Source organism: Micrasema longulum, unplaced genomic scaffold, assembly GCF_059751315.1.
Source record: "Micrasema longulum isolate JH-2025_06_02 unplaced genomic scaffold, ASM5975131v1 h1tg000638l, whole genome shotgun sequence".
In the NCBI taxonomy this organism is placed as follows: Eukaryota; Metazoa; Arthropoda; class Insecta; order Trichoptera; family Brachycentridae; genus Micrasema; species Micrasema longulum.
The window spans coordinates 121587-265765 of NW_028277834.1; the positions used below are offsets into that span (position 1 = coordinate 121587).

The 144179-nt window shown below is 32.4% G+C and overlaps 2 protein-coding genes across 8 annotated transcripts; one reads left to right on the top strand and one right to left on the bottom strand.

Moving 5' to 3' along the window:
• Positions 1 to 37225: 37225 nt before the first annotated feature.
• On the bottom strand, positions 37226 to 92661 carry LOC148279967 (protein tipD-like). Of its 3 annotated transcripts, none has more exons than XM_088229129.1 (9): positions 92457 to 92661; positions 91755 to 91935; positions 89752 to 89855; positions 86645 to 86791; positions 56674 to 56754; positions 53544 to 53699; positions 46478 to 46686; positions 43601 to 43690; positions 37226 to 37366 (listed from the first exon to the last, which is right to left on the bottom strand). In XM_088229129.1, the coding sequence occupies exons 1-8, from the start codon at positions 92532 to 92534 to the stop codon at positions 43633 to 43635; spliced, it is 1014 nt and encodes a 337-aa protein (XP_088085255.1). In that variant the 5' UTR covers positions 92535 to 92661; the 3' UTR covers positions 37226 to 37366; positions 43601 to 43632. The 3 variants fall into 3 exon arrangements, with proteins under 3 accessions (XP_088085255.1, XP_088085253.1, XP_088085254.1); XM_088229127.1 differs by having other exon boundaries at positions 92378 to 92661; XM_088229128.1 differs by lacking the exon at positions 86645 to 86791 and having other exon boundaries at positions 92378 to 92661.
• Positions 92662 to 93785: 1124 nt separating this feature from the next.
• Positions 93786 to 114264, top strand: arm (armadillo). 5 transcript variants are annotated; one of them, XM_088229130.1, is made up of 13 exons: positions 93786 to 93912; positions 94263 to 94325; positions 98362 to 98592; positions 99149 to 99359; positions 99607 to 100189; positions 100272 to 100418; positions 100505 to 100642; positions 100734 to 100889; positions 103775 to 103957; positions 104283 to 104492; positions 106933 to 107202; positions 109056 to 109122; positions 112613 to 114264. In XM_088229130.1, the coding sequence occupies exons 2-13, from the start codon at positions 94289 to 94291 to the stop codon at positions 112780 to 112782; spliced, it is 2403 nt and encodes an 800-aa protein (XP_088085256.1). In that variant the 5' UTR covers positions 93786 to 93912; positions 94263 to 94288; the 3' UTR covers positions 112783 to 114264. The 5 variants fall into 5 exon arrangements, with proteins under 5 accessions (XP_088085256.1, XP_088085258.1, XP_088085257.1 ...); XM_088229132.1 differs by lacking the exon at positions 109056 to 109122 and adding an exon at positions 110622 to 110655; XM_088229131.1 differs by having other exon boundaries at positions 103775 to 103945.
• The last annotated feature ends 29915 nt before the right edge of the window (positions 114265 to 144179 follow it).

Consider the following 144179-nt stretch of genomic DNA (forward strand, 5'->3'; position numbering starts at 1 on the left):
TACAGTGGTTTTTAAATTTTTTAATAGACTATCGAACTAAGCCACTTTTTAAAATATGTTTATGTAACATATTCTCACCGCCGCGATTTTTGAAAGTTTTGTAATTTTTTTTATAATTTTACCCGTGACGTCACTAGTTCTCATCGGTGAGTTGTCCTGACATTTTAAAATAGAATCCCGTAGCTGTCAAAATACACTAAACGTTGAAAAAAATGTCTTCCCGGAAACTAGAAATCTATCAGAACACAGGTTAAGGGAATCATTGATTGGTTGATTGACAAAAACTTGTGACCTCGTTCAAAGTAGTTCATTCATATCAAAACCATTTTTATTTGATTTTTATACGTTTTAGAGAAACTTCGCTGTACAATTTGATGCTCTTATTTTCACCGCATGTAAGCAAAAAAAATATATCCAATTTCCCGTAGCACTAAACTTTCTCATTATTATTGTTATGTCCAGTGTGAAAAAATATAAACTATTATATTTGTCAACTAATATATTTTAATGTAATGTTTTTTGTTCATAAAATGAATAATGGTTATACCTCAAAAGAGTTGACTCAAAAGGTTTTTTCTAATCAATGTGAACGTGTATATAAAACAAGAAATAAACATGAAGTAAGACTACCATTTCGTAGGAAAACAAGTACACAGAACTCATTGATGCACCGAGCTGTACAGTTATATTATAAGGAAATACCATTGGAAATAAGAGAGCAAAAAAATATTATTTAATTTAAATGTCAATTAAAAAAACATGTGTTCAGCAGAGAAGTTTTAAAAAGTAATCTTATTCGTGTTAGCTTTATAGAAGTTTTATTTTTAAGTGTACGTATATTGTTTAAAAATGTTAATATAATTAGTATATGTTTTACTAATAATAAGATATAAGTTAATATTAGGACATTCATTTATTATGTTTTTACTATTTAAAGACAAAATATAAAAAAATAAAAATAATAATTTTTTTTTTTAAAAAAGTCCTTAAATTTTTCTGATCAGAAAAAGTAAAAGCGTATTATTTATTGTTGGATTTATCGGGAAATAAGGTTCCACTAATGACAAGATCGTTGATGATAGCCATCTCTTTTAGCCTTCTACCATTGTCATTGACTTCGCAATGACTATGCCCTCCCATCACCAATGAGTCAAGTAACGGTTCTGTTCCGAATATTTACTAAGGTATCTAACATGGACGAGGAAGAATATCCAAAGTATCAATATTTCTCCCTTTAAGACATCATTTGATCAAGGTGCAAAGATTATTTATCTGCTAAAATGTCTTCCGTAAAGAATTGAGTTGACAGATAACAATAAAGCTTTCATAAAAGAAATCAAAATCATATGATAAGATAATAAATAGAAAAGAGATAGTTAGTATTGTCTATTATATGTAGAAAACTCTGAATTACTTGATAAGTTAGAACGATTGCAGAATATTTGTATTCGTTATATCTTTGATCTTCGCAAATTTGACCACATAACCGAGTATCGCACGCAACTACACTGGCTCAGTATCAGGCAAAGAAGAAACATTCACATTCTATCACTTCTTCACAATATTTTAAAAAATCCCACTTCGCCTGTTTATCTGAGAGAGCTCATCCAGCCTCTTTCACAACACGGACTATCTCTTCGTTTTTGTAACGAGAGAACCCTTTTAATACCCTGTCATAGCTTTAATTTTCTTGCCTCTTTTTTCACAGTATTAGCCGCTCGATTGTGGAATAATCTACCCACTAATGTTAGAGACGCCCCATCTTTACTTACATTTAAGTCAAGATTGAAATGTCACTATCTAAATATTTATATTGTTTCTATATCCTTCTTCTTTCCTTCCCATCCCCTCTCCTCTCTTCATAGTATAGTGTTTTTTTTTTTGATATATTTTTATTTTGTTAATCTTTGTTTTTATTTTTTGTATAAAATTGTAAGATTCAATATGTCCATGTATTTATAATTTTCTCAAACTGAACGGTTCGGGTAGGTAGAAAGAAATTGCCTCAAGGCAATATGCTCGCCCTTATATGTATATATATTGTATATGTATATAAGGTTTTAAATAAATAAATAAGCCGTATTCAGTACGGAATTTGCCCTCTAAATCGGTGAATTCTGACTAGCATTTGTACTGCTCAGAGTGCGTAAGATAGTGCGTAAGATCCCACTCCAGTATATTCATTTGGAATGTATTTACTGTTCTTTTTTAGTATATTATTTGTATTGAATATACTTTCAGAAATCAACTTATAAAAATTTTACAAAGAAAAATATGACGCCGAGATTAAAGGGTGTTGTAATCCAACAAGTTTGGGTAATGCTATATTCTTTATGTTATTAGTACCGCGAAAATTGCTTTTCAGCATTCTCTGTTTCCAAGGCGTGGTTCGACTTTGAAGGGTCTCAAATGATGAAAGAGTATTCTCGTCTACTGTCATACGAAGTGCGTATTGCAGTACAAAATTCAAGCAACTTACTAGATTTATTTATAACACTGGTAATGGGGGAAGATTAACTTCAATAATAATACAGAGATTTTTATTAAATCAATGTTGCATATTTTTTTTTCTATGCTTCATCATCATTCCCCGGTGCGGGCCCATTGATGCATAAGGCACTGCATTGGTAAACCAAATGCAGCTTATTTTAATCATTTTTTACATGAAAGTGAAAGGTGATCAGTCCTACACTTCAGGTACAAATAGAAAATTAAATATTCAGTTGAATCTAACTTTGAAATTAATGTTCACGTCCATCCTGCCATAAATCGAACTCAGGCTCTTAACAATAGAAGGCGAACGAGTCATCCACTACGCAACGTGGCGAACGTATCGTAAATTTTACCTGGAGTAGCCATTGTTTCGAAACTACTCGTCCAGGGTTCCGGTTATTTATTTTATTTTTTTATTTATTAGGGATATCAACAGTAATACATGTAAAAAAAAAAAAACAAATAAAATATACAGGGAATAAAACCAATAACAGATATCCACAGAAATACATTAAATACTTATACAATACATACATGTTAGAGTGTTTGTGTGAGTGTAAGTGTGTGAGAGGGTGGGTGAGTGGGTGTTATAATGGAATGAGCGTGGACATGTGTGTAAATATCATTGCACAAGTGTCAACAATATAAAAATATATAAAAAATGTTTATAATTACAGATAAAATAAGATTATATTATACAAACTAAGTATATTACCAAAAAGTGTGTTTTAAAACGCGCATTTTAAATGTTGATTTGGTACAAACAAAGGAATCAATAAGGGGAACGTTCAAATTATATTCACGAGCTAAACGTATAAGCGAAGAGTTCTGGGCATAGTTCGTACGAACTGCACATGAAATAGAGAGCTCGACGTGTGACGGGTGCGGTGGCCAAGGACATTTAATGATAACTCCGACATAAGAGCCGGACTATCAAGGTGTCCACTAAGTATGTCATGTAGGACTCCCATGTCTAATAGCAGACGGCGATCTTCTATACTAAGCAAGTGGTGTTTTTTGCAGGAAGACATATATTTGAGATCGGTATTACTGCATCTCAAGTTAAGATGTCTAAGAAATGTCCATTGAATTTTCTCGAACCTTTCTTTATGTGTGACATATTGTGGAGACCAAACAGAAGAGGCATACTTGAGCAAACTGCGAACAATTAGCAAAGTAGACCATTTCAATACACGCGATATCTTTAAATACCTGACATGTACGAAAAACAAAACCAAGATTTCTATGTGCACGGGTCAGTATGTCATCGAAGTGATTGACAAATGTAAGTTTGTTATCAAGAATAACACCCAGATCGCGTACGGTATCAACTTTCTAAACAGGTTGGTTTTTCTAATATATATTGATATGAGATGGGATATCGATATTTCACAAATATAACTGAGCACAAAGTAAAAAAAATATTAAAATGTTACCTTAATTTATTTAAAATAAACTACAATATTGAATATGGCACTTTGGGGATTAGAGCATCAGTTTGACTGTGGATTTACATTTGACTGCTATTTGTCCTACGACCTATACGAGTCTATTCTATTCCAAGTTACGATGAACGAGGAACGAGGAGCGTAAATAATTGCGCCATTACTGACACAAAAGAAAGGCTGAATAAATTGTATATAATCGCCGTAACAGGACCGGTACCAGCCATTTGGCAACGCAGCATTGATAAGGGGAAAACACGAAATACTAAAATTATAGCCATGGAAATCGTTGTTTCGGGGTCGGATATAGAAGGCTAGGCCTGATGATGCAAAAATTACGAGTTACCTATATAATAGAACTTAACAAACTCACTAAGGAACTTCACTGTAAAAAGTAAGCAATTTAATCAATATCTTCAGTTAAAATTAAATAAATCAGTTTCGAAAGATGTTGCATGTAATTAACGAGCACTTTCGGTGCTGCAGTACATCGTTTATTGACTTGCTATAATTTTAATTACGCACTAAAATCTAGAAATTTTTACTAAAAATGGTTTTACACACATACATATAAACATATACAATACATTAAACACTTTCTGGTGAATAATGGTTTTTGGGAGTTTATTAAACAAATCAATTTTATGTTCGTCCTCCCAAGTAATTTAATGGACGATCATTTATGCTAGATACTTGTTTTGTTCTAAGTTTTGCATTAGATGATTTTTTTAAATGCACAATAAAAAAGCAATTTCTAATTTGTCGATGGTTAAAACATATTTGCGTTCTTATAATCGACCAAATATTTCATTTTGAGGGCCATTTTCAACGAGTTAATAGTAAACAACTCACTTTTAGAAAATGGGAATCAAGTTGAGGTGGAGTAGGATTTGAATCATGGACCTTTGAGCCGTGAGTTCGAGACACTTGTTACGGGACCCTAATCCGATTTATTAATTGTTTGAAAACTTTTTAAAAGTGGCATTTATTTTCTAGAACCCATGTTAGGAACTTAATATTTAATTAAACACCTATTTGATTAAACGTTTTTTTTATTTACATTTATATATGGGTATGAAATTACCAATTGTTTATTTTTGCTTAGATATTAGTCATTTCACGTAAAAACTTACGAAACCTGTTGTTTTTTTGCTTAGATATTGGTCACTTCACCTCAAAACTTACAACAACTGTTGTTTTTTTGCTTAGATATTGGTAATTTTACCTCAAAACAAGCTTTAATAACGACGCTCTCATTATTTTTTAATATAAATATATCGGAAAAAACTCAAAGCAGCTGCAATTTGTTCTATTTTACACTGATGTTTTAAATGAATGACACCACGATTAAGACGCGTCGGCGGCATCCCGAGAGCAATCAAAGATGATGTATTGTATAAACAAAGAACAACTGTTTTTTTCCAGGTTTCGGATGCTCCATTTTTTAATATACGAAATGAAATACTTTTATTATATATTATAATAAAACATATTTATTTAAATATTTGCTTTTTGCATGAATTAAAAAATAATATTAAAATCCTGTTCTAAATTTGGCTCTGTAAGGTTAAGAGTAAGGATCAACAAGGAACCGGGGACACGCGTCTGTATTCAGAGGACCTTTAAGGATATCGTTAGGGCAAATTGCCGAGATGATACGATCTGAGATAAAGAAGCGAAGCTGTATAAGTGCTTCTAATATAATCTCGAGTACACACTGCTAAATAATCGTGTTGTAAAATGTAATGGCGGATATGGCTTCTTCCATTTCTTTACTGATTTTGTATGGGTACACGAAATTACAAAGCAAACTGACTGAAAAAATAAAGTTAAAGTACGGAACACAAATTTGTTCTCAGAAAGATATCTAAATCATTTTATTAAATAAACTTATCAAAGGTTTCTTGTTATTAAATTACAAAATTTATATATATATTAATATTCCAGCGAAGTAAGCCGCCATTTTATTATATTTATACCACATAAGACTTCCAAACGTAAATACGGAGTATTTGTTTTAGCAAATTAAACATACAGTCCACACTTTTACAATGTGCTGTAGGTATTTATTTATTTATTTGTTTATTTACATACATGAGTTTACTGTACATTATTTGAGACATAAGTCCCAGCTCCATGGGACTTAAAGTTCTGTGTTGAGATGGGACTAGCAATTAGTTGACACAGACACATGAGTATATAACCACAAATATAAAATCTAAAAAACATAAAAAATAAACAATGAAACAATGATAATTTAATACTCGTATTAAAAGTCTTCTTAAAAGTTAATCCATTGAATTGTAACAATATCGATATTTTCCTTAAAAACAAAATATTTCATAAAAGGAAGGATTTTTAAAATATTTTTTTTAAATGAAGAAATATTTGCGTTTTGATGATTTACCCAAATATTTCATTTTGAGTGCCATTTTCAACGAGTTGTAAATAACTCACTTTTCGAAAATAAGAATCAAGTTGGGGTAGAGTGGAATTCGAACCACGGACCTTTGATCCATGAGTTCGAGACACTAGCCACAGGACCACAACAAGACCAATGTCTGTATTTTGAAGAGTAATATAGACAATATGTATTGTTCGGTATTCCATCATTACTGGGACAAGTAATATTCAATATTCCGACTCGTAGGTTGAGAAACAATCAAGTACTGTTCATCGATCAGCATAGAACAAACTATGGCCTTCATTCTCCAATGACCCGTCTTGGTCGCAAGATCTGGACTTTTTTGGTTAAGTTTACAACGATTTAAACGAGCATTAAATAAATAGTCCAGATCTTGTCTTGATGGCTCTTATGTTTGTCAGTGCTTCTTTTCTTTTTTAAAAATGTTTTTAACTATTCTTTTAATTTTATATTTAAAACCTATAAATTAAAAACTTGGATACTGTAAGTTAATAAATAAATAAATAATAATCGCTTGGGAATTCCAAAATAAATAAATGTTTGAATTTGAATTTTAAAATACGGCCATGTATATAATGGCTTTTACCATACAACAAATACATAGAATGTAGAAATAAAGACTTAAAATAACAAGCAGTAAGTAATCGAAAAAAAAGTTTATATGTATATATAACACAGTGGTTTCATACAATGAACACGCTTACAACATATTGTACAAAAAAAAAACATTTTGGGCATATCAGATAATTGAAAAGTCAGGAAAATGTTTTAAGAAAGGACACATAAGTATTATCTTAATCATCGGTACATGGAATAAAAAAATGTAAAATTTAATTACAAGTATTAAATTTAAGAGATTTGGTTTTCATGTAAAAAAAAACATTCAACAATTATATCATATTATATAAAAACACGAAAACATACAATTAGTATTTGCGCATATTATATTGATTTAATTTTTAAACGGTGGCAAAACATGCAGTTTACTTGGATAATTGCCGTTAAAAAATATAAATAAAGCTAGCAGTGAAAATGTTAATGCATAATAAATGTATGAACCTAAATGTTTAAAATCGTATTATCACATTTACGATATGCAATAAAGATATTTGCTAAAATAAAAAAATATGTGAGAAGGGATTTAAGCCGCTATCCTAATATTTTGACTTTAACTTTTTTACCTGGTAATTCAGACCATAGGCCGTTTTCACACCTGCCACGCAAATCCATACTACCCGATATTTTACCGCGCTTATCCTGCAAACGCATACAAAATCTGTTACCTTTTCACACGCGTTGTAAAATGAATACGACCCGGTCTGTCAGACATAAATCTGTTGGGGTGTGCTTAATCGCAAACGATTATTATCAATATTAATAGTTCGAATAACCGAATTAGATTATTCCCGTAATCGACTTTTTATTTATGGATAATGCGTTGTTTTTTCAAAATACTTATGAAGTATGAAGAATGAAAGAAAAAATATTAATTAAAAATCTATAAAATAAATATGCCTACTCTTATAATGCTTTATTGTATACACTAACTAAAAAAATACATAAAAACTTATGTATTGTACTCGTAATATTATTATTATTGTAAAAAAATATTTTTCGGTCATTTCTGTTTAGAAAAAGGTGTTTTTTAATTAGGTATTTTTTCTATTTTTTGTTATTATTATTACCTTTTTTTTTAATAAAAGAAATATTCCTTCACACAGGTTTTATCAAGGGGACCATTGAGAAAGAGTGGTGTATTTCTATAAAATAATTTAATAAATATAATAATAATAACGCGTAAATCAGGGAATTTTCATGTACCTAAGTTTTGCTCAACGAAGTTCGGAAAAAGGTTTCTGGAAAGTATTGACCATTCCGAATTTTAAATAAATATTAAAACACGAAAAATCGAATAGCCAATTCAAAAGTGTCGTAATTAAAAAATATTACTTAAATCTTTTTGATAGTGATAGTTATTAATGTTATTTATATAGATGGTGTAAAGTACTATGCTTTATGTTTCTTTTTGTTTTCTTACAATTTCGGATGTATTTACTATGTATGATATTATGTATTGTCACAAAAATGTCTCATTTTTATTTACGGTCCCAAATGAGGTTTTTTTAAATTCCTGGGAGTATAATATCTTAGATATGTATTATATATTTCATAAATAAAATAAAAATAAATATAAATGTATATATATATTGAAATATTCGATAGTTTTGAGGCATTTTTTTTAAAACTGTAATTATTTCATATATGTAATTCTGTCTGTAGCTCTGATTTAATATAAAGAAATACATTATGCTACATTGCCTCTGTCACTTCAAAACTTTACATTTTTATATTCGTGCTTTTCTTGTCTGATAGAGTTATGGGTTTTAATATTTTTTTGTTTTTTTTTATTTTTGTTTTGTAATAGTACAAACACAATACATGAATGTGCTAATATATTAACCTATATACAATTATTAGTCGGCCTCGTGGTGTAATGATAAGCGCATTTGTCTCCCATGCAAGAGGTCTCGGGTTCGATTCCCGACATGGTTGATAAGAAATATTTATTTAAAAAGGTGTTTTCCCACCAGAATATTTCATAGTGCCTGGACTGGTACCTGAAGCGTAAGACTGATCATCTTACCTTCATGTAACAAAAAATGATCAAGATACGCTGCGATTTGTGTACCACTGCAGTAATCTAAGCACCATTAGGTACGGAAAGGGAATGACGACGACGAATTGTTATTAAAATATATAATAATTATTAACATTTCACTAATTAAAAAAATTCTTTAAGACCAACTCGAATGCAATCACTTTTTAAGAGCTAACTTATCTGCTACACACATGTTTTATCAACTAACATTCAAATGAAATGATTTTTTTTTGTTCTCTTATTTCTAATGGTCTTTCCTTAAACTCTTATTTCTGATGGTCCACCTCGGTGAACCAACGAGTTCTGTGTCTTTGTTTTCTTACTAAATGGCAGACTTACTTCATTTTTATTTCTAGTTTCATATCCGAGTTCACACTGATTAGAAAAAATCTTGTTCCCTATGTTCAAAAGATTTTTTGTTCATTTTGTTTATAAACACAATTGTTTTGTATTTTGCTTTCAATACACAGGAATTTGGTTCTATGGAGTTGAGATTTGGTCTCAAAAATTGATAAATTAATTTAACTAAACTAAAATTATTTTTCTGTGTTAAAAACCTAACATGTTTTTTAAAATTGAATTTCATATATTGAAATTGATCAGGCAGAAACCCAAAATTTAGGCAAAAGAGCAAAGATAGATATTTTTTATTTGGCTAGGTTGGCATTGATTTCTTTTACTATTTCGTTAGCTTAATAGAAAAAAAACTGTATTATTTTTAAGTATTCAATATATTGTTAGCTATAGAGTGATTTAGACAAGTAAAAAAATACCGAACGTATTAAATATTTTTGACGAATTTTCATAATGTTCCTTTTATTGTTAGAAACATGACTAAATAAGTATTTTTATACACAACGTATTATTATTTAAATTTTGTTGATATGTTTTAATTCGTATATATCTTAAATCTGCTAGTTTTTATTCACAAATGAAATGATAAATTAGGAACCGTTAAGTCAAACGCACAGAAATGTAAATAAACCACGCTGCTAATTAGCGTATTATTAAATAATAGCTGTCGTCTTCATAGAGATCCCATCCCGCCTGACATTAATGTATTTATTTGCTTTACAAACAATGAAAAATAATACACAGAAACATTAAAATAAAAAAATGCACTACTTATTTTTCATCAATTACGTGCAAACACTTTTAATAATATTTTACTTAAACTTAAAATACATATATAAACAAAATGAACAATATAACCCACTTATTTATAATATAAATTAGAAAGGGTATAAATAAATAATATGCACTTATTAGTGCAGTTTTTCGTTTTCATGTAAATTATTTATTATTCGGAAAATATTGCTCTTAAATAAATACCTTTTTTTTTTTAAACTGATATAAAATATTCGATTATAATAACAGGTTTAAAAATATTCATAAGAACATCGCAAAGAGTTTTTACGAATGTGTTAGTGAAAAAGTAATGTACCGCCATTATTCGTTTAAATAAGTTTCGATAATAATATCGATTTATCGTTTATAAAAACGAATATTTCTTTATATTAAAGTAAATTTATATATACATCGGTAAAATTTATATTGAAATACATTATCACCAAACCCTTATCAGAACCTAATGGTGCATAGGCCAGTGCATTGTTAATTTAAATGTATATATGATTTAAATCATTATATAGACATAATAAAGTAATAATTGCATACAATAAACATTAACGTATGCGAGTGTATAAGTCCTTGTTTACACCTTCAACTTTAGTAAGCAGAAAATTAACTATCAACAAAATTACTAAAACAATCAAATTATACAAAAAAAAAAAGAATTTTTTTTGGAACAATTTGACTGTCTAGTTTCGGCTACAAAATGTTTCCCTCTTTAGGGTTATTTAACAAGTAAACATACATAATACATATATTATATATTCGGTTGTGTAAGCAAATACAGTGGATTACAAAACAGTATTTTTTATTCTCAAATAAAAATTATATATTACGATGATCCACAATATTAGATTTACAAACATCTAAAATAATACAATGACATTATGTTCATCACCATCAAACTCTTATTCGCACCCAATGGTGCATAAGGTACTGGAGGTGCAAGTAATGATGTACCGCGGGAAAATTCCCGAAAGCGTAATTCCCCGGAGCAGGAGTACATTCCTCCACATACCCGAAACCGTTTTAAAGACTGTGGGTCTTCCTATCGGTTTTACTCATTCAAAAAAAACAATATTTTGGTCAATAAATGAGTAGATCTTTTGAAATTTCTAATTTCGTATATTATTTCAATTCAATTTAACTTTATTACGTTCACTGCCCCTTTCACTGTGAGTTTGAAAGATTATATGGAGGGTCTTAGTCGGATATTGTCATTCATCCTTATGAACATACATGTGTATATTGCAGCAAAAACGATATTTACTTGTATCGCAATAAATTCGAGATGCACGGCGGTAAAATCTCCGCGGTATTTTACGGTAATTTTCGGTAAGAAATGAATATGACGTACTAATTTTTATTTTTCGAAGATGCAACAAATACAAGTAGCTTTGTTTTAGGACACGTTACATGACAGTGAAAACCAGGTTTAGATCCATCGGGTGGTTTTCAAGATTTATTATAAGTATGGGACGTTCAAGGTCATTCGGCGTGTACTTTTTTAATTTTTTTGACAAAAAAAGTTATCATATTTTGAAACTTAACAGGATCGGTGGACATAATGCCCTTAGCCCTCCCGTGCCTAAGGGGGGTATCTGGGGTCCCCCGGGTAGCATATTTGACGAAAATCTATTCACAATATTAGACAGCATCAGTCGAAAGGTGGACTACACTTTTCCTAAATCCCAAATAAATTATATATCACGGGTACCGGTTCATAACTCTAAAGAGAAGTCAATAATAGTGAGTTTTATTAATCGATATCTAAAGGAAGATTTCACATCAGCCGCTCGCGCCATGAAAAACTTATCAGCTAACGATTTAGGCTTCCATTCGACCAATCGAATATATATAAACGACCATCTGACTCCGTTGACCAAGAAACTCCTTACGATGACCAAATCCAAGTTGAAGGATGAAAAGGGATATAAGTATATTTGGGTAAAATATGGCAAAATTCATGCAAGATTGAATGATACTTCGAGTGTCCACATTATAAACACTGAGGCCGATTTAAACAAGTTCGTTTAATATGTTTATTATTATTTATATCGCTCGCACTTTCCTTATGTATTTTTTATGTACTCGCATTACTGTCAATGATTGTTTTGAATGTGTTTGTAACCCCTGTTTTCGAAAGCAAACGCTCGCTTTATTATATTATTATATACTCATATGTTTACTTACAATTTAACTTTATTTATCTACAACGCAAGTATCTACATCTTTATGTCTCTTTTATTCGCACATTTATTGCAAATTATATCCGCTCGCCCGCTCTAACACATTACATTTACTTTTTTCTGCCTAAAAACTAAACTACGTACCGGTAATCTTCGGAATCAATACTCGCATGTTTCTATTTTATTTTGTTTCATAATTATGTTAATTAATATTTACGATCTTTCTTATGGCTAACACCAACTTAAATATACTGTACCAGAATGTAAGGGGATTACGTTCTAAGACTACTATATTCCAACGTAATTTAAGCATATCTAGTTACGATATTATAGCTCTATCCGAAACGTGGATAAACGACAACATTTCCGATAGTGAACTATTTGACAGCCGCTATATGGTTTGGCGTCGCGATCGGGATTACACGGCAACGGGACAGTCGCGGGGCGGCGGTGTTCTCCTAGCGGTACGTAAAGAAATATCAGCTATTGCCCAGCCGACATTCAACTCCAGCGCTGAAGATCTGTGGCTAACACTATCTCTTAATCTCGCAGGTACCCGTACGCGCACCAAACTACACTTATGTGTTCTATACCTATGTAAACAAAAATCAGGCAATTCCTTTTCCGACCAATTGATAAATTTTTTCTCTAAGTTAAATATGACAATTTCTAATAACCCGCTTGACAAATATTTGATAATAGGTGATTTCAACTTGAGCGGTATTAAGTGGCTTTCAACTGATAATGTTTCATACTTGCCTTCTAATGCTCAAAGTCACGATGAGTACCTACTTATCGATGAATTGAATACACATAACTTGTCGCAATTTAATGGAATTTTTAATAAACACGGACGGATCCTAGATTTGGTAATTTCTAATGACATTGTTAATGTTAGTGAATGTATGGACCCATTGGTACCTATTGACCCGCATCATAATGCTCTCTTCATTAATGCTCAATTTATTGAACTTACTTACCTGAAGCCTGCACCGCTAACTAAATATTTGTTTAATAAAGCAAACTTTGATTCAATAAATAGTACAATCTCTGACATCGACTGGCATACTGAATTCTCAATTAGATCATTTGACGAATCCGTAAACTTTTTTTACAATACTTTTACAAATCTGAGAGATAAATTTGTACCCGCTGTTAAGACTTTGAACAGTTCATATCCTATATGGTACTCCCCCGCGCTAGTAAAAGCAATTAAAGAAAAGGATAAATACTTAAGAAAATATAAGACTTACGGCAATCACTCCAATCTAATAACTTTTAAATTATTACGTGATAGAATCAAACATCTTGAAAAGGATTGTCACGATTCTTACATTGCATTCGTAGAAAAGTCCATCGAGGACTCACCTAAAAATTTCTGGTCGTATGTGAAGTCCAAATCCAAATCTAACTGTATTCCTAATAGTCTTGTATTAGGTAATATGCGAGTAAACACTGGTATTGAAATTTGCAACGCATTTTCTGAATATTTTCACTCCACTTTTCTAAATCCAGCTAGTATCCAATCGAGAAATTCCACTAATCCCTCATCTACCTCGTCTCATGTGTATACCTCAGATATTAATTCCATAGTGATTACCACAGACTATGTAAAAGATTGTTTGGCGATTGTCTATGACTAACAGTGGTGGCGGTCGTTTTTGTTTGTCTTAGATAATAATTATTGTGTTTTTTCCTTAAAAAGTCGAAATAATTCACTAATTGGGTTAAAAAAAGAGTGGTGTACATACAATTTTATCTATTATTAAGTGTTTTCAGTAGTTTGTGTTTGTTTTCGTTCTCTGTCCCGAAACCTAATAACCAGGTAACAATTATTTTTTCCATACACGTGTAGCCAAATTTTTTTTTGGTTTTTACAACTTGTTTTGTACTTTTATTTTTTTTTATTTTTTATAAATGAACGATAAAGAGAAACCTCCGGATCCACCGGATGGATCTCAATTAGATTCGTCGTGCGGTACAATGGACACTGTTCCAGATCCCGCCGAATTTGTTACAATAAGGCCTAAATCAAAAAAACTCAAACTTATAAATTCGGAGAGGAAATCGAGTTCTGAGTCAGACCGACCCCTCCCACACAAAACACCTAGCCCCCGACCCTCAGCTTCTACAAACCCAGGTACTCCAGAGGTCACAAACACTTTATCGCCTATTACCACACCTACCAAAGTCCAATCCCGCATGTACAATGGAATGGATCGTGCTCCATTTATCGTACATGTAACAAAAGTACAAGTAGACGGCGTCACCCAAACCAACTTGTACGATATTGACTTCGGTCGATTTCTTCATAGAAACAATATTCGGACTGCCTGGAACGGAATCAAGTCCGTCGGCCGTAACCGTATTTCTGTGGAGTTTAAGACGGCAAACGAAGCCAATACGTTTGTAAAATCAGAAATAGCTAAAAAAGATAATTATAACGTTTTCATTCCGACTTTCCTAGTAACTAAACAAGGTGTTACCAAAGGCATCCCTTCGCACTGGTCTGAACAGGACATTGTGGAGAATGCCGAGGTACCTCATGGATTCGGAAAAGTAATCAAGGCTCGACGACTGAATTACAGATCGAGTAATGGTGACGTAGTCGAATGGAAACCCTCCCGCACGGTGGTTTTGACCTTCGACTCAAAATCTCTACCTTCCCACATTTCCATCTTCAATGTGTCCCTCTCCGTAGAACTCTACGTATTTCCGACTATTCAGTGTTTTAAATGCTGTAAGTACGGACATACAAAGACTGTCTGTAGATCTCTTGTGCGCTGTTACAAGTGTGGCTCCTCACACAATGGGGAATCCTGCACGGTGGCGGCAGAAGATATAAAATGCCTCAATTGTTCTGGTAACCACTCTGCCACCAGCAAGCTGTGCCCTGAGCTTAAAAGGCAACAAAACATAAAACACACGATGGCTGACAGAAACATTTCATATATTGAAGCTTCTAAAATGTTCGGAAAAGCGACGATTTCCTATGCAGAAATCGTCTCTAAAACGACAAAACCGAATGTCAATGTTGTTATGCCCGCGCCCTCCGCGCCAATATCCTACAAAAAATCAGTAGAGAGGAAGTCGAGGTCAAAAAAACTACCTTCCAAACCTAATGTTCCTCATCATGACCCTTCACTTCTGTATTTCCCGAATGGACAACTTCCATCTGGTTCTAATGGGAATGCTTTTCCTAGCACAGTCCCAACATCGAACAATACAATTATATCTACCATATTGAGTATTCTAGTATCAATCCTTCAAAACAATCCACAAATACCGTCCAACGTCGCCCATCAACTTCTAAATATAACCTCCCTACTTAACCACCACCATGGCTCCTCAGATGAGGATTCTGCAGTGGAACAGCCATAGCATTTTAAATAAAAAAGAAGATCTCTTGCATACATTGCAAGAAGAATCTATTTCAATTGCGGCCATTTCGGAGACGTGGATGGTCCCGGGATCTACTATTAGATTCCGGGGATTCCACTGTCTGCGAGATGATCGTGAGGATGGGAAGGGTGGCTCTGCCCTCCTCATCAAAAACTCCCTTCCCTTTATCCCTATTAATGTCAAGACTGACGGCTGTCCTTTCCAAGTGACAGCTGCAAAGGTTAATGACTTGACCATCCTTTCCATGTATATCTCCCCAACCAACAAACCCTCAAAATCGATACTTTTATCTTTGTTCCAAAAATTGACCCCTCCGTTCCTTATCCTTGGTGACTTTAATGCTCACCATGCCCTGTGGGGTGCTCCGACATGCGACAGGTTGGGAAGAGATATTGTTGATCTCTTGGATGATCTGAATATGTGTGTCCTTAATGATGGCTCCGCGACGCGCCTTCAGCTTCCAAATCAGCGACCCAGTGCAGTGGATCTCACCATCTCCAGCGCTGCAATGGCACCATCTGTGCAATGGTCAATTAAGGATGACACTATTGGTAGTGATCATTACCCTATAGTAGTCAACCTCATATCCAGCCATAGATATTGCCAAAGTGGCCTATCCCCTGGGGGAAGACGAAGACCGAGATACATTACAGAAAGAGTTAAATGGAGATACTTCTCTGACGACATTGAACTTAAAGTGAACGAGCTGCCCACCCCGACGAAAGAGAATGTAGTGAAGTGCTATGAAGCATTGTCATCATGCATCGTCGAAGCAGCAGACAAACATGTCCCTGTAAAGGAGAAAGGCAATAGAAGTAAACCCCCCCCTGCCCCATGGTGGGATAGCGAATGTGCGGAGGCAGTTTTGAAAAGGAAAAAGCAAGCTAAAGTTTACTCCTTAAACATGAGCCTAGAAAACCTGTTGAGTTTTAAACAGGTTGAAGCTAAAACAAAACGCCTCTTAAGAGACAAGAAACGACAAGGATGGAAAAACTTCTGTTGCTCTTTATCACGAGACGTGCCTATATCAACTGTTTGGAGCATGATACGTCGATTTAGAGGTTCTTTCACTCCACCAGTGAGACGTCCTGAGACCCTAGGGTGGGTTGAGGAGTTCGCCAACAAATTAGCCCCGCAGACCGCAAATAACTGGAATGAGTCTCCCTATTGGTACCAGTTTACAAATAGAAGCTGGTTAGATCATAGCTTCAGTTTAGATGAACTGAAGACTATTCTGACCCGGCTCACAGACTCAGCTCCAGGGATTGACGGTATACTGTATAGTTTTATCCAACATAACAGTGATCCTACCCTCTCCTACATCCTATCATTGATCAACATGATCTTTGAATCAGGAAACATCCCCCCTTCATGGAAAACCCAATCCATTATCCCTATCCTTAAACCCAACAAAGACCCAAACTTTGGGTCTTCCTACCGCCCCATAGCCCTCTCCTCCACACTGTTGAAAGTGGCGGAACATATGGTGAGACAACGCTTGGACTGGTTTGTGGAGAGCTCGAAAACTCTCCCCGAGTCTCAATTTGGATTCAGGAAAAGAAAGAGCACTATTGAAAGCGTGTCGGTTCTGACATCTGATATCAGAGCCGCTCTTACTAAGAAAGAATTTCTTATAGGTGTCTGTCTGGACATAAGTGGTGCATATGACAATGTTATTATCCATATTCTAGAAGCTAAAATGCTACGAATTGGAATCCCGCGAAAACTCACTTCCTTTATAGCAAATTTGATTCTCTCCAGAAAGGTAGAAATCAGTGTTCGCGGTCATGCTGTGGTGGAGAGAGAGTTGAGCAAGGGACTACCTCAGGGTTCTGTCCTGAGCCCGATTCTCTTCAATATCTATACGCATGACATAAGCGGAATTGTTCCCTCAGAGACAAGTTTGCTTCAATACGCGGACGACTTCTTCATGTATACATATGGGAAGGACCCAAATAATCTAGAAAATACTCTAAATTTAGGTATGAGAAACATCAGGAATTGGTTAGTGGAACATGGCTTGGATCTATCGACTGGTAAAAGTAATGCCATAACCTTTTGTAGACAGCGAAAAATCCCAACCATAAAAATTCAACACGGAGATGAGATAGTACCTTTTACGTCACAGATTAAGTTCCTGGGAGTAATTCTGGACACTCATCTTACATGGAACTCATACATAAATCATATAGTAAACAAGTGTCAAGCCGGATTGAATACGTTAAGAGCAGTCTCGCGAGTATGGTGGGGGAGCCACCCTTTTATACAGAGACTTTTTTATACTGCGTATATCCGGAGCCATCTAGATTATGCCTCGTTCCTTTTAGAACCTTGTTCAAAAAAGAATCTCCAAAGACTTGACCGGATCCAATCCCAAAGTCTGAGACTAGTCGTCGGAGCCATGAAGTCATCTCCAATTAACGCTTTACAAGTAGAAGCTTGTGATCCCCCACTCGGTATGAGAAGACAATACTTGGCGGATAGATTTCTTCTAAAATGCTCTGTCCAAAAAAACAACCTGCTCCTCAAAAAGGTACAATTTCTCTCTGACTGCGTGACATTCTCATCTTTTTGGTTTCATAAACCACCCCCTTTACTAGTCAACAGTTTTCATTTTTACAAATCTTTCGAATCTAACATTTATCCTAAAGACCTTCTTCCCCTTTATCGTTTCCCATTTAAAACTTCTATTTATGCCCCAAGTATTGAACTCACATTCGGAGTCGAAAGCCACCTACAGCCCCGGTGTACATTCAACCGTATTCGGTCGTCAAGATGGATAGGTTGGAAAATTATCTACACTGATGGATCTCGGTCAGATTCGGCAACCCATACGGGTGCGGCTATATATTGTGAAGACAACAACTTTCAAAGATTGTACAAATTGCACAAGAATGCATCTGTATTTACCGCAGAATGTATCGCAATCCGAGAAGCTGTCAAATACGCCTTAAGCTCACAATATAGCAAGTTCCTAATCCTGTCGGATTCCTTGAGTGCCTTACAAAAAATCAAATCCCCTCCATCCTTTTATCCCGAGGATGAGCTCTGCGTGGAAACTCGATTTCTTCTTTCTATATCAGAGGCATCCAATAAGAGTATTGTTATGTCCTGGATCCCTAGCCATTGTGGTATTCCCGGTAACGAAAAAGTGGACGCGTTAGCAAAGGAGGCGGTCCACTCCGGGGATCCTGCCTATAGTAATTTACTACCACTAGGTGATCTCCTTGTTATGACGAAGGAGAAGCAACTTCGCACATGGCAAGAATATTGGGTAGCCTCTTCCCAAGCCAAGGGTAAACATCTTTTCCAACTGAAACCAAATGTTACAGAAAAGCCTTGGTTTTCCAAAGTGATTCTGAACAAGTTTGAGACATCCTCCATATGCAGAATGCGCATTGGGCACTGCTGCAATGGTTCTCACCTGTTCAGAATCCATGTCCGGGACTCTGCCATTTGCGAATGTCAGCTAGATGAGGAAGATTTAAACCATATTTTTTTTGGATGCCCCATAAATGATTGTTATCCTGATTTCCTATCCGACCTCTCTGATATTAATATCCCATTCCCTATTCATATTCTTACTCTCCTGTCCCCACCCAATAAACGTGTATTTAAAATCCTATGTAAATATCTAGTTGTAAATGGTGTAAAGCTGTAAATATGTTTTATTATTTTATGTATATATTATATTAAATACTAACATACTAACTTGTACATATTATATTACTAACACATGTGTATATATGTAAAAAAAAAAAAAACTACTCGACACTGGCCAGAACACCCAAGTTGAGATGTGAAAAGGCCATGAAAAAACGAAGAAGAAGAAGAAGACTATGTAAAAAATGTACTCTTAAAGCTAGATACATCAAAATCAGCTGGACCTGATCACCTTCCCGCATGTTTTCTCATAAATTCTGCTAGTACTATATGTGTACCAATCACTTTGCTATTCAAAAGATCTCTCAAAGAATGCACAATCCCACATATTTGGAAATCCGCTTTTATAACACCAGTCCACAAGAAAGGGCCTAAAACCGATATTGTCAATTATAGACCAATTTCTAAACTGTGTATAGTGTCTAAAGTATTTGAAAGAATAATCTATAACCAACTATATTCCGCCATTAAAAACTCACTGAGTCCATCTCAACATGGCTTTCTAAAAGGGAGATCTACTGTTTCAAATTTAATCTTACTTAATGATTACCTTACTGATTCAATGGACGGTGGTCATCAGGTAGACGTTATTTACACCGATTACAGTAAATGCTTCGACCGAATCGATCACAAATTACTATTAAAAAAATTAACTAAAATCGGTATTAGAGGTGACCTCTTCAGATGGTTTTCATCTTATATAGACAACAGGTCGCAAGCGGTAGTGGTTAATAATTTTATTTCTAGTTGGGTACGGGTCCCCAGCGGGGTGCCTCAAGGGTCTCTTCTGGGACCTTTGCTCTTCATAATTTTTGTTAACGATATTGATAAATGCTTTACCTCTTCGCGTTTGCTTTGTTTTGCTGACGACATGAAAATTTTTGCAACAATCAAGACCCCAGCTGACGTCTTTGATCTGCAGTCAGATCTCGACCGTCTAGAGGATTACTGCAACTCCAACTGCTTGGACCTTAATCCTTCTAAGTGTTCAGTTATTACATTTAGTCGCAAAGTAAATTTTTTACGTACTAACTATGTGCTTAAGGGTCAAAACCTCCAACGCTCATTATGTGTAAAGGATCTAGGTGTCTTCCATGATAGTAAATTACTTTTTGACGCCCATGTTGACAGCATCATAAAAAAGTCATCGCGTGCGCTTGGCTTTGTTATGCGTAGCTCTACGTCGTTCACTATGGCAAAGACACTTAAAATCCTTTACTGTACATAAGTGCGAAGCAACTTAGAATATGCATCACAAATATGGAATCCTATGTACAATGTGCAGATATCACGCATTGAAAATATTCAAAAAAAATTCGTAAAGTTCATGTGTTTCCGGTTGAAACTTGAGTTTAAATCTGACCAGTTTATTCATATATGTAAAAAACATCACCTCCTGCCTCCGCAAAAACGTCGTGAAATAGCGGATATAATTTATTTACTTAAAATTGCCTCTGGTTCAATTGACTGTCCTGAACTACTTTGCAAACTTTCTATCAATGTTCCTTCCAAAGTTTTAAGAAATAACCCTCTTCTTCACATATCTCTTGTTTCATCTAATTATAGGCAAAATTCATATTTATGGCGAACTTTTAATAATTTTAATGTACTAAATAAATCATTTAACATAGATTTATTTGAAAATAATCTTAATAACGTGCGGCGTTTGCTTTCAAAATAACTCGTAGTATTTTTTTCTTTTCTTTTAAATTTACATTTAATTACTATTCATTTTATGTTCGAGAATCTTTTTTAACTTACTGTGATGCTACTTGTGAAAACCTGTAATTCGCTTATTTGTTATTTGTTTTGTTATATAAATATGATATCATTATAGCTGTTGGTTATCCAAATAAATAAAAATAAAAAAAATTTAAAAAAAATTTGTTCAATACCTTTTTTGTTAATCATCATATTGATTTCATTTTATGCATAACTCTACTCCATTATGTTACAAATGTATCGAAGATATTAAAATATTTTTCCGCGGAACTCATTTAATAATAATTCACATTTGTCTTTGTTTCCCCACCGCGCAAACAGCATGCATCACAATTCATTTGCTATTTGCTCCACAGTTTAGTGATCTTTGATACTTCGGTCAATCCAGTTTACGCGAGTAAGGCCGTTTTCACACCTGCCACGCAAATCCATACTACCCGATATTTTACCGCGCTTATCCTGCAAACGCATACAAAATCTGTTACCTTTTCACACGCGTTGTAAAATGAATACGACCCGGTCTGTCAGACATAAATCTGTTGGGGTGTGCTTAATCGCAAACGATTATTATCAATATTAATAGTTCGAATAACCGAATTAGATTATTCCCGTAATCGACTTTTTATTTATGGATAATGCGTTGTTTTTTCAAAATACTTATGAAGTATATAGAATGAAAGAAAAAATATTAATTAAAAATATATAAAATAAATATGCCTACTCTTATAATGCTTTATTGTATACACTAACTAAAAAAATACATAAAAACTTATGTATTGTACTCGTAATATTATTATTATTGTAAAAAAATATTTTTCGGTCATTTCTGTTTAGAAAAAGGTGTTTTTTAATTAGGTATTTTTTCTATTTTTTGTTATTATTACCTTTTTTTTTAATAAAATAAATATTCCTTCACACAGGTTTTATCAAGGGGACCATTGAGAAAGAATGGTGTATTTCTATAAAATAATTTAATAAATATAATAATAATAACGCGTAAATCAGGGAATTTTCATGTACCTAAGTTTTGCTCAACGAAGTTCGGAAAAAGGTTTCTGGAAAGTATTGACCATTCCGAATTTTAAATAAATATTAAAACACGGAAAATCGAATAGCCAATTCAAAAGTGTCGTAATTAAAAAATATTACTTAAATCTTTTTGATAGTGATAGTTATTAATGTTATTTATATAGATGGTGTAAAGTACTATGCTTTATGTTTCTTTTTGTTTTCTTACAATTTCGGATGTATTTACTATGTATGATATTATGTATTGTCACAAAAATGTCTCATTTTTATTTACGGTCCCAAATGAGGTTTTTTTAAATTCCTGGGAGTATAATATCTTAGATATGTATTATATATTTCATAAATAAAATAAAAACAAATATAAATGTATATATATATTGAAATATTCGATACTTTTGAGGCATTTTTTTCAAAACTGTAATTATTTCATATATGTAATACTGTCTGTAGCTCTGATTTAATATAAAGAAATACATTATGCTACATTGCCTCTGTCACTTCAAAACTTTATATTTTTATATTCGTGCTTTTCTTGTCTGATAAAGTTATGGGTTTTAATATTTTTTTATTTTTGTTTTGTCCTTAAATAGTACAAACACAATACATGAATCTTAACAGTAGAATCACCATGTAAAGCGCCCTTGAGGTATTTTATTACGAAAATGGCGCTATATAAGTTATCCACAATAAATAAATAAATGAATGTGTTAATATATTAACCTATATATAATTATTAGTCGGCCTCGTGGTGTAATGATAAGCGCATTTGTCTCCCATGCAAGAGGTCTCGGGTTCGATTCCCGACATGGTTGATAAGAAATATTTATTTAAAAAGGTATTTTCCCACCAGAATATTTCATAGTGCCTGGACTGGTACCTGAAGCGTAAGACTGATCATCTTACCTTCATGTAACAAAAAATGATCAAGATACGCTGCGATTTGAGTACCACTGCAGTAATTTAAGCACCATTAGGTACGGAAAGGGAATGACGACGACGAATTGTTATTAAAATATATAATAATTATTAACATTTCACTAATTAAAAAAATTATTTAAGACCAACTCGAATGCAATCACTTTTTAAGAGCTAACTTATCTGCTACACACATGTTTTATCAACTAACATTCAAATGAAATGATTTTTTTTTGTTCTCTTATTTCTAATGGTCTTTCCTTAAACTCTTATTTCTGATGGTCCACCTCGGTGAACCAACGAGTTCTGTGTCTTTGTTTTCTTACTAAATGGCAGACTTACTTCATTTTTATTTCTAGTTTCATATCCGAGTTCACACTGATAAGAAAAAATCTTGTTCCCTATGTTCAAAAGATTTTTTGTTCATTTTGTTTATAAACACAATTGTTTTGTATTTTGCTTTCAATACACAGGAATTTGGTTCTATGGAGTTGAGATTTGGTCTCAAAAATTGATAAATTAATTTAACTAAACTAAAATTATTTTTCTGTGTTAAAAACCTAACATGTTTTTTAAAATTGAATTTCATATATTGAAATTGATCAGGCAGAAACCCAAAATTTAGGCAAAAGAGCAAAGATAGATATTTTTTATTTGGCTAGGTTGGCATTGATTTCTTTTACTATTTCGTTAGCTTAATAGAAAAAAAACTGTATTATTTTTAAGTATTCAATATATTGTTAGCTATAGAGTGATTTAGACAAGTAAAAAAATACCGAACGTATTAAATATTTTTGACGAATTTTCATAATGTTCCTTTTATTGTTAGAAACATGACTAAATAAGTATTTTTATACACAACGTATTATTATTTAAATTTTGTTGATATGTTTTAATTCGTATATATCTTAAATCTGCTAGTTTTTATTCACAAATGAAATGATAAATTAGGAACCGTTAAGTCAAACGCACAGAAATGTAAATAAACCACGCTGCTAATTAGCGTATTATTAAATAATATCTGTCGTCTTCATAGAGATCCCATCCCGCCTGACATTAATGTATTTATTTGCTTTACAAACAATGAAAAATAATATACAGAAACATTAAAATAAAAAAATGCACTACTTATTTTTCATCAATTACGTGCAAACACTTTTAATAATATTTTACTTAAACTTAAAATACATATATAAACAAAATGAACAATATAACCCACTTATTTATAATATAAATTAGAAAGGGTATAAATAAATAATATGCACTTATTAGTGCAGTTTTTAGTTTTCATGTAAATTATTTATTATTCGGAAAATATTGCTCTTAAATAAATACCTTTTTTTTTTAAACTGATATAAAATATTCGATTATAATAACAGGTTTAAAAATATTCATAAGAACATCGCAAAGAGTTTTTACGAATGTGTTAGTGAAAAAGTAATGTACCGCCATTATTCGTTTAAATAAGTTTCGATAATAATATCGATTTATCGTTTATAAAAACGAATATTTCTTTATATTAAAGTAAATGTATATATACATCGGTAGAATTTATATTGAAATACATTATCACTAAACCCCTATCAGAACCTAATGGTGCATAGGCCAGTGCATTGTTAATTTGAATGTATATATGATTTAAATCATTATATAGACATAATAAAGTAATAATTGCATACAATAAACATTAACGTATGCGAGTGTATAAGTCCTTGTTTACACCTTCAACTTTAGTAAGCAGAAAATTAACTATCAACAAAATTACCAAAACAATCAAATTATACAAAAAAAAAAAGATTTTTTTTTTGTACAATTTGACTGTCTAGTTTCGGCTACAAAATGTTTCCCTCTTTAGGGTTATTTAACAAGTAAACATACATAATACATATATTATATATTCGGTTGTGTAAGCAAATACAGTGGATTACAAAACAGTATTTTTTATTCTCAAATAAAAATTATATATTACGATGATCCACAATATTAGATTTACAAACATCTAAAATAATACAATGACATTATGTTCATCACCATCAAACTCTTATTCGCACCCAATGGTGCATAAGGTACTGGAGGTGCAAGTAATGATGTACCGCGGGAAAATTCCCGAAAGCGTAATTCCCCGGAGCAGGAGTACATTCCTCCACATACCCGAAACCGTTTTAAAGACTGTGGGTCTTCCTATCGGTTTTAATCATTCAAAAAAACAATATTTTGGTCAATAAATGAGTAGATCTTTTGAAATTTCTAATTTCGTATATTATTTCAATTCAATTTAACTTTATTACGTTCACTGCCCCTTTCACTGTGAGTTTGAAAGATTATATGGAGGGTCTTAGTCGGATATTGTCATTCATCCTTATGAACATACATGTGTATATTGCAAGCATAAATGGTAGCAAAAACGATATTTACTTGTATCGCAATAAATTCGAGATGCAAGGCGGTAAAATCTCCGCGGTATTTTACGGTAATTTTCGATAAGAAATGAATATGACGTACTAATTTTTATTTTTCGAAGATGCAACAAATACAAGTAGCTTTGTTTTAGGACACGTTACATGACAGTGAAAACCAGGTTTAGATCCATCGGGTGGTTTTCAAGATTTATTATAAGTATGGGACGTTCAAGGTCATTCGGTGTGTACTTTTTTAATTTTTTTGACAAAAAAAGTGATCATATTTTGAAACTTAACAGGATCGGTGGACATAATGCCCTTAGCCCTCCCGTGCCTAAGGGGGGTATCTGGGGTCCCCCAGGTAGCATATTTGTTCAATACCTTTTTTGTTAATCATCATATTGATTTCATTTTATGCATAACTCTACTCCATTATGTTACAAATGTATCGAAGATATTAAAATATTTTTCCGCGGAACTCTTTTAATAATAATTCACATTTGTCTTTGTTTCCCCCCCGCGCAAACAGCATGCATCACAATTCATTTGCTATTTGCTCCACAGTTTAGTGATCTTTGATACTTCGGTCAATTTCCAGTTTACGCGAGTAAGATTTTGCATGCTAAGGTGTTTAGAAAAAAGTATTATTATGACTAATAATTTCAAATAAACATAATTTTTATATTTAGCTATCTGGATATTGCGCATTGGATTTTGCATACAAAGGTGTTTTTTGAATAATAAGTGAATTTTTTAAAATTTATAAAACCTTTTTTTACTTCACCAATCTCAAAATGAGTAGAAAAAAATTGACGGATGATGTTATTGAGCAGCTTCTAAACGATACGGATATTGAAGTGTCTTCCAGTGATGACAGTGATTTAGAGTTAGAATCTTCAGATGATGTTTCTGAAACAGATGACTTTGTAATCGAAGATTACGATGAATCTGATTATTTCGACCAGGATAGTGTTAATTTAGAAGAAAACAGCCAAAATGACGGAGAAAACGTCTTCGCTTCTAAATCGGGTTACCAATGGAGCAATATTCTACCTTCTACTTCAACAACACGTTCCCATAACATAATTAGTCCTACGTCCAAATTAACTTTTTTTATTTTAATTTTGCATATTATATAAATTTTTACACGGCGTTGTTCGATTTTTGAGTTTTTATTTCTTGATTATTTGATTTTCAAGTTTTTTAATTTCGTATTTTAGATTTTTTAAGGTCTCGAGTTTTTTTTTATTGTACTTAATTTTTTTTAAATTGATTTAGTGATTTTTCAAAGTTTTTTTGCCATGGAGTTACTGTGGAGTAATAGAAATTACTATTTTGTATTATTTTTAGTCGTCGTATTCTGTAAAATTGTATAATATATCTACCTATGTAACCGATAAAAGGAATTCGTGCCGTGTTATACTTTATTGTATTTTATTTGGGAAACATACCAACAATTTTAAACACATTAAGATTGAGCTGTGTGATTTTTTTTCTATATTATTTTGTAAAATATTATTAGTTTTTAAAATTAATTCAAATAAATTAACAAACACGCTGTATATGGTTTACGAACTCGCTCATCCCTCTCCCGACCGCCCGCCGTACCGCCCCGCTAGCTAGTGGCGTAATTTCAATCAGTGGTATCCAAAACGTGGCAGCGGGAGGAGCGCGCTGCCATATAAAATATTATCGCAGCAGTATTTTATGAAAAAATGTATGAATTTCGCAGAAAACTGGAAATAGTATGAACCAGTTTTATAAACAATACCATGACAATTATAAAGACATTTTTTAAATATTTTTTTAAGACGTATTTATAGCATTTTAGCTGGGGTATTCGTAGTACCCCCTCGGAATTTTTTCACCCTCAGGCTCCCAAAGGTTAGTAAAACCGTGTGTGACCTTGAACGACCACCGCTCATGCCGCAATTAAAAAAAAAAAAAAGTTTTTTTGCCTTTAATTACGTCCCTATAGATTTAATATAAAAAATATGAAAGCCTAAGAAAATAAAATTTATTAAAAATGTTCATATATTTTTTTTCTTTGGACCAATTCTTTTCAAGATACACGTTTGAACATCAAATAGAGTTGATCGAAATAGCGAAAAAGCGGTATTTGTACTAACTTTTTACTAATTGTTTGATAGTCAACCTATCAAAAGTCATCATCATCATCATCATCATTCTATGTCCGCTACCTAGTTGGAGCATATGGTGTTCACAAAGATCCTCCAAAAGCAAAAGAAAGAGCAAAAGTCGTACGGGTTTTGGGTATGTCATAATTCATGCTTTGGGAAAACCTCGTACGGACATTTTGCTGAGACCTCTCCTCATTGTTCGACCAAAAGCGTGTAAGTGCTTCTTTTAGGTACAGTTGTCTCATATCCAGCACCTTCATGTATTGGAACAGCTGTTTTGACGGGTATGTTGGAGGGTGCCGGAATATTATTCTCAATAATAATTTAATGATGTAATCGTATGTGTGTATATGAGTACTTACATTTATATTTATATTTTTGTTTTTTATTACTTTGTTGAAATTTTAACATATTTTTGAATTTGGATTTTAGGCCAGAGCATTCTTAACAATTTTAAATCGATTGATAAGGTGGTTGATAGCTTTCCTCATAAAGGTTTGAAAAAAACAATTATTTTTTGAAAATCATTGTTCAATAAGTCAACTTATATTCACTACACATTGTCACATATATGCACACCCATACATGAATACACAATATATTTAGTAAATACACACCCTCACACAATATATTTAGTCCCCCTCCCTAACATGTACAATAATACTGATACATTGTAACAAGTAGGTACTTAGCATAAATATTATTATTGTACAGTAAAAGTTATCCTCATAATGTAATTGTACACATTATATATAAATGTATATATTTGTACCGACATATTGAAACCATTGTATAAATTCCATAATGTGTTAATAATGTGGTTTTATAGTACATAAATTTAGAGTTAACTCTAATGGACCGGTGAAGTTTACATATTATATTACATGCTAAGTTTATCAATTAACTATTTGAATTTTTTAAGTACAATATTGTAAGGGAAAAAAAACATAAATGAAAGTAATTAAATAATTAAAATCGAAGTAAAAAAGTTATGTTAAAAGTTTCTAGTTAGTATTTACATAAATGGAAATAATATTAACATTAATAAAAAAACTTACTTAAAGTAATTAAAAAGTAAGAGTTAAAATAAAAAAGAATAAAAAAACATGATCAAGTGCACAAACCATTTTTTTTAAAGGTAAAATATATTTACGTACCTACATATTTCAAGGGATTCAAAAAACCGATGAAAAGCAACTTTAAAAAAAAAGACAGTAAGTTTAAGTTAATTTAAAAAACATCTTCAGAATTAATGTTAGGAAGATAGAAAATATCAGTCTAGTGCGTCTAGAGGGATATGGTATGCAAGTAGATTAATTAGTTCTGGGGAATCAAATTTATTATTTACAGTTTTGTAAAGCAGGATCTGATTGAAGATATCTTTTCTGTCTTTCAATGAATCAAGGTTATGAAATTTTAAAGAAGTTAGGTATATAATTTGGAAAATACAAATGAAATTTGTATGTATATTTATATATATACACATACAAATGAAATTTGTATGTATATTTATATATATACATGATCCCGTAACTTCGAATCGATATTCGAATATTCGAATCGATACTTTAGGAATGAAATAGTTCCGCAGTCCCCATCCCCTTCTCACACACACAAATACAATTCTACTGACTATGCGATGTCGCATGGATACGCGCTGCACATGTGAAATGGGCCTAAGATTTTGCATGCTAAGGGTGTTTAGAAAAAAGTATTATTATGACTAATAATTTCAAATAAACATAATTTTTATATTTAGCTATCTGGATATTGCGCATTGGATTTTGCATACAAAGGTGTTTTTTGAATAATAAGTTAATTTTTTAAAATTTATAAAACCTTTTTTTACTTCACCAATCTCAAAATGAGTAGAAAAAAATTGACGGATGATGTCATTGAGCAGCTTTTAAACGATACGGATATTGAAGTGTCTTCCAGTGATGACAGTGATTTAGAGTTAGAATCTTCAGATGATGTTTCTGAAACAGATGACTTTGTAATCGAAGATTACGATGAATCTGATTATTTCGACCAGGATAGTGTTAATTTAGAAGAAAACAGCCAAAATGACGGAGAAAACGTCTTCGCTTCTAAATCGGGTTACCAATGGAGCAATATTCTACCTTCAACTTCAACAACACGTTCCCATAACATAATTAGTCCTACGTCCAAATTAACTTTTTTTATTTTAATTTTGCATATTATATAAATTTTTACACGGCGTTGTTCGATTTTTGAGTTTTTATTTCTTGATTATTTGATTTTCAAGTTTTTCAATTTCGTATTTTAGATTTTTTAAGGTCTCGAGTTTTTTTTTATTGTACTTAATTTTTTTTAAATCGATTTAGTGATTTTTCAAAGTTTTTTTGCCATGGAGTTACTGTGGAGTAATAGAAATTACTATTTTGTATTATTTTTAGTCGTCGTATTCTGTAAAATTGTATAATATATCTACCTATGTAACCGATAAAAGGAATTCGTGCCGTGTTATACTTTATTGTATTTTATTTGGGAAACATACCAACAATTTTAAACACATTAAGATTGAGCTGTGTGATTTTTTTTCTATATTATTTTGTAAAATATTATTAGTTTTTAAAATTAATTCAAATAAATTAACAAACACGCTGTATATGGTTTACGAACTCGCTCATCCCTCTCCCGACCGCCCGCCGTACCGCCCCGCTAGCTAGTGGCGTAATTTCAATCAGTGGTATCCAAAACGTGGCAGCGGGAGGAGCGCGCTGCCATATAAAATATTATCGCAGCAGTATTTTATGAAAAAATGTATGAATTTCGCAGAAAACTGGAAATATTATGAACCAGTTTTATAAACAATACCATGACAATTATAAAGACATTTTTTTAAATATTTTTTTAAGACGTATTTATAGCATTTTAGCTGGGGTATTCGTAGTACCCCCTCAGGCGCTCGCGGAATTTTTTCACCGTCAGGCTCCCAAAGGTTAGTAAAACCGTGTGTGACCTTGAACGACCACCGCTCATGCCGCAATTTAAAAAAAAAAAAGTTTTTTGCTCTTAATTACGTCCCTATAGATTTAATATAAAAAATATGAAAGCCTAAGAAAATAAAAGTTATTAAAAATGTTCATTTATTTTTTTTCTTTGGACCAATTTTTTTCAAGATACACGTTTGAACATCAAATAGAGTTGATCGAAATAGCGAAAAAGCGGTATTTGCACTAACTTTTTACTAATTGTTTGATAGTCAACCTATCAAAAGTCATCATCATCATCATCATTCTATGTCCGCTACCTAGTTGGAGCATATGGTGTTCACAAAGATCCTCCAAAAGCAAAAGAAAGAGCAAAAGTCGTACGGGTTTTGGGTATGTCATAATTCATGCTTTGGGAAAACCTCGTACGGACATTTTGCTGAGACCTCTCCTCATTGTTCGACCAAAAGCGTGTAAGTGCTTCTTTTAGGTACAGTTGTCTCATATCCAGCACCTTCATGTATTGGAACAGCTGTTTTGACGGGTATGTTGGAGGGTGCCGGAATATTATTCTCAATAATAATTTAATGATGTAATCGTATGTGTGTATATGAGTACTTACATATATATTTATATTTTTGTTTTTTATTACTTTGTTGAAATTTTTACATATTTTTGAATTTGGATTTTAGGCCAGAGCATTCTTAACAATTTTAAATCGATTGATAAGGTGGTTGATAGCTTTCCTCATAAAGGTTTGAAAAAACAATTATTTTTTGAAAATCATTGTTCAATAAGTCAACTTATATTCACTACACATTGTCACATATATGCACACCCATACATGAATACACAATATATTTAGTAAATACACACCCTCACACAATATATTTAGTCCCCCTCCCTAACATGTACCATAATACTGATACATTGTAACAAGTAGGTACTTAGCATAAATATTATTATTGTACAGTAAAAGTTATCCTCATAATGTAATTGTACACATTATATATAAATGTATATATTTGTACCGACATATTGAAACCATTGTATAAATTCTATAATGTGTTAATAATGTGGTTTTATAGTACATAAATTTAGAGTTAACTCTAATGGACCGGTGAAGTTTACATATTATATTACATGCTAAGTTTATCAATTAACTATTTGAATTTTTTAAGTACAATACTGTAAGGGAAAAAAAACACAAATGAAAGTAATTAAATAATTAAAATCGAAGTAAAAAAGTTAAAAGTTTCTAGTTAGTATTTACATAAATGGAAATAATATTAACATTAATAAAAAAACTTACTTAAAGTAATTAAAAAGTAAGAGTTAAAATAAAAAAGAATAAAAAAACATGATCAAGTGCACAAACCATTTTTTTTAAAGGTTAAATATATTTACGTACCTACATATTTCAAGGGATTCAAAAAACCAATGAAAAGCAACTTTAAAAAAAAAGACAGTAAGTTTAAGTTAATTTAAAAAACATCTTCAGAATTAATGTTAGGAAGATAGAAAATATCAGTCTAGTGCGTCTAGAGGGGACATGGTATGCAAGTAGATTAATTAGTTCTGGGGAATCAAATTTATTATTTACAGTTTTGTAAAGCAGGATCTGATTGAAGATATCTTTTCTGTGTTTCAATGAATCAAGGTTATGAAATTTTAAAGAAGTTAGGTATATAATTTGGAAAATACAAATGAAATTTGTATGTATATTTATATATATACACATACAAATGAAATTTGTATGTATATTTATATATATACATGATCCCGTAACTTCGAATCGATATTCGAATATTCGAATCGATACTTTAGGAATGAAATAGTTCCGCAGTCCCCATCCCCTTCTCACACACACAAATACAATTCTACTGACTATGCGATGTCGCATGGATACGCGCTGCACATGTGAAATGGGCCATAGAATCTTTAAATATGTAGAGCGAAATCACCTTATATGATACACTTGAGTGGGATATTAGGCTGTTAATACAGTCTATCATTTTGACCCTTTGCACACGTAGTAGGTATACGTTTTCAACAAATTATATTTCATACATCTGGCCATAATCACTGATTTCGTATGTTTTCACTTACCGCTACCTAATCGGCCAGTCTCGTGTACGTTTTCTGATATTTTTATTTCATATACAAAAAACTTTGTACGCTTTTGACGTAACTGGTGAAAAAAGTTTTAAAAACGTATTAAAAATTAAATTATTGAATAAATGATGTGTATAAATTTTATTTTTTTGTCTTCTGTAAAATATAAACCATTATTTTAATATTGAACCTGTGATTAAAAGATACAAAAATTAACATTTAGATGAAAAAATATAAGTTTGTCTTTGGTGTGTACCTACTCGTACCAACATCAATTTAATTTGAAATAAATATGTTTAAAAAACATTAGTAGACACAAAAAAATTGGTGAATAATTTTACAGCAAATACAATACATGTGTACAAGCTATTTTATTTACTCTAAAAATAGTTGTAATAGAAAATACGTATTAAGATAAAGAAAAAATCACGACACGATGTGCTATTCTGAATCTTCTCTACCTCCGACAAAGTGATTAATATAGATTTTTTTCATGTGACTAACTTTGTTTTATATATGGCTACAATGAATTAAACGTCAAATAATTTATAAAACTGATTAAAAAATATAAAAAATAATAAAACGGTTCGGTCAATTCAACCATATTAAGTGTTTTAAGTAATGCTAAAGTCGCAATACATGTACTTTTTATGAAATTTATGAATGAAATTTTTTTTTCAAAAGTTTTGTTTTACGTGTTCGTTTAATCATCAGTGTAGCCATATATGAAGCAAAGTGTAGTCGCATGCTAAAATTAAAAATCCATAAATTAACCACTCTCAAGGGGGTAAAGATGATTCAGAATAGCACCCCAGTCTGATTTTAGTTAGTTGTAAGATATTGATTTCATATTTTTTTGGTATTAGAAGTTTGAATTTTAAAAATAAGAAGACCAATATTCAAGGGCTATAAAATTCTCTTTAGATTAAATAATGATTTTATTGGTAAAGGATAAATAAAAAATGTATGCAGATAAGACATAATAAGATTTTTAATTCATGATAATAACCCTCTCTCCCCGAGTGTTTATTAAAATATGGACGAAATTTAAGATTTATTTACTTACGTACCTATCTAAATCAAAAAGCCTAGACTTTGTCAGATTGGTATCCCTAAATAAGCCTCAATTTATTTCTGCTTAAATTGGTAGTCTGCATTCTTTTGACTGCTAGCTTCACCCTGCCTGTTTTTTTTTGTTTAGAGGGAACTCTCTTCGTCCTTCCTAATAATTTTCAACCCAAATTCAAAATCCATTTTAAATAAATTAAACGGATCTGATCGAATAAACATACAATATTGTAAATTCCCTAATAATTTTAGCGTTCATTATAAGTTTGAGACCCTGTGTTCAAATAAATGTTTTGTAATTTCTATATATAGCAGCGACGTAAAAGATAACAGTGTGTTTTAAATTACATTCCCAGGAGTCACTAAAACTTAACTCGGGAATTTAATAAAATTACAAATATGTTTTACAATAAAATTTCCAGATTCAAATGTTAAAAATATTCAGAACAACAAAGAAACCAGTTGAACACCTGTATAACTAAATTTTATTGCTGAACTCACTATAATGCCCAAAGTGATACGCACCCAAATAGATTGCCCAGAATTGCTGTCCTGATAAACTTTCGTGTACCCACCCACAAGGACCACCAGACTCCTAAACACGTTCCAATATGAGTACAATATAACAAACTTCACCTACCATTCTTCCCTGGCACGCATCCACAGAACTGCTGATAACTATGCTGATCTGTTGGACTTGCTCCATACCACTCCTGCTGCAATTAAATCAGCCACCCTATCCATCGAATGGTCATCCCCTCAATTTTCTTCTTTTCAATGAGTTTTTCATTTCTATTCATCTTCACTGTATTTAGTTTTTTTATATTATTTAATAAATTTGGTGTAATAGTCATGATTTTATTTTCTCAAATACTTTATATACTTTTTAATTATATATTGTAAGAGCCCTATGGATGTTTATCAAATAAATAAATATAATACTACAATATATAAGCCAAAAACCTTTTCTTACACAAACCTAAAGAACATATAAAACTCATTGAGAAGTTGTAGAGTAAGTTGTAGAGCTAGAACTAAGGGAGATAAGGTCGTTAACATCACCTACGCAGACGATGCAACCATATTGACAGTGGCAATATCTGATGGTAAAAAACATATCTATCTCAGTAAGGAAAACAAAAAAATCTAGTATTTTTCAATATTTAGGTTTTAAAATCTCGAGCCACAGCGTCCTAAACTCGGAAGTGAGGGAACAAACGAGTAAAGCCTTGGCAGCATCTGGATGTCTAAAAAATGTCGTCGATAAACAGATGCGGATTAGAAGAAACATTTGGATATACAAAATGTGTGTCAGACCAATTATGGTGAATGCAAGGAGACGAGGATAGATACACTAAGAACGAAAGCTAAATAACTGCTCTGAACGTCAGAGATGAAAGTACTTAGGAAAAACCCTAAAGGGCAGAATCTGGAGTCAAGAAGTTGGACGGGCTTGCGATACTCAAGGCGTAGTAGATAGACTCTGGAGAGATTTCGTCAATAGAATGAACGGCACCAGTATCCCCCATACCATGGCTTACAAAATTCCAGCTATTTTCCGCCTGCCCGGAAGACCACAAAGGAGGGGTGAGATTTTAACGACTGATATCGCTACGAACGCTTATAAAACGCTGTATTTGGCCGGTATATTAAATATTAGTTTAAAATGGTATCAAGCTTACTTGCGGATGTTAATAAAACCGGCCCTAATATCGCTCAGGGAAATATTTAAAATTTTGGTACTCTGAACGAGAAGATAATATTAGACAAAGTAAAAAAAATTACATTAGGTTTTCTTTATCAAGAATGACGGACGTGGATAATCCAAGGGATGAAAGAAAAGTAAACCTTTATTCTTCCTGTTTTATTAAAAAGTAAGACTTTTTATATTATTTTTTGGATTTTCCTTACAAATACTTAAGCAAACAGAATTAAGTAGGTATAATACGTGAAGGATGTCTCATAATCCATAACAGATTTGACGTTGGTTCACCCTTAATAATATCCAAGCAGGCGGCGCACTGAGAGATAATGGCAAATTTGACAAGCAGGAATGATTAATGTCTTTAAGCATACAAGACCTGTCACTAGTCACCTATTATTGGCCATAGCCATTGTGCACAAGTGCATACCGAATATTATATAACCAATGTTAACAATAAAGCAACAGAAAAATAAATCTCGTGGACAAGTATATTATTTTTATGCCACGCATGTCAGCGTTATTCTTGGAGAATACAGCTGGTTTTAGTAAATATTACAGAAAAATAAAATAAATACGTTAAATTACTTCCCTTTTTCAAAAGTGATTTTAAGGTTTAAATGAATTGAAAAAGTCGGCAAAAATAAAATCAAAGTTGAAATTTTTTGGATTATCTGAAACAATATGTATTTGTTTGGTTTTTTTATGAAATGGTAGTACACGAACTAATGGTAACATTATTTGTTTATTTCGTTCATCAACTCCCAAGCGGCATTTACTAAAAAATAATAAAATACACGCTAACATATTAAAACATGAAACACAAATGACAGGCGCCGTGGCGCAGTTGGTTAGACGGCTATCTGTGAAACTGGCGGCGCGGGTTAAATTCCCGCCAGTTGCAAGAAAAAATCAAAGAAAGATTTTTTTCTCAATTGGTCTGGGCGTTATGGTGTATTTTTCATTACCTCCCTCCGTATCCTCTCTATCCCACCTGCTGAAAGCTTCAAAATAGATACTTAGCGGGTTATTCCTTAAAAAAAAAAAAAAACACATCCAGAAAAAAGATCTAAAATTAGTTAGGAAATTAGAAAAATTAGAAAAGATTTGTTTTAAAAGTTTTACAAAGTATGAAAAAATAGATAAAAAAGGTAAAAACTAAAAAATAGTAATCATGTAAACATAAAATGCTAAGATATAATAAATCAATAAAACAAATTCTGTAAAGCTTCTGTAAATGAAAAATGTAAGTAAAATTAATTACTAAGCAAGCATGAAGAAGATAAAAAAATGAAATGCGTATTTGCCAATATTTCAATACGATTGAATATTATGGAAAATAAAAACAGGTATTGGGTAATAAAAATAAACAAATAAATTTATTTTTTTTTATTTATGGAATTGACTTTTCAATAATAGTTTGATAAGCAGCTTTAAATAAACTTAATATTGTGGACTTGTAAGATATAAAGTATTGGACAGAATGTCTGCAGTCGTTCCATATCTGTTAACTCAACTATGCAGTTTTGGTATCAATGAATTGTTATGTTGGTTGGAAGAAGTACTGGATCAATTAATTATGGTTATTTATTTTATTTATTTAAACACCCAAAAGTTAATATTAACATAGAAATCAACGTGACTATAATATAAGTGTTTCATTATTCAAAATACTATATCTAGTGAAGTAATTAAGTTAAATCACAATTTTTATTCATACAATAATAAAATATAAAAATTCATAGTGCATTAATTACCAAATTGTTAATATGCGTCATTGGACAGTTCGCAAGGTAGTATACAAAACCGAAATACTGAGTTTGAAATTAGCAAATCATAATTATTTCGGTTCAATCATTTTGCTATTTTAAATTAAAGGTGGCAGAATAATAATTTATTTTCCAGAAACACCTGAAACAGTTTTACAAAAAATTAATTAAACTGTAAACAAAAAACTAAAGCAACGAACCATATTGATTAACGACCCCAAAATGAACGTTATTATGCAGAAAACAGCCAGTCCATAATTTAAAAAAAATTAGGTATTGGTGTTATCGGGAGCAGTAAGGTTAATTTTATGTTCTGATAAAAACAGCCAGACCGCTTTCATACGAAAAACTGTAATCATCACCTTCTAAAAATAGTGTCGATCACAAAAACGGCATTTCTCGATTTGCAGAAAACACCCAAATGACTCTAAAAAATTTAAGGTAGTTTCAAAACAAAATTAACTGGTCCAATACACAATGAGATACTTGTTTGTAATATTTTTTTAAAACTCACATATTCATTGTTAATCATTTGTTAAAGTCAAAAACATTCAAACTGATTATTCACTCTTTTCACAAAGATGCTATGATTTCCGTTTCACTTTTCTTAAGCTAGCTGCTTTCTGCATAACTACGTTAAAATATAAGTATACTTGAAATATTTGACGAAAAACAGGCATCCGCGACCAACAGTTTGAAAACCCCTGCTCTCGACTGTTATTTAAGAAACTGTTACTACTCTTATACCAATCTCTATTTTAAATGTGAGTTTTGTAATCAGTGAACCAAATAATGTTATTTGGTCGTCGTCATGTGGCTAGTGTTGCGGACTCGTGGATCAGAGGACCGAGATTCTAACCCCACTATACTATACTATACTATACTGTTGAAAATGGTTACAAAAAATTCAAATATTTGGGTGAATTATAAGAACGCTATTATTTATTTTTTATTAAAAAAAAAATTAAAAAATATATTTATCTTTCTAACTGGCTTCGTGTATTAAAACAGTATAATTATCAGAGAACATCTTATACGAACATTATACTTGTTTACCTATTTAAATTTCTAAATTACTGAACAAAAAATTCAGGGTATCCCAAAACTTCCCTTCGAAAGCTGATATGCCAGTTTGTGACTCTTTGGTACTAGCAGCTGTTCATTATTGAAAAATCTCCTTTATTTTTTATTTTCCGATAAATATCCAGATATTTGGCAATCCGAACCACTAAAGTTCGGATAAACGGAGTTCTAATGTAAATCAGTAAGTAATAAATTGATAACTGAATTATGTTATGTATTCTGGCTAGTCGGCTTCGTGGTGTAACGGTTAGCCTGTTTGCTTACTATGCAAGAGGTCTCGGATTCAATTCCCTTTTAAATAAATAGTTTATATCACACTAAAAATATTTCATAGTCGAAGGACTGGTTGGTACCTGAAGCATGAGACTGATCATCTTACTTTCATGGAACAAAAATTATCATGATACGCTGCAATTGGTGTGCCAATCCAGTGCCCTATGCACCACTTGATGCGGAAAGGGAATGATGAATGTATTCCGGTAAAGTATTAAGTAAGTAAATACATATTGCTAATGATTTGCAATGCGTGTTTGTAATTTTTAAATAAAATAAAAACACACAATGAATACATTTGAATCATCTAAATTTATTGCAAAACATAGTGAAAACATTGATGAGAAGGGACGTTGGAAGTCTAGGCATTTACAGGGCTTATGACCTGTCATTGGCTGGTTTAAATGGTCACTTTACACACTAGTCAATGACAGGTCATAAGCCTAGACTTCCATATTCCCTTCTCATAAATATTTTCCCTCTTTGTTGCAACAAATTTAGATCTAGATAACTCCCATGGCAAACATTTGAACATACTCAAAACATTGTTGACATTTGAATATTTTTTTTAAGATTGGCCTTTTTAACTTGAAACAATCGTCTTTTCTGTTGTATTAATAATTTCGTAATTCATAATTTCATAATTTCACAGAAATTATTATTGAGAATAATGTTCTGGCGCCCCCCAACATTCCCGTCAGAACAACTGTTACAATACATGAAAGTGCTGGATGTGAGACAATTGTACCTAAAAGAAGCACTTACACACTTCTGGTCAAACAATAAGGAGAGGTCTCAGCAAAATGTCCGCACGAGGTTTTCCTAGAGCATGAATTATGTCATACCCAAAACCCATACTTTTGCTCGGAGACATCTCTCATTTATCGCACCGAGAGAGTTTAATATTTTGGAAGAACGTATTAAGCTCTCAAGGACTAAAACTATTTTTAAGAATGGAGTTAAGGACTGGATTTTCCTTAGTGGGAGGGATTTGAGTAGGAAACTCCTTGATGATTTTCCAAATGCTTGAGTTTACTGTTACCATATTGATCTGCCATATTTATGTTTTTTTGAAATATTTTTTATGTTTCTAATCCTATATTTGTGGTGATGTACGCATGTGTCTGTGTCATATAATTGCTCGTCCCATCTCAACACAGGACTTTTAGTCCCATGGAGTTGGGACTTATTATCTCAAATAATGGACAATAAACTTATGTTTGTAAATAAATAAATAATAAATTGAAAAAATGGAAAAACACTTAGTTAAACGTGTTAGTACATTTTTTCAATCCTTAATTAAACTGTTGCGAGTGGGTATTTTACCATTTTTATTTTAGGCAGAATCTTTACGAGAAGCATTTTTTTAAATCTTCGTAATTTATTTAAACAACTTTAAAAGTTGACGTAAAGGGTACCTTTTATACCTTCGGAAAAAATGTAAACTTCCGCTAAAGCTCTTTCGGGCGGAATAAAAAGCCCCCCGAGAAAATATTTTAAGTACACAAAAGAAAATTTCCTTTGATGGTTTCGAAATGCCATTAAAGTATTCGAGAATGTCTCAATTAAAAATTTTCGCCAGTTCAATGCGAAAAATTAGACAATGTAGTTTCAAGCTTAAATGATAACTCACTCTTAACAGGGTTATCAAGTTACACAAAGAGAGATAAGAGAGATACTCCAGTGAAAATTTAATTTTCTTGTTAGTACTTTGAAAATATTATGTTAATTTTCGCTATGGTAAATAAAGAATAGAAAATGAAAGCAAGAAAAGATTCTCAGGATTAAATTTCTGTCTAAGTCAGATCGGATTTGACTCAACTTTATCGTTATAACAGGAAAAACTAATTTCAGAATGTTTATTTGAATTCAAAGATGAAAAGGTTTATATACTGTATACTGTATTGTCCCCTCAAAGTAATAATGCTTGAACCTATAAAGAAGCCCTATCACTTCGTTTCATGGAACGCAAGAGATGTTGGTTTGTTGGTTAGCAACCAATTGGTGGCCATTTTGTTTTGCTTGACAACATAAACATTACGGTTCGATCGGATGTTTTTGTCGATGTTCTGGGCTTTGTTTGTAATTAACTCGGATATTTACGTTATAATGAATACAAATTGACTATGGTGAATTGCAGTATGTTTGGCTGCGGCAGTAGGAGCGTCAAAAGTGTTAAAGGAGTCAGTTTTCATAGGTAATTAATTTCGAATATTTTCCCATGATTAACATTGATTTTTGTCATTTATTGTCCCGTAACGTGTATTATGTTGCCTTAAAACTTTCCTTATATCAACATATTTACTTCAGATACAATTTTTTCTCAATTTATGAGATAAATATGTGAATTAAAGTATGTTTACTGTTGATAATGACAGTTGATTACGGGTAATATGTCGAGGTCGCACTAGGCATCCATAAAAAGTTTGAGTTTTTATCGAGTAGAAGTCGAATAAAGTTTTACTCGAAAAAAGCAATGTTAATCTTGAAATTGCATCTAAAATAACGTGTCCAAATTTCAGGCCACTACTACTCGCCGTTTCGGAGATGTGACGGACAATCAAACTCAACACAGGACTTTGGTTCCGTGGAGTTGGGATTTATGTCTCAATAAATGTATTATTAGTTTATTGTGAATAAAATGAATAAATAAATAAAAAAATAAACACAAACATGTATTTTCAGTTTTATAAAATAAATATGGGCGAAATATAGAAAAATAAATTGGAATAACCATGCAATGATAAATACACGGGTACATATTTAAAAGTAATGACAATGCAAATTAATATCCATTTGGCAATTCTCGACCTGAGTACGGCCCATTGTTTTGCTGCGAACTGTAGCTAACTTAATACCCAATAGTCTTAGAATGGTTTTCCTACCTTTGGGCTACTCTATAGCTTGGCGCATTATTACTCTGAGATTGTCCCACTTATATCAACCACCTTTGGTAAAAAGCAATAAAATGTAATCGCCCCAAAAACATTATATGATTTCATGACAAATATAAAGGACTTAAAATGTAAATCAAATTTTAAAATTAAAATAACTGCACATACTAATAGTGTAGCGAGAGATTTTTTTGAAAAATACTTGTAGATTAAGAAACGATTACTTTATATAGTTGGTACACATATTATTTATTTTCCTATGTATTAAATTACTTTATAAAGGCGGCCTCCGTGGTGTAGTGGTCAAGACGCTTGATTCACGCACGGAAGGTTCCGGGTTCGATTCCCGGTGAGAACACAAAAATTAAAAATGTGGTTTTTCTCAAGCCTAGGTGCTCTATGATGTAATTCACCACTGTAATTAGGCCTCCTGGCCTGTTGTGGTGCAAAAAAAAAATTATATATTTTACTTTATTATTTATCAACAATATTTTGTTTGTCCAAATTTTTGTAGACATGGACTGGATTCAACTCCCCGGGGAGCTGTTTATATCAACACATTACAACAGAGACGAAGAACAGATGAAAGAATCGTAGGTATATAGATGTTCAAATATGGGCAGAATGGTCAATGCTACACAGTGTGTAAAGTAGCTACTTAAACCAGCCATTGACAGGTCATAAGCCCTGTAGATGCCTAGACTTCTTTATTACCTTCTCTCAAATGTTCTTCGTCTCTGTTGTAATTTATGATTTATGTTTAAGTAACATTATTTATTCTAGCATATATATATACTTTATATTTTTACACTAATGATTATTTAGTTTTTACATTTGATTAGCTATGCATTTATAATTAAGTAGTTTTAGTTTATTTTATTTTTAGTATTATATTAGTATAGAACTATTTATACTTTAAAATATAAAAAAAAAACTCCATCTTAGATCAGGCTGAGCCATGTTAGATAGAGACTCTCCCAACCAGAGGACGCTCCATATTCATTTTGTTATTCACTACTTTTAAATAAATTCCCTGGTATTTAATATGTACTTATTTATACAATAAATTTATAAATAAACATTATCCTAGAATTTATTATTTTTCACTACATTTAGACAAAAGAAAACTAGGCATGTTTTTAACTATCTATATAAAATTAACATAGCACACAAACTGTAATCGAGAGAAAAAATCACTTTTTTTTTTAGTGTAAATAATTTTATTAAAACACGGCGAGCCTTTTAATAGAAAAAATATTTTATCTGTTTTTTTCTTATGGCAACATTATTGTTAATAGCGGTTGCTAAGACATAGACAAGACATTTAGCAGTGCTCAAACATAGGCAAAACGATGACCTTTACAGTGTTCAAAGTAGGCACCTTAACCTGCTAGGTCATAAGCTCTGTAAATGCCTAGACATCTATGTTCCCTTCTCCTAAATGTTCTCCATCTCTGTTGTAACAATTGAATCTTAATAGCTTCCTAGGGGGTATATAATACTTCTCTACAAGAATGGGGAGGACAAAATACTGTTCACCATTATGTAGCTGGTTTCTTAAAATGCATGTTTTTACACGGAAAGAAATGTAATTCTAAGACGATGTTTTGCTTAATGAATTGAAAATCACTAGTGGAAATTAAAGTCTTCGAGACGAAAATTTCTTAAATCATTTCGTAAAAATTTAACTTAAAGTAGATGAAACAGCGCTATTAATTAAAAGTCAAGAAAGAAGGCTTTTGTCTCTCAAATCTGTCGACGTAAATTGATTGAAACGATATAAAATGTGATTCTATTAAGTAATAACGTTCTTTGCAAGACTAATTGTGTCGTTTTCCAAAACGCCATTTGACTTAATTAGATAAAGAACAAAGGAACTTCAAGGCACGATGCATAATTAATTTGAATAAAATTTTAATACCTTCACAGCGAAAGATTAAGCCAGAATGAAAATATAAAAATGGAAAATATTTTTTATTGATCGCTTAACGAGACAAACGCATTCTATTTTGCGAGTGAAAAATGATTATGCTTTTTTTGGAGTGTGTTATCGTAAATTATTATTAGAAATGTTTAACCTAATGATCATTTATTCAAAAGAAAAAACACGAAAAGTAAATACTCACAGGTTATCATAAAAGGACCTTTATTGAAATCATCAAAATAGTTCATCACTACATTCACTTTCTTCGTTATCATCCTCAGTTGAATCTGGCCTGTATTTAACATATAATAATTGATTACTATATTTTCAAAAAATCGTTTCCAAAATAATGTTTGTAAAGACAGAAATTCTCACAAAAAAAAATTCATTATCATCGTTTTTCTACCCGCACACCGTACGCATTGGTGCATAGAGTACTGCTGCATTAGCACACTAAATTCAGTATATCTCAATCATCCATGACATGACAGTAACACTATCAATCTTTCGCAGTCAGGAACTATGAAAAATTCCAATGTAAAATAATCGTTCAAATCAATATGATAATTTATTTATTTTTAACCTCAGATTTAAAAACTTGATCGAAACGACGTCATCGATTTTTAAAAATCGATATAATTCCCACTTATTTTTCCCATTCCAATGCGCTCCCCGTTCCTGCCAACTCAGGCGACCCACAGAGCTTGCAGAAGATACCCGTGCCGCTCGGGTAAGTGCACTACTTTCGTGTATATACACCTACCGTACGTCAAAGTGACGTGGATTGTAGTCCTGTGGCTAGTGCCTCACACTCACAGATCAAAGGTCCATGGTTCAAATCCCACTCTACCCAAACCTTTATTCCTATTTTCTAATATAGAGTTATTTACAACTCACCGAAAGTGCCCCCTTAAAATGAAATATTTGGGTAAATCATAATTACGCAAATATTTATTTTAATAAAAAAAATAAAACAATAATGCAAAGTGTTTTTTTACTAACATTCCTCCTACAAAAAAAAATATAGAAAGTAGGTTTTAAAAGTTTATAAATAAAATTGTAAATCTGGAAAAGTGATCTGAATATTTTTTAGTTTTGTAAAGTTTTTTGTTATTTCAAGTTTTTTCCTAATAAAAATACAAATGAACATTGATATTTTTAATTTATCCTAGCACAATGACATTTAAGGTAATATATAACAACTTACACAAATACATTACGTACACAATCCAAAATATATGACTCAAAAATATACACGTCGAATGGTTATCTTTAACGGATTTCAAAATATGCTAGCCTTTTTAAGATTAAAAATAAGTATTTGCATTTTTATTATTTACCGAAATATTTAATTTTTTGGACTCTTACTAAATATTTCACGTTGACTCTTCTAAAAGTTCTCCCCTGGCCTGAAGTATGGTTGGCACTTTTACAGTGTAACTGATAGCTTAAAAAAAAACAGCTTTGTTCTTGCTCTCCCGTAAACCTCGCGAAATGCAGTTTCTATATTATACGTAAGAACCGTTGATTTTCTTATAACACGCTTTGACATTTTTCTGCGTAGCATCACGTGTCATCTCGATGAAGACTCGGTAAAGAATTAAGGCTAAGAAGGCTACCATTTTCTTTACGTTTGCAACTGTCAAATTGTCCATTTAATTTTACATTATTAATTGCAATTATTCTATCAACATGTCTATATAAAACGGGATTTTTTTATTACAAAAGACAAAAAAATCATTTTGCCAGTACGTATTTAAAAACATTAAAATTATTGAAGAGTGAATTATGTAATTTTTTGTACATTTATTTATTTATTTGGCAATTGTAGTCTGTATAACTTTACGAGCTAATTCACCCAACACGTGATGCAGACTGTAAATATAAGTTATAATTGGGTCGTGGTCCCGTGGCTAGTGTTGCAGACTTACAGATCAGAGGTCCAAGATTCTAACCCCACTCTACCCCAACTTGGTTTCCATTTTCTAATAGTGAGTTTTTTACAACTCGCTGAGAATGGCCGCCAAAATTAAAATATTTGGGTATAAGAACGCTTATATTTTTTTTTTTTTTTTAATTCTTTTTTTTAAATAAAAAAAGTTAATGAATAGAAAGCAGATAGTTGCTAAACGGCCGATATATACAGAAAAAAATATCCATTTTATCCGCAGAAGCCGTATTCAGCAAGCAAATTTCCCAATAAATGAGTGAATTCTGACTGCAATTGTACGGCTTCTGGGTGTGAAAAACAGCGCATGAAATCACGCTCTAGCATAATTCTGGGAACATTTAAAATTATCTTTCAGTGTACTCGGATTATATATACATCCAGAAATCAGCTTGTAGAAATGTTTCCCAATAAAAATTTGACTACGATATTCGAGGGTGTTGTAATCCAGCATCCCTGCTAAAAATAATGATGGATACAAAAATGGATAATTATTATATTCTTTATATGTAAGTATCGCAAAAATCGATTTTTAACCTTTTCTATTTTAAGAATGTTGTTAAGGGTACCAAATGATAAATATTTTTTACCCATACTTTAACAGGTACACCTTTTTAAAATATGCAAATACAGACAAATTTTTACACTCTGGTGAACATTTTATATAATTACTTAAAACGGACCAAAAATCACGAAAATTCCGCTAAACTGACAAACAAACCACTTTTTGACAATTTACTTCAACGGGACCAAGTGACAAAGAAATCATGTAACATATTCATATATATTTATTTTGAATCTTGAAATAGGGCACACATAAACATATTCTTACGTTTGTTCTAATAATAACAATGTACTTTTATTTCTTGAAGAATTGTTAAAAAAATTGTATAGAAAAGACAGATCGAAAATTCATCTACGTTTAGTTAGGGAAGTTAAACCATGTAAGAAAGATGTGTCTTCGTACGAATCAAAATAAATCTAAGATTTACGATCTAGAAGTTGCAGGAATCCATTTTGTATCCTGCTTAATTATGATATATGCATTTTATAAAGAGGATTCTTAACAACAGAACCAACAGAAATAAAATGTGAAAATATTGTATTATCATAATAAAATACTCAACATACGTAATGAATTCTTCAGGACTGTGAAAATCCGATATGGACACAACAGGAAGTTCTCCCGCCCAAGCGATCTTACTCTCCCGGGATGTGAAGCTGGAAATAGTTCCCTGATGAATCCAACAGGAAATCAGCTGACCAGTGATGATGTCAACAGCCTCCATGTGCCGTGATCCGGATCCTCCAACCATTACATATCTCCCACTGGTGTTGTACTGAAAGTCATAATTATTGAATGTTTTTTCTTAAAAATAAACATTTTTCTTAAAAACATAAATTTAACTGTTACTATAAATAAAAACAAATTTTAACAAATGCAATTCATAACAAGAAAAAGAACCAATAAAAATAATGAGGATGTTTCGTGATTTAAAAAAAATAAAAATATTAACAAGCTTTTTTATGTATCGTATTATCATCGCTATGATTTTTCACTGTCATGTGATTTTGAAATTGCAATGCCGTCACTAGTTTAAGTAGGTAAATTTTCCTGACATTTAAAAAGAGAACCTATACCTTCAAAACACGCAAAACATGGCTACATGGAAACCGAAAATCTACCACATTCATTCTCGTCATTTCCTTCGTGATAGGATGGCTGGCGGCTTCACTGGATCGGTATTTTTGTGGCCTGCCTCCAGGTAGTTCTGTTATGGACAGAGGGAAGAGCTGAAGTTATTGAAGATACCATTTTAGATTTAATTCAGTTTGTCCATCGGGTAGGTGAGCGACCTTTGGATCTATTCCTCTCCACTCTGCCCATCACCACAAGTTTTTCGAGGCTGTCTGGTTCTTTTCTGGCGATGTGTCCAAAGTACTGTAGGATTCGCCTTGATACAGGATTCCACGGACGGCGATGAGTACAAATGTGTCCATACTTAATGAATGATTTATCATTATATAGTTAAAAGTCGATCCCCCATATGTAATTCATGCAGTATGGACTCATTTGCACGCATCGCTGTCCATGGAATCCGAAACATACTTCTCCAGCACCACATTTAAAAATTTCGAAAGACATAATTGAAATGTGACGGTTCAAAGTAGTTTGTTTTTGTTAAAACGTATTTTTATTATTTTTTCATACATTTTAGAGAAGTTTCGCCGTTTGCAATTAATTTAATTGAGGTGTCCATATAAAAAAGAAAAACTTTTTTTTAAATGTAAATGAATAAATTAATTCAAAGTTTTACTTTAAACAGCGTGCAAGAAAACATTTTTTATTTCCAATTTCCCGTAGCACTAAACTTTCTCAATGCAACTTTTCCTTTAGATATTAAACCCTTAATTATAAAAACCTTTTTTATTAACAGTCACCATATTTATGAAAACTTGATCTATGTACATAAAAATATTTATGATTCTGAGAGGAAAAGAGATTTCCATCGGTTCAACAGGATAAATCCAAATATCCTAGTTGTGCCCTCTACTAGACAGCAAAAAAACTATTTTTCCTAAAACTGCATACGATTCTACTATGAGGTATCTCTTGAAATTCAGGCTTTGCCAAAAAAAAACAAAAAAATTGTCAAGATCAGGCTGTTTAGAAAAAGAGCTACTATAGAGTCGAAGAATATTTGCAAGACTAGACAGCTTGACATTAGATTCGTGTTTATTTATTTTAGTTTGTTGATTTAAATTGCATTCGTTTATTCGTTTGTTAAGTTTAATCTCAGAGTAACAATGCGCCAAGCTATGGAGGAGCCCAAACGTAGGATAACCATTCTATGACTATTGGGTATTTAGTTAGCTACAGTTCGCAGCAAAACAATGGGCCGTACTCGGGTCGAGAGTTACCAAATGGATATTAATTTGCGTTATAAATATTTTTCAGTATGTACCTGTGTATTTATTATTGCAGGGTTTTTCCAATTTATTTTTCTATAATTCGCCCATATTTATTTTATCAAACTGAAAATACAGGTGTGTGTTTATTTTTTTATTTATTTATCTATTTCATTCATAATATACTTATGTTACATTTATTAAAATATAAATACCAACTTCATGGAACCAAAGTCCTGTGTTGAGTTTGTTTGTCCGTCACATCTTCGAAACGGCGGGTAGTAGTGGTCTGAAATTTGGACACGTCATTTTAGATGCAATTGCAAGATTTACGTTCTTATTTTCGAGTATAATTTGAATCGACCTCTACTCCATAATGACTCAAACTTTATATGGATGCCTAGTGCGGCCCCGGCATATTGCCCGTAATCAACTGTCATTATCGACAGTAAACATATTTTAATTCACAAATGTATCCCCTTAATTGAGAAAAAATAGTATCTGAAGTAAATACGTGTCGGGACAATAAATGACAAAAATCAATGTAAATCATGTGAATTTTTTTTAAATCAATTACCTGTGAAAACTGACTCCTTTAACACCTTTGACAATCCTACTGCTGCAACCAAACATACTGCAATTCATCATAGTTGATTTTTATTTATTATAACGTAAATATCCAAGTTATTTACAAACAAAACCAAGCACAGCGACAAAAGCATCCTATAGAACCGTTATGCCTATGTTGTCAAACAAACAAAATGGCCGCCAATTTGTTGCTAACCAACATCGCTTGCGTTCTATGAAACGTAGTTATAGGGCTTCTCTATAGGTTGACGCATTATTACTCTGAGGGTTTAATTGACTTTTTGTTGAATATGGTTTTAATTTATTGATATTCAAAAGTGATTTCATAAATCATATGTAAAGAATATACTAAGGTAAACGGAACCATATTTTAACTTAAAATTACCTGCTGAGCATAAAAAAAGGGATTTCTATTAAAAAATATATTTTTTTGCAATTCATTCTTATAAAAATGATTCATATTTAATTTCTACATAAAATGTCAATAATTTATGTAAAAGTCAAATTTAATAAAATAAGTAAAACAACTTAGTTTTTGAACACTGATTTTTATTTTTCACCGACCGGTTTCAAAGCAAACAAGCTTCTTCGTCAAGGTTTACGTAACTAATGAATTGTTTTTTTTATTTTTTTTATCATGTTCACTAAATACTACACGTGGACCCAATAAATCAAGTAGTTTTTTCCTTACACGGGTGTTAATTTGATATCATTATTATCAAAGTCAGACAGGAAAGGACTAAAAGAAATATTGTTTATTTGGTTATTAATTATTGTTTCCTTATTATAAATCGCTTTTTTAGTTTCTAAGATTTCTAAGTTGTCTAATTTTAATATTTTATTTTCAACACGAAGTACTTTTAATCCAGTGTCTTCATTGAAGTTATGATTATTTTCAATCAGATGATTTGCGAATTCAGAAAAATTATTATTTAATTAAATGTAGTGTTAAAATATGCTTAACCATCAAACAGATTCAAAATTTTTTAAATATTGTTGTAAGAATCGTTCCAATTTTGTTATGGTAGAAAGGGTAGATCGGTAGAAAGATGAAACTGAAAAATTTTGCAATCCTGAACATTTTTATTTTATTCAAAATTTAACAATCAACGGCACACAATAACAAAAACAATAAGTTATCAGGAACAAGCCCCCAAACGATGTTATTAAGTTAAATAAATAAAGGCTTCGGCTTGAATAGCAGATTGGAAAGTTTACGAAACAAAGATCTGTGTCAAATTTCGCATTCCCCAGAGGGAATTAGTGAACGTGGAAATGGGCCTGAGGCACTGCAGCAGTAAAGTTAAAAGCCAGTCAGATTCCCCAAAAACCCAGTTCGTGTACTGAGCGAACTCGGAAACTTCTGCCCGGGAAAATTCGCCCAAATTAAAAATGGCCGTTGTACTTCAATTGTTTATTTAAATGGTGAATTGTATCCAATTCACGGAAAAATACAGCGTGTGCTTTATGCAGAGCAAACATGTATATTTTACCGTTTGAAAGTTTTATGTTGTCTCTAACTTTTATCAGGAGATATTTATTGTAGCTTTTTTTAGTAGCGGGACGTAAAAATAGGGTGAAAGTCGAATTCATTGCGATTGCTAAGATTTAATAACTGCACAATTTTCAGTTCTTCATTATATTATGTGTTAACCATAGAATTATAAATATCAACATATTACAACAGAGATGAAGAACATTTAAGAGAAGGTAATATAGAAGTCTAGACAGGGCTTATGACCTGTTAATGGCTGGTTTAAGTGGCCACTTTACACACTGTGTAACATTCACCATTCTGCCCATATTTGAACATCTAATAGAAATAATTCAATTAAATGAATCCCACCCGCATAAATAAAGGTGTCAGCTCTTTAACTTCACAAACATCGAAAGATGAAAGAATTGAAGGAATATAGATGTTTAAATATGGGTAGAATGGTGAATGATACAGTGTGTAAAGTGGCCACTTAAACCAGCCATTGACAGGTCGTAATCCCTGTAGATACTTAGATTTCTATATTACATTCTCTTAAATGTTCATCATCTCTGTTGTAATATGTTAATATAAACAGCTCCCGAGGGAGTTGAATCCAGTCCTTGCCTACAAAAATTTGGACAAACTCAAAATACTGTTGAATTATAAATAGTCTAATTCTATGGCGTTAACGTGAGTTATACGCCATTCGAAAGAAAATGTACTGAATTTAAGAAAAAAATGCTGTACAAGACATTGTGTTTCCTGTATTATTTTACACATAAATTAAAACACTTATTATTTTACACATAAATTTAAACACATATTATTTTACACATAAATTAAAACACATATTATTTTACACATAAATTTAAACACATATTATTTCACACATAAATTTAAACACATATTATTTTACACATAAATTTAAACACATATTATTTTTAATAGGTGCGAAGGTATCAATAGAATAATAGAATCTTTCACGGTGGTTTCCGAGAAAGGCGTTCATATTTAATACAGATCCCGATTATTCTCTTCCATTATTTTACAACAAATTAGTCATTAATATATTCTCCTTTATTTCTTCGATTGAACGAGAACAGAAGGTGTTTTTTTTCAAATGACGTATGACCTTTACTATTTATTTTTAATTATAGTGCTCATTTTTAAAATAAAAAAAAACGGACACAAATTATGTTAACTAACACCCAATACAGCATTATCATCATCATTCCCTGTCCGCATCTAATGGTGCATAGAACAGTGCATTGGTACACCAATCGCAGCGTATCTTGATACCTTTGTGTTACAAAAACATGAAGGTAAGATGATCAGTCTTACGTTTCATGTGCTAGTCCAGGGACTATGAAATTTCTAGTGTAAAAACACATTTTTAAATAAATATTTCATATCAGTAATCATGCCCGAGACCTCTTGCATGGTAGGAAAATGCGCTGATCACTACACCACGAGGCCGACAGATAATCCATAATATTCACGAAAGGCTCATCTTCGCAAAAAAAATACCTACCTAGATTATTTTTTGTAAATAGTAAGAATAGTGTATAGTGCAACGGTTAGCTTGTGGAGGATCGATAAATAAAATTATGCTTAAAGATTGGACGCGTCCGAAAAATGCATTGTAAAACCTGCGATCCTCAATTCAGAAAACCAATTGCCACCAGCTAGGTTACAACGCTAGTGCATGACAAGAATCATTAGGCTCAAAGTTTACAGCAAAAAACACAGAAATGAATCAGAGAGAAAATATTTCAAATAAAAACTCTGTCTTTACTTGGAATTAGTACATAATAATACGATTTATACATTTATTTCGATCTAATTGAAGTCTCTACATGATTCCAGAATCCATTTTAATATGCTTAATGAATTCTCATTTATTACAAACATTCTACATCATTAATTTATTATTTTTAAAATGGTGAATAAATTTTTACCGGTTCAAATATTTAAAGTTGGTAATTTGACTGAAATCTGGTATTAATAAAAAACATGGCCACGCGTAGAAAATGTAGTCTTGAAAAATTACATTTTCGCAGGCTTCTTTGACGCTCTTAAGTCTTCCTTTTGAAGTCATGGGTCATCTGGTTAGATTTGATATTGATGCTCTAGTTTAAAGCCATAACCTCAACGCCAGAAGGTTCTCAAAACACAGCACATAACAGTTTCTTGATTATTTTTTTGTCCGTAGATTCAATCCATTTGTTGCACTTTTCAATTATCTGCAATAATAAATTTAGGATATTGATTTTTTATTCTTTAACTATTTGAACTGTATTGATCTGACTACCAAACATGTGATGCTGGCCGTGTAACATTTTCATATCAAAATTTGGTTAAAACATAGTTATATTTGAGTAACAACATAAGTAAAAGAAACAAAGGTGCTCTGAAAATTTCAACCAAAGATTAATGCGATATCGAGAGACACTAGATCTGCATAAAAAAAGTAATTTAAATCACTTACACTCAAAGTAGTCTTTTTTGAAGATCAGCAGTCGCTCGGTTCACATTCTGTCAGGAAAAAAAAGCTTAGAAAGCAACCGCATCCGTCGATGCGTTCACAATAGAAAAAATCAAAATGATCGGTTGTAATAATATATTCTCTATGACAGCGAGCAAATGTAGAATAGGTAGATACTCGTATCGAATATGAAAAAAGGGAAATCAAAAGAAAATAAACGATCCAGAGACGAACAGAAATACATCCTAGAATACTCTACCCCCAAACCAACTTACAAACAGAAATGAACTCTATAAAGCAATGTCTGATCTAAACATCCCAAATAAACTGATAAGAATTGTAAGAACAACAATGAGCCCAATCATATCGAAAGTAAAGATCGATAAAGATCTCTCAAAACCTTTCCAGACGTATAATTGCATACAACAGTGGCATGTCTTCTGTTCAATATAGCCTTGTAAAAGGTGACGGGGAAATCAAAAATAGAAACCGAAGGCAATATTTTTAGAACCATTTAGTCTACTTGCTTACTGTGTATTCTCCAGATCAACAAAACAGATATTTTCTATCTTCCTAACATTAAAACCAACCATTAGATCTTCAAAGTAACTTACCATGAGGAAAGTTCCTCTGAAGTTTCGCGGTCTGGCCTTGAAACACCGTGTTTGTTAAGATTAGTTTTAAAAAATGCTCTTGCATTTTCCAAATAAAGTTACAAATACAAATAAAGAAGATACCTGTGATCTCCAAAATTTTGCAGTGAAAAAGAAATCTTCTTGTATATCATGTGCCCTATTAAGAATCTCTACGTGCCGCAGTTTCCTTCCGGATGTCAGATCCCAAATCGTCAAAGCATTTGTTGCTTCCCACGATCCCACAATTACTTTATTGCCCTGAAATTGAAAAAATGCATCTGAGTCAATAAATCACTAAAAGTACTATGGTATGAAGAACCCAGTATAGAACTTGCAAGTGTGTTTTTCACTCAAAAATAAAACACCCAGAGAAAAAATCCACTGAAAATTAGCGCATTTGTGCACCACGTTTAAGGCCCTAGGTTTTTTCTTTCAATCTGTTTTTTATTGTTGTTGTATTGCTTATAATGTCATTATCATCAGTGCCACTGCAGTCCGTTGTGGGCCCTGGCCTCCTCTAGTATCTGTTTTAATTCCTCCCTGCACCCTGCGGCTCTTCTTTAGTTCGTCAGGCCAATTGTTCTAATGTCACTTTCCGCATTATCTAGCCATCTTAATTTTGGTCTGTCTCTGTTCCGTCTGCCTTCCGGAGTGAAGATTTTTTTTGGGTTTACGATTATCATTCATTTTGTGCACATGGCCCAACCATTGTAATTTTCATGTTTTAATGAATTGTGCAATGATCGGTTTCAACATACAGTGCCTCTAATTCGCGATTAAACCGTCTCTTCTACTATCCGTTTTGGATAACAGCTTCATATTATATCTTCCTTAATATTTCTCTTTCAAATGAATTCACGAAAAATATTATTTATTTTGTACCATATTGGAATTGTTAAAGGATGAATATTTTTTTTTTACATCTGCCGCGATTATCGCCTGAAAAAATGTGCGGGAGCGTACGTTCATGTCGAGATCGCTATTGTGACAATATCTTGTCCGTACGCTTCCACACGAATACAATGCGGCCGTAGTGCAGTGGTGGGGAATATTCATTGTTTCGCGGAGATAGCCTGCCCGTCTATCTCCATGGCAATGTCTCGGAACAATGTTTTGTCCTGCGAATGGCTGTTTATACCTGGACAAGCCCCGGGACAAAACAAAATTGTATTACCCACGTGCAAACGGCCTTTAAGTCTGAAAACCCTAGGAGCAGAAGACTAGCAAGAAGGCCGCCGACAAGACAGAAAGACAGCTGGGCTTCATCATCCCAGGACAGCCCACTATCTCAAACAGGTCATACGACCTAGACCAAGACAATGAACAGAAATGTTTTACTATTCTAAACTTAGAGTTCCACGCCACTGACTAATAGTCAACCATATGGGACAAAAACCATTATATGATTATCCACCCCGAAGTTAGCTATAGGTTGCAGCAATACAACGGGCCGTAGGTATTCAGGTCGAAAATTGAAAGCGCAAACCGAAACTATCCGTTACACGTTTTTTGTTAAACTAAAAACTGAACCAAAAGTTTGAAACTATTTTATTCTTTGCAATAGTGCCAAAGGTCTTCTTTAGAGAACTACTACTCTGAGATTTTAACTTCGTAGGTCCTAGGTTCTGTTTGAGGCAAGGTCGATATGGTAAGAAATTATTTAGTCTAATTTTCTACTGCAACATTTCACATGTATTTATTATTAATATAATTTACAGTCATTCTGTTTTCTACATTTTGTGAGCTGTTTGTTAATTTTATTTACGAATAAATAAGAATATAAATTTTGGTGGGGACAACGTGTTGGCGTCTGTCCATACATTTTACTCAATTCCATAAATCTGCATAGATTTTGTTTTCCTTATGAATTATTTAATTAACTTTCCTCTATCCGTAACTCTGTAGCAGCTGTGGGTAAATGATAGGTTTTTAGATCCAGCGCTTGAAGCATAAAATCTTACAATCATAAAAAGTGTCTTACTTTTTTTTCAATTGTTTTTCAAAAATTTATTTATTCATACAAACACACATATTACAAAAAAAAACGAACCCACTCTATGAAACCTAAAGCCCTGTATTGAGTTGAGAAAGTGGAAGCATGCATATTATCAAAGAACACGAAAAATAAAAATTAACTCGTAAACATACGAGTACATTTCTAATTTTTTTTAATTTTAATTTTTTTAATTTTAATTTTAATTTATTTCAATAAACATCTGGACAACACGCTCAATAGTATATAAATCTATGCAATGTCTCACAATGTCTCGCTGCAGTCTTCTGCAATGGTCTCTTTCCTTGTACACTTCTCCTGAAAATGGTTTTCGTTTTGGAGAGCTTAACCTAAAGAGCAATGCCCAATGTAGACGATTGGCTACATACCGATAAGCGGTGTATAAAAGTTATTTCAAACATGTTTATCACTCGGGGGCTAGTTTATTATATTGTAAACATATAAGCCATTATAATATTATATTTTAAAAAGTCGCCAGCAGGGTAAAATTTTTCGATTAATTTTGCATCAAAAAGTCAGTATTCTGTCTAAAATGTAATTTAGCCAAACTTTAAAGGGTGATTTCTTCGTTTTTTTTAAAGATTTGAATCCATATTTGCTTCCGTAACTTACGTTATTATATAAAAAGAAATTCATAAGAATCGTAATTTTTTGTTTTTCTTACATTTTTGTATTTTTTAACCTTTTAATGCCTGATGTAGCATATTGTCCTCATAAACCAAAACACAAAAAAAATATAAAAAAACAAACTTTTTTTTTCATTATTTTCCCAGTATTTGTATGAAAAAACCTGCATATAAAATATGCTTAGTTTGAGTTAGAAAAATTGGGCATTGAAGAGTAATATGTTCATCCTTCATAAAACTGTTGTAATGAGCTAAGGCCGTATGTACAACAAATAAATAAATAACGAAAAAATGGTGACTCCCAGGAATCGAACCAAGAACCTCAACCAACGTAGGCGAACGCGCCAACCCCTACACTACGGGGTGGAAATATCTCCATTCGATTTCCTTTATGAGGATTGTACCCGAGATCAGCCATCGAGTCGAAAACACTCACTTAGGATTCAGATTTTATTACACACTCAAAACTGTATTCTTCATCCACCCGGACACAAATATTTTTTCTTTTTTTAAACTGAATATTTAAATATTTGGGCAAAACACAAAGCAAATACATCTTTTTAAAAAATGCTATGAAGTATGTTTTACTTACATTTATATCAACGCAATCTCCGCAAATATTTGGTCCCTGCATTATCATTATACAACCCTTGGGTTCTCGGACATCCCACAGCTGGAAAAGGGACAAGATTATGATTAATTTTACTTATGAAATTTAACAACAGATACGTACGTTTTTTACTGGTTACTGGATTAAAGAGAGGAAAATAAAATTATTTACTCAATTGGTAGTGGGGGGTTTCATGAACACAACGAGCACCGGCGACCCTCGATAGTACCAAAACTTGCCTAGACATGTTTGTGTCTGAGAAAAATGTCAATAAAAAATCCTGCCTAGTGCAAGGTGCGCAAATTGAATCAGGTCATTAGGGCTAGCGAGTTCCTTGAGCGATTTGAATTAAAAGGTGAGGATTTTCTGAGTTCCATTGTAGCCGGTGATGAAACACGGGTGGCTCATTACACCCCTGAGACAAAAAGACAGTCATCACAGTGGCGGCACACTAGTTCTACATCTGCCCAAAAATTAGAAAACTCAATTTCGGCTAAAAAAATCATGGTATCCGTGTTTTGGGACCAAAAAGGGATAATTTTGATTGATGTTTTGCCTCTGGGAGAGACGATTACTGCAGCACAAACATAATGTTGACAAAGGAAAGTTCACAAAGAGAATGTGTTTGTTGCACGACAACGCCCGCCCGTACACGGCTAACGGCTAAGGCGCATTTGAACTCGTTTGGTAGAAACATTTAAACCATCCTGCATACTCCCTTGACTTAGCACCTTCAGATTTTCATCTTCCTAAAGACTCGAATGGGGGGAAAAAAATCTAAGCGATGAGGAGGTGAAACAAGAGGTCTTGAAGTGGACGAAGGAGATGGCGGGAGAGTAGTATGAGGAGGGCATCAAAAAGCTTGTGCCACGATTTACAACGCGCATAAATTGGAAAGGCGACTACTTGAAAAAAATAAGTAATATATACAAACAATGTACTGTAATATTTTGTTTTATATTTTTTTTAGAAATAAAAATTGAATACTCTTACTTTCTGAACATGCCTCGTATTTACAAAAACTTGGACACCTGCCAAGCTCCGTGGGACTAAAGTCCTGTGTTTATTCGGGACAAATAGATAATTACAATTACAACTTACATCATCTTAAAAATATTACAAAAACGTTATGCACATTAAAAAAATAACAACAACAATATTAATTTACGTTTCGTATTAGGTTTAACCGATTATCAACAGTTTCGAACTCAACTTAGCCCTTAAGAAAAATCCAGTCGTGACAATTTGTCTTGAATTTATTTTTATATATATATATTAAATAAAAGTTTCAATTTGTTTAAAATCATAATGAGTGCTTGTTGGAGTTGGCTTTTAATAGCATGTGTCCTATCAGCACATTAATTTTATGTTTATTTACAGCTCTTATGGTGCGTGTGTGCAGTGGGATTTGTACGTTAGTGTAATTAGTTTCCTGATGAAGTGACTCGAAACAAATATATACTAACATTTATTTAAATAATCGTTGGTTTTTTGTTAAGAGATTTCTATCGCTGATGAAATATCTAACGAAAATAATTGTTTTAATAATTAACTTTCAATTAATAAAATTATTTTATAGGTGTATTAACAAAAGTGTCCGACCAAAAGTTAGTTTTTGGCTGGAGCCGAAGCTGATATTCGGTTTTTACTATAACCTTCGGCCAAAGCCGAAGCCGAAAGTTTAATCATCCTTTCAGAACACTGAAAACCATATATTATAACAATGCAAGTTCAGAAAAATTAATCTGTTTTATGTGCTATAGTGCTATAGTGTTAATAATTACATTTTAAATATGTACCTACTTTAAATAAATAAGTTGCACCTTTCCAAAATAGGGATAAAAATAAAGATTTCCCAATCTCAATTTTATTGGAATTTCAATTTTTCATAGAAAGGTATCATAATAAATATAACCGTTACATAGAATTCACGATCAACCCAGATTCTGGGCAATTTAGAGATTTTGCGATCTTAATTTATTAAAATCAAATATTATTATAAATTTATTTCTATGCAAGTCATTTTCGGTATAAAATTTTACACCTCGAAAAATAAAAAAAGACATAAAATATGAGACATAAGTGGGTAGGAAGTTAATCATAATCATAAAGTAGGTATCTATGTAATTAGTCATTTGACAAAACGAAACGAGACATAATAATGAAAGTTAAACAAGCGTTATGTTATAATACACTAAAAACAACAGTTTATTGACATTTTCGCCGTGTACATTAAGTAAGGGGCTGAATAAATATTTTATTCCTATCGGTCGTACATATACGGACTTGAAGCCCAATACTGAAAAATGTCAGCAGTCCTTAGCAGCAAAGCTTATTTTAAATAACAAGCCATTTGGCTAAAGAACATTTTTGTTCTTCAAACGGCAGATGATTGCTGTCCAAATCTTCCAATTTGGTAACATTCGTAGGCATTTTGTCATGGATATCCAATAAATCGTCTTTTGGGCATTTATTCTCAGGAGTAGACTCTAATGTTAGATAGGAGGTTCCAGGTCCATCAACATTCATATGATTTGCCGGTGCATAACTTTGCCGTACAAATAAAAAAAAACAGTATTTGTATGTGCAATTTTGTCATTTGTCAAATACTTTGATATAAATCGTGGATTTGATCGCGGCAGTTGGGTACAAAACTTTGGCTTCGGTCAAACTTCGGCTGATCTTGGCTGAAGCCGAATGTGTCGCTGAAGGTGGCCGGAGCCGGAGCCGAAGCTTCGGTTGGATACTTATTAACATCAGCAAGGACAAACAACATTTAATTGGTACAAAAAAATAAAACAGCGAACATAAAAAAGTCGCATATATAGGACCCTTTATTTATTTATTAAAGGCTTTGTATACATATACAGTTTATATACATATGCATATTGCCTTAAGGCAATTTGTCCCTATCTTCCCAAACAGTTCAATTCGAGGAAATCAGTTGTATATGAGCATATTGTAGGTATATTATTTTATTTTCATTATAAAACAAAAAGTTGACATAAAATGTATGTGTGGGAAAAAAAATGGCAAATGGTTGATAGACATGGGAAGCAAAGAGTTGTTGACAATTATAACTTAATTTGTACCTATATGTTACACAGATACTTCTTTGTTATGTACATATTTATTATATTATTTTCATACTTATAGATTACATTCATACTTATGATATCCGTGTTCACTTTTGCAAATACGACCCTAAATGATGATATTATTTTTGCCGCAACATATTGGTTCCTCAGAACAGGCATTGCTTATATAGGAATCGATAGATCCTCTCAAGTTTTCCGCTATACCGCACTCCTTCGCTTGCTTGATTTATCCTTAGTATTTAAGTAGAATGTTTGTTTGTAATTTGGCTTGTTTGATTTTTGTAATATGTATATATAGGTAAATCAATAAATGAATTCTAATATGTGTTTAAATATAAACATAAATATATATATTGGAAAAACAAATTTAATCAAACAAAATTGAAAATTATTTCATAATTAAGAAGATACTACTGTGAAAGGGGAGGCAAAAAAAATTGAGCGGTGAATAAGTATTAAATGAGTTTTTTCGTTACTAGAACGAAAAGATAGATTGGGCTGTGATGAAGGTTGAAAGAGCTCTCAGATTAACAGAACCTTGGTACTAAAATTATTAATACTTTTCCAAAACTTATGGGGGATTAAAAAAAATTCAAATTATTATAAGCGAGAAATAAAAATATTTTTAGTTCGTTAGAAATTGTGGTCACCCAGTTAATATAAGTGGTGACAATAATTCATCTTTTGGCAACAGCGCAACTTTACATTTATTGTACATTTGTATAATTTATCTGTGTCCAGGCGGATGAACAATACAGTTCTGTTTGTTAAAAAACCTTGACGATTGTTTTCTAGTCGATGACTGCTCCCAGAGAAAACTTCCGAATAAGGAAATCGGGTGGAGAAAAGTCCACATCTTTATGAAGTGGTTGACGCGTTCGCTTTCCATTCGTGAGATTCTGGATTCAATTTCAGACAGAGTGGGTATAAAATACTGATTTTGAAGTTTTTTTTTTTCATCGCAATATTTCTAATTGTAATTCTTAAATCACGGTAAAAAAAAACGTTTTCATTGTATGAACTTGATATACAATTGATACGTTCATGCATTTGCACAGTATATTAAAGAAATTCAATTTAAAAAAAAAATAAGATTGCCTTAATAACGGTACCTGTAAAATGGATACCTTCCTCTTCCTCAAAGAATAAACCAAGGGAGCCACTTTTTTTATATTTTTTTTATTATTTATTCATATAAATATACATGTAAAAATATATCGTATCCCTACTTCTATGAGACCAAGAACCCTGTATTGAGTTGTGATACAACATAATAGAAAGTGGAAACGAAATGATAACGAAACGATTTTGTGATTGTGCGATTTCCAAAACATGGAAACTTTGAACCAAATGACATAATTTTAATCCATAAAGAACTTTAAATATCAAATAACCATTATTTTGGTGATAAAGGTACATGTAAAAATAGCGTACCTGGGACTCCTGATGTTTTTTGCACTAAAACAAAGTGTACTTTTTATTTATAATTCAACTTAAAAAAAAATTTACGAAAGCGGACTTCGATGTATTACTTTAATTTCTACATTCTTAACTTTAACGGCAAAAAGTGAACTACCGTGTTCTATCCTCCAAGGTACAGATACATACATAATATATGTCTCTAAAACACTTAATTAAAAATATGTTTATATTTATTGGTACAAAAATCTACAAAGTGGAAATAAAACAAAAGGTTTTGTTTGTATTCAAACCACATGATATTAAATAAATATTCTCATTCCGTCCCACGCGCCGCGCCGCCCCGTCTGCAAACAAAACGATAAAATAATGTGACAGTTAATACGGCATAATTAATTCGCAACAGATCTGAGAGATATATTTACATCCCGCTTATCCCTTTCCGCGAGCAAGGAGATAAAAAGGGATGGATATTGAATGCAGGTTTATGGGTCACGCAAAGGGAGCACTGGGGAAAGGGGTCGCAATTGAAACGATTTAATCCCGGGGTTAGTAGGCGTCCTGTGGAATAAATACTGTTGTGGCAGGCCAATATTCACCACGGCTACCCTTCTGTTCTCCCTAAATATAAATGGACCGTATTATTGTCTGCATTCACATCGAAGTTGGCAGCGTATTCAATCGAATGTGTGTAGTTGTATAGGATACCGAAAACAGATTTGAAAAGGGGTGGGTTGCTCATTACGATACCGTTTTGTGTAGAAAATGTCAAGGCTTTTAATTTAATACATAAGCACCTAATCCATTTAATACAAATCTAAAAATAACAGGTTTATCAGATCATACCTATTATGTTAAATTAGTTTCGTTTCAATGTTAAATATTTTAATGCTTTATGGTTACTATTGTTGTATAGGGCATCGCGTTGGTACTCCAATTGAAGAACATATTTTATTATATTTTACATGTAATTGATAAAAATTAAGTTATTTTTTTAATTTGTAAATTATGTATTATTTTTTTATTGTTTGTAAAATAAAGAAATAAAAATATTTAGATCATTTATGTAACACGAGAGGTAAGGTGATTAGTCTTCAGGTGCCAGTCTAAGGCTAATGATTCTAAAGAACAATTAGTGTAGAATTTCAATATTGAGTCACGTAATAAAATTACTTTAAATTACCTAGGCGACCTTTTTTCAAATATTTTTTTAACTAAGAGATTTGGTGATGTGCTTTAGTTGGGCAATTTGTATTTTAGTGTCGTATTTACTTAACTAGAAAGAAAAAAAAGTACCTTTTTAAAAAAAAAAATCCGTTTATATTTTCTCAAAATATTGTAAATTAAAGTAAAGTATTTATATTGTGAGTAATGTAATGTATATAATATTTTACATACTAGAATGCTAGTATTTTTTATCTTATTTGTCTTCATTTATTTTATACAAAATGTATATTTTTGTTTTTGCGATATTAACAATTTTAAGTCTATTCTTTCATTATTTTTTTAAAAATAAATTTATTTTTTTAATTAAAGTTGAAGTTCAGTTTCGCAGTTACAACTTGTGAACATATTATTTGACTATAGGAAAAGTCGGTTTATTTTACAACTAGATAAAAAATAACAGAAACAAAACTATTTTCAATCCTCGGGTTGTTATGAATCACCACTCACCCCTGGTAGGTATAACTTTTGACAAATATGTTTTACGAAGTCAATTTTCTTGCCAAACGATATCGATAAGTTGTCTGCGGCTACGGTATTTCTTTGAAATGGAACAGTTAAAATAACTTTTGGTTCGGAATTGAGGAGAAACGACTTTAAGGCAAGAAAGGGTGAAGTTTTTCCGAAGTAAGTTTCGATGGAAAAGCAAAGTTGTTCGAAATGCAGAAGCAAACGTCCCGTGGGTGTATAGTGCATTTTGCGGCAAAGAACACGATCCCATACTAATTAGCGTGGTTATCTAGACTCTAGACATCTAGACGAACGAGAAGATGAAGGGATGAAGGGATGAAGGGAGAGATTCACCTCGCGCACGTTTCTCTTTCACGTACTTAACACTTATTCATCTTTTTAATAAGACCAGAGAGTGAAAGATAGGGCTTCGTTATAAATATGCTGAAGGAAAACCACGCGTTTAAATGTCAAATGAAATTGAGTATTAATTTGAATGCAGGTAACTTTGAAAGCGCCCGATGTTAAAAATACTCATATACACAATTTCACCCATGTAAAATATGTTCCCATTTCTTCACAATTTGTCTTATAGATTAGTTTCACCATCATGAATCCTTAGACAATCCTTAATCCTTGTTCATATTCAAAGCAACGTTTGATACATTTCTTTATTTCCTACGTATTTATTAAAAGCCTGCTTTCTAAACTAGGACAGACTAACCGTAAGACTAATCACTTTTCGTTTCATACAATCGAAAACTAAGGAAAAACGCTGTAATGGGAAAATCTCACGTAATTTAAATAAATAATGGTCTATGGAATACTGTTGAGTAAGTAAAAAAATAGTACCTACTTTTGAGCTGCATATTTTTTTTTATATCTATAATTTTTAATTCGAAAACGGTTCATTCTATTGGCAACGTCCCTAATACGTCACGATTCGATTAAATTTTGAACTTTGTTTGTGACCGTTTAAATTTGTATAAAACATCATCACGAATCTTGAGGTCACAATTGTCGCGGCCAAATATGTCGCGTTTTTGTAAAGACATATTTTTAAACAATTATTTTTTTAAAATTATGTATGAAAACATTTCTCCACAATACTCATATTGATTTTTAAAATACAATTATTTTATCCAAATCCATTTCACGTGTTTTTATTGGTATTCGTAGTACGCGATTTTTCCTTATTGGTTTGTAGTTTCCTTAAAATAATTAATGTTAAAAAATGTAAAATTTATAAAAATTAACTGAATCTACCTGATTTAAACAAAAACATTAAAATTATTTACTATTTTTTAAAACGTTCGCGGACACCTTTTTCTCATGGAATCCAATCATGTACATGAAATAACTTTCTTATGTTCTGGAATATTTCATTTTCGATTGGACCGTTGGTGATGGTTTGAAGCATATCTTATTTAATTAACATACTGGAAGGCTTTTGTTGGTAACAATATCACAAGTAATAGGGTGCACAATATTTCCTCCTACTATTCAATTATTTCAGCTTCACGTAGTCTATAGCTGTCTTTTCACGACCAATGTCTTTTAGGCTAAAGCTAGGGTTTCCTAGGACAGCGGTGCCCGTATCTTAACGGCCGTAGTGAACGGTGATGCGGTGGACAGCCGTCGTAGTGGTGACTAGAGAGTGGTTCTATTTTTTAACGGTGTTATCAACACCATTTTTATAGGAAACCACTGTCTAGTCACCGTTACGACGGCTGTCAACCGCATCAATGTTCACTACGGCCGTTAAAATACGGGCACCGCTGTCCTAGGAAACCCGAGCTTAACGGTTAAAGCTGTCATTCATATCCTGTAGAAAAACGAGTATTTAAAGTTCTCATCATATTCAAATTATAATCCCCGTTTAATTTATTTGATTAACAAAAAAAAACAATATTTTATAAATGGACGCTATTAAAGACAATCGAAAATGCTGTTATTATGAATTCGTTGAATAATATTTACTATGGGTTTCCAACGAACTGGTATAATATTGTAATGTTCATAAGAATTGTAAACCAATTTTCAAACTAGGTAAACGACGTGGAACTTTTATTAAAAGTTGGTTATTTTAACAATGCACAAATTTGCCAATAAAACTTTCACGATAAGCAAAGAACGCGAAACTAAAACTGCTCTCAATTGAAAGCCATTCTCAGAGAATATGTTCCCGATTCTGTGCAAACTGTTATGCATAGAATATATTTTGTTTATTAAAAATTCAAAAGAAATAAACTTTTCTCACGCTTTTTTCTATATTCATCGCCCATGGATTTTAAAAACTCTCATATAGATTAGAGGAATGAGCCTTTATTCCGGATACCATTTAAAAAAAAAAAAATCAAAATATGAAAGTAATAACTTACAATTTGGCATTATCTGTAACTTTATTCAATGTTTAATCGATTCTAAAAAAAATAACATCTATCGCAATGGAAAAAACACATTTAAAAAATATCCTTACAAAATCTTGCAATTTTTGGGGTGAAGAAAATGGTGTTTGAATTTCGGATAAAGTGGGTGCCTTTATCGAATACAACAAACAAGAGGAAAAAAACAGCCAATAAGAAAAACATTATAAGAAACTTTTATTCCAGACATTCTATGATATTATGATCCAGCCGGACACGTTAGGGAAGACCAGATATTCTGAGCTAATAAATTTGGCGTTCTCGTTAAATCCTGTACACTTCTTGTGACCCCACTTGAAACATTGACTGCACCTAGCCCAATCTGCCTCATGTGTCTTTTAATCAGCTTAAATAATTCTAGGGTAAATTTACATACTTATTACTTCCAAATCGTGTAAGGCAGTAAATATTCCGATCCTACCTACATCCTTCCTAATTCAAACTGTTGTTATCCTAGCGTCCTGCGAGCAAGTCATTGTGTCAAGTGTTACTCTGATAAGTCTTTAGCATATATCTAAATCTGCATACTTCTGACAAAGTGAAACTAGTGTTCCATAAACTGCCTAAAACATACACCTCATCAACATCTACACGGTACCGGTATATGTGCAATAGTAAAAGTGAAATTTTTCATGAAAGAAATTTAATCGGAAGAATTTAAAAGTGAGTACAATTTCTATACAGTCCACAACATTCCTTTTTTTATCAGTGTACAAAGCCTGAAAAGTAATGAGCTGAACAAACACACACCATACACTCAGTATCTTCGGGATCTTTCGCAAATCGCATTTCAATTCATTAGACAAAAGGGTATGTTTATTTGAAAAACTAAAAAAGCTTAGTCGTAGTTTCTTTTTTTTATCATTTTTCTGGTGGTGACTGATTTCGGGTATCCGAAATTAAAAACGGTTTTGTATCCGAAAATAGGACACTTAAAAAAATATTTTACAGCTTAATGTAAACATAATCACGTAAACTTTGACGGATAATCGTCACACATAGCAAATGGCCCATGACACCTTCATATTAAACTTTATAATATATTATTAATTCTGATCACTTACTGCCCAACTTGGCTTGAATCCAATACTGTCGAAAAATAGGTTTCCAAAAAATTTGCAAAATTGGTCGTCCTTAACACGCAGCTTTAATGCTTACGGTGACAACACAGATGTAATATGGCGGCCACATTTCGAACTAACAGTAGTAAAAAGCGACACCCAGGTAATGATGTAAGAGTTATAATGCTAGATCCGAAATTAAGATACCATACGAAATACGGGTACTTTGTTCTACTGTTACTGGCCATATGATTACAATTCAAAGCGTTTTTTTCAAAATTTATTTGTTTGCTTATTACAACAGTTACTCCATGAAACCGAAAGTCTTGTGTTGAGTTGCGATACAACATAATAGAAATTGAAAAAAAAAAGTGTTTTTAAAACAAAAAAAATATTATTATAAAATAAATATTAATTCCATATCTCCTACTCTAGACAGATTTTGTAAATAAGAACTTTAATTAAAAATAATAAGACTAAGATCAAGCTCGATTCACGAACGGTGAGCTCCCTGTTTGATTACTGGAGAGATCACAAACACTTAAATCTGATTTCACTAAAGCCTGGGTGTTCTGTGCTGTTATTTACCACTAAACTTGGGTCTCCTTTTTGTGAAAAAAAAAATACAAATAAAATATGTGAAAAATTGCTAAGTAAGCAATAAAGTATGTTTTTCCAGTACTTTTCCGTATTTCTTATACATCGTATTTTATTTTTCCCGCCAGGAAAAAAACAATAATATATCTAAAAAAAGGTACTGAATCAAAATTTTGTTGAAAAATCATATTATTTTTAAAAAAATAGGTATTATGAAATATTGACAAATAAAATTCACGCCGTTGCTATTCTTGGAAACAAACCCAATAAAAAGATTTCAGTTCTATTGAAAAACTAATCAATTCAACAATAGATTTTGCCAGTTTTTTCTTTACTTTCATTTTTCATGAAAAACTCAACACATACCTAAACCAAGCATATACACGAAAATGAAAATGGGAAAAACATGAAAATGGAACTCAACTATCTAATAATGGAAAATATTATACGATCACCCAGCCGATGACAAAAAATAAGCTATGTGAATCCTTAGACTTTAATATTCAACAGTGTCATCTTTGCTGAAAATATCTAAATAGGAAAAAATCCATACTATAAAAGTTTTCGTTCTTGTAAATTCATAAATCGTGTTAATAATAGTAATGTATATTATAATTATAAATAATTAAAAAATCACACCTCTTGTTACAATCTAGAAATGAATAGAATTTTCCCTGTGGGTTAAAATGTCATTTTTGCTCGTAGATAAAAGATGCTAGACACCCTTCATGCGCATTGCTGAAGAAACGCAAATATAATAAAAGATATAATACCATTGACATATTAATATACATAGACATGGCCTGAGCCCTCAGAAATTATGACACTGAACTCATGCCCATGCGCTGAGTCATGCCCAACGCGTATTTAGTCGTTCTTCGGCCGCCAGCCGGGCGCGACGTTTAACATCGAAACCAAAATGCCCGCTTGTGTCATGAAAGCGTGTAAAAACCTTTTGTACAAAAATTGTAAAAAGAATTGGGTTACTTTTCATTGGTAAATATTTGTTTATGAGTGATTAACAAAGCTTAAAATAATTTATATTCATGTATTATTTTTTTTTTAAATGTAAACGTCAATCTACGCCTAGCGGCGCAATTGCGCAAATATTCTAATTGGGATCCACTAAAAAAAAATGTTGATTAATATGTTTCTTTTTTGGGTGATACCGTGTGTATTGGATTTGTTCCGACGTTTCAGCTACCATTGCAGGAGCCATCTTCAGGGTAACCTGAGTGTTCTGTAGAAAAAAGTGAGCATTTAATTACTAGTAATTTGTACCGTGTCGCAGTCGGCAGTAGGAACATTTCTATTCATTTTTGTAGTATGTAGTGCTGGAACCATGTTGAGTTTATATTGATAACAGTGACCCTGAAAACCTTCGCACCTATAAATATTGGTTGTTAATGTTGAAATACAAACTTTTTTATGTACCAAAAACTAGTATCCTCCCATTTTTGGTAGCATGTGCATGATCGTTGAATGCATCCCTGGTATAAACAAACGAACTTAGTAACTACGGGTACGTTTTTGTGTCACTACTTTGTAAAATATCTTACTTTATAGAGCATGTCTATGCTATGTCAAAATATATTATCACTATGACAATACACGGATTAATGAAAGGACAACGCAAGAAAGGTTTATTACTTCTAACACAGCAAGGGACCTATATAGCTATAGTTTGCTCAACTTGAGAGTCACAACATAATAACATTATTATATTGGTACAAAATAAGACTAAAAAACTGAAATAATCATAATGATTTATCAACATAACAATTTCTATAATTTACTACATTTTTTCGTAATAGTCTATATTGTGTTGTCTGCCTAACCAAATTCAACCTGTTTTAAGGCAGACGTTTTTAAAATGCATTGCAAAATTAAAATAAAACAGGTTTGTCATTTTTATTATTTATGTACCTATACTATTTTATAAATATGTTAAAGTATTTCTTCTGACTTCTTTTTACGCGAACTCACCAATATTTTTTTTTACAAATTTATTCAATTGAATCCGGTTCACGGTTTTACAACGTTCGACCGATACATGGAATATTTTGGGTCTCAAAAACCTAAAAGTTCTTTGCCCGAATTCACAATTTGTGGTAGACCCCACGTAATGTACTTTATTTTTAACAAAGAATTGGGTCATACTGGGTTGTAGTGACGTGACTATTGTCGCAAGCGCACGGATCAGAGGTCCGAGGTTCGAACCCCGCTCTCCCACATATTGATTGTTATTTTCTAATAGTGAGTTTTTTACAACTCGTTGAAAACAGCCACCAAAATTGAAATATTTTTGTTGATCATAAGAACGTAAATACTCATTTTATTAAAAATATACTTTAAAAAATGACCATGATTTACTGACTGCTTTTTAAGAAGTGCAAAAACTGAAGCGTTTCAGATGTTTCCCTAGTAGATGCAATTATTTGGAAAAATCTCACCCACACCAATTAAGGTATCAGCACATTTAATATAAAAAGCAACAGATAAAGAAACTTAAGAAATTGTAATGTTTAAACATGGAAGAATGGTGAATGAAACACAGCGTGTAAATTATTACTTTAATCAGTCAATGAGTCAAAAACTCTTATGCCTACAGTTCCCATATGTTCTCTCTCAAAAAAATCTCTATCTCTGTCAAATATCCTTTTAAAAAAGGTAAATAAGTACTAATGAGGCAAGTGGTCTATTCTTTTTTTGACACACCCTAACTTAATGTTATCGTGACATAATATGAATACGAAACATAAAAACAATTAACGTTAAGCATATTAATATTATTCTATTGTTTTCAAATTTCTTCAATTAAAAGAAAAAAAACCTTCGTTCTATGAAAGCTACATAATAAATCTTGGGCTAACTTTTTCGAATAAATCACAGGTTTTAAAGAATAATGGAACATATTTTGGGTGTGATAAACGCCTTATATTAAAATTTATCCACAATTTGAACGATCGCTTTCCTCAAAACAAGTATTAAAAATAAGATTTACTGATATTACTTAGACCATTAGGGGCATGATAAATGGTCACCCTACTTGAGGCTCGCTTCCCTCATTAAGGAGACACCATTTCTCAACCCACGTCCCCGGATTAAAAGTTTGAATAATTATAAAAAGAGAAAAAATCATCTTACCAAAGTCTTGTAGAGCGGTAAATAAATAAAAGCCTTTGAAGCTTTTGATTAAAATCATAATATTATTAGGTGGAGAGAATTTTGCTGAGTTTTCTAAACTAAATACGAGTATTAAAAACAGCACGGGAACCGTGAACCTTTAAAGAGTTCGTAGTATTTTTAAATCTCAAAAATTACAATATTTTAATAAAATACAAACAAAGAACCGGGTTGTACGGGGTTGAACTGGTTTCCCCTGGCTTGTGGTCCCATCCTGGACTCATGGATGAGAGGCTCGAGGTTCGAATTCAACTCTACCGCAACTTTTCCCATTTACTAAAAGTGAATTATTTACAATTCTTTGAAAATGACATTAAAATAAAAATATTTGGTTAAATCATAAGATCGCCAATATTGCCTTTTTAGCCGGAGTACATATTGCCGAGCCAAATTGCAAAACGGCGACGTATTGTAAAAGGACTTATCTTCGCATTTTACAATTATTTGACTAGCCCTTTTTGACTGCTTCGTAAATTGACTAAGATTTTAGATATTTTATAGATAGCGTTAGGGTGAACGATCACCCACTCTTTCACAAACGTCAACAGATGGAAGAGTTGAGGAAATCTGGATGTCTAACATGGGCAAAACGGTAAAAGAGGGACCACTTAAGCCAGCCAATGACAGGACATAAGCCCTGTAAATGTCTGAACTACCATATCCCCATCTCAAAAATATTTTACCTCTCGGATGAAATTTGTTTTTTTTTATCAGGCTCAAAAAATATTATGATTTCACCCGTAATCGAACGCCGATCTTCAGCGAAAAACCATTCTCAGCTATTGGTGAATTTATATACGTTAAACTAAAATGAATTATTAAACATGAGGATAGATATACGTGTATTGATAAAATATGTAAAGTGTAAACATTAAGTTATAGAGGGACCCAATATTCCTGAAACATATTTTTGAGATCCAACGTATTCCATGCTTTGAAAAATTATTCTGGTTGGTGTCCATTGATGGCAAAAATATTTATGACCATTGGGTTGGAATTCCTTAGAAATAGATAGAGGTTTCTGTGAATATTATGAATGCGTCTTTTTGGTAATAAGGAAAAATACAGATATTTAATATTAATATTTATTTGCAAAGGGACTTCTTCTAGATAGTATACTATATTTAGACACAACACGGCATAGTTGAATTCAAATCAGAAGTTGCGTACCGAGCGACGTTTACAAAGAAACTAATGGATCAAAACGTAAACCTTCTCATTTATGAGTAGTTGAATCGCCTTCTGTTTGATGTGCGGGTTCGAATTTTTTGAAATAGGTCTCTGGTTTCAAAACGCGAAGCGTGATTTTCTTTTTTTGAGCAAATGGTGTTAATCATTTCCGTCTTGTCTTTTCTGCAAGATCTTTGTGCGTGGTTGTTCATTTCTGCGTATGCGTGTTTGTCTTCTTCTGAATTGATGCCACATTGTTAAGCTCTTTGCTTCTGTTAATGAGATCCCATGTCTGTTCAGTCAACCAATCTTTATGCTGTCTTGTCTGCTCAGATATACTACTTTACGGCTACTGCTGCAGTATCACAGATAACGCTTTTAAGTCTCAATCATTCCGTTTCAGGGTTTGAGGTCTGGTTTGGTTGGAAATCGTTTAGCCTCTCTTTTATTAAGCCTTTGTACTTTGATAGAGCTGCCTTGTTAAGACATTTTCGTGGTTTTTGCCTATCCTTGGCATTGCGACGTTTTATTTTTATATCGGCTATTAAAAGCTGATGGTCAGAACCGCAATCTGCCCTAGGATAGGTCTTTACATTAGTTATTGACGATCTTCATCTTGAATTTATCAATATGAAATCAATCTGGCTCCTATAGTTATCCCCGGAGATTTCAAAGTGTAGAGCCTGCGTGCGTGGTGTTTGAAACACGAATTTGTAATACTGTATTTAACATACAAACAAAAATCCAATAGTCTTACCCCACGGTCATTTCTTGAACCTAAACCGTATTTTCCAACGAATTCTCTAATGTGATGGTCATCGATTGTTGCACCTACTTTAGCATTAAAACCTCCCAAAATCATAGTAACTTCTTGACTTGGAATCGATTCAATAACATTGCTTAGTTTGGAGTAAAAATCGTCAGCATCATCATCAGGTGCATCCGAAGTCGGAGCATACACTTGAATAATATTCAATTTTACAGGTTGAGAGTCCAGTTTTATACTGATGATTCTGTCATTTATCTAGGTTCTCTCATCAGCGATGGCGGTGGGTGTGAAGGTGAAATACGGCGACGTTTTGGTATTGCCAAAAGTGCTATGAGTCGGCTGGTAAAGATCTGGAAGAATCAACTATTAGTCAGCTGGTAAAGATCTGGAAGAATCAACCATTACAACCAAAAAGAGACTGGTGAAAGCCTTGGTTTTCTCAGTGTTCATGTACGGTGTGGAGTATTGGACACTGATGGAATCTGAAAAGAATCGAAGCTTTCGAGATAAAATGTTGGTGGCTAGTGCTGCGAATTCCGTGGACGGCCAGACGTACAAATGAATCTATTTTCCAGGAACTGAACATAGAAAAAAGACTGATATCCATGTGCGAGAAAAGAATCCTGCAGTTCTTTGGGCATATTTCCAGGGGAGACTCTGATAGTTTGGAGAAAACTATTCTCCTGGGAAATGTCGAAGGAACAAGGTCACGTGGACGTCAACCGACAAGATGGAGCGGCACAGTCACTGAGTTTTCAGAATCGTCACTTACGAATGCCTATAGAAGAGCACAAGACCGTTCCAGATGGAGGGAGACTGTCCACAGACGAGCCATGACTGGAGTCAGGCGTAATCACATCCTCAGACATGAGGCACGGATTAAAGAGAGTATTTATCCACTTTAATTTATTTCTGGAGGAATTAATTTTCCTATTAGCATCAATACCGTAAGATATTTCTAGTGCTGTGGGAGTCTTCTGCAAATTGAGAAATGTTGTGTTTGCGATGAACATCATTTTTAGAAGGTGATTATTACATTTTTGTACGAAAGCGGCCTAGTTGTTTTTAGCAGAATATAGAATTGACCTTACTGCACCAATATCTCATTTTTTCAAAATTATGAACTGGCTGCTTTCTGCATAACTACAGTCAATTGAGTCTGTCTGCTCTCATTTATAAACGGCAAGATAGAACTTGAGATCCGGATAATTTTCTTGGTGATTATGACAAATACCCAACCAACAGAACGCATTTGCGCGCAATGTCAGCCCGGTCTGTTTGTTCTAATTAGCGTCATGTGTATGCGTTATTTAAAATTTCTTGCAAAAATGATTTAGAATATCTCATCGGTATGTCATATTATCAGGCATGCCAATTTAAGAAAAATTACTTTACACGTGTGTCCAATACAAATTTTGTCCGTTTTCTTTCATTTGGCTAATCTATTTTATTGGTTGGCTGGAAGATATTTCTCTTAGTAATAAGTCCGCCAATGTGCATACATTTTTTTACTTGAAGTTTTAAATAAATAGTTATCCAATTATTACAAATATGTATCGTAAAAGGCAATTCGAAAATAAAGTAGAGATACATTTTGTAATACGTAATTTTAACAATAATAATATGGTATATGAAAAATTAAGTGTCAGATACAATTAATTATCAACAAAGCTTTCAAAGCCTGTTTTATTTTGCAAATTTTACTTCATAAAAATATTCACAATTAATTGATTCCTCTGCTCGGGTTGGTCGAAAACATTGTTTTCTATGCTTTTTAAGTTTGAAACAGTTTTCATTTTCCTGAGATAAAAATTGTAAAACACTGTCGTGACTTTCATTCCCTACTAGTACAAAAACGCCTTACAAATTTAAAAAAAAATAGTACGCTTAGCAATTTTTATCGACACTCTGATTAAGTGATGTCTATTCAAAACTACATTTTATTTTATGTAAAAGGAAACTTTGAAATATGATGGCGATGTACGTATGGTTTTGTCAAGCGAAACCCAGAGGTCGTTTGACGGACATTTGATAAAATATGAGATGGCTGAAAAACGGACGCCATGCTTAGTACGTAATATTTCTGAAACTGTAAGGCTAAATTTTACTACTTTTGGTATTGTCAGTAAAAACAAAGGGATAGCAACAGTCAGAAATGGTTAATATATAGTTATTTTAATAGCTAAAAGAGCAGCGAAACGGTTAAAATAAAATAAACGATAAAATACATTCAGGAAAATTATCAATCGTATTTTGTTTTATATTTCTTAACCTATCACGACAAAATAACGTAGTGTGTAACCCGATTCAAATTTCAACTTCTCCTTCGTATAAAATCGTAAAAACGAAACACGTGATTTAATTCAACTTTAAATGCGAGCGGTTCAATGATTTTTTGACACTTTACGTCACAGCTTCTCCACTATCATTATTCCCTTTCCGCACCTTAATGAGAACAAAAGTACATCGGTTAGTTGTAAATATGCTTTTTTTCAATTCGGAAATATGAAGCCTTTATAAAATCTTTTTTTGATCAAATGTCGCATTTTCTGCACATCCGTCGTTCTATGATCACGACGAACTGTTTTTTTTTTTGTTTTTTCACATCTTTGCCAAATTACAAAAACAAGAAAAATCGTTAGGCTGATCGATCAGATTTTTAAACATAATGAGATGTGTATCTATACTTCGTTGTAATTTTCTTTATTCGAAAATAAATATTTAAAATATTTTTCATACAAAATTTCTCGTAAAGCTGATCCTATATCAAATGTCATATTTTTTGTATGTCACTAATATTATTTTATTTGAGTTGGTACAATAGTTTATGGGTTAATAAAAAATCATTTTTACGGCACAGATAAAAAACTTTTTTATTGTAGTTAAGTTTTTTAAACTAATTTCCTAATTAAAAACTACCAAGTTCCCTAAGCCTTACCCGCAAATGCCTGCAATATATCATATTTTTAAAACAAAATCCGACGACAGTTTTCCTGTTTACGAAATAAAAAAATGTTTCGAAATAACACTTTCGTAAATCCTTAATAGACAAAAGCAGCTGGTGAGGCTTGCATGCGCCGTAAACTATTGTTAACATGTCATTGCGACATCTTTATTGCATTTTCTTTCCTAGTTTCTGAAATAAAACTACGCACAAAACGGCCTCTTCCCAAACCCGCAGAAACTTTATCCGTTAAAATACCATCTCGGGGTAAATTAAAAACTAATAAAGAACAATTATTCGCCCGGATTTTAACCCGTTTCGCTGCTCCGGCTTGACGTAACTGGGCCACGATAATAATAGCGTTCGTGATGGGTTAAGTTTATTGTCCATTGAGTTTTACGGGATGTGTCGCGATTTAACTGCCTTATCTATCACTAAAGCGTTACCAGGGTACGTATTCTGATACGAAGTTGAAATTTATCTTCAATTTTATCTACAAAGTAAAATTAAGATTTCTGTATGAAAAATTTATCATGTTTACATTTTTTTTCTAAACATGTTCAATTACCGGTTACCGACGAAGTTACTTTGAATTTTCATAAAAATATACACACTTTCGTACAGAAATATCGATATCAGTTTATACCGATGAAGATAGGCGTTCATAATCGCGGCCCAGTAGTACCTCGGTACCTCCGCCTTCCTCTGATATCATAAAGAGAGAAAAAATATTTTTTTATTTCGAGTTCCTTCTTCCGGTGAGAAATAAATTAAAGCCGTTGAGTGAAATATAAATTTCCCGAGAGCTTTTGCGTTATTTTATTTCAATCTAATAATTTTAATATTGGCACCGGCGCTGTATCTACACTAGCTGAGTTAGATAAATAGCCTCTGAGCGATAATAGTACCACAAGTACAAAATAAACGTGTTTTCAATCAAGTATGCAGAAATGTTCCTGAATATAACATCTCTGCATAATTCTTAAAATTAATTATATCGCCATAAAAGCTATTACACTGTAATATTTTTCCCAAATAAAAAAAAAATAGTGGCATTATAGTAGGGCCAATTTAATAGGTCACATTTGACATTTGTCGGTTTTAGCTTCATAGTGAGGTGACTTGCTTAAAAACATCGATTAAAGTTAATGAATCGATTCGGACTTTAAACATAATATATGTGAATTGAATTCAGTTACTATGAAAAAGTACTTATAGGTACTGTAATTTTATTTTTAAAACCATAAGTCAAATCCCTGTCCCATTATTACTTTCTATCGTAAATTTAAGGAACAAAATAAGATAAGTACATAATTTAACAAAATTATCAACATTCGATTTTTCTGGGTAACATCCCTAGTGTTTAAAAAGAAAAAGGGTTCACTGATGCAACATTGTAACGACGTTTAGAACAGAAAAAGTTTATTATGTTTAGAATGGTTTTTTAGTGAAAATACATCGTAAAATTACCTTCTTTTGTCGTTATTACAATAAATATGTAATCGCAATTGAAAAAAGTTAAGCAATTGTGCAGTTCTAAAGTCGGAAAAATAAAAAATATTTTATTACCGCCCTTACAAGGTTATGTTGTTGAATTTTGATGAAGTGTCAAATGTGACCTATTAAATTGGCCCTACTATAGTTATTTCTTTTAACATTTCTCAACAAATCTTTATTTTTGTGTATGTAAATTAATTTTAGTTTATTTTGTTACATTTTATATGTTCTTATTTTCTCTTTTCTTTTCTTAGAAAAAAAATGTAGTTTCTTATGTTTAACTCAATTTTATTTCTTTGACTCAATCTTCATTCTTATCTTTCACTAAACTTAATCTTTATTATTACTTAAATTGATTTTACACACTTATTTTATATAATTTATGAAAGACGGTGGAGTTTTATAATTAAGAATATGTATAAAGTATGTTTATGATGCTTACTAAAAAATTGTATGTATTTTATGTATCCTTGTTGAACTTCCAAATAAATAATAAAAAATAAAAAAATTTCAAGCTGTATGGCACAAGTGAGTAAACTTCAATGTGTGCCTTGTTTTTGCGAATAAATGTTGGTTTATTAAGAGCGCCGGCGTGTGTGTAACTGTTTTCCTGTAAAAATGAGTTTTTTCAGTTGTGCCACTATTATTCCCGGTGTGAGACATGTTCTTGAATATTAAACAAAAATTCCAATGAAAAATACAATTCGTTTACCTAATGGTTATTGAAGTGAGATATTGCTTTCGTGCACTTTGTTTGTTGAAAAGAATTTACGACCCGTCGAGAAAATAATTAACAAAGCTTTTAAATAGGTTTTTTTCATTTTATTCTTATGGGCTTAGATAATTGTTTGTTTTATGTTTGAGAATATATTCTTACAAACTGTAGTGCTATTTGTTAAAACCTGTAATTGGATTGTTTGTTATTTGTTTTGTTTTTTATACATGAAAATTGTAGCTGTTGGTTATCCGAATAAAAAATATAAAAATATTTTAAAAATAGATATGTGGCGGTACAAGTCTTTGGTTCGATCATTAGACTCAAAGTCCCCAGCGCTACTACTAGATGATCAAAACCTTTGTTTTTTTCTTATTTTTCATTAATATTTAGGTAATAACAATTAAATGTTGTATAAAGCAACTAAATTATGTAATATTCTTTTTCATTCATTACCACATACATACATTAGAGGCCTCCGTGGTGTAGTGGTTAAGACACTTACCACATACATGAAAGGTTCTGGGTTCGATTCCAGGTGAGAACACAAAAATCAAATCTGATTTTTCTCAAGCCTAGGTGCACTGTGTTCACCATTGCAATTGAGCCTCAAGACCTGTGTTAAGTAAATAACAGCATTTATCGATAGTATTCCTGGCCGATTACCTTTCTTTCCCATTCTTCCCTTGACCCATCCTTATGGTACCTACCTAACATCAAGATAGAAGATATTCAAAATTAGAAGATTTGGATTTGGAATAAAAACAAAACAACATTTTTGACTTCACATAAAATTGGATAAAAAGTGGTTGGATTCGTCGCGCGTCGTGGAACACATTGTTACATTTTATAGTTCATTTTGTCATCCATTGCCCAAAATTGGAGAACATTCACATCATATTAAAGGTAGGTATCTATTCCATGTTCCTATACTTTCTTCAAATACTTCCCTATCACAAAACTGAATGAAATTCGTTTTTCATTTACGGTCCGCGTTTTCGTTAACAACCTGTTTTGGTGCAAAATAAATAAAATCATAACAAACTGCCACCATTCCCCTTTCCATATCTAGTAGTACATAGAGCACTGCACCATCAGGACAAAAGATCCTCACCCTCAAGAAAATGCAGATATCTGATTTCAACATTTTTTTCCATAATTTTTTTAACGATGTCGTCGCTCAGAAGTGAGAAAGGACAATAATTGGAAATTGGTGTCTTTTCACCAGATTTGTAAATAAGAAATATTGTAGCCCTTTTCAAGCAAGAAAGAAAGCGCCCAGTTTTAAAACTTTAATTTTTAATTTGAGTAAGTTATTTACTAATAAATGATTTTGAGAATTTTGTAATTTTTGTGGTAATTCCATATTTTCCCGAGTAACCGGTATCTTTTATAAAAGAGATCGTATCGATTACCTCCTTAGTGGTTGTTAGTTATTCAAATGAGAGCGTGCGTAGGCAGAAGTATAAAAGGTCAACATATTTCGAAAGAAAATTTTCAGGATTTTAAATTTTTTTTACTAATTGTGTTGCGTTACTATATCTCTGGCGTAACGGGGTTGAATTATGAAGATAGCAATACAGCCCCTAATCCCAATAAAAAAATGACCTTTTACTTTTTTTGTGTAATGCGACAACACAAGACGGGCGGGCCTGATTGACAGAATAATATAATAGATATATTAACTACTAATTTATCAACATAAATACGAAATATTTTTTCTTGTCAACTTTATTATCATTCTCTTGTCTCTTTGGGCATTTGGTATTTCCACCAATTATATAATTTAGGAATGAAATCAACTAAAAAAAATAAGCTTTAAGAGGAAAATTATTTTACGGATTGACAAAGTAACTGAGTACCTACCAAGCACGTGCGGTGAATATTATCAGTAGGGACGCTGACAAAAAAATATAATCTACTCACTTTTAGTAGGCATGATAGCAGATACACATTGGTAAATATCTAATTAAAATCAGTATAGGATAAAATCACTTATATGAAAATGATGCTATTTAAGTTTTCTAAAAGTACCTAAAGCTCAAGATGTTCTTGAATTTTGTCCGAATCTCAACCATACGCTATTAAAATATTTATGTTATATGTTATAATAGTAGTTTTTTCTTTGCATCACACAAGTTGGATGCTCTTCTCGAGTCTTGTAGAGCTATATGATAACTTTATGAACCTTAATGCGCGTGCGTGGAAATTCGATCATTTGTAACAGGACTGGACTCAAAATGAAGAGTAGTATTCAGATTCCAGAGTATCTAACGAATACTATCAAGCCCAAGGTGCATTGATATTCAGAACTTTCATATGGGAAATACGCATACGTAGGTAGGAATGAGATAATTTTAAAATGAATTCGAGATTGTTTTCATGTTTATAATTTTTAATAATTAAATAGATATTAAATAAATATAAAAAATAAAGAAATATTCAGGAGATGCGCCGCATCCACAGTATGTATGGGCATTATTTGCCTGATACCTACATTGGTGTAGTTCGAATAATACTTTTCATTTGATTTTATCTCATTCATATTTTATTTCCAAATTTCCGTTTGCATCTCTAATTTCCGGCTGTGATATGATTACAAATTTCTCAAGAGGAGTGTATACATAAATACTTTTTTTGGCGAGCTACTAAAAGGTTTAAATTTTTTCAAAAAATTAATCATTGATTCAAAGTAAAATACCTTTTTATCAAATATGTATGTCACACTGTTGGTATGTGGATTATACCTATATTTATGTCGCGGGTCCGGCAGCCGCGGCCAGGCTGGTTTTGTACTGCGAACCAGTTTGTAAAATAATTTAACTTGACACTGCAAATACATAACAGTGCATTTTTTTATTTAAAAAAATATTGAATGCCACGCTATAGGTAACAACAAAACGTACACACGTGTGTTAATTTAAAATGAAATGAATTAGTCAATAGGCAATAATCTCTTAATTAAACAAACAACAAAAACCCATCATCCGTAGGCAGAGAGGATATAACTCCATATCACTCTATCTTTGCATACAGACATCGCTTCCTGTATATCGTTTCATGAACGCATGCAAATTATTCAGACTATTGACACATTTGTCTTAGTATTTGTTGAATTCGGTCATGTCATAACTTTCGCGGTCTTCCTCGTTTTCTGCATCCATCAATATTCGCATCGTATATCGTTTTAGTCGTCCATTCGCTCTACGTGTCCAAACCAACGCTGGAGTCCTTTCTTGACTTTGTCGATAATGCTTGTCTCAGCCTCGCATGATTCTCGACATTTGTAGATCTACCATACATGGTTTTACCGCGCATTTGCCTGAGAGATCACATTTCGACAGGACTCGGCACACTTTCATCCTTATTTTTCCGCCATACCTCACTTCCGTACATAAGGGTTGGCTTAGTTCACATATTACATATTTCTGTAATATATTTCTATAAGAAACCTGCATAAATTTCATTCTTACTATTTTTCTGATAAGATTCATCGGTTGAATAACGAAATTCAATAACGCATTCTAACCATCAAATACAATGTTTACATGAAAACGTTTTGTTTTTAGTAAAGTAAAATAAGGTCCACGAAGAAAAAAGCTGAAAGAAAACGCATAATGCATGCGTTTCTTAGTTGAATTGATTTGGCCCTTTGGAAGACGTTCATGAAACGGCGCGGCGCACAGTGGGGCAGGATCCATCCAAACCTGGCTAAAACTAAATTCATGTTTTTTTAAAGTAAATTATGCTACAATAAAATCATTTAATAATAAAAGAAACATTAAAACATATTATAATGATAGTTTTTTCAATAAATACCTTTTTTTAAATTCTGTGATGATGTAAAATAATTACTGGAACATTTTAAATTGTAAACATATTTGATTGTCAAAATAATTATTTCGTAGAATGATTCTGATGGTAAAGAATGACTGTTTGAGTCAGCCGATTTGGTGCATGCTGCTGAAGTCTTCTCGATGCTCAAATCGTTTCTTTTATTGACTTATTCCCGATCCTTTGCAATCTCATTTAGATATCAAATGAAGTTTTTTTCTTCCATTTATGGTGTTGAGTACATTATTCTCGGAAAGCAGCAATTGTTTACAAGTGATGTTCAGTAACTTTTGGCGATTTACTTTAGCGTAACTGGCATCGGCTTTTACATATTTTATTTGTCAATTCTCTTTACAATTATATATTATAACTCTCGTCATATTACAATTGGATCCCTCGCAAAGAATTCTTCTAAAAAATATTAGGAAAATTTCTCCTGATCAAATTGAAAATCAAAAAAATTAACGTACATTTCCAAAAGTTATTTTTTTTCTCTAACCCCAAAATTGCGGTTTTTTTTTGCATTTTCTATTAAATGAATAGTTATACTATACAACTAAACTAGAATAGTTATACTAAACTATGCAAAGCAGACACTAAAAGTTTCGATAAAATTTATTTTTTACAAATTTTTTAATTGATTTTTACCATTGTATAAAACTTCCTAGAAATATATAAAATAACAATCGAAATACAAAGAAAAATATTTTAAATAAAAGAACATTTCTTCAGGTATTGGATCCATTTGTTATTCTTTAAAGATAGCAATTCTCAAACAACTTCATCACAAACTATCACTTGATTTTACGGGAGCGATAAAAAAGGTCGTGCAAACTTCACGATAGGTAGTTTTAGATTGCCCTTGTTCCGTGGCACGTTAATTGAGAGAAAACGGGGGATGAGAGTTTGTCCGCTAATATGTGTACTATCGGTAAATAATACAAAATTTTTTCCAATGAATATTTTAGAATACGACTTTTAGCCAAGTTTGCTCATACTAGGACCCTTACGTGCGGCGGCGCGGCGTCACAACGTCTAGAAAAGCACCGTAGACTGCCCCAGTTTGAGTAAGCTACGTAGCCGGTTTCCCTACAATTCCGTAACGAATTCCAACGATCACGTAAGTCGTATTTCTCGCTGACGTCACTAGAGATTTCTTCCTAGATGTTACGTGTGTGGCATGTTGCTAGTCATGCAACACTTTTGTTAAGGAAAATAAATCAGATAATGTATTATTTTATCTACGATCTACATTCATGTTCGTACACAATTTGGGGCGTGGAAAATGACGTTGACACAACATAACATAATAATTTTTAACACATTTTTTTCAAAAGCTCTCGAGTTCGGTCTAATCAATTATCTTCTTGTGACGTACCTACTCATAAGTGTGTTCCCACTACGAAAATAGCCTTTTCACTTTTAGACTATACTCTGGTCGAGTTCTGATGGTTCGTGTAATTCTGAATACGGTTTTATATTATGCTCCTTGAAATGTTCTTCCTGATACAAGTTATCAACAAACAAAATAATAATTAAAGTTCACTGTGTTTTCTTGCATTTGGATTTACTTTTGTAGTAACAGGATTCAAAATTCGTCAAGTCCTTGATTTATTATGTAATACAATACAGAATTTGATTATCATGAGAGTCGTTTAAAATAGTTATTTAGATAATATCTGTATTGATTCGCAAGCTACCGCATGCGAATAATTGGTGAATTTAATGAATTGTTTAGTTAATAATAAATATACTCTATACCTACCTTTTATAAAAATAAAATATAACCCGCAGACAAGCCTCGGCTTTGCGGGAACAACAATACAATTATGTGCTATATTTTATTGTTAAAAAAAAACAATAATAAAAAATAAAATAATAATAGAATTATGATAATGACAATAAAACAATAAATTGAGTATATGAGAGACGGGAAAATGTTTTCTTAATATACAGAGTTGAATAGGAATCCATCCATACTAATATTATAAATGCAAAAGCTGTATGTTTGTTAGTTTGTTTTTCCTTCACGTCTCAACGGAGAGACCGATTGACATAATTTTTTGAATGAGAATAGCCGAAGTGGTGAGAAGTAAAATAAGATACTTATTTTTCATCCCGAATTCAAAAAAATGCAACGAAAAACAAAAAATATATATGGGTATCTCAACAATGAGCAATAATATTTCATGAGTAGGCGGTAAGGCGGGATGTCAAAAAGAATCGATTTGAAATTAATTCTTTAAATTTCTTAATTGACTTATCTATGATTAGTTTTGTATGCTTTCCGTTTTGGTTTCATAGTAGGATTTTGGATTTGTGAACTAAATAACGATCCTATGTCGCCATAGACTAACGGATCATAGTATTTCTTTCATAACGATAGTTGGAAGACGAAGCTACTTTCACTCCCAATAAAATATATCATCCATCGAGAAAATTCTTGTTGGTAAACAAAAACTTTTATTGATAAACGACACAACTAATTAATTACCTAAATAATTTCTCCCTAATACCGCGATAGCGAGGCCGCGAGTAAAAGCTAGTAGATAACAATTATAAATGTGAAAGTGTGTTTTTCTGTCTGTTTGTGTTTCCGTCACGTTGCAACGGAGCGACCGATTGACGTAATTTTTCGCATAGGGACAGCTAAAAAGCTACAAAAGGGCAAAAGCTACTTTTTTCCTAAAAAATATTTCACTTTCTCGGTAAAATTCTTAGTGGAAAAATGAATTAATATTACAATAAAATAACGATACTGCGTCAAAATATAATAAAGTACTGTCGTATTTCTTGAATAGCGATATATGGAGGGCCGGCAATTGATTCGGCTACGTTCCATCGAGATTTTTTTATTGTTAAATGACTAATCATCATCATCATCATTCCCTTTCCGTACCTTATGGTGCATTGGTAAACCAATCTCAGCGTATCTTGATCATTTTTGTTACATGAAGGTAAGATGATCAGTCTTACGCTTCAGGTGCTAGTCCAGGGACTGTGAAATACTCTAGTGTAAAAACACATTTTTTAATAAATATTTCATGTTAACCATGTCAGGAATCGAACCCGAGACCTCTTCCATGGTAGACAATTGCCCTGAACACTACAACACGAGGCCGCGACTAAACTAATGAATAACTCGTTTCTCCCACCACGCGCCGAGAGTAAAAACTAGTTAAATTTAAAATCGAGTTGTGGTCCTGTGGCTAGTGTCTCGGACTTACGGACCAAAGTTCCGTGGCTCGAATCCCACTTTACGCCAACATGATTCCGTTTTCTAATTGCTAGTAAGTTATTTATGTGAAATTTCCAAGGAAATTAAGCTCTAATACATGGGTCATAAAATGGTAAGAGAAATTTCTTTAACAATAAAACCTTCGCCTGATCTTGGGCTATTTTATTAACTGTTTTAATCGGGGCAGTTTCTGGGGTTGAAAACTGCGCGTAAGCGTGCGCAGTACGTAGATGTTTTCAATGACAGATAACGGGCAGCTTCACAGTCGACAAAACGAGCTATCTTGTGACGACGTGATTACTGATAACTAATTATATAAAGTAAAACTCCGCTTTTCGAACTTGTCATCTGGATCGCCAAATATCCGGATCGTTATTAGGAAATAAAAAATAAATTATATGTTCTAATAAATTTAAAATTCTCGTAAGTAAAAATTATAATCACTAGATCCTTAACACAAAGACAACTTAAACAAATACAAACTAATACCACTTTCGGGCAAAGGGATTTTGTGTATTATGCTATTAAAATCTATAACCTACTTCCACTCAAAAGCTTCTCTTCGGACATCTATCTCCTTTTGTTAACCATGGAGTTGAAACAGTGTTTGATTTATTTAGTTTTTTATTGTTTACTTCTTGGCATGAACACTTGACCGATTTACTACTATACTCTATTTTTTATAAATTTATTGATATTGTTTTAACTTTGCTGGAATTCCTCTCGTCCATGCGCTTTGTAGCTGCACGATGATTGGTTATCTAGCTTTCATATATCAACTTTAAAATACCTAAATTTTGTAAACAGGGTCTAGAATTCCAATCGTCTATGCGCTTAGTAGCTGCAAGGCGTGTTGTAATCTTACTCCTTTTTGTTATTCATATTATTATTTTTTTTTTAATACACTAAATTTATTTGTCAATTTTTAAAATGTGTAAATGGGGGCTAAATTTCTAACTGTCTATGCGTTCTGTAACTGCAAGACATCCTGTAATCTAGCTCCTATCTGTTATAATTTTTGATTGATCTTAATTGAAAACGAGGAACTAGAATCCCAACCGTCCATGCGCTCTGTAGCTGCAAGACGTACTGGGATATTTATTAATTGTACAGCGCCCTTGAGGTGATTTTCACAAAAATGGCGCTTTATAAATTATCCAACCAAAAAACTCGTTGAAAATGGCCCTCAAAATGAAATATTTGGGTAAATCGTAAGAACGCAAATATTTAGTTAAAAAAAAGATACGTATTCGTTGTTATCCTGCTCAATAGAAGAATATTTCAATAATTAATTTATTTTAACACTTTATATACAAATAGAATAGTTATACATATAAGGGCGGGCATATTGCTTTAAGGCAATTTCTTCCTACCTACCCAAACCGTTCAGTTTGTTTTACTTGTAAAATTACAAGTACATGGTCATATTATAAGTTATTATATTGAATCTTATAATTTTATACAAAATAATAAAAATATTTTAAAAAAAAAACTAACAATATACTTTGAAGAGAGAAAGGGAAATGAAGAAGGGGACAGGAACAACTCAAATGTTTATCGAATTTCAATTTTTATTTAAATGTAAATAAAGGAGGGGTCTCTCACATTAGTCGGTAGATTATTCCACAATCGAGCAGTTACTACTGTGAAAGAGGAGACAAGAAAATTAGACAGGTGAAAGGGTATTAAAAGGGCTCTCTCGTAACTAAACGAAGAGATAGTCCATGTTGTGATAGAGATTGGAAGAGCTCTCTCAGATAAACAGGTGAAGTGGGATTATTAAAAATATTGTGAAGAAGCGATAGAATGTGAATGTTTTTTCTATGTTTTATATCTATAAATTACAAATTTCGAATAATGAATTATTATTTTATCTCTATCCGCTCCCAGTGGTGCATTAGGCACTTCACTGGTACTACAAATACAGCGTATCTGGATCAATTTTATTAAATTGAAGGTAAGGTAACCAATGTTACTCTGCAAGTGGCAGTTTGGGGACAGTAAAATATTGCATAGTTGAACCACCTTAAAAAACAACATTTCACATATTCCCTGCCAGGAATCGAACCCGGGACCTCAACCATAGTAGGCGCAAGCCACGCACTACGGGACGGACATCTCCACTCAATTTCCCTTATCAGGATTTTTACCTTACGGTAACAATCCAGTTCAAAATACTTGTCCAGGGTTCCAAAGATGTTTCGCATATGGAACTGAATTATTTATCCGCTCAGACAAGGAATATTTATAACCATGTTTATAAATTATTCATTTTGTAAAAGCGTGTAAGGATGTTTTATTAATAAAAAAATATTTTTTATTTACCCTTATTGAATTATCCCAACTTCCACTAACAAATGTAAACGGATCTTGAGCACTCCATCTTAGGGATGAAACTTTGCTAACGTGAAATAATTCTGGGTCTTTGGGCTTCGGAAAAATATTGGAATCTAAATTAAATACACAAGCCATCTGAAAAAAAACAACGTTTAGATAATAATGACAAATATATTGGGTGTTAACATACGATGTGTTCGTTTTTTTCCAATTTAAAAATGAGCCCCAAAAGTAAAAAAGATTTGGTAAAAGATATACTTCATTCAAAAGAAATTTTTCTGCTTTATAATATTTAGTGTTTGCTTTTACGTTACACGTATTATTTAATTTAATAACAAGTCCTCAAAATGGAATGTCAAGTAGATGAAAGTGAGCATTTTCGATACTTCTTTCTGTTCGCGTTCAATCGAGGGAATAAAGCTGCTCGCGATGTTTGCGCAGAGTACGGTGAAGATGCTGTGAATTATTGACTGATTTATAGTAAAATAATGAAGAAAAATACATTATTGATAAATTTGTTGTAAAATAATGAAGTAGAATATAAATATTATTGACTAATTGTCGGTCTCGAGGTGCAACGGTCAGCGCGTTTGTCTACCATGCAAGAGATCTCGGGTTCAACTCCCGACATGGTTGAAATGAAGTATTGATTTATATTAGTTATATTTACAATTCTTTTTTATAGTAGAACTGATTGGAAACGCCGTTTATTTATGTATTTTTTAAATTCATATGTTGTACTAAAATATTAATTATTAAAAATAAAATAAACACATTACTGTAAGACGTCACTCCCCATTATTAACACAGAATTGTTTTTTCTTTAACGTAATAGGAAACTTTAATGTATTAAATTAATATAAAGAATTGTATTTCTCTTATGTTTTTTGATCTGAATTAACTATAAAAAAATAGTTTTTTCACATTAGAATATTTCATAATCCCTGGACTGGTATACGAAGCGTAAGACAGATCATCTAACCTTTATGTAACAAAATGATCAAGACACGCTGCGGTCGGTATACCAATGCAGTGCCCTATGCACCATCAGGTGCGGAAAGGGAATGACAATTAATTTGTCGCATTTTTTATTGTTGTGTCCTCTTGTTCTCTTCATTTGGAGAAACACGAACCCAACTTATTGTTGCTTCAATTCATTTTTGTCCAATAGACTAAAACACAAATCTCCAGAAATAGAGCTTGAAAGTTTATTTTAAGAAAAAGGCATAAATAATGACCGCAACTTAAGACAATATTTGTTTAAAAAAACCCCTTAAACACTTTTGAAAGAATGTATTTTTTATTTGAATTTTATAAATAAATGCTTACTCAGAACTCCTGTATATTTAACTCAATTACGTTTAAAATGGTCTATCGGACAAAAACGAACTAAGGCGACTTTATGTTAACACCTAAAATATTGTGACAAATATCAAGAAACGCTGCATTATGTTTACCTATAAACTACCTTAAGGAAAATTAAATGCAGGTAAGGTAATAGAAATGATGATGATGTTGTGATAATCGTTTTTTTAACCAGTTATAATTCGTAGGCAAATGGTTTAAAATTAGACAGCGGAAAGATTTTCATATTCTGTCACTTATGTTAACTGTACTTTATAGTCCCAGAGCTACACTATTACCTTTGTGAAAACATTCAACATTTACCAGATTACCCCTTCGTTCACATTCTTAGCCCTTTTTAATTCCCATACAGAATTCTTCCTTTTTTCAAGCTCATATATCTACTGTCTATGCGCCTCGACTGTGAAATCATCTCCCATCTACTATAAAAGGTATTTTGACAGCAGTTTTATTTAACTTTAATTCCTTATTTCATATTTTTGTTTTATTTTTTAAATTTATAAGGGCATGTGCATTTAAAAAAAGGCAACATATTAAAGAAAAGGGAAAACGAAAAGCACAAATCGATTGTGTTTTTTTTTTATGTTAAAAAATTGAATCGATATTAATTTCTGTAGTATAAACAGCTGGTTTAAGTAATCACTTTAGACACGGTGTAATATTCACCGATCTGCCTACGTTTGAACATCCAGAATTCTGTCCCTATTCCCTTTTCAAAAGTGTTTTCTTTCTCTTTCTGTTCCGATAAATTTCAATCTTGATAACACCCTAGAGCAGCGTTTCTTAACCTCGGATCGCGACCCGAAATCGGGTCGCGAGGGGTTTTGAAATTGGTCGCGGGAAATCCCAAAAAAGTGACAAAATATAGGATTTAAAAATATTTTCAATTTCGAATGTTTTTCATTTTGATCAATTAGTAGATCGATGTTACATCACTAATTTTATCTCATTAGATACTAGCATAAAATACATAGCATAATATTGTAATCCTGGTTTGTTTGATTTAAAAAAAGTCGTACAGAAAAAAAACGTTTTTTAATTCTAATTTTTTATTGATTTTTATAATCTATAATTACTTTTATGATTTTATTATCACTGGAAAATAAGATAAAACATTCAGGGTCGCGGTCTTCAAATTTATTTGTATTTAGGGTCGCCAGTCAAAAAAGTTAAGAACCGCTGCCCGAGAGGGTGGGATTCCTGCCTTGTCTTCAAATATTTGGACATACTTAAAATACTGCCGATAAATTTATCTTCCTGTTGTTTTCGTATCAGTCAAAGGAGTTTCTAAATAAATTAATGTCAGGCAATAAAAATAAAATATTTTCGTGTTTTCTTAAAGCAAGTAGAAATATTTCTGATGAATTATTAAAAAGGAAAGGGGATTTTATTAAATTAAAAATGTCCTTCCAACTCCGTTCCTTAAAAAATCCAATTAAAAGAAAATCTATTTTTATTAGATACCTTCCTTACTAAGCACATTAATTTAACGAACCCAATTAAAAAGTACCGGCTTAGCGTTTCTATTGAAAAAAGATAATGATTTTTAAATAAAATAACTGGAAATATGAAGAAATGTATATTTTATCTGCGTTCTGGAGGATTCTTCCTCAAACTCTCCCCAGGATGACAAATGACTAGTGACTAGTGACTGACATTTCATTAGCGAGAAAGTGAGTGAGTTGATGTATATTTAATTAACATTTTATAAGGTAAGTGGGTAAATATACCTTTTTGGTCTCGACGTCATAAACTCTTATTCGTTTGGAATTGCCACCTACGGCAAGCAATTTTCCATCGGGGGAGAATTCTATAGAGTCCACATCATAATTTTCTGGAAAATATTATTTTACTAATGACTGATAGTCCTAAATTATTTTTCAACAATCTGAAATTAATGGACATTGAAACAAGATATTATAAGATTGTAACATTCTCAATCGAAAAATGCCTGTTATTGGAGACATACGCAATAATATGGCGCAAATTTTAAGTACTTATCCTATGAAATATGAAACGATGTGGTCAATGGTAATATTTTTGATAAGTGCAAAATTGGTCATTTTGAAATAAGTAATAAGTACACAATTAAATTTTATTGAAAATGTTTAATTCCCTAATTTCGATTTTAGTTTAGAAGATTTATTTCATTAGTTTTTCGTTTTTTCATTTTTTTTCCCATTATAAACAAAGATTAATAATAACCCGTGGTTACCCGTGCCGAGGAGCAATATACTTTTTTGAATAGTTTTACATGTGAGAATAAACAATGAAGACAGTGATACAAATATCATTAACACAATGTTCAGACAGTTTTAAACATTGCATATTTAAGTTTATATTAAATTAATAGTCACCTTTATTATTTATATTATAAAACGTACAATATAATAACAAAAACATAACATAAACTTAACATTTGTGGAGCAGATGATTCAATATTGGTTTGGGCGAATGAAACAATCCATTTTATTTCTACCCAGCGCCACTATTCATTTTTTTCATAGCCTTTTTGAACATTTCCTCATTTTCTAATTGTTTTAATAGACAATGGAAGTAAGTTATAGATTGTAATTGCATAATACTCAAAATTCCTTTGTCCGAAAGTGGTATTAGCTTGTATTTGTTTAAGTTGTCTTTGTGTTAAGATCTAGTGATAGTATAATTTGTAAGTGTTTTATTGTTGGGATTATATCTTTCATTTGAGTTTAAATAGTTTTTGAATTTGTGAGCGAGTATTGTTTTAGCGTATAATTGTTTTGGTGTCTTAAGGTATTATTTAATGGATATTTGTTTATTTGTTTTAAAATGCTGTAAAATTTATTAGCCTCACAAGAATATCCGATTTATACCCGAATTAAAGATGAGCTTATTAAACAAACAGAAAATATAAACAAACAAATTACAACAGGGATGGAGAATATCTTAAATAAGGGAATGTGGAAGTCTAGGCATTTAGAGGGCTTATGACCTGTCATTGTCTGGTTTAAGTGGCCACTTTACACACTGTGTAACATTCACCATTTTGCCTATATACATAGGTATATACCGGTTATGTTCAAACTAACATCCATATTTCTTAAATTCCTCCATCTGTTGATTTTAGTGAATTTAAAGATCCCACCCTGTTGTAATTTGTTAATCTTAATGACTCCCGAGTGGGTGAAATCCAGTCTTTTGTCTACAAACATTTGGAGAAACTCAAATATTGTAAGAAAATATAAAATTCTCGAGTGGAGAATAACAAAAGTTATGATATACAATGCTGCATGTTATTTGATTTACTTTAAATAGTGTCATAAAATACTTTTTTTTATTTTATCCCTTCATACCAGCACTTTAACTGTTTGGGAATATTTTGTACCAATAAAACATTTAATGTAAATAAATTCTTAAATAAATTATCGAATTGAAATTTTTACCGCATTACACTTGCTATTTTTCATGTTTGCGTCATCAGATTCTGACTACATAATCATTTAGTGTTTAAAACTAACGAAATGCCTATTTGTATTTTGAACACCTAAGAAGACAGTCTCGGAAAGTTGAAAAGGGAAAAGGAAATAAAACAAAACGAACAGTCTTTAAGAAGATAATTGACCAAAATAAAAGCTGACAAGTTTATATTTGGGTAAATACATAAATTCTGGAGTAACAGAAATAAAATAAAATTATCAACAAAGATTACTGCAGATCTATAGAAGCTTTCGCTATTAAAATACACAAAAGTTACCTTGAACGAAAATTGAATCAGGTTTTTCCCTTGATGTCACCAATTGCATGGAACGGATTATCCCCTTCTCTTCTGATACCATAGCAAAGTCTTCAACGATTGGGTGAAAACGGGCGCAAGTCACAGGAACATGGTCATTTTGGAATGCTCGAATTACTTCGCCGCGCATTCCATCCCGAAACTAAAGCGAAAATCGCAATTTTGAAGTCAGAGGTTATGACGATTTATGGGTGCATGTAAACGATATACAAAGATTTTTAGCACAGATGCTGACGATACGGATACAGATCTCGCTGAAGAGCAAAGAGCAATGTGGAGAGGTGCTGTAAAGTTGGGCATAGCAGCTCATGATGAGCTCTGGCTGGAGAGTAAGGATTAGAAGAGCAATCGAAGCTAACCAATTGGAGCCCCATCGACAAATTGAAGAAGTACGAGATGTGTCCGATCGTTTGTGTTTCGCATTGGACTCCACGTTCCTGAAGCAACCGCTTGTCTCAATAACTGTGTTCAAACTTTATCACCACAAGTGGAAACAAAAAAAGGACAAATAATGGAAAACCGGATTGAATTGAAAAAAGGAACCGTTTAAGTTATACGAAAAGAGAAACCATGACATAACTTACTTCAATAAGACCTTTAGTGTGAGTCGTAATAAGATATGCCCCACTCAATGAATAATCTATGCTTAAAATAGCGCCATACCTCTCTGGATATTTTTTGTGGGTCAAAGATGGTTTTGTGATAGAAATCAAATAGTTTTCGAAATGTTTCTGGATACATTTTTCCAATTTTCTTATTACTTTGCGATCCTTGATATCAATAATTGATTCCGATTCTTTTACTTCTGAAACGATCATTTTAGCTGATTTGCAACAATAAAACAAGTCTTAGCATGTTTAGTGCCAACTTTTCAGCATAAAAACAAATTTCAAGTACTCAATTGTTTTTTTTTTTAAATATTCATTAAATAGGAACCTAAATATTTTTTTTATAAATACGTTTTTATCTCTACTAGGTATTTATGAAATTAAGTTTGGAATATTTTTATTGATTTGTTAGCGCTCCCATTTTCATAGGTTTATTTTTTTTAATTTATAAACAATAATATGTTTTATTTTAAAGTACATATTTATGAATCATATTAAATTTTCACACTTTTAATGCAACTTTTCCAGGTGCTTACGAGAAGTAAATAATTATAATTATAACATCATGTTACAGGCCTCCATTTATAAATTTAATTTACAGAAAAATAGTCACAGAGTGCTAAAATATAAGTACATAGTATTCAGTATTACTACTTGGTGTAGTATTATACCTAGGTATTACATTTATTCAATATAATATATTATATTGTATTAATTTTTTGTTTGTTTCTGTTGGGCAACCAACCAAGTAATAAAACTAAAATTAATGTACTTTTTATTTCTAATCGATACATCTAGTGTCATCTATGTTTGAAAAATAATAGCTTTCATGTATTAATAATATTTTGGTTTGGTAGCGTAATTTAGTTTGTTACAATTTTAACAGATGCCTCTAAATCTTTTTCTTTTTCTTTTTAAATGTTCACGATGATTTTTTTTTCTATGTTTTTCTTTGTTATTTTATTATAATGTTTAACGTTTCTTTAAACAAAATTATTGCGTCAACTGCTTTGTTTACATATCTGTAGAATGTTTTTATAAACATTAAACATGTAAACAATATCTACATTATAATGAGATCTGACTAACGTTTCAAACAAAACATTTTGTTTATTAGTCAGATCGAAAAAGTAATAGTCTAGCTAAATGTATTATTTGTTTATAAAATGAGAAATAATATTTATCTTCGATCGAAAACTATCATATATTATTCCTTAAATTTGGCGATATCAGTTAATCATAAATTAACACTATCATCCCAATGTCTATAAAAATAAATGGCAATATTCATGTAAGTTTTCTTTTATCGGTTTCTATAAAATCAATAACTTTTTGTGCAAGTACCGATAACTCGCCAAGTTAATTTTTTTTATTGTGGTGGCAAGTAGCAACTGGCAACCCAGCCGCCGCCATTCCGATCTTGTGTTGCTTCGGTGTGTTGCGGGTGGATACCTTTTACGAAATCGATTAAAAGTTTGCGTTTGATTGGAGATAAATAAAAAACCTCTTAGGTAAGATAAATCGTGTTAGTTTCGTAATTTTGTTTCATCTAAGTTCCCGAATCCCTTATCTATTTAACGACGGGTGTGGTGTCCATGGACGCATACGAGACTGTCATGGAAGCTGTTTTGTTGTGAAAACACGGTTGTGCATTTGTATGTTCATCTTTTGGATAGTACGAAGATGAATACTGTTGTGTAATTCGTTAGAAGTGAAGTATTTTTTTGTGAGATATAAGGATTCGGAGCACCTGTTGTTTAAATATTGGATGCACTTGTTTGGTCTATGCAACTATACAGCGTTGCCAGTTTTACGTGTAAACTTTTTGTATTTTACTATTGTTTTTTATTTCTCTATTCAGGTGCTGTATACAGCTTCCTAGCAGCCATGAGTTATCAGCTGCCCCCTTCTCAAAATAGGACAAGTAAGTACCTCTTGAAAATTAGCTCGCATACCATGCCTACTTTTTAAGAGTGAGTCATTTTGAGGTAAAAGTCGGTTCCTAGAATCCAGTTCAGGCGTCCAATTTGTATCCTATTACTGACAATCTACGAACAAGGAAAAAAAAACTTGCTTATGCATACCAAGTAAGCATACATTTAGTCCTATTACATACCCCCTTGTTAAAAACTTAAGATCATTGGATTAAGTAGGTAAGTAGATGTTATGCATCTTCATAAGTCATAAATAAATTCAAATGTAGTTTTTTGGGTTATTACGCCTTATCATTCGCACTCTTTGCTGATGTTTCAGCAATTAGTTTACTTTTTATTTTTTTAGAGATATTGTGCAAATTATTATTATGCATAGATATTATCATTAATTATCCTGTGTTCCGGTGGAACATATAGAAAGAATAAAGTTCTGCCACTGACTGTATTCTTTATCCTTATACACAAGAACCCTTGACACATGTTTTTGACTTAATGGCTACTCTCAGGTAAAAATCCTGGAAAAAGAAATCGAGTAAAGATTAGTTGAAAATGGCTGGTGTTCTGAACGCGCTCGCGAGAGTAGAGAACTCTTCGCTTGCATGTAATTCACTCACCGACAATGCGCTAACAAAGCGTTAAGAATCGCACCCCAGAGCTTCTGCCCAAAATGCCTTAAGTCATAGGTTCCATTTCTGATAAGAATGACATGAAATATTAAAACAGTGGATTTCACTGTCATATTCTAGTCCCCATTCTATCTGAGGTATTTACGACTGATCATCGGAATGAAAAAGGCTTTTTCAGACACAATAAATTAAGATATAAAGAAAAGATACAGAAAGTACTCATTCATCATATCCCTATCCGCAACCGAAATGGTGTATACAGCACTACATTGGAACACCGAATGCAGCGTGTCTCGATCATCTGTTACATGAAGGTAAAAGGATTAGTCTTACGTTTCAGGTGCCAGTCCAGGGACAGTTAGATATTTCTCTATGCATAATCGAACCTGGGACCTCAAGCATGGTAGGTGAATGTGCCAGCCACTACACTACAAGGATGATTTATCACAACTCGATTTCCGCTTTCAGGATTTTTACCTGACAACATTCATCCAGGTTCTGGTTCTATTTCACGCATAGACCTGTATTCTTTATCCTCTCATTTTTTCTCAGCTTTTCCTTCAATCCTCTGCTCAACGCGTCAATTGTAGTCAAAAGCAATCTACTGTGATGGATCATTAGGTGTGAGGAGCTCATAATACACTACACCCAGCTGATCCCACCAAATACTGAGCATGAGTTTGGGACTCTGGATATTTGGCTTTGCCATTGATGTTGATGCAGGGCTTACCCCATGATGTTATACGATAAAAAAACCTTTCCTTTTCTGACATTTGAACAGCTGTTTACCCGTGAAAAATTACCATTCAATGTCTCTCGGCTTCAATTCATACGGCACCCAATTTCCTTATATAAATATATATGGATAATTTATGTAGCACCATTTTTGTAAAAATCACCTTAAGGGCGCTGTACAATTAATAAATATCCCTGTACGTCTTGCAGCTACAGAGCGCATGGGCAGTTGGGATTCTAGTTCCTCGTTTTTAATTAAGACAGATTATAACAGAAAAATTATAACAGATTAGGAGCTAGATTACAGGACATCTTGCAGCTACAGAGCGCATAGACAGTTAGAAATTTAGCCCCCATTTACACATTCTAAAAATTGACAAATAAATTAAGTGTATTAATTATATTTAAAAAATATATCAATATGAATAATGAAAAGGAGTAAGATTACAACACGTCTTGCAGCTACTAAGCGCATAGACGATTGGGATTCTAGATCCCATTTACAAAATTTAGGTATTTTAAAGTTGATATATGAAAGCTAGGTAACCAATCATCGTGCAGCTACAAAGCGCATGGACGAGTGGAATTCTAGCAAAGTTAAAATGATATCAATAAATGTATAAAAAATTAGAGCATAGTAGTAAATTGGTCAAGTGTTCATGCCAAGAAGTAAGCAATAAAAAACTAAATAAATAAAACACTGTTTCAACTCCATGGTTAACAAAGGGAGATAGATGTCCGAAGAGAAGCTTTTGTAGACAGTAGGTAGATACCGTCGCCATGTGGCCCACTGGCTGCTTGATAATTTCTGGAAACGCACGTGTGTAGTTACTGGGGGATTATGCCTATTGTTCCAACGACTTGGTGTCCATTTTGGTCTGTATTATTTCGTTTTATGAGACGCAACATTCCTGTTCAATTCACTTTTTTAAATGAATATTACACAAACGCGTGTATGAGCGGTTTGATTTATCATTTTGTATGTTATTAGAAGGCAGATATTTGAAATATTATGTATTTATCGATAAATGTCAGTTCACTTTTAGTAGCACTGTTGTAATTTATTAATTATGGGTGTAGTGTTCCAAATAGCAAAATTTAGGTATTTTCGCGTCAAAAGCTGATGCATTCTTAAACGGTTTAAATGGATTCATATAAAATTTTATGATTTTAAGGTTACAGGCGCACTATTTTTGAAAGTTTTCAGTGTTCACTATTTGTCACATATTTTGTTAAGAGTAAAGTATAAAACAATGCTATTAAATAAATAGTTGTCTTTTTTCCACTGTTTGTTTAAACATGACTACACTACTACACTGTTTCTCATTGTTTTCTAACATATAACAACTTATTTTCAAATTTATTATAAGATTATAAGCTACGGTTGGAGAGGAACTATATTTCACGCAATAATAGCACCATCTGATATGGGTCTGAGTATGAGTAATGTTTCCAATTCTTCTTCTTTAAACTTTTTGGCACGCCAGAGCATTCTCACATTAAAATCGTATTTTTAAAGCGTCCAAACAGGGTCGTCATAAGTCTTCGCGATAATTATATGTGCTTCTGCTGTGGATTTTTTTTTGAATAAGTAATCCTGTGAAATTTCCCGCAGATACTCCTTTTTGACACGAAATTATGAAAAAAAATTTACTTAGGCGGAGTAGCATACTGTCAGCGCGCGAGTTGAATGCAGAGCTAAGGAATGTGATAGTGCTGTTACCTAATTAGAATTATTAATATCGATAATGAGTATGTCGATTCATTTAAACGTTGTTTTAAATTTTAAAAATTAACATCTTGGTTTACATAATGAACATGCAAGGTGATAATTATCACACATTTTTAAATTAATTATTAATTATTTCACATAGAGAAATCAAACTTGCGTGCGACGTGCGAATGGCAGGGAGAGATGCTCCCGCTCTTCACCTCAGGACCCGATTGCATTCAACTCGCGCGCTATCTGTACTGTCATTTCAAACTTAATAGTGGAACTTCACAATGAAGTTGGCTGTATTATGCTCAATGTAAAATGGCTTAGATAAATCATCTGTGGGGAAACAGCGAAAACTTATTCTAGTCCCCAATACAATTTCAAAAACAACGTAAAACAAGTTGCAATTTTTTAAAAATAAACATTTACATTTAATAAATCTTCCCTTTGTGTATCAAATGATCAAAATACACTGCAATTGAAATACTAATGAAGTGCCTTATGCAAGACTGGTTGCGGATAGGGAATTGGTAATGAATTTTTTTCCCTTTGAAATGATTATTAAATCAACGATTTGAATTTCGGAATTCAACTCTGTTTCAAGTCTTGGAATACCTGTGTGGAAGATTATCTTTCCTGTTAATAAATAATGAGCAAAAAATTACCATGTGTTTTTTTGCAAGGTTGTGTGTTTGATATAAATGAAAGATATCACCAATATATTGATTTCAATTTATTAAAAACTTAATTGTACAAATATAAGGATCGCTTAAATACTAAATGAAAATGGATATGTAGACAATACTGATTAATGAATTAAGCCACGCGCGCAAATAATGATTTTACAAAATTGCATCGTATGTCTGTAGTCACGTCTATAAACACATCTGCAACTAACGTGCCCGGTGGTTATTTAACTGTTCAATAATTGGATTTATTTTATTTCAGTGTCCCACAATAACTACCCGGGTCCCGAGGTCCCGATGGCGTCCAACAAGGACCAGCAGACCCTGCTGTGGCAGCAGGGTTCGTACCTGTCCGACTCGGGGATCAACTCCGGAGCTGCCACCCAGGTGCCCTCCCTGTCGGGGAAGGAGGATGACGACATGGAGGGAGACCAACTGATGTTCGACTTGGATCAAGGCTTCACGCAGGGGTTCACCCAGGATCAGGTCGATGGTAAGCAAATTATCAAAATTACAAGTTCACCCGACTCCTGTTTTTAACAAAGGATACATTCCTTGTAAAATATTTTACTATAACAATAATGGCGGATTGGTTTCTTTGTATAAAAATCAATTCAGTTATAAAAGAATACAATTCAATCAATATTCATCGCATTTTTTACATTTCGTTTAAAAATTGTTAACAGATTAGACAGGTATGTCTGGTAAATTGGTAAATTTATGCACATTTTGTACAACTTTCATCACTTGAGATGTTCTACCGAGTATCAAGTGCATGCGAGGGGTGTAGCAATGTCCAAAAATGAATACTTCTTATTATTTGCACCATAGTATGTTATTTTGAAACTGTGTGAAATGGGAATCTGGTGTACCATCATAAAATTTTACCCTAACCGTTTTTGGTCTGCTTAAATTCCTAAGACAGAAAATTGGGGTGAATATTGAAAGTAGGATTTTTTTTTCTCTGAATCTTGTGTTTCTCTTTGGTTGCTTTATTTTGAAATATTTTGGCTAAACGTCTACAGTATTGACATAGAACACATTTGTAGACATGAACCAGCAGCTGTCGCAGACCCGCTCACAGCGTGTCCGGGCCGCTATGTTCCCGGAGACTCTCGAAGAGGGAATCGAGATACCATCCACACAGTTTGATCCCGCTCAACCCACCGCTGTGCAGCGCCTGGCAGAGCCAAGCCAGATGCTCAAGCATGCCGTGGTCAATCTTATCAACTATCAAGATGATGCCGATCTCGCTACACGGTAATCACTACTTCTAGGCTTCTGAATTAATTGCCAACAATATTGTACATTTCATTATTATTGCTCATAACAAACCTCATAGTAAACTGTCGATAACCCAGATTATTTTCTCTGGCCATGAAAAGAACACTAGTTATTATTGAATTATAATGACTATGATCAGCAGCATTAATAACTGAATCCTAATCAGGTTCAATGGCATATATTTTTATGGATTTTTCTTACATTCTTGCTATTTTTCTTCCAGGGCTATACCAGAGTTGATTAAATTGCTAAATGATGAAGATCAAGTGGTGGTCTCGCAAGCTGCAATGATGGTCCATCAGCTATCCAAGAAGGAAGCTTCGCGACATGCCATCATGAACTCTCCACAAATGGTGGCTGCTCTCGTTCGTGCTATCTCTAACAGCAACGACCTAGAGACCACAAAGGGAGCTGTCGGAACCCTACACAACCTCTCTCATCATCGCCAAGGTCTGCTCGCCATCTTCAAGAGTGGAGGAATCCCAGCGCTGGTCAAGCTGCTCAGTTCTCCCGTGGAATCTGTTCTGTTCTACGCCATCACCACTCTTCATAACCTGCTCCTCCACCAGGACGGTTCAAAGATGGCTGTGCGTCTTGCCGGTGGACTCCAGAAGATGGTAGCTCTGCTGCAGCGAAACAATGTCAAATTCCTCGCCATTGTAACAGACTGCCTGCAGATTCTGGCCTATGGTAACCAAGAATCTAAGTTGATCATTCTGGCCTCTCAGGGTCCTATCGAACTTGTGCGCATTATGCGATCCTACGATTACGAGAAGCTTCTGTGGACTACATCTCGCGTGTTAAAGGTATCGTGTTCCCCCATTTATAATTTGAACATATGTAACATAAACTAAATCCAGTCTTCTTTGACCCTTGAAAATATTTTAGGTTTTATCTGTTTGCTCGTCAAATAAACCGGCGATTGTTGAGGCCGGCGGTATGCAAGCTCTCGCTATGCATCTCGGTAACGCTAGTGGACGTCTCGTGCAAAACTGTCTTTGGACTCTTCGTAATTTATCCGATGCTGGTACCAAGGTAATAAAAAGATTCATAATACTATTTTGAATACCCTTTTTTATTTCCTATTTATAATTTTATATTCCTGCGTATTCTTTTTTTAGGTCGATGGGCTAGAGGGACTATTACAGAGTTTGGTTCAGGTTTTGGCTTCTACCGATGTGAACATTGTCACATGCGCCGCAGGAATCTTGTCTAATCTTACTTGCAACAACCAACGTAACAAGGTCACGGTTTGCCAGGTGCGTTCTGCCTTTAGTATTTGAAAACTACAGCATAATTTATGTACTTTTTAAAAAAATTTCATTATCGGTAAACTCATTGGTTTTGAAGGTTGGAGGAGTTGATGCCCTCGTACGCACCATCGTAAATGCTGGAGACCGCGAGGAAATTACAGAGCCGGCAGTTTGCGCCTTACGACACCTGACTTCGCGTCATGTTGAATCCGAAATGGCCCAAAACTGTGTGCGTCTTAATTATGGACTACAGGTAATATTTACATTGTTTTCATAGCACCTCTTTTTATAATGATACATATTTACTACTGCGGATGCCTCCTGAGAGCCTTAACCACACTTGCCTACTTTACAAGGCATCAGGTTCTCGGCGTTCTGGACGTCCACTGCTGACTGTCGGCAGTTCATGTCAGAACTACGAGACGCTAACCTGACTTGGGAGGATGCGCAGAAGCTGGTAGCCGACAGAGATGCCTGGAGAAGCTTTGTGGACCATATGCTCCAACTAGGGAGCAGACATGGAATGATGATGACATGTTTATACTAATCAATACAGTGCGTCAGAAGATTTCGTTAATGTTTTTTAAATGTGTGTATTTAGGCATTAGGCCAGGTCGAATTTTTTTTTTTGGATTTTGCTATTCTAATAGCAAAATAAAGGTGCCAAATTAAAAAAAAAACTAAAAAATATTTAAATTGAAAGTTGTCTTCTGTCTCCGGATTGGCTTTGAAATTCCATAAAAATATTTTTTTCATCCATTTTTCAGTACGTATTAATGATTCTGTAAGCAAAGATTATATCTTTATTTCCAAAGTTTTATACACTTAAAATAGTATTTAAATATTAACATTACCAAAATAAGCCGTTGTTTTGACAGAATAGGAGCTGTGTTAAGGGGGCAGGAACACCAAACTCTGCTCGGGCACCACTAATCATGCTCCAGCCATTTGACTGAGTGCTCGCGTTTGGGCATATCATCGATATGTATCGAAATCGGAAATTATCAATAAGCTTGCGCTTGATTCTATTTATGATATAAAAGACAATGTGTTGCCAACTTATGCAGAAGTAATTAAGTTTTAAGAGTAGACAAAACCTGGCTTAATACGCAATATAAATATTTAGATTTTTCGAAAACAAGTGACATTGCATCAAACAAAATAAATGACATAACACATCTTTTCCTACTGTGTTTATTATATTTATTTCGCATAAAGTTAAAATATGTCGATTCGTGTCGGCAAAAACCTGTAAGATAACAAAGAAAAATATAGAAGAATTCCGTTGTGGTAATAAAGTGTTCCTATCCCTGAGATCACAACTGCCTGTGTAAGAGTAGAATATCTTAATTGATCAAGTGAACATTAAAAAAGACGATAGAAACATAGGTATAACTATGGTATAAACAACTGCCAAATCAAAAACTTCCAGAAAACAGTCCTACGTTAATAAAAAAATACTTGGTTTTTTTATTTATTGTTTAAAATTAGAATGGAATGACCCGCTGAATGTCTATTTTAGCTCATTATTATTGGTCGGAAAGAAATTATACGGGGGAAGTTATGAAAAATACACCACAACACCAAGACCGATTGCGGAAAAATCCATTTTTGTATTTTTTTTCTTGGTGAGAATCGAATTGAAAACAAAAGAACATCAAATGCTTCGATTTATTTAACATCTGTTATGTCTGATTCAATTACATCTAATATCGCGATCATCTCCAAAACTGCAACACTAATTTGTAACAAAGGCCCGACATTAATACAGATTTTTCCAAATACAGCAAAACCTCGTTTTTACGTTCCCCGATTTTACGTTTTCCCGTTCTTTACACCGAAATGCTCAGGACCCATTTTTCTTCATACATTCTCATACAAATGTTCCCCCAATTAACGTTTTTAACATTTTTCATAACCCCGGTTTCACGTTTAAAAAATTTCGGAATTCATTTGATGCGTCAAAATAGCCAAAATTATGTTGTAATAATGATGCCGCAGTCCACGCGCCACCGCATGTGCCACGCAAATGAAGAATAAAAACCGGTAAACAACTAATAAAAGATAAATTATTGTCTTAACCTAAATTCAAAGCAGGTGCAGTGTAATTGACCTTTTTGTTTAAGTGTCTTCCTTTAGGGTTAGTCTTAGTTTTCATTTGAACAAAAACGTCATATTGACTTACAAATCATGATACACAGTTGACAAACGTTAGAGACAATAAAGTTTTCATATCATTAAATTACGATGTTTAAAACATAACAATAGAAATATTTAATGTTATAAAAAAGATGGTTTAAAAAGCCGCGAACCATATGACAGTTGTTTTTAGTGATGCTATAGAAAAAAAAGTGATACCATATAAATAAAATTCCCCAACATTTAGGGGAAAAATTATTTTATGTTATTTTATGCAAATTCTATTTTCGTTTTTTTTTTATTTACACATAAAATAATTTTAACATGCTGTTTTTAAATCAAATAAAAAAAAAAAAACATTACATAATATTGTTTGAAAAAGTATAGATTTTTTTAAATGAAATTTTTGAAAATAGTAAAAAAAATATTGTCTATTTCCAATTATCACCGTTTTTACGAATTTTCTGGGCAACTTGTGATGTTTTTATATGCTTCAACTTGGTTCGCAAAAAAGTGTCATCCTACTTATAAAGATGGTTCCAGGCATCTATGGCAGTTAATGTTATTGTCAGTATAAACACTTATCAATGAAAAACCAAATTAACTCGTCAAAACCTAATGACCTTAAATTGAAAACTTATTCATAGGGAAGTTATCGGATTTTCAAAAGCATCTGGTGAAATTAGCAGCACGCCGGATTCCAAAAGCTCGCACAATGCGGAAATAAAATCTCATTTTTTCAGGTTGATAATTTATAAGCAAACTTTGAATCTGCCATTTACAAAAATTTTATAAACTGATAGATAAATGGTGTAATGGTCAACGCGTTTGCCCACCATTCAAGAGGTTTTGGGTTCAGAAAGGGAATGATGATGAACAATACATTTTCATTAATGTACATTATCACTCTATGACATTTAAAACTTATAAAATTCAACATCTGGAACTGAAACATTATTTGTAAATTTCCTTCCAACTCATTATTAATTTCTTTTGTAGGTGATAGTGAAGTTGCTCCACCCACCGTCTCGCTGGCCTTTGGTAAAGGCTGTGATCGGGCTCATCCGTAACTTGGCTCTGTGTCCCGCCAACCACGCTCCCCTGCGTGACCACGGCGCCATCCACCACCTTGTACGCTTGCTGATGCGCGCCTTCCAAGACACACAAAGGGTAACCGGCAGGGTACATATTGTCCCTTTACTATGCACACTGAGAGCGACAGGTTTACTGAGTGTTTGCTAAGACAAGACCTGAAAACATTCGGCCCGTTATATTGCTGTAAACTGTAGCTAACTTCGTGGTTGATAATCATAGAATGGTTGTTTGTATGGGCGACTTATAGCCGGTGGCATATTATTACTCTAAGGATACCCCACACACAATGAAAAAATTTGAGGGAACGTGGCTTGTCTTTTAGTTTGAAAAATGAGTGAATGCAATAGGCAGCACACCGTCAATTTCAGAAATGTTCTTTGTCCTTAAGTGCCAGTGAATAATTCCCTTCTAGCGCACTTCTGTCTCGAGCGGTGGAGGTTCTGTGACTGGCGGTGCAGGTGGGGCGTATGCCGACGGCGTCCGGATGGAGGAAATAGTGGAGGGGGCAGTGGGAGCTCTACACATCCTGGCGCGGGAGTCGCACAACCGCGCTCTTATCCGGCAACAGAATGTGGTGCCTATTTTCGTGCAACTCCTATTCAATGAGATTGAGAACATTCAGGTAATATTTTTAGATACTTTTTAGTAAAGCATTTTTTTGTTTAATGATTTTTCATGTTCAGGCATAAAAGATAATGCAGTTATATGTGTGAAATAAAACAAGAACCCTGGAGGAATGTTTTCGACTCGATAATGGTTCAGATGAGAATCCGAAAAATGGAAACCAAATCATTCCGAGATTATTCTGCCTTGTGGTTTATGGATTTAATTACTAAGGTCCCAGGTTTGATTTCCAATAAGTTCGACATGAATCATTTATTATAGAGGTTTTATACCGCTGTATTTCATAATCCCTGGACTTGCACTTGAAACATAAGACTGGTTATCTTACCTTTTTATAAAAAGTGTTCAAGATACGCTGCAATTGGTTTACGAATGCAGTATCCTATATACCATCAAGACGAACACGGACTTGTGAATTATAACGTTGTTTCACTTTCAAAGAAAATACAAAATTCCCATTCACTTCGCACATTGGTTGAATAAACAGATACAACCTTTGTAATGTGAGACCACTGTAGCTAGCATTCGTTTGTCTATTTAGGACCTCATTTTTATTCCATTTAAATAGTTATAGATAAAAATAAATATATATATACAGTAAAACCTCATTTTTATGTTCCTCGATTTTATGTTTTCCGGCTTTTTAGATCGAAATGTTTAGGTCCCATTTTTCTTTATACATTCTTATACAAATATTCCCCCAATTAACGTTTTTTTACATTTTTTGTGACCCCTGTTTTACATTTGAATATTTAAATTCATTAAAGTAAGCATGTAAGAAATTTAGTATTTCATAAGCCGAATTTGTGTCCACATAAAAAATAAAAAAGGGAACCGCGTGTTCCCAAACTGAAGAATAAAAGCAGGAAAAGAACTAACACGGTAAAATATTGTCTTGAACTAAATTCAAAGCAGGTACAGTGTAATTAACCTTTTTGTTTATGTCTTTTTTAGGGGTTTTCATTTGAACGAAAATGCGATATTGACTTGTTACTGATTTGTGCCATGCATTTAGGAATAGTGAAGTCTTTATATCAATAAATTACGATTCACAAAGTTTAAATATGTAGCAAGTGAAATATTAAAGTTATAAACATAATGTAAAAACAAAATGGTTAAAAAAGTTATCATAAAAGTATGAAATAGTTTTTCTGCGATCTTAATGACAGTTGAAATAGGGAAATATCGCATACTATGAATACCGATAAAAATATATGAAATGGATTTAGAAAAATTAAAATGGTGTTTTCAAAATCAATATGGATATTGCGGAGAAATGTTTTCATGCATAACTTTAAAAAAAAATATATAAAAAAACATGTCCTTACAAAAACGTGACATGTTTGGCCTTGATAATTGTGACGTTGAGATTCGTGACGATGTTCTATTTAAACTTAAATGGTCACAAAGTTAAAAATTTACCCGAACCGTGATGTAATAGGGGCGTGGCTAATGCAATGGACGGTTTTCACAGGAATTCAAAATTATACATTTTAAAATATTTTTTATGCCACTAATAAGTATTAAAAATGTATTTTTTACTATTTATTAGTAGACATAGACCCTTATTAATTTAAAATTATAAAAAAACGTGACATTTCCCTATTCCAACAATTTTAAGTAATGCCACAGTAAAAAAAGTTGATATCACATGATTTTTTCAAAGGAAATCTTTGCATTCTTATGATTTACCCAAATATTACAATTTTGGGGTCATTTTCAACGGGTTGTAACTCACTATTAGAAAATGGTAATCATGTTGGGGTAGAGTGAGATTCGAACCTCGGAACTCTGATCCGTGAGTCCGCAACACTTGCCACGTGATCACAACCTGATTTCCAACAGTCAGGGGTAAATAAAATTTCCCAACATATAAGGGAAAAATCATTGTATGTATTTAATGCAAATACATTTTTTTATTTTTGTCAAAAAAATCTTAAATATAAAAAAAAATACAAAATGTCAAAATCTTTTTAGTGAAATAATTGAAAATAGATAACCCCATTATGCCAGTTTTTACAATTGCAATTTTTTTGGGGGTATATTTATACTAGGCTAGACAATTAATTATATTTTTTTGTAATTATTCTAGTTTTTTCCATACATTTTTCGTTTCCTCACTTAAACATTTTCTTCAGTTCTACTTGTTGCCTCCTTGAAAAAATTAAAAAAAGATTTTTCCCGTAAGGCATTGAAATATAATGTAATAATAAATATCTATATTAACTCGTCTGAGAACCGAGTAAACAAATTTTGTTTTGTGTTAGTAGGCACACTATGATATTTTATTTTTAAAAGTTCTGTCACTAACACATTAAATTAGGGTTCTCACACATTTAAATGCAATGTACCATATGTATTATTGAGTAAGGATTGTTAGGCCATTACACTTGATGAGTCAGGAAAATTTGAAATTTTTATTAACATGTATCTTACAGCGTGTCGCAGCTGGAGTTTTGTGCGAGCTTGCCGCCGACAAGGAAGGTGCAGAACTAATTGAGCAAGAAGGAGCTACCGCTCCCCTCACTGAGCTGCTTCACTCCCGGAACGAGGGGGTGGCCACATACGCTGCCGCCGTCTTGTTCCGCATGTCCGAGGACAAACCCAACGACTACAAGAAGCGCCTATCCATGGAGCTCACCAACTCCCTCTTCAGGGAGGACCAGCACATGTGGGCCAATGACCTCACCATGGCTCCAGATCTACAGGTAACCAAATTATCCGCACCTAAATGCTTTCACAAAATACACAGATAAAGTTTTCAAGCTACACGCTATGTCTCTTAACACAATAACGAACAAAGCACAATTTACCGATCCTTAAATGTTTGGTGCTATTTTCTTAGTGTTTATTTTTTCATCATGAGAGCCGTAAGGATTTTCAATGCAAACTTTTTTGTTTAATTTGTTAATATTACCATACTCCTGTCATTCCAATGACTTAAAATGAAATAGGCACGTTACAAGCGCCAAGGAAATGGTATTTTAATTCATGGTTAATTCGTTTCCTTGTCTTTATTTTCTAACTCTCTGTAAGATGTTACGCTATGCAAAAAATGACATCATGTGTGACAAGAAAATGTGAAAAACAAAACAAATAAATCTTTTCATTCGTAAATACAATCCAATTTTTTAAAAATAAGTATTTAAATAGTAATACATATTTTTAAAGTATATTTGAGGGGGAGGAAAACCTCCACTGTCCATGATCACTGTTTTTAGGTAGATCAACAAAAGCCGTAGCAAAAAGACTATCTCTTTTACGTTTAATGTGCTCATTCATTGTACTTAAAATTAATAGTTTTTCTCTACATGTTATACCACACACAAGTTGCGCATTAAACATAAAAGGAAATACTCTTTTCGCTACTGGTTTTGTTGGTCTTCCCAAAAACAATGATCATGGAAGGTGGTGGTTTTGTTTTTAACCCCTTTCATTTCTTACAATAATTTTGAAGTACATATGTATAATTAAAACACTGATAACCATTGTCGTTGCTATGGTAAATAGTTCCACAAAAATGTGAACAAAGGAAATCTGTTTATCTCTGTCTAATACAAATAGAAAGAGAGAAGAATATGACAGTTTTTCTTTAAAAAAAAATGTTTTCATGTGTACTGTAATTTGCTGTCTCTTTATTAAATGTTGAGGGTAACGCAATAAACATTTGCTAAATATCTGATGCAGTTAGTAAAGCAATAAGGTGTCAGTTTTTTATGTCATTGTATTCCAATGAAATGTTATGTATTTTCTTTCACATTTTTTTTTAATGTTTTTATTTTTTCCCTTGAAAGATAGATTTAACAGTGATACTTTAACTTTTTTATGTATTTTTAAAATTCAAATTATGCATGATGTGTTTTTGGACTTTGGAATAAAGTCTTGTTTGTTTGTTTGTATTTATGTATATGAATTTTTTTTTAAATGGTTGAGTATTTTGCACTTTCTAAATTAATTTTGAGAAAAAGAATTTGTAGTATGTATATTTTCATTTTACGTTATCTCATGATTAAAAAAAAAACAAATTAGGTTCATCAAAATACAAACCAACCTTTTAAGTGTGATTTAACTTTCATCATTAAGGCTAGCATACATTTAACAAATTAGCTTTTTCACATCTCGCACCAAATTTTTATTACACGCTTGAAATATTTACAAATCACTTATGTACTTCCCAAAAAATTCAAACTTAGGTTTGGTTAGTATTGCTTATCCCGCTTAATATATTTTCACGCCAAATATTTTTAGCAAAAAATTACATTGTATTGCCAAACTACAAATTATTGAAACACAGAATGTTTTGTTTTTTTTTTTAAATTCTGTTGTTTCCCTTTAGGCAATTTAATTTTGCCTTAAATATATTGTTTTTTTTTTAGATCCATATCACTCGTAAATATTTCTACTTATCTACACGGGCGAATACATTTATTTAGACCTTATTTAAATCACACTTAAACCAATCCATTTGTTTATCTTATGTTTTGAATTTATTTTTATTTGTAGAAAAGTGTGTTTTTGTGTTTTCTTGGTTTAGTATTATTTCACTTGTTTTACAAAATAGGATATGCTGGGACCGGAACAGGGTTACGAAGGTCTATACGGGTCACGCCAACCGTTTCACCAGCAAGGTAATGTCTCATGAATGCACGCGGAGAGTGCTACACATGTACACTTGTTACTCTACACGCTTTACTCTTCCATCCTTCACTCGTACTAACAAATATACTGTGGGAAAGGTTATTTCGTATTCTATCGTAACAAGTAAATACTGTTCAATTATTAAATCATAGATCTGCCTGAAAACATATATTTTTAGTTTTATGTCTTTCAAATAGCACAAGTCTTCAAACAAATAGTTTTAAGGGAGCTATTTACGCCATTTATGTGATGATGTTTTAACCCACACCGTTATATGAAATCTGCAGATAGATATGGGACGTAAACTAACAAGCTTCAAACAGTTTATTAGCAATTTTGGCTTTGCCTATAGCTAAAAATAATATTTCTTTTCAAGATTCAAATCAAATTGCTTCCTTTTTTATATTTTATGCTTTTAATTTATGTTTTATTTAATAGCATAAATGTGTTCTTTCATTCTTAGGGTTATTTCTGATATATCAATGCCATAGGGGCAAAATGAGTGTACGTTTTATGATTTTCTGTACAATTTATACTAGTTTCATATTTGGTCATGTACAGTATATCATGTTTACAATATAGGACACGGTGCCTTGTCAATGGACAATTAATTTTATTCCTTCAAGCGGTTAATGACATACTAATATGATTTAAATTGACTTTTTTTGTTTCAAACACTTAGATTAAATGCATGCTGTTATTTAAAAAAATTATAATAGTATTTTAAGTATGTTCGATATTCTGTAGTTGCAGCATGATTATAATTATATCTTTTTATCCCCCTGTAAATTGATGAGAATAACACATCAAATTAAACAATCTCTTATCACCACATCCATGATCTTTACATTAGCACATTTTAATCTTTTTTTAAATACTACTTTGCAGATATTATATTTTTAATTTATTGGCATATTAAACATATCATTGTTGCCGAATTACATTATATTTTTAAAATCTTTTAAAAAAAATATTATTTTGTTAAAAGGAATTATATGTACATATAATTTTTATATATAAATAAATGTAATAATGCACTCTTCTAATAAAAACAGGTTTCAACTACAAAATAGATTTATTTATATTGTGTACTAATATTTGAATATGTGCTTTAATACCCTTATTTATGTTAAAAATTACACTTCTTTAATACATACTTCTGTTATAATTTAGAAATGAGTTCGCAATTAAAAAAAAGATTTTGTAGAATTACTAGACCTTAGTGACATCACAAGTAAAAATGTAAGTGGAGATATAAAAAAAAAAATTACGATAGCATGTAAATAACAACAAAAAAACACTGAACTTTCTGATTCTAGCCAGTTGGTTGATTGGTAATTTTGTTGTGGTATCTATAATGGGGGGGGGGGGGTATTAATGTGCATTTCGAGTGTCCCATTTCTTTTGGTTTTGTGACTTACAATAGTTCCTTACTAACACAGGATGATTGGTATGCCTAACGTATTTCTATTCTAATCTTTTCAAGCAGCTTAACCAGGGACCTATGTATCACTAAAATCCAGGTGATAATAATTGCTATGTATTTTTATTATTTATAGCAATTTTGTCTACTCCTTATTTAGTAATAATTTATTAGTTTCATTTATGTTCTCATTTCATCATGAATAAAATAAGATAATATGAGGTGCAAAAAACATAATCTTTGATTTGAATATTCTCCGAATAGATTTCAAATATTTATTTCACATAAAAAAATGTGGTTTCTGTATCTCTGACTTTACTTTAAAATCCTTTATTTCAATATCTATCTGTTTGCATTTAGAATTTTAAAAATCCAAAATATGCTTTTTATGTACAGGTAACCCTCCTACAACACGATAGATAGGTTCCATGTTATGCGAAACTATGTTATGACACTCAGAACCAGTACAAAAAAGGGCATTAGGTTCCAAAAAAGTTAAAGCAGTTTTTTTGTTATTGAAAACTTAAAAAAATTACGTGTCACAAAATTATGTGTCAATAGTAAAAAAATACTTTCAAATTGTTGAATCTAAATTTAATGATTTTCTTCCTCAGCAGCTCGATACAATAATCATTTTTTCAGTTGAATGATAATATCATCTCTGAATTGGAAACAGGCAATTTTCCAGCTCCCTTTTAAACTTTTGGCTTCTTTCAGCAGATCTGCATTTTTGAACCATTATCCTAGATTTTTTACAAGGCCTTCTTGTGATTTCTTTTAAATCAATTCTCGTAATTCACAATCTTCATCACTATTCTTTTCCTCAAAATTGATTCAAACATCTGAAGCTATTTCCAGCAAACTGCTTCGATAAATAATCTTAAAAGTCCTAAATTCTCATAAACCATGTTCTCGGAGACCGTGTTATAGGAGCTACATGTATTTGCGTATTCATTACTGTGGTCGATTTTTTTCATTCGGTGTCACAATAATTGTTGTAACGGAATTTTTTAACATTAACAGTAAATTTAAATGGATTGATTAACAACGTTCCTCGAGGACCAAATGTGTCTTATTAGATAACAAAAGTGCTTAAGAACTTGTTCTAAATTTAGTACAAACTGTTGTATTTGTCAATTATTTAATATGAAAATATATATTGATTGATTTGGTGTTTATTTTGTAGAACTCCATATTTAAACTTATAATATTAGAAATCAAACACTTATTTGAGTCTACTGAAAACTTTCCCTCAATTATGATTAATGTACATGCTATAGTTCTTAAGATTATTTTTATTTTCTTAAGTACCTTGAATTATATAACTATATAAGGACATTCAATCCATCTAATCTTCACATTCGTTTACAAAATGCCCAAACAAGGCAAAACAATTGTCACGAAATTTTTGTTTTTATATTTGTAAAAATAAAATAAAGTGTTCAGTAGATTCAAATCAGTGTTTGATTTCTAATATTATAAGTTTGAAAATATATACATCATCACTAAAGCATAATTCAAAAAGAGAGTACATAACGTAATCATACAATACTCAAATCCCTGAAATAGGATGGTCTACATCTCTTAATCCTTACTAATTTGCCACTAAAACTTATTATGTACCAAAATTGTGAAATTTATAAAATGCATGTGACCCAAAACTCGAAATTTAAACTAAAACTTCTTAGATTTTCACTCGTTTCATATATTTTTGATTTTCTTCTGGGTTGTTATGCCATATGTTTTTAGCACTTCTTGATGACTTTTCACAGTATTTCAGTATCCATCGTCTGGGCTAAATTATAAATTATTGCTCTGTAAAAAAAATATTGGTTTATTTTTAATATCAATAACGTTTTTCGCTTTCAGAGGTTTTTACAAATTTATAGACAAATAAGTATTTTATTACATAGTTGCTTATACTATACGACAATTGTCCGGTTTGTGTTGCTCGGTCAATCAGCCCGATGTTACAATAATTCACAACTTTTGCATACCAATTTGTAATGATTTAAACATGTTAATAAAAGTGAATGATTGGTATGTTTTAATAACAGGCTACGAGCAGATACCCATAGATTCCATGCAGGGGTTGGAGATCGGAGGTGAGTTTGGGATGGACATGGAAGTGGCGGATGACGGTGGAACATTAGGAGGGAAAATGTCCTTCCCCAAACCCCCAACTGACAACAACCAAGTGGCCGCCTGGTACGACACCGACCTCTAGGCCAAATACCCACCATTCGTTTGACTTTATATACTTATATTTTGTGATAGTTTAACACATAGAATGTTTGTCTTTACATGTTATTCAGTTCAAGCATTACCTTCATATTTATAAAGTAACCACCAACCATACTGAGAGTGAATTCTACTGTAAACTCCGCTTTTGTTATATTATTTTGATGAGTATTTAATGTGTGCGTATATGGAAATGTTTGTTTGAATTTTTACAAGAAAGAGTTTTTATATAATTGGTATATTTAATTATGTTGAATTTTTAGCAATTGGTTTATTTTTTATTTTTATACAATCATTTCAAAATATTTTTTGTAATCCCAGATGACTTTACATTTGATCAAATTAACATGAATTTCTAATCCGTAGCTTTCTTATTTTTAACCTGCGTAAAGTATGAACCTGGATTTATGTAGCTAATACATATTTTAAAGATTTTTTTATTTAGCATTTGAATTAGGACAAGATTTGCGATTTATTTAATTTAATCTCTCTTGTAGTTAAAGCTTAATCATAGGTAAACATATTTAGTTTAATTAAATATGGAATATAATATCTTTTAGGTGACAATGTTTAGACTGATAATTTGGTGGAACGCTACCGAGGCAGAGATGTGTTGGTATGTTGGCGTGGAAACATGCATTTATGTACTTCGATTTTTTTCCATTAAGAAAAATTACATTTACCGTGTTTGCCATATCGGGTATGAAAAAAATCAGTATTTTGAAATTGAAAATGAGAGCTTATATTATTAAAACTGTAAGAACTTTTTTTATTATATTGTAATCTTAGATGAATATTGATAATTACGTAGATGTAATTTAATAGGAATAATTATTATAGAAATCATGTTTATGGTGACTTTTGTCATGTTTTAATTATCTTTTTCATAATTTCTATAATTATAAATCCGATAAGCAGCTGCAATCCACAAATGGCCACCGTAGTAAAACTTTGAGGTGGGAACTGGCATGAAGACAACATAAATTGTAACTGAATTTACTTGCTAACTCCGTAATTTAAATGATTCCAGAACTTCTACGAATGTCCATTCTGAGAATATGTTCAGTAGAGGTCTATAGAAATAGGCGGACATTTTTGTTGCTCGATTGTGAAAATTTTGTATTCAAAATACCAATCAGTGGTATGATTGTTTCGATTTCGTTCAAAATAATTTATTACCCCTAAGATTCAATGTACGGACGTTGCACAAAATGTTTCTCATCTTTTTCGGAATTATGACGTAAATAAGATGCACTGATAAATTTAAGAGTTAAATATCGCACTTACATAATGATACATTCATTCGTTTGTCCATAATATGTTCCCATGTATTAATGTCAACTGCAGATTCAGTGTTTTCTGTTGGAGCGATGTTGTTCTAGACGTATTGGTAATTTATAAACATTTTTTAAATTGACTTCACAGTGTATACTATGGTGGATTGATAAAATTATAACTAATAAATTAGTATATTTCGTGTATTATTTACCTTTCTTTTGATTTCCTTCCCAATAAAACAAAATTATTATTAAATTTGAAAAATGCTTTGATAAAAACCTATGTAATAAATTCTCGAATATAGAGTATGAATTAAGAATATCTTAGACCGATATGATAACCAGCAATAAAGCATTGCGTAGAGCCAATACAAATAGAGAACTGAAGATTTCATATCTTGGCCATGTGTTGATGAGGGGTGATAATATATCATCCTTTAGATTGTCACGAAGGGGAAGATCGAGGGACATATTCGGGTCAGAAAAAAGCAGCTTTCCTAGCTTCGTAACATCTGAGAATGGACCAGGATTAGAGCTGTGGAGGAGCTGTTTAACACCACTGCTCGGGGCAGGAAACGTCGGGGGGGGGGGGGGGACCTGACATGACACGTGAAGAAGAATACATTCTCATTTGCTGTCATAGTTCACATACTTGACTGCCACACTTACTATTTTTTTTAAAATAAATATTTTTGAAAATAACAAAAACTTTTTACCCAAATAAACGAAATTTCAAACCTGTGCTGAAAAAGTAGAAATCAAGGTTTTAAGTGTGATTTGAACCTTGAAAACCCATATTTCGTAACTCTATTTATTTTTATGAAGTTAAATAGCTGAAACCTTGTGGGTGAGATTCATCCGAGGCATTTCACTTGCTAGGGAACACTGTAGAATTCAAACATGGGCAGAATGGCGAATGTTACACAGTGGCATTCTATTAAAATCGCACCAGAAAACGGGCATTCTACTGAAGTTGAAAAATAGCTCACGGGTTGATGAGTAGATCAAATGAGGCTAAATAAGTAAAAAGGTATTTTTATTTGTATGTTTTTACAGGATAAATGTTGGAAGTAAAGTTTTATGTATTTAGGATATGTTTCAAAATAATGTAAAATGTTTCCCTCGGCATGGGAGTCTCCGGTGATGGAAAATAACTTTTAATTAAAAAAGTAAAAATAAATGAGTGCATTTATATAATATTCGAATTCAAAGTTTATCTAACTTTTAATTCAAAGTTTCGTTACTATACCCTTACCGCCCCCGCACTGCATTTGTACACCAAATACGGGTATCTATCATCAGTTACATGAAGGTAAGGTGCCAGTCCACGGACAGTGAAATATACTGACTGTATCATCTATAATTATATATGAATCTGTGGGTCATCTACCTCTTAGAAGTACCGTTTGCATAATGATGTTGAAATAGTATTATGTAGGTATATAATATACTTTTGAATACAAATGTAAGTCGAATGATTTACTTACTTTTTTCTGAAGTGCTGACAGACGTCTTGCGCTTAAATCGGCTACATCTACGGAAATAGGAAAAGTTATTATACCTGTACGCAACCAGCGTACTAACTTTAACGAACGCGCATTTGCGGTAGCAGGCCCTGTGCCATGGAATCCCGAAAGAAACCAATTGTTTGAATAAATCTGTAGCATGTGAAGACAAAATTAAATTGATAATCACTTTGTAAAGCTTTTTGACTGGCGGTATGTAAGTTATCCATTAAAATAATAAAAGAGAATATGCTGGTCTAGGCCAGTTATGGCGAATCTTTTTGGAAGGTGGGTCAAATTTTGCTTATTATTTTTTTTAGTACCAGCTCCTGGGTCACTAAGTAGTGTCACTAGGAAAAAAATAGGTTTTGTTAAAATCAACGCGTGGGTCATTTAAAAAGCCCGTTTGTGTCAGTGTGACCCGCAGGTCATAGGTTCGACATCACTGGTCTAGGCCAGTGGTCCCCAACCCCCGTTATCGGGCCGTGGACCAAATGGTACTCGGCCGCGAAAGGCCCTGCTCAAAAATCAAAATTACTTTTGAAAAATCGAACATACCTATAAGCGCTGTAATGACTGAAAATTAATCCCTATTGCCATTTCCGACATCCTATCTATGTGAAGCGAGGTTTTCTCCAGTGACAGCAACCAAAAGAAAGAAATAAACTGGACAAAAGCAAGACCCTTTGGGTGTCACAATCTCCTATTATCCCCAGATGGAACCATCTCGTTTCAATGAAGCAAGCTCAGGGTTCTCATTTATTTAGCATTGAATCAAAACACATAAAACTTCAACGTCAACACTTTTAAATAAAATAGATAAATAACTTTCAAGTTAATATATCTGCAAGATATCAGAATAACAGTATTAAACCATTCAAGCATTCTCAAAATTCTTTTTTCTATCTTGGAAAAAAGATGTCTCGGTCCGCGGCGACAAAAAGTTTGGGGACCACTGGTCTAGGCTATGGGTCTGAAACCTTTTGTTGTCAAATATTTTACTTGGCATAGGACGCTGCATTGATTCACCAATCGCAGCGTATCTTGATCAATTTTCTTACATAAAGGTAAGATGATCAGTCGTACGCTTCAGAAGCCAGTCCAGGGATTATGAAATATTAAAGCGTAAAAATACCTTATTGAATGAATATTTCAAATCAACCATGTCGGGAATCGAACCCGAGACCTCTTGCGTGGCAGGAAAACGCCCTGACCACTACACCACGAGGCCGACAAACGCAATAAAATTTTGCTAGGAACAAACTAAAAATAAAATACTTATCATAAAAATTTTATTTTTGCTTAATTTGTGTGCCTAATAATGTGTGCTTATGTACGATTTACAAACCTAAAATGCATCTCTTTAAATACTTTTTTTCTATACTTCACTGTTTAACAATAAATCTTTTACTATACATTACTTTTATTGAGTTTATCCATAACAATTAACTATGTTACCTCTATTATATCACTTTGTATCCAACCTAACCTAACCTTAACAATTAACTATGTTTTTTCTATTATATAACTTTGTATCTAACTTTAATGTTGTACAAATTGGCTACGGCCGTTAGTTATAATCGTTATAATAATAAAAACATTCTTAATTAGGTATTCTTTAAAAAAAAGACGAGAAACGAAATTCTATAAAAAGGGGTTTGTAATAAAATCTTCTACGTCATTTATTTAGAAAACGCTGGGCCAAATGTTTTTTTTGCCAATTTAGTTTAGAATTGGGAATAATAGAAAATTTGTGTGATTTAAAATGACTGTATTTTTTTTTTTAACCAAAATGTAATTTTTTTCCGTTTACGTTTAGTCTAAATTTCAACAGACGTAATCTGCCTGTCGAAAAGTTATTTTATTTTACTTACATTAAACTTAATCATCCCCATTGAGATACCTACAATATACAGAGATAACACTCAATACAAATTCGAGCTAAAAAGTTGTCCCCAAAGGAAAGGCGTGACCAGCGAGGGAGCATGTATGGTCACGTCATACTTTGTCATACTCATGTAGACTTTGACAAGCAAAACGTGTAGGTAGTACAGTAAAAAGGACAGATTGTTTACATGGGTCTACTGTAAGTTCTATTCAGTATGTCGCTCCCTTCCGCATGCGCGTCACCTTCGCTTATCGTTTCACTATAGGTACGTCCGACTAACTGAGCGGGACAGAGATAAAAGATAAGCTGGTAACATAAATAAAACGTTTAACATTAAAATAGCTATTTTAAACAAGTATTGATTAAGATAAACACATTACTTACGGGTGAAAGATTATACCATTGCTTTTCCAGATCGATTTGAGCAGTATCTTAGCGTACATAATATAAGCATTTTAGAAATTGCGAGGAGAAAAGTAGCCGGTGGACGCCGGTTATTATCATTTTTTTGTTCTTGCCTGGTCTAAGAGAATACTTTACATGCTGTGTAACACTTAACATTCTGCCTGTCTCGGAAAATCATCCCATATATCTTCCATCTATTAATTTGAAAGAAGTAAAACCTCTCTTTATTGATGTACCATTAAGAAATCGGTTCGTATTAGCTCCAGAACTAAGAACACTACTACAGGAAACCACCGGTGTCAGTGTTAGTGTACGCACAGTCACAAATATACTAGAATTTGGGGTACTGGCGAGAAGACCTGCAAAAAAAACCTGCTTTGAATCAGAAAATGAAAAAAAACCTTTTGGAATGGGTGAAAGAAAAAAAATGAACAGAGAAGGATTGGGAAAGTGTTGTATTTTCTGATGAATCAAAATTTAATTTGATTAGTCCAAACGGTTTGCAAACAGTTCGCCGCCGAGCTGAAGAGCGATATAGTGACGAATGTCTTGCACCAACAGTTGAACATTTGCCTTATATCATGGTGTGGGAATGCATCACAAAATTTGGTGTTAGTAATTTAATAATGATTGAAGGGTCAGTGAATGCTGAAAAATATAATGAAATAATTTTATAGGATGTTGTGCCAACAATTGAGAACATAACTGAAGAAATTGATGACCTTGTATTTCAGAATGATTCTGTGCCTTGCCATCGGGCTCGTTCTGTGAGTGAAATTTTATTTAATGCGTATTGATTGTTTACCTTATTGCTTTGAATATTTTTGAGACTAATTTTGGTGTTTTTCTTCACCAGGTATCGCAGCTCAAAAAATTATTGGGAATTAATTCCCTTCCATGGCCAGGAGATAGCCCAGATTTTAACATAATAGAAAATCTATGGGCCGTAATTGGAAAAAAAATAGAAAGTAATCTCCGAAAACGGTGCAGGAGTTAAAAAATTTAATAGAACAAGTTAGTATGGCTTGAAAAAAATTCCGCAGAAATTTTGAGTAAGCTGTATAAATCCATCCAAGACGAATAAATAGTGTGATAAAGGCGAAAGGCGGTCATGCAAAATATTTATGTAATTCTGATTAAATAATCAATATTTTTAAATATGCTTAAAGGTATTTTATTTACAAAATAAATGTTTTTAAAATGCAATATTTCAGTTTAAAGAGCTTAAAGCATAATAATGAACGAAGTTTTTTCAATTCAATTTTTAAATATTTTTTGTCTCGAATAGAAAAACTCTCAAAACATTTTTTAATGTCAAAATAAGTGTTTCATTGATGTAAAATATCATATAGGTATACGTTTTAGCATAAAATTGGAAAATGTGTTTGAATGGAACGGAAAAAATAATAAAAGTCTAGGTTCTACTTTTACGAAGGGGTAAAAAAGTAACAAATTTTAATTTATTATTATTTTACACTGTGTCCTTCTACAATGTTTTAAACAAAAAAGTAATATTATTGTAAACAATTAGATATTTTTATTTTTCATGGATGGTGGAATACCAACGAGATTATCTTTCTTTCTTTTATATGTACACATATACAGGGTAACCAGACACTCAAAATATTTTTTGTGGTGATGGAATATCTTTAGTACAAATAAAGGTGTTTGAGTTTTTAAAAAAATCTGTTTTTTCTTTGATTTCGCAAAAGTACCTAAAATGATTATATTTTTTAGTGGATAAATATTGACTTTTCTTTAATAATTATAACTTATTGAATTGTTTTTTTTAATATTAAAATAATTATTTGCGTTCTTATGAAAGATATTTAAAAATAAACGTGTTAGAAAATGGAAAACTGTGATAGAGCGGAGTTTAAACCTCGGACCTCCTGATTTGAAGTCCGCGACAAAATAAAAATAATGAGATGTATCGTATTATCGAAGTATTTTTAAATAATTATTATTTGTATTAAAACACTGTTTCTTAGCAAGCGTGTTGGAGATGCCCTTTTAATAATTATTATTTTAAGATCATGTGTAAAAGATTGAATACCTACTAGAAAAGTAATAACTTGAAAATAACTTTTTTTTGGCAATGCAAATTATGAGTGAGCAGTTATATTAATATTTTTTTGTTAAAGTTTAAGAAGGGTCTTACGCTTCAGGTGCCAGACCAGACATGAACTATTGCAATGAAGATTCTCTTTTAAAACCATTTTTTTTTAACTTTCCTTTTCCAATCGAATCGAGGGCTTTGTTCATTTCATTCGCCCAGACACGGAAAAGTCCATCTACCGATGATTTTTTATAATTTGAGTTGTGCCTACTGTCATTTCGGAGACTTTCGCTTTTAATTAAAGTTATGTAATAATAGTTACATGTAGAATATTATTGCGGAATGTCAGAAATACGTGCCTTCGAAATGGTTTTCTATGCGACAATGGCCGGCACAGGGCATAGGCCCGGGTCACAATGCCAATTGTTCCCAAGAACCCGAATTCAAAGTTCCGAGAGCGTAAAATGCCGACACCCCCCTGTCTACTCTACCTGTTTCCCGCTGCCCTGGTAGCAACGCCAACGTATGGAAGCCATTGTGGAATGGTGCCAATTATGATCGGTGGCAAATAGCAAAGCAAGAATAATTGGCACTCCGGGATAATAGTATCAGTTAACAATGTTCATCGCTTGTAATGCTTCGGCGGTTTTCCAAGCGATTTTCAACCGTTAGCGCGAACTGTGATGCATCGCCGAGTTGTATTGTGTCATATCACTAAGGACAGGGAAAACAATATAAGGTAGGAAATTCGACTAAATTCATCTAAGTAAAGTCAAATAGGTACCTCCAAACGCAAAACTTGTGTTACTAAATGAGTTATGGAGTTACAAAACCCTCTCCGGGCGAACTAAAAAAATGCTAAATGCATTTATAAATGTTCCAAAAAATCTACAAAACAAGACGCCCGTATGTGACAAATATTGCTCCATTGTGTATAAATATCAAAATAAATCATATAGGTGAGGTGAGTTGCGAAACCAGGGCCGCGATTACAAACGTTATTGCCTTCGGTAAATATTGAGACGGTATAAAGTAACATCGATATTTATGTACAAAAATGTATATATTTGAATGAAGTTCAAAGTGTCTTCGTCGGTAACCTATAATTGAACATGTTTAGAAGAAAAAATTGTATTCATATTCTGCTTTTCATACAAAAAAAAAATTTTTTCTCTAAAGATAAAATTTAAGATAAATGTTGACTTCCCATTGTAATCGGGGCCCAGGTTCGATTCGTTATTGTGTAGGTATATTGTAAAACAATTACGAGTACGTTGATGAGTTACAAAATTCGCTCTGGACGATTTTTCAAGTAAAATGTAAATTTGCGATAGTTTCAAAAGTAGAAAAACCTTGTAGGTCGTGACTAAAATATACTATTTTGAATTCAAACCTTCCAATAGAGTAATTATACTATGTGTGTCCGACAGACATCCCAGTTTTATGTAGGTCAATAGTAATTAGTACATAATTTGTCTGTTTTTTTACTAATAAGAAAATAAAAATGAAAATACAATATTGAAATATTTTTATAGGGAATGTTCTTAAAAGTACTTATTTTAGTAGTACTTTTTAAGTACTAATTTTAGTAGTACTTATTAAGTACTAATTTTAGTAGTGCTTTTTAAGTACTAATTTTAAACGGAATTTACACATTGCCAATGGATTTTAGGAAAATCATTATTAAAAAAATCTTTTCTAGCTGTCTACATGTTATTTTGATATAAAGGGGTGATTTTCACTGTTATATTTCATAGTTTCTAGACTGGATCTGAAATGTAAAACGACCATCTTGCTTTCATTTATCGAATAATGATCTAGACATGCTACGTATTGGTAGTGTACCTATACATCACCTGGAATATTTATGATTTATTATTTCAAAACAATGCTTCTGAATAAATAGCGCCGTAATCAGGAGTGTTAATAATAACATTTCTTGGATCACGTAAACATGGATGATTTGTATATATAAACTTCAGCATCTCCCATATGATGTTTTGGATTCCAGAGTAAGTAAATCATCCCCCTATCATTAGAATGGTGTTAGGTACTCCAAGGATGGCATGAGGCATGAAGGACATGTGTAAGTAGCTGATATACCTGTGTACATAACTCAACCCTTCCAGAACACGTCAATATCGGGAGAAAAGTTTTCAGGGCGTCTCTGGAAGAAATATATAGAGAGAAAGGGGTAGAGGTTATGCCTACTAAGGCTACTACGTGCCACAATATTATAATTAATATTTCTTTAGGTCATATTTATATCGCTACCTTGGTTTAGCACTGGCTTTCTGCTTCAACATATATTATATAACTAAAACATTGAAAAGATAAAATATTTTTGTTTAAATAATTTGTATAACTTAACTACTAGCAATATTAATAATGATATATTATTAGGCATCTGCATAATAACAACACTCGTCAAACGGGGGTTGTTTGCTTCGGAAAGTTTATTTATATAAATACGAATGTTTTCAGGACCACCGACAATACCACGTAGAAAACCGAAAAAAATTGTGGGTATTTACCTAAACATCCCCTCTAGTCGTCTTAAATATAACTACATAGGTAGATATTGTAACCTATCAACTACGAGCACCTAAATTGTGTACTCATTTTCGATTCTTCGTACTCAGGAATTGTAATATTAGCACAAAAAAATATCATTTGGTATTTATGAACTGCACGTCAGTAATTATCACGACTGCTTACTTGAAATGATTGCCTATAGTAGTTTAGAGAAAAGAAGAAATGAATATTTCCTCATGTATTTATTTCGATTGATGTGTGGTATTACCGTAAACTTAGGTGTAATGGAATGTTTTTATTATATCGACTGTATTTAGGACAAAGACTTCAAACCACAATTTCGGGCAAAGTTGTTTAATTAATTTTGATGATTTTAACCAATTACGTGGGTTTTATAAACATTCTGACGAAAGGATTGCTCCATCGAGAATGCTCGTTACATGATAATAACTTTAGCACGATAGATCTTTTCAACGAAAGAAAATATTGTTTTAAAAAACACATTGAAATTGCGATAGATACGTCACAAGAGCAAAATTTTTAGTTTATTTTTTTTTTCGTTGGTTTTTATTATTTTATTATTAATTATATATTTGTGCGCGTATGTATGTGCATTTGTTTATGCATGTTCATGTGTTTATGTAATTGTCTATATATATACGTACACACATATATATACACATATGAACATGTATATATATGTATGTGTATACAATTACATACACACCTGAACATATATACATATACAAATGCACATGCATACGCGCACGTACATATAATTAATAATAAAATAATGATGTGTGGGTGTGTATGTATATGTATGTATGTTGTATGTATACATGTATACTCATTTTTATTTTCATTGTTTTATATTAACTTTCGATTTCTTCTTCCTTCTTATCTTCCTTCTCTATTTTCCCTTTCCACTTCCTTTTACCCCTAGCGAACTGCAAGTTTTGTTTTTTATATTTTTGTTCCTATATGAAACCCGTAATTGGTCTTGTTATTTGTTGTTATTCTGTATGTATTGTTTATAACTTTTTCTGTGTTGGTTTTTTAAAAAAAGGTGTTGGCGATTTAAATACTTTTGCTAGAATAAGAACTACGTAATCGGTTTAAAACTAGTTAAAATAATGAAACCGCTTTTTGAGTAATTGTGATTTGAAGCCTTTGACTTGAACACAGTCAACATGTTCGTCACTCAAATCCTGATTGTCACAACCTTAGTCGATGAAATATCTTAAATACAATATGTATATATATTTTTAAGAAATAACCCGCTGAGCTTCTATGGCTAAGAGAGAATATGAAAGGAAGTTATTAAAAATATACTACAACACCCAGACCAATGAGGAAGATTAGTGGTTTTAAAAAAATAATTTGTTATTTGACTCTTAAACTAAACCAAATTTTTTATTTTAAATTTTATATATCGGATTATCAGCGCTATGATTTTTTAGAGTTTTGTATCTCTGAAATTACTCCGCGTGTGACGCCTCAAGTTCTCTTCTGCTTCTTCTCGGTCAGTTCTGCCGATAGGTTGACGCTAGTTAAACTGGAAATTTTCCACAACTCTCCTTTTATTGATTGATTCATATGAACTAATGACGTCGTTCAAAGTAGTTTTTATTGAAATATAAAAAAAAAAAGATCGTACATTTTAGAGAAACTTTGCAGTATAATATAATGCTCTAATTTTTACCGCGCGTAAAAAAACATTTTTTGTGTCCAATTTCCTGTAGGCCTGAAGTAGAAAATAAATCTATTGGATTTGTTTCTTGCAACTGGTGGTAATCGAACCCGCGACGCCTGTTTCACAGTTAGCCGTCTAACCAACTGCGCCTCGGCGCCTGTAACTGTATTTATATTTACAATATGGTATAATATACATATTTTTAACTGGGTACGTAGCCCTGTTAATTTCCAGGTCTCACGGGGGAAACGGAAGATAAAAAAGTTTCGCAAGCAGTTAGCGGGGGAAGGGTGGGTCTCGAAAAGAAAGAAGAAACACGGGGCGGAATCCCCCGAAAAGTTTTATTTAGGTTCAGCCTATCGTAAATATGTATGCCTCAGCCGAAACGACTTTCCGGGAAGTATCCACCACTACTACTATGGACGACTTGGTTATTTTCAACCTGAGATAGACCCGAATTATGCTACCTGTAAAATGTATTTTGATGAAGATCGTTAAACACGAAAATTATACAACGTATCGACGCTGGAACGAAAAAAATTACTTGGCGACATGTAGCAACTTTACAAAAGAGCAAATTATTACAAATATATATTTTTTTAAATATCTCATACATACGTATTATTTTGGCCTGATTCCTACATAACTTAAATAAAAAAAATTAATACGAGATTCTTTATTAAATAAAAATATTTTTTTTCTCTCTCTCTTCTGCTCCCTGTTAAATTGCTATATGTCGTTTGATGACTTTTTTCTTTCCAGTGTCGAAATTATTACATACGAGAAATATTAGTTAACGCGTCTCTTTTTTATTTTGTCCTTAAACCTCTTTATTTCAATTAACAATAAATAATTCCATTATGTAGGTACCTATTATTAATATTTAAAGCATTTATTTATTTATTTTTTATATGGGAGTTGCTTTATTATTTACCTTGCTTATAATATTCGAGGTTTATAAATAAAAAGGTGGATTTTTCTGCAATAATTTTTTTAAAAATTTATCTAAACTATTAGGATCAGGAGGAATATACTTATGTGGACCAATCGGGAACTTTTCAGCAATTCCTCATGTGAAGAAGAAACCCCTTAAAACTCTTCAGGAGAAGGCGGCCTGTTGGCAGTAGTCAACAGGCCTTCCGTTCCACTAGAAGAGAGTTCGGCATCTTGTTCCCTACTTTGGTTTATTTTACCAATTGCCTGCACTATATTCTATATTGACCATGTATGATACTACCTCTCGTGTGAGTTCTTTATTACATATCGCCGATGGGATGTTACGTAGATCCTCAATATTTAAAGCATTAACTTTGTTAACAAATTACAACAGAGATAGAGGACATTTTAGAGAAGAAAATATGGAACTCTAGGCATTTACAGGGCCTATCGTTGGCTGGTTTAAGTGGCCACTTTACACGCTGTGTAACATTCACCATTTTGCCTATGTTTGAGCATCCACATTTCTTCAATTCTTCCATTTGTTGATTTAAGTGAAGTTAAGAGCTGAAACCTTTATTATTGTAAAGAAATTCATTTGATCTAATTATTTCACATACTAGGCAACGCCTGAAAACAATTTTCAAATTTTTAAACTTCTTGGACCAATTGGTTTTAGTACAATATTTTGAAATTGTCCAAATGTTTGTAGACAAAATACTGGACTTCACCCCCTACGGAGTCATTAAGATTAACAAATTAATTACAACATAGGGTCAAAAATTTAGCCACTTATCGACTTTATATGTCTACCGGTTTCGATATAGCCCATTCTTACTTACTTTTTTACTTTTCTTTTGCACCACAACAGACCAGGAGGCCCAATTACAGTAGTGAATTACATCACAGAACACCCAGGCTTGAGAAAAATCACATTTTAATTTTTGTGTTCTCACCGGGAATTGAACCCGGAACCTTCCGTGTGTGAATCAAGCGTCTTGACCGCTACACCACGGAGGCCATTATGCGATGTTCCGTTGTAATAGTCACCCTGTACCCAGTAAATTCATTCTCTACTCCCCTCCCCTTTTTTCAACTATTTTTCCAACGAGATTAATTTAAAACAAATATAATCATTACCCGTTGGTGTTAGCTTCTAATGGTGTGTCCTATCAGCACCTTGGTTTTATATTTAAATCGGGTTGTGGTCCCGTGGCTAGTGATGCCATAGACTCGTGGATCTGAGGTCCATGGTTTGAAACCTACTGCAACTTGATTCCGTTTTTCTAATTACAACCGTTGAAAATAGTCCTTAAAATTGAAATATGTGGGTAATCATAAGAACGCATTTAAAAAAAAAAAAAAATTTTCATGGTGACAGGGTACAGTGGAATTATCGCGATAATGTAATAATTCGGTCTTGACGTCTTGAAACCGGTAGTCATAAAAATGACACCTAATAAATACAAAATATTTACTAGCAATACCTTAATACTCGTAACTTTTATTTCAAGAATATGTTTTAGATATTGATTACTTCCCTATAGGCTAAATTTACTACCTACCGTAATTCATGAAGACTGGACAGCTGTTGACGTGCAACCTACGAGCCCAATGCGTGATATTGCATGATTGGCCCATTTCACACCTCGACAAAAATCTACACGCCAAGATAAAATACAATACGGTGGATTAATATTTATTGATTTACAATCATGTATTCAATTGTTGAATGCCTGTTAAACGCAATAACCAGTACAAAATGAAACCGACTAATTTTCAGTCTATTTCCTTTTGCAGGATTTTTACCTGAAAGAACTCGCTAAATTCAAATAATGATTTTGATAAAATTATCATTAAAATCTATATTGCTAAGTTTTGCCATATTATTAGAATCGGATTGTGGTCCCGTGGGTAGAGTTGCGGACTCACGGATCAGAGGTTCGAGGTTCGAACCCTCTCTACCCTAACTTAATTTCCATTTTTTAACAGTAAGTTATTTACAACTCGTTGAAAATGGTCACGAACATTGAAATATTTGGGTAAATTAAAAGAACGCTAATATTTCTTATTTTTTTAAATAATGTATTAACCGAGGAGTTTTTATTAATATTTTTATCAGTCATTAACTGTGGAGTTTTATAAAAAAAAAGAAAAATACAAATATTATCAAATTTAAATAGATACTAACGAATCTAACTAATGTCAGTCCACTATAATTTTACCGTGCCGTTTAGATTAATATGATATGTGTGAAATAGGCTATTCTCCGTCGGGTATCACGCGGCTGGTTTGTTTATTTGGAAATTCTTGTAATAATGAACAGACCTACCTAGTTTTTTCAACCCGATGATTACGTATTAAATTATTTGTTTGCACTTAAAAAAATACATAACCTTACTTACGATTTTAGTGACCCAAGAATTATATTTCAAGTATGATAATATTACGTTTCCACATTATTTTGTAATGAATGCAGGTTTTAATTTATATTTTTAATGCGTTATTTCAAGTCAGTGTCATTTTAACACGAAATTCGCATTACTTATGCCCAGCAAATAATAAAATGGTTTGTCATCATTGGATGCTGTTGTCAAACAGAGCCGTATTAAGGAAGGTTCTCAGTATGGAATTCAAATAATGTATATTCACTTAGGTAATCCGTGCTGAGGAGGCTTAACAATTTTCTTTTTTATTGAGATATACAAGGAAGAATACACAATACAAAAAACATAAGAGTAAACGTGTACCCTTATTAGCTGGTAAAGTAAAGTTTACAAAACAATGTTAATATTTTTAAATGTATAAACAAAATAAATAAATAAACGAAGATAAATTCTCAAAAATTAAAAAAAAGCTTAAAACCCTAAGTACACATTATATTTCATTTGTCGGTTTAACCTATTAACCTACATATTGTTTGTATTGTAAAACGTACAAAAAATAAAACATACACCATTCATTTGTAACGCATGAAATCCGGATGTTTGTGGTTATCGCTAGAAATAAGCGACCAAATAGCAAGGAGCACACGTACAAACTGGCCAACGCATCAAAAATGATTCAACTATAGAGCAAATGAATTATAATATTTGTTGTTTGCACGGGGTTGTTGAGAGAATTTGGCAGAAAAATATTTTTATTAATTTGATACATTGTTAACATTATGGGGTAGGATTAAGAAAAAACTATTTTTCAAACAGTAAGTGATAAATTACGTTAACGTATTTTATTATTTCCTGTGTATAATGAATGTTTAATTATACTTTTGTTATTGTAGATTTACAAAAAAAAACAAACTTTTGACATATTATTATGAGGAAATAGTGAAAATATTTATATTTAGGAATGAAATCATATATCTGAAAAAGTGTTTTTACCGATTATTTCTTGTAGTTTGACGAATATGTAGCAATAATAAATTATGTAATTTTATATTGTATTTATTGAACTATATATTTTTCCTGATTTCGGTTCTGTTAAAATCTGCCAGTCTGCATTCAGTTTAATTAACTCGACCCCATTGCGGTGTCATGGCATTTTGGTGATTCGGGAAGCTTTTTTGTAGAAGCTATTTTTGAATAAGCTCGGGGGTTGAGTTTTTCCTAAAAAAATGTGAAAACCGTATAATTTACTATATAAGTTGCACAAAAAAGCATGCAACATTTTTTTAATATTGAGTATTTATTTGAATATGAACCTACATACTTGTATACCTATTTTTTGATAATCGTGATTATTATATTTTTATAATTCTTAGCTTTGAAGTACGTAAAATACTGCATTCAATCGTGCGTGAAACGAAGCAAGTATCATATATTATATTTAAAAAAAAACGATTCTCGCGTTTTCCTTTGGTAGAAAAATTTTTAAAAGGAAGAGAATATTAGGCATAACGTGGTTTGATTTCATAACTAACATTGAAGCCGAGAACGGACGCAGCAGTCTTGTGGATGCGGTGGGGGACCTGGCTTGCTGCGTATGCCTCAAGAGAACCTGAACACAAGTTGCCTCTTCTTTACACATGCGGGATCTTGCCGTCCTGGAAGGCAGTCGATGACGATCTTTCGACTTTATTCGGTGGAACCAAGAGATACGGAATCGATAGGATCTCCCGAAGGCGTCTGGTGATGTCCACATGCTTCACTTAGGAACGGGTATGAAAAAGAAGAAGATAATTTAGGAGCTAACAAATACGTCACTATCCCTTTAAAGTTTGTAAACAATGTCAGCGCGTTTGCTTACCGCGCAAGAGGTCTCTGGTTGAATTCCCAACATGTTATCATGAAATATTTATTTAAAAAAATGTGTTTTTATACTAGGATATTTTTTATATTCCCTGGATTGGCAGAGTAACCTGATTATATTACCTTAATGTTACAAAAATAGTCAATAAACACAGTGATTGGTATACCAATGATGAGCCCTATGCACCATTAGGTGCGAAAAGGGAAATGATGATGATATTATGTATAAACTAATGTTAGTAAATATTAGTACATAACCACTTACTGACTTTTGACTCTACTAATTTCAAAACGAACCTGTCTCTTCATCAGGACACTCACTACAACAACATGAAAATACCAAAATACACCTTCACATTTACCATCACCGTAGTAAATATGAAAAATACATAAATTCCATGAGTTAAAGGGGATGAAAACGTCACCATGTCCGAACATGCGCGAAAAATTATGTTAATAATATTCAGTGGTATGTTGGAAAATGATTGGGGTGGGATTTGAAAAGGGGAGGGGCTGGAGGTTGAAAGTTTGTCAGCGAAAGTGGTTATATACTAATATTTACTTACATAAATCTTGACTACCAAGTTTATGCTTTAAACGTAAATAATATATTATACAATTTATAATATTTTTTAATTATTTTATGAAATGTACGTTATGCGTATAGAGGCATTATGTAAGTATTTAGGTATTATGTTAGTATAGGTGTGAAATTTCATTCTACCTATACATACATACCTTTTGGTGATTTAAGTCACGTTCCTAAAATACAGTTACCATTTCCTTCGGAGCGGTATATTGTATTGTGTGCGAAGGCATCAAGTTGTCACAAAGCCTCGGTCTGCTTTGATACAACTTGCCTGGTACTTTTCATTGCTCCGCAGTACTTGTACATACGTATACCTATTACTCTAATGTCCATCAAGACATTCTAGATTATCGATTCCTTCAAACATATTCCGGCATATACTAAACTGAAACTTACAACTTCTCCGCGATGGGACTCGACAGAGAAGAGAAGCTAACCAACCATTGGTCATGGGTAAAATGATACATTGTAAACCTAAATAATATTGAGTATCAAGACTTAACATTTTTTTTCAAAGATGTGATTTTATGGTCGTGGGCACGGTTGACAAACTTAACTCTAAAAACTACTACTACTACCATCACGCCATTTTTCCTTGGGGTAAGCAGAGAGGATGGACCGCCACATACGTCTATCCTATAACACATTCCAAGATTCTTCCACATTCATACATCTTGTCATACACGCTCTTCGGTTGTTTACTGTTGACATGACCAGACTTTAGATTTTAGTTTGATCATACCACGTCTTCCTTGGTCGTCATAGTTCCACGTTATTGTTCATTCTCCCCATATATATCTGTATTACCATTCTATCGTCATTTTCCCTAGCGAACTGTACGTTTTGTTTTTTCTAATATTTTTTGTTCCTATATGAAACCCACAATTGGTCTTGTAATGTGTTGTTATTCTTAATGTATTGTTTATAACTATGACTGTGTTGGTTTCAAAAATAAATAAATGAATAAATAAAAATACATCTATTCGTCCCAAATGACAAACCTATCTCAGATACCCTTTCTTAACCTTATCAATTATACCTGTCTCCAATTTGCACTCTCGCCTGATTTCATCATTCGTAACCCTATAATACATTGATTTCCCTATAACGCATTCTTTTTAAAGATCGCATTTTGACTGCTTTCACTCTGCTTTCATACTTCCTCTGCCAGCTCCATGTTTCGCTTCCACACATAAGTGTTGAAACTAAAACTCTTTTATGCACTGCCAGTTTAGCTTCGATTTACATATTTTTATTGGCAATTATTGTGCTTAGTGCGCCGTTCATTTTATTGCCCGCATTCAATATTCTTTGAACATATTTCCAGATAATAAAGTACATCGAGTTTAAGGAAGAGACTGCCGACTTTATAAAGCGTCGTCTCTGTCGCACTACTCCAGCATCTGACAGACGACGCTCTACAAAGCCGAAGTTAGCCAACTAGGCCGGCAGTCTCTTTCTTAAGCCCGATGTACTTTATTTAATGCCGGGAACTATAACTCATTTTGTCAATTTATTTTATTTTATAAATTATTTCTAAATTTTTGTTGACTCAAACCTTCTTAAGATTGTATCCAAACTGCCCAAATTTTCAGCAAAAATGAATGAAATAACATTGCTGGTGAAGTAATTATTAGAAAATATGAGAATCCTCGTAAATGCCTTTATTTTCATGCATCGCGTTTGAAATATAAATTCGATATCAATGTTTTATCTTTCGTGCCTGTTGAGATATCAGATCGAACATTTTTGTATCCAAGAATTTTACTTATTACTTTTATTGATTGATTAATTTAAAATTTTAGAAAAATCATTATCTCAACATCGAAATTAATCAGTTCGTTTTATACCTCAGATTTTTATTCTAAAATTTCGTAATCGTGTGGCACCTTTAATTAATCTAGCAAGAGTGGTATGCATAAATTATACTTTGACGAGAATTTTAATTGTTTTCAAAACCACAAAACAAATAAATTAGTGTATTTTACTATAGATTCAGAAATCAGGTTGTATTATTTTACTGATATACGTACATTTAATTACATTAAATTATTCTGAAGATGTTCGTATTATCTCAGTATCAAAAATAATTATAAGTGAAAGGGGGGTAAACCACCCGTCTGAGAATTCAGTTTCTTAGCCTCCCCGTCATCCTCCCCACGATCGCCTCAGGTTTGGACTAGTAGAGACTTGTGGAAACTTTGACAGAAACCAAAATCTTGTGCTATGTTGGTTATTATGTGCAATTAGTCCCGGGTATTGGATGGCGAAAGCCTTCGACGTGCGAGGAAACTAAATTTCAAATATGCTCGGAAACCTACGCTCTGCGCTGTTAAAATGACTATTTGTTTTTACATAAGTTCATAGTATATAATGATTTTTATAACTTATACAGCTCAAAAAAATCATTAAAAGATTCAGATAACTAAGACGGTTTTATAAAATATATTCTTTTTTATTTTTTTATTGAAGATCTTGTTTTAAAAACAGCAAAGACCCAATTTATATTTTTTAAAATTAAACATGATTTTACGATTCTCTATCCATGACTCCATAAAAATGTTCTTTCCAAAATAATATGATTCTCAAATGGATGAACTCACAGTGTTAAATTGCTACTTTTATTTTCAATTTCTGTTATCCTTAAAATTTATTCATAAATTAGCCACTAATGTAATTGTAGACGAAGAAATAAAATTTGAAAAAAATTGTAATAAACATGGACACAACACGAGAATATCAGAAACATATCATAAACAACCTTCTTAAACGAAACAAGGACAGTCGAGACTAATAAACAAGGAACTGAAATTATACAATAAACTACCAGACAAAACTAAACAAAAGACTCAGACAACCTTTACAAAAGATGTTAAAAATATTATCATTAAGAGTAGAAAATGGATTTTTAAAGTAAAAATATTTTAAGCCCGTAAGGACTTATCAATAAAATTTAAAATAAAAAAAGTGCTTGGCCATAATGGCGAGCGTTTTGCGGCGCGGCGCGGGAGCGGTGAACTCAAACATGTGGCAACAAGTGTAGTGTCCATAAAAACCGCGCGGGCGCGGCAAGGCAATTAACCATTATGTGAAATTGTTGTAGCATATTTTTCGTTTCGTTTTTTGATAGCCATTTCTTATACACGTTTTCGAATTGCATTTATTTTGACAAATTATTGTACCAACAGGGCCCATCTTTTTTTAAAATTTCCGTTTCTTTATTTTTGTGCTACTAACTAACTACTACTATGGCAAAGGTGTCTAGTGGGATTTGCGTGTTAGTGTAATTAGTGTCCTGTCGAAGAGACGGGTACGTCTCGAAACCGGTAGACATGGAAAAGTCGGACTGTTAGGTAAGAAATATACAATTATTTAGTAACAATAAAATATTTTAGGAGCATATTTAAATGTTACATTCCCTTCACCCGGAGGCATTGAAGACACATGCCAATTTAGGACTACGTATGCAATTTCCAGTTGGACTTGCAAATTCAATCACCGAAGAAACTTAATCCAGACTGTATTATGTCCCGGCATCGGAGACTTGAGTAGGAGAAGCGAATGTTAGCACACGAGGCCAGGAACATGAACACACCTCCCACACGATCTTCCCAGGAATAGAATCCGTTATTTACACAGTGTAAGCAAATTATGATGGCCATTGTATGGGTAGAACTGTGCCGCTAAATTGTTAGAGCGGATTTGCTCAAACGGCCATTTTGATTAACGAGGGTTATTGTTATATCGTGTACATACAATACATACATAGCGAGGTTACAAATTGAACCTTTTAATTAATCAAAAAACAATTCCGCAATTATACTCGAGATTTTTTTTTCAAATATCTAAATTAAAAAAAACTATTTGGTAATCAAAATTTTTTTTTTAAAGTTTGTAAGTGAAAATTCTTGATGGAAGTGCATTGTAATTTATTATAGAAAATAAAAGACGAGTGATACTTACATCCACAAATTTAAAATATCCAGTGACCGGTTTCTTCGCTTTCATTGTAAATAATATATATACTCTTTGGAAATATGAACTCATTAGTTAACCTTAAACAATTTGTTAATGATCCTTAAGACAAAAGTAATTGAATTGATTTTTTTAATAAAAACCTTTATTAGCATAAAAAAACAAAACACACAGTAAAAAAAATAGTTAGTTCGTTAAACACTTGTTGTCGGGTGGTTGAACTTGCCAACAAAGAGTCTGGCTCTTGTGTTTGGCAAGTTTACAAAATATTATAAAAAAGAAACAAAAAATGCAAAACAAAATAATACAATAAACAAAATATTAAACAATTGTAAAAATTTAGAAAATTTAACACTAACAAATAAAAAATAAAAAAAACACAAAATTTATAAATTGTTATTCACAGGCACATATTATAGATACATCTTTATTTTTAAAATACGGTTAAAATTAATTATGTCAGAAAGCTCTTCTTTAATTTATCCTTAAATTTTCCGTAATTTATTTCTTGACGTAGATATTGTGGTTAATTATTGAAAAGCTTTCGTCCTATATAAGTAAAACGATATTTGGCCGTGATAGTATTAATTTTTTGTAGAGCGAGTCACCCTGTTCTTAATCTTCCTTATGCACCTGGAGCATACAACACTTTCTGTAGATATCCTCTTCTCTTAAAACATTAAATTTTTTGACTATCTTTACCTCTGTTTTGTATAATACATTAAATTTCTTAATAAAAATACCAGTCTCGAAGATGTCGCGAAAGCGATAAAAACGCTCACTGGATATTCCAAATTTGTGCATTTAAAGTATCATTGGTCTTTTATTTTCTATAATAAATGAAATTTCAATGTTTTGTTTTATTCATCATTGGTATAACAAATAATTTGTTAAAGTAATAATCATACCGACAATATTTTAAGCACTTTCAAATGTTCTTAGACAAGCCTGGATTCCACTCACTGGGGGGGTATCTATACTAAAATTCATTGCAATAAAGTAATGTGACCCCATTTTCTTTTCTCAAAAGTATTTTTGCTCTCTATTGCAATGACTTTCAATAATTGCGTAGTCAAAATAATAAATTACTTTCGATAAAAAGATTTCAACCTGTATGTTTTAAATAAATTGTGTAATTTTGTGAAATTTACAATTTTTAAAAATTATTCAAATATTTAATTTAACTATTGCATGAAAATAAAAGAATTCATGTTTTCACCATTCTAAAATGTGCCACTATTTTTGTCAAGAAATCATTAATTTAGCTAACAATAATTTATTTTGCCGTAACTAAAGCTTCCATAAATCTAAAGAAATTAATTAAGTGTTGTTACATAAAATATACAAAAAAATAAAACTGTGAATATGTTCTGAAAAAAATACTATAAACATTGGTAAAATAATTTTTCACAGAGCAGTTTTATTTTTAAATTACTTTCTCATTCTGTTTAATTTATTTGATATAATTGAAGAAAAAATATTTAAAAAGTAATTAAATATTCGGGAAGACGAATTCAACAAATAATGTGTCATTTTCAGGACATTTGCTTAGATGAGATGGAATCAACCCAGCAAATCAATTTCATGGTAGCAATAAAAAGAACACAAGTGAAAAACTTTTCCGGATATTCAGTGTCTGAAATATAACGACAGGAAGGAGGTAGCTGAAACTATTTCAAACTTTACCTGAAAAATATTATACTGTTTATGTGAAAAAGATACCTTCTTTAGAAAACAATAGCGTGCTGACAATGTAATCCGGTAAATATGGTTGCAAAAATCACACCGTTTCGCCCATAATACTATTCAAGCAGTAACCTTGTAGAAAAAAATCTCGTAGACTTAAAAATAAAAAAATAAATCATTAACATTTTTTATGAGATACAAGTCAGGTACTCTAAATTATAATTATGACTAAATTATAATGTATTACATGCGTCAAGTGAAAGTTTTAAATACGTGGAATTTCAAAAAAAGCCTAGACATTAATAACATTTTTATTACAGAAAGCTTGTGGGGAGTGCAATAAAATGCTCTATGTATTAATTCAATGTTTATTTACCAAAATTCTGTTAAAAATTAAAACATGTCTACTTTTATACAACACTAACGGTTTGTTACGTATGAAGTCGACTGACGCCGACGCGTTTTTACTATTTTTTGTCTCACAGTAAATTTGTTACATAATATGTATAATTTACATACAAAATTTTATGTAGTTTTAAAATGTATTTTATTTAAAGTTTTTTTTAGCAAGGGTTTTTTTTACTAATTTTTAATGCAAAATTCTTTCGTTTTTAAAAGAATTACAAAAGATGTATTGACTTTTTTTTATGCTTTACAAAAATTGTTCAATTATCAAAATATTTCAAAATAACTCACTGGAAAATGGGAACCAAGTTGTGCCAGAGAGGGAAGTGAACCTCGGACCTTTCCGTGAATCCACTATGATAGTCACAAGACCACAACCCGATCCTGTTGATATTGCTTGTCCTAATAAAAAAAATAAAGATTTTGTATTTACCTGACTTCACACGCTTTTAAAATCAGTACCTAAATATTATTATTATTTTTAGTTTTTGTATACATACAAGAAAAAATAATTAAGTGATCTTAGAATGGAGTGTGTTTCATATATTTATTTAATTTGGATACAATTTTTTCATGTATTCAATAAATTAAAAATATCATGTTACTGAAAAAGTGTTAAAATTAGTTTTCTAGAATGTATATGAGTTTGAGGGTACATTGGTTTACACATTTCATTAGAAAATGAAGTGTCAAGAGTTGGAAACTTGTTATTTGCATCTTCATACCGTCGCACTCTTACATACATATATCTCAATCCACGTAGTTTCTCTGGATTACTTCCCGTTCATTTAACACGAATTCGCAAAAGAGACAACGGTTCTACTAACAACTTTTAAACGTTTTCAGAATAACATCCCGGGAGTTCGGCAAGGGCAAGGAGTTAAGGGATGAAGGAAAAGATCGTTTGCAGAAATAAGATGATAGTGGCGCGCATTACGGAGCTTCGGACCAGTTGAAGCGAAATGAAAAGTTTCCAATTTATTAATTCGTAAAGTGGGTTACTTTCGTAGTTTGTTTATTTGAAAAGTTCAAAGCGTTTTCGGGATCCTCCTACGAATGCATACGAAATACGATTGTTTTGAATTTAATAGCTAAACGACGCGGGAACTGAGCGTACTACAGTCACAATGATAGCTCGTTTTCATTTTGCACCCAGCGATCAAGCACGAAGTTGCAGAAATGTAAAAAAAAAACAACAGACATACTCTCGATTATAATTTATATAATTAAGTGTGAAAGCGCTACAATGAAGTGTGTGAATCACAAAGGACTAAATATGTTTAATGAGTTGCCGAAAGAGATCAAATAATGTTGTCTCTCTGGCATCACTTCGTGAGATAGAAATGATTTTGGTTAAAAACAAACATCCATATAGGTAGCTAGCAGTGCGAACGGTGATTTTATTTACAGGTAAGCTACAAAAAATATCATTGATTTGTACCTACATAGTACGTGCATAATATAATGTAAGTGATATTCGAGTATATTCTAAATTCCTATTTTTCTGTGGTTCTGTGTGATACAACAACTCTCATCTATAAAATCAAATAAAACGACGTAACTTTGTGATGTATTATATTGTGTAGCTATATTATCCATTGATTTAACACATAACTTATATAAAAGTTTATAAAAAATACCTCAATGAATTCAGTGAGTATTATATATTCTCATTATGATTGAAATGTCAGCTGGCCGATTTGTTCTAAAGATGAATACTGCCGAACACGGCCGCGTCGAGCGCCGCATGTGTTGCGAGTCATATTATGTCAAAAGTATCATCTCAATGAAAAATAGTCCTTTATAAATAATGTTTGAAATACTGTTTTCCAAATCGAGTATCTTCAATAATTTGTGTAATCTGCAAGAATTACACAAATTATTGAAGATAACTCTAAGAATCTCTGGGTGAAAAATCCTGCCACTGGGTTTATTGTGTTAAAAATATAGTACACTTATTTGTTAGAAAAAATAAGCTGGAGTAATAGGCTAGTTTCTTGGCTCATTGCTGGCGCTAGGCGCGTTTTATTATTATTTTTATTTATATTTGGAGAAACGTACAAATGGTGTTAATGATTTATAAAAAAAGTAATTATTTTTTTGTTTTTCTGTAAATAAAGTCACCGTTAAACATTATTATGGATAGTCAAATATAATGATAATCTGCGCGCAATCGCTTCTTTACACGATTTGCTCTGATAGCTAGAGTGTCATCAGAAAGGGTCTGAATAATTTATAGTATTTTTTTTAAATTACTATTCCACGTAATAAGTGTTAGTTGAGGAATTACTAGTTGTATTTTTTTTGTACAACAATCTGAATAAATAGGTGTAGTACAAAAACCAATGCCTGTAAATTTTACCCCATGTGAAGGTGGAATGAAAAATACAGTGGCGTATGACTCGATGGCTACTTTCAGGTAAAAATCATGAAAAATAATATCGAGAGGAGTTAATTTGGTTCGTAATGGTTGGCGTTTGCCACGGATTCTTGGATTCAATTTCCAGTAAGGAATATATACATATATTTAAAACAGTATTTTTACACTTCACTTTTCCATAGTACCATAAAAGACACCTGGGGTGGTATTCTGAACGCAAAAACACAAGTAGAAAAAACGCAATTTTTTAACGCGTATTAACGTCCTAAATACATGCTAACACAGCGATCTCTTCGTACGCAATTCCGTTCAGAATACCCGCCCTGAAGCCTGAAACGAATTATTTTGCCTTACCACGATCGGATGATTGGAGTACGTTGAACTTGAGTTGAGTTGTTAGGAAAATCTTTGTTTAACTGTCTCAAGTCTAAAAAAAAGAGTCAAGTTTCTTTGAATGAATATTACTACAGATCCTAATCTACCGAAGACTGCCTCCGCCACCTCCGGAAAGTTCAATGTCTGAAGAAGCCTCTCTTCTCGCGGGAAGTTCCCGAAATGGCCAAGTTTCTATTCGGATTTATATTTTCATAACTTCATCACATTAAAGGGACGAGGCAGACTTTTGTTTTCAAGGTCATATTGTTATTCAAGTTCGAACCGACTTCGGACTTTTATTTCGCTAAGTTTTTTAACTCGGCTGCAGGGACTATAAATAAGTTTCCTGGCGGAACTTCTGCAGAATGTCGGAGTTCGGAGTCACACACAATTGCCAAGTTGTACCAACTTGCTAATGGTACCCTAAAAAACTTCACCAAGTAAGGAGGATCCAACTCCTCGAGTTCAAGGTCGATGCCGGTTTTGTTTAGTTTGACCGACTTTAAGTTTATCATCGATTTTCCGAGGGGAACTAATTTGAATCAACTTATCAGCTTATCATCTAATGAACGAAGGCGCGTCAGAGTTACCACTGTGTACAAACATCAAGATGGCCGACCAGCTTATTAAAAAAGTTTTGTTGTAGAAAAAAAAACAAAGAAACTTCATACATATACATATAATGACACTACAAATTCGGACCAAACGAATACGCAACTTTTTTGTGAATGTTGGGTACAATGTTGCACCTTTCCCCTCCATTATGACTGGTTACGATATTTTACATAACCACCGATTAAAGTTATGATATATACAAAGTTTTTATTACAGTTCACTAGACTTATATGTTAAAAATGAAAATCTCTGTCGGGGATGCCAGTGCAGAAAAGTGTGGTAACCGCGTAAAACATCAATAAAACCACTTTAATACACTCCAACCCCTATTTACTATCTTATAATATATTTATTTTACCGTTTTCAGCACCCCGCCTGATTTATTCTCGCATTTTATTCCGTAGGTTATGCAAATAGGTGTGAATAGAGCCGCACCCCGCCATCTTTTGTATTCCGAATTCAAAGGACACAAGCGAGAAAAGCGCGGGGAAGTGATGACGACTAAGATATGTTTTTATGGCCGCTCGTTTTGCATGTAAGTCGCGTACACAAATTTACGATATAAAACGGTGTTATAAATTTTCCGGTTGTGTCGATTTTACATAATAATTCATTTTCTCGCGACGGTAAATGACGTGGCGATTTGGAGTTCGACTGACGCTCGTAAAACATTCAATTTGGGAAGATTTCCAATGTTGCAGGGGGCGTTTGATTTGAATATCGCATACGGTTTGAATTCAAATGGGAGTCAATGAATTTATTTGATTTACTATGTGTTAACGGTTCGTGATTCCATTCATAAATGTAAATATAAAGAGGAAACATTAAAAATCAAAGCACATAATAAATTCACTATAATCAAGACCCAATTAAAATACAAAGACCAGAAAAACGCGCTGAAAACTTTTATAAATAATAGGGAATAATTGTGAATTTCAAAGATAATTGTAACCATTGAATATATTTTACTTAATATAAAATAGAAACCAGGGCATATATTACTTTTAAACTATAAATTTTTACTCTCTTTCTATCATTACTATTGTACACTCAAATTATATATTTTTGTCTGGAGAAAATAAGATTGCATATTATTTTAATCTTTTTAAGTGACAAAATAAAAATATATATGCAATAATTATTTACCAATTTTGTACTTCCGCTTTAGACGAGGATCTTCCGACTGATTTAGAGCGAAATTAGAGCTCGCCTAAGAACTGTTACCGAAAATTTAATTTTTTCAAACATGTAATTTCACCACGCATTAAAAAAAAAATCAACGCATAAAAAAAACCGTGGTCAAACCCCACCGTCATTATTTTTTTAAAACTTAAATAAATATTTTTTACGATAAAGAGTGCACATTTGATCCCTTTACACCCTTTATGAGGTTTCCACCATTTCTTTTTAATATCTCCTACAGGTTTTATCAACAGGTATTCCCAACACTCAGGTGATTATTGGCTGGATAAACGAATCCAGCGGAGAAAAAATACAAAATCTCACTGGGGTGCGATCTTTACTTGCGTGAAATTTATATAGCCTTTTTTACATAATTATTTTTTCCCTCATCGATTAACAAAGCCCAGTTGAAGAGGGTGTTCAAGAAGATGAGGAAAAAACGCTTTGTAAAGTATTCTCATTTGCTCTGGAAGGGTGCAAATAAATGAGCGACGGACGATCGTTTTTAATTGTAGGAAATTTTAATTATGTATCTCAGATAAAAGCACGAACCCCATTCACCGACCTGACGAAGGCTCACGAATCGTGACAAATTGGTTTCTTTAAATTTTCATTAAAATATGGGTATTTTTTGGTTTTTTAATATATTTAAAAAAACCGCATAGGTTATATTAACACACTTTAAGGTCAAGTTATGTTATGTTTCGTCTGGTTCATGTAATAATCACATGCTTTTTTATACTGATTTTTAATTTTGGATCCAATATATTTTTTTAAGTAGTCAGATAAGCCATTGTAGTGTTTAAGTCCATTGTATAGTATTTTTGACTGACGTGCATTTGTTCTTGTTTTTTTTTATTTGGTAGTTTTTCTGGTATTATTCTGTGTGTCAGCATTTTTAGTTACTGTTATTCCATTGTCTTGTATTTTTCCCAATCAAATTAACGTTCTTTCCAGCACAAACTGTGCAAAAAAAAACATAAATTTGACACATATTACTTAAGAGATAGAGAACATATTTGATGAGAAAATATGAAAGTCTGGATATTTACAGTACTTACGATCTGTCTTCTGTAAATTTTTTTCAACTTCTAGACAATGTCTAAAAATACAATTAAAAATTTAAAGTACTCAAGTTGTGGTGAATTGCAAATGAACCTCAAACCTCTCTTTCTTGACTACAGTTCTCAAAACTATCAAAAAACCAAGTCCCAGCACTTAAAATGAAACAATAAAATACATAAACTTCTTAATCATAGCGAGTATATTGGAGGTTCTGGGTTTGATTTCTAATGAGATCACGATAGAAAAAATTGATGAAAATACGAATTGCTAGTATTTTTGCACGTTTATCTAATTTATCATCATTATCATTATAAGGGGTTGCATAGGGCACTTCATTGGTATACTTTATGCAGCGTATATCGATCATCTGTTACATGAAGGTCAGGTCAACTTTACACTTCAGGTGCCAGTCCAGGAAAAAACAATTTTTCATGTAGACCTTCCCAGGAACTAAACCTGAAAAGTATTGTAGGATAATGCACCAAGCAGTACACTTCGAGGCGGACTAATCTCCACTCGATTTCTTTATTCAAGATTTTTACCTGAGAGATTAGCCACAAAACGAAAGCACTCGTCCAGATTCTGGTTCTATTTCACACACAGAACTGTATTCTTAATCCGCTCGGACACAGAAAATTTTAATAATTAGGAATTTAAATAAAATTTAAAAATGCCATGATCATTTTTTTCATTAAAATCTGAAAAATGTGATATTTTGTGTTGTAAAGACTTAAATATGTTTATTTAAGACTCTTGCGTACAAGAGTAAAAATTTACCGTAGTAAAAACATGGTATTAGATTTTAAATTAGAGACATTAAAATAACAGTATTTTCATTGCAAATAATTTGCATGCTATCCCGAAGTGGTGTATTTGTATAACTTTAATAATTAACCCTGTGCAATATTGTGAGTCAGTACTTACCGCTTGTGACCCCCGCGGGGGCAGTGTTACCCCGTTTGACCCCGGGGGCGGGGGAGGGGCGCTTGTTACCCCACCAGACCCCCGTGATACAGGGGCGGGGGCGTGAACACTCCGGCGCCATAGGTCATCACACAGTATCTATAGCCTCAGAACAGGGACGTATTGTATTTATATCGAATCGGGTTGTGGTCCTGTGGTTAGTATCGCGGATTCACGGAATAAAAGATCGAGGTTCGCATCCCCCTCTATCCAGCTTGGTTCCCATTTTCTTATAATGACTTATTAATAATTCGTTGAAAATGGCACCCTAAATTGAAATATTTCTTTTTTCAATTATCTTATAAGACTAGCATTTATTTATTTATGTTTGTACCCATATGACAAATTGTATTTAACTATCAATTTTAATTTCTTATACGTATTAAAACTAAAAAAAGAACACAATTTATTAATTTGAAATTGCCATTTGGCAACAAGCCCGCTAACAAACAAAGAAAATTGAAAAGTTTTTTTACGCCTCGAAAAAGAAACAGTGGTCGTAATCCAAAACCGGTTGGCATTCTAATTAAAATTAGTAAATAATTATTTAGAAGTAAAATCAAATAAAAAAATAATAAACCTTGCATGATGTGAATAAAGTTAGAAATAATAATTTATCATTTATTGATAAATAAACAAAGAAGTACAATTAAAAATATTTTTAAAATTAAGGGTTTTTAAAAAATTTAAAATGGTAAATTTTTAAATAAAATAAAATAAAAATATTGTTGTATGAAGAATTCTCATATCATCACAATTTCCCTATCCGCTCTAAGTAGTACATAGGGCACTGCATTAGAATTCCGATTGCAATCGTTTTGTTACATGGAAGGTAGGGTGATTAGTTTTATGCTTCGGGTAGAATTTCAGAAACAATGAAATATTCAAGTGTCCTAGCAGGCAAGAAATCAAACCCAGGACTTTATTTATTGGAATACTTTATAATTATATACCTATAAGGTTACACCTTGCTGGAGGGTATGATTCCATAAAATGCTGCGAACGCCCATTTGCATTCCACCGGCAACACTACTGACTAGTCCAACTCGTTAACGACCACGTCACGGCGATGGGATCACACTCATAACGGTGTGATCACAGCAGAAACGAGAGGATGAAAGGCGAGTTTCTGGCAAAAACCAGAACCAACCAACTAAAGGAAAGTAATCCCGACAGAAAAATCTACCAGAGAAGACAACGAAAAATCACTCCGGTCATCTTTACCTGGAGTCACCACGGCGAATACATTCATAAGTAGTCATCCTGGCTGCGGAATATCAAAGTAGCGCAGGACAGAAATGGTTTCGCTGCAGTGGTCGCCAACGTCGAGTGACCCGACAAGGCGCCAGAAGAAGAAAAAGATATACATATGCAGTTTACATACATACGCGTAAGAGCGGGCATATTGTCTTACGGCAATTTATTCCTACCTACCCAAAGCATAGTAAGCAAAGTCCTTAAGCATGGTTAATTTATCCCCACTCAATTTCGTCGATTTAGATCTGGGTTCTTATTTCTAATTCTATTTCACACACAGAATTATATTCTTCACAGTAAAAATTTTTAGCATTTATACACAGCTCAAATTTTCAAATAAGCTTTT

Bases quoted from the DNA above. Each gene is read 5' to 3' on its own strand.
- LOC148279967 (XM_088229127.1), bottom strand. From the start codon at position 92,611: ATGATCGTTTCAGAAGTAAAAGAATCGGAATCAATTATTGATATCAAG. The intron at 89,856-91,754 runs GTAACTTTTGTG...AATATTTTCCAG, and splicing joins TGATTCAATTTTCGTTCAAG to AAAATTATGATGTGGACTCT. The intron at 46,687-53,543 runs GTATCTTCTTTA...TATGACTTTCAG, and splicing joins CAAAATTTTGGAGATCACAG to TACAACACCAGTGGGAGATA.
- arm (XM_088229130.1), top strand. From the start codon at position 94,289: ATGAGTTATCAGCTGCCCCCTTCTCAAAATAGGACAA. The intron at 94,326-98,361 runs GTAAGTACCTCT...ATTTTATTTCAG, and splicing joins CCCTTCTCAAAATAGGACAA to TGTCCCACAATAACTACCCG. The intron at 107,203-109,055 runs GTAACCAAATTA...TTTACAAAATAG, and splicing joins CCATGGCTCCAGATCTACAG to GATATGCTGGGACCGGAACA.